The following is a 144,179-nucleotide window of genomic DNA, read 5'->3' on the forward strand; positions in this document are numbered from 1 at the left end:
TTTTCGATAGCATTAAACAATTCTCGCAATACTCGCAAACATACCATTCTCTAAGATAATGATACAAATGTGTCACTCCATCATTATGTCGATCGTACACCGCGCGCGTGTCGGCATGCCGCATGCGGTAATTGTCGCATTCATATTCGACTGTCGACAGGAACAATCAGACGTATGCGCCGGCGCTATCTAGTGGACGAGACAGAAACTAATGAGCGAATAGTTTTGCAGGTGTCATAAAATAAATACCAAAATTTTCCAGGAGTAAAGAGTATCCTATATGTTAATACAGGTTATAAACTAAACGTGGACCAAATTTAATTTAAATAGGGTCAGTAGTTTTGGGATAATTGAGTGATAGACATGCATATATACATGTATTCTTAGAAACTTACACATTTAGTAGGTAGGATAAAGGATAATGTAAGATGTCAATTCTCTAAGATAATGATACAAATGTGTCACTCCATCATTATGTCGATTGTACACCGCGCGCGTGTCGGCATGCGGCATGCGGTAATTGTCGCATTCATATTCGACTGTCGACAGAAACAATCAGACGTATGCGCCGGCGCTATCTAGTGGACGAGACAGAAACTAATGAGCGAATAGTTTTGCAGGTGTCATAAAATAAATACCAAAATTTTCCAGGAGTAAAGAGTATCCTATATGTTAATACAGGTTATAAACTAAACGTGGACCAAATTTAATTTAAATAGGGTCAGTAGTTTTGGGATAATTGAGTGATAGACATGCATATATACATGTATTCTTAGAAACTTACACATTTAGTAGGTAGGATAAAGGATAATGTAAGATGTCAATTCTCTAAGATAATGATACAAATGTGTCACTCCATCATTATGTCGATTGTACACCGCGCGTGTCGGCACGCGGCATGCGGTAATTGTCGCATTCATATTCGACTGTCGACAGAAACAATCAGACGTATGCGCCGGCGCCATCTGGTGGACGAGACAGAAACTAATAAGTGAATAGTTTTGGAGGAGGTGTCATAAAAAATTAATAAACGAATAGTTTTGGACAAGGCTTAGGAAATAATTTCGAAAAAAAAATCCAGGAGTAGAGAGTAAACCTATGTGTTAATACAGGTTATAAACTATCTGTGGACCAAATTTCATCAAAATCGGGTCAGTAGTTTTAGCGTTACTGAGTGACAGACATGCATCAAATTCCATTTCGGGCGGCTTGAACAAATTTGTCACTAGGCCGACCACTAACCATATTGATGTTGATATCAGACACTTATACAGAATTCTTAATTAGAAAACATAATTTTGTCTCCTGCCCGAGCAAAACATTTTTAATAAGCAGTTGCCTTCAAAACAAACATAGGCAGTGAACCACCTTAGTTTTCACATTATTTACTTAACTTTCTTCATAAAACCCAACACATTTTCTTACATCCGAACTCCTCACTTGGTATTCAGTGCCAACGTCTCATCAAACGCGTCGCACGCGCAAGCAATAAGCGATACTCATGCCGACACAAATCATCTACATCCTGTATATACTGTATAGTGTGTGCAAATTGTAATACTATGTACATAATAACACGCTTTATATACCCGATAGTCTAGGCAGAGGTGTATGAAAATACACCTGCGTTTCACTATAAACAATGTTTTAGTAATCCTATGTAATAAGAGGCAACACACCAATGACTTTTCGAAGTTATGTGTGTATCTATACTAATATTATATAGCTGAAGAGATTGTTTGTTTGTTTGAACGCGCTAATCTCCGGAACTACTGGTCCGATTTGAAAAATTATGTCAGTGTTAGATGGCCCATTTATCGAGCATGGCTATAGGCTATGGGAAGTTGCGCGGGTCAGCTAGTACATAATAACACGCTTTATATACCCGATAGTGTAGGCAGAGGTGTATGAAATACACCCACGTTTCACCATGAACAAAGCTAGGTTATCCTATGTTATAAGAGGCAACACACCAATGACTTTTCGAAGTTATGTGTGTATCTATACTTACTAATATTATAAAGCTGAAGAGTTTGTTTGTTTGTTTGTTTGTTTGTTTAAACGCGCTAATCTCAGGAACTACTGGTCCGATTTGAAAAATTATGTCAGTAGTAGGTAGTCCATTAATCGAAGAAGGCTAAAGGCTATACATCATCACGCTACGACAAATAGGAGCAGAGAAGCAATTAAAAATGTTACAAAAACGGGTAAAATCCCAGAGACCCATTCTCTCTTATGTGACGTAAGCGAAGTTGCGCGGGTCAGCTAATTAGAAATAACTAGCTAGCCCGCGTGTGTCTATTCCATATTCTTCTGCCAACACTTCCAGGTATAACAGGGTTATTATAATGTTATGTACCTATGTACGTAATTATAGTAAGTCTAAGTTCTGAGAAAGCAACCCTGTATAGTTCCGAGTATATAACCTTATATACTTTCCTCTGTTATCTACCACGTGCAACACGCTGACCTATCGCAAGATAAATATGTAGACCTTCCCGGAATGACGTGGGTTAACAATAAATATACTACGACGACCATGCCTTGAAATTGTCATCGTTTTACTACAGGCTGATTTATTTTCTAATTGACTTTTCTTCGAAATTATCATGAATTTTTAGAACCCAAACTTTTTAAAGCTTTTTCAGTCCACGGTTATCATTTTGATTAATGTTATTGTGTTATTGCGATGGTTTTAACCACTGCACCGCGCTAGTAACAGTGCGACGGCAGGCCGTAGATTCATCTCCCACAAGAATCAAATATTTGTGCGATCCACAAATAAGTGTTTCGGGTCTACTATTATTTGTGCCTCTTGTTTGTATGTTTGTAAAAGTCTCCGCAAAGGAAGAACAATTCTTAGTACCTACAGGAGTTGTCTTTTTGTTAAACACAAGGCAAGATAAATGCTTAGGAAACTCGGGATTACCGTTTTTATCAATACGCGCTAAAAACAGCACACTCGATATTATATTCATTTCGGGGAGATTTTAATGTTAAGACTGTCGATCACTGCAAGGACATCTTTATGTGGTCATGTGCTAGCCAAAAACTCTTTTGATCTATCTTTTGTTCCTACCTGGGCTCGTGTGAGACAGTCGCACTCGCTAGTATTGTACACTACTATTGTTATTTTATAAATAAATTCATCTGTGAAGTTTTCAGGCAATACTGTATCTTTATTTCCGCGGAACCTATTCGACCGTGGCCCGGATTTGCTATTAAAGCATTTTAAATAGTGTTCCATGCCCTATAATCATATAAGTTTCGATAGATTGACGACAGTTTTTCATACCTAAACCACAGATAAACAGAACAACATAATTAACAAGAGATTAATATGTCAACACTCTGTAAAACAATGCGTAATCACGACGTAACAGCTCGTACCTCACGCGCTCATAGGGGTATCACCATAAGAATTTAGTGCAGGCTCCATTGCGTCATCTCACAATATAATACTATATAAATGAACAAATTGTTTGTTTTCAGTCAATTGTACGAAATGGAAGTGTACGGCTTTTTTATTGTTATATTTGTGGGAGTCTTACTTCCTAATAGTGGTGAGTTACATTCACAGCATATTATAATGGGTCTTAAAGGCAATTAAAGATTATGATACGTGATTAGTTTACCCGACGTTTCGATCGAATTGTATCGACCATGATCATCCTAATGTGATGTGGACATGCCGCGAGAGTTTAAAAATCGTTAATTATTTAAGCTTCATTCATCATCATAATTTTTCAAATCCTATTCTCTGTAGCACTTTAACTTTCTGCCGTCTACGCCAGGCTTTCAAGTTTTCTACCGCTCTTATTAAGTATTTACCCGTTAATTCTACGTATTATCACCTCTATGTTAGTTTAACGATTTTACTACGACGACGAGTTTAAATCTATGGAATAAAATTAAAGCACATTCTGCACTGAAAAAAATCTCATGGATCTGACACGAAAGAAAACTCGGTTAACTAGGTATACATACATCCGGAACGCCTAGCCGGCGGGAGAGCCCCACAGACCCCCGCTACCTCCCTGGAGCGGGACATGCAGTAATGCATTTTCCTGACGAAAAAAAAAGGTATACATACATCTCTCTCGGTATACACCTCCCCAGAGAACCTCTCAAAGGTGACCCTTGTCCGTCTATGAAACAGAAATAGTTTAAGTATATTTTTATTATAGGTAAGTACTTATTTAACCAAAAGCATTCAAGGATTAAAAATGTAAAAGCTTTAAGCCTGCCTATCACTGAAAAGAAGTTTCAGGCTTCCTAAGACTTAAATTCATTCATATTTTTCATCTCGAATCATATTTCAACCAAAAAATATTTCAAGAAGCATGCATGTTTTTTAAACAATTCTTTACAGAAAGTAAAGTCCAGCCTTAGCTATAGTTACATAGTATAGTCCAGCGTTACATAGTTTTAGCCTTCCGGATGTACCCTAATAACCAAAATACCATTTAAAACCGTGTTCAGCATACAATAAGTCGACATAGTTGCATTATTAGTTTGATAGAGGGCTCTGATCGATAACCAACACGCTGGGTGCATTAGAAAGGTGAATTTATCCACATAGGTTCAAATATCGATGCGTATCGTGTAGTTTGGTTTCCGGTTGATGTATTAAATGTGATGCATATGTTTAGTCTATGGTGTAGTGGTTAAAGTGGATAAAGGACGTAGGTTGGATTCAGTACGAGCCAAAAATTCGGGCAATGAACTAATAGTTGTTTCGGATCTGGTTGTGTAGTAGTGCTAGAGTAAGCTGTATCCTTTCACAGAAGTCCAGGGTAATGCAGGTTTGATTCCAAATTTTTCCCGCAAAATATTCTTATCATTTAGTCTTATCTAACAAAGATGATTTTAAATCATGAGGGTTTTTTTATATCGCAAATTTCTCAATCGCAAGAGCCATTTCATTTTTAGCAACCCACAAACATTGCTATGGGCCTAAGTTTTTTGTATGTCATTCATATTATATCAGCTAAGTTCTCTTAAACATTGGTAATATTATTTTGCAAAAGTTATCTTTAAGGTCTAATTTTCTTGTTCCAGATGGAACATCAACACACGATTCTCAAAACACAAAACACATACAAGGCTCACTTGGTTCAGAATCAATAAAAACTAACCGAACAAAAGTAGCAATGGATAACAAATATGTAATACCTGTCGAATCAGTGGAGATAAATATAAACGGTTACACTGGTTATATACCAAGAAGTACAAAGACACGTAGATCTATTGAAAGTAAGAAAATAAAACGTTTTCTTAAATATAATACGAACACCTAAAAAATTATAAAATTATGCCTTAACTTTATAATACAAAGTCACCCCTTGCTATTCCCCAACTGTAAAATCTATAAAGCTACTAAATTTAATAAAATTGATTAAGTTTTTATAAGAAAGAAAGGCTCTGAAACAGAGATCCCTCAATAGGAATAAACATTTTAAAATGAGTATATTCGTCAGAAGCAGATTATATTTCAATAGTTTGCGTGTAAAATAGGGATTTTGTTAGTTGTATTGTTTGATAAATAGCCTTTAATAAGATACTAGATTTGAATACCCTACATTATTATTATCGTGTAATGTTTATTTATATTACCTGATGGATGTAATTTTAAATGACTCTGACAGTATTACGAGTGATGAAGATATATCTGAGACTATGATGAGTGAGCAACAAGTTGAAGAGTGTATTGAGAGAAGTCGAGTGCAGTTATTGGAGAAAAGGAAGGAAGAAAATTTATTAGGGCCAGAGAAGAGACCTAGACAGGACAGTGAGGAAAAAGATTCTGAAGAAATTATAGAGGAGGATGAGTTTATTACTTTCAAGAAGAAGAATAAAAAATCGAAGATTTCTACTGATTTAACTACTAATACTTATAATATCATCAAGAACGCAATGAGCCCTGTTGACCCGAAGTCTGTACCCACATATATAGTTTGTGTAACAGGAATTGAGGTTTTGCCAAAACAATTTGGTATGGCTAAATTACTTAGATCACAAGATATTCTGAATATCCAAAAAATTAACTACAAAAATCCCTACAAAATCTATATATATTTTGAGAATAAACAGGAGGCAGAAAAGTTAATAAATTCTGAATGTTTTAGAAACTTAAACTATAATTGTCGATTAATTGATGAAGTCACAATATCATACGGTATAGTCAGATATGTGGACTTGGACATGAATGAGGAAGAAATTAGAGACAACTTGCAATGTGACTGTGATATTATATCCATAAAAAGATTAAAGAGGCAAACTGAAACCGGTGAATGGGTTGACAGCGAGACTATTCGCGTAGCCTTTAAAGGTTCAACTTTACCCCCGTATATTTCTGGATACGGGTATAGGTTTAAAGTTGAGCCATACATATTTCCAGTCTCACAATGTTCCAAATGTTGGAAGTTTGGACACTTAAGCCGAACATGTCCAATAAAGAAAATTATCTGTCCAAAATGCTCTGATAGTCACCCTAATTGTGAAACTAAAATATTTAAGTGTATAAATTGTAAAGGAAATCATATGGCGCTAGACAAGAGCAAATGTCCAACATTTTTAAAAGAAAAACAGATTAGGAATATAATGTCTGAGCTGAATTGCACATATAAACAAGCTCTCGAAGTGTATTTAACTCATTATAACGAATCGAGCCCTGAGAAGCCTGTAGAGAAGTCCGAGAACCTTAAAACTACTACGGCCATAGAAAAGTCAGCATATTCAGAAAATGGACCTGTCAAAAGCGCCAAAACTTACAGAGATGTAGTATTAACTAATACTTATGTAGCCAAGGATACTTTAAACTACGAACAAGTTGATGACAATGCTCAAAAAGATAATACTACATTTTCTGCCGCGTCTCCAATTTTGAGAAGTAAATCGATGAAGAGACAGTCTGCAAATACAACTCAAAAAACTTGCGAGCGAACGGAAGATGTTTTATTGTTTTCTACCACCGAAAATATGCCTGAACAAAATGATGGAACTGAAAATACTCGTGGTTCTAAATCGACTACTAGAGACTACAAGTATCTACTAGAAAAGTTAAAAAATATTTGTATGACCAAAACAAATTTTGAAGACATAGCTAAAGGCATATGTAGATGTATTTTTGAAGAGTTAATAGTGTTTGTGACTAGCTTAATTAAAGATCTGGACTTCGTGGGCAAAATTATGAATGTATTTAGTTATGGCTAATAATAAGGATTTTGTGTTGAATTTTATGCAATGGAATGCACAGAGCTTGAGACCTAAACTGGAGGAATTTAAGCTGTTGTTATCACAGGAACGTATACACATTGCTCTAGTTAGTGAAACGTGGTTAGACTATAGTGTGTCTTGTAAAATTCATGGATATGATGTATACAGACAAGACAGAGATGATTCCTATGGAGGTATTGCTGTGATAATTCATAAGTCAGTTAAGTCCCAGAAAATACCGGTGAGTACAAATAATTCTGGAATCGAAATTATATGTATTAAGCTTATCAATTGCGGTATTATTGAGCACATAATACTGGTTTACTGCCCAAGCTCGGTTCGTACTTTGCAAACGGATTGGGATACAATTTTTTCGAAATTTGGGAAAAAATGTATGATAGTAGGAGATTTTAATGCTCACCACAGTAACTGGTCTTACAAGAATGATAATAGAGGCAAACAGATTTATGAATCAGCTTTAGAGTATGGGTTTATTTCTTTAAATAATGGAGATCCTACGAGAATTAAACTAGTCAATAACTGTCTCCAAAAATCATCTCCAGACATTACATTCACATCAGCTGATATTGCAATTAACTTTGAATGGTCAGTAACTAATGAGAGCTTGGGCAGTGATCATTTATTTATTAAAATTCAAATGAGTTATCAAGACTATGTGCATATTTCTAAAATTCGTCATTACAAATTAGCGGACTGGAATTCTTATAGAACATATTTAACTAATCACCTATGTTTCCCAATAGAAATAACACATGTACAACCCATGTATGATAATTTTATTCATCGAATAAATATTGCCGCTGACAAAAGTATACCCATAAAGAGAACATGTCACAATCCAAACAGTAATTTTAGACCAAAAAGTTATTGGACTCAAGTCATCTCAAAATTAGTTAGCGAACGAAGACTGGCTCTGGCTAAATTTCGGAAAAATCCTACTCCCAATAATTTAATTATTTTAAAAGAGAAAATCTTAAATGCAAAACGGGCTATATCTAAAGCCAAACTGAATGCTTGGCAATCATTTTGTTCGACTATTGATCACTCAATGTCCGTGTCTGAGGTATGGAATAAGATGCGATGGGTGAAGGGGTTTAACAGATCTAAAGCATATATACCACCGGAAGCTAAAACAGAGTTATTGCACAGTCTCACACCTGATTTCGTTACATCTGAACCACCATCCTTTTTATCTGCTAACGTATTGCTAGAATCAGATTTTAGTTTGAATGAAATGCGTGAATGTTTCAAAAGTAAAGACACAAGCCCAGGTGAAGATATGATATCTTATTCTATGCTTTCACATTTACCTGAGGCCGCAGAATTATATTTACTACGACTATATAACCTTATACTCAGTTCCGGTTCCGTCCCGTCACAATGGCGTAGTGTTAAAATTGTACCCATCCCAAAGCCAGGCAACGATGGTAAGCTTAGACCTATTTCTTTGATGTCCTGTGTTTGTAAAATATTTCATTCAATGATAGAGAAAAGAATTGAATGGTTTATAGAAAGAAATGAGCTTTTATCTCCGTTTACGACTGGCTTTCGGCGGGGTCAATCCTGCCTAGACTGTCTAGCTCGTTTGGTGACGCAAATTCAAATTGGTTTTACAAAAAAGACACCGACACTTGCTTGCTTTTTGGATGTTGAAAGCGCGTACAATAATATTCAGACAAATAAGATGCTTATTATTCTAGACAACTTGAACATAGGTAGAAGTATCTGTCGGTATTTATGGAATTTTCTCAGTGAAAGACGTCTGGAAATCGCGCGTGATATAGGAGAGAAAGCGATAGTTAGAGTTGCGAGCAATGGCTTAGCCCAAGGTGACCCTTTGTCACCTTTACTTTTTAACATTGCTACTTTCAAAATTTGTCGAGATATTAGCTCAAGTATATATGTTTGTCAATATGCAGATGATTTTGTGCTTTATACTACAGGTCTGGACATTCTGGAGAGTACACAGAAAATTCAAAATTCTTTAAATGTTTTTAGAAATTTATTGGTAGAGTTAGGTCTGGACATATCTTCACAGAAATCAAAATACTGCATATTTGATACAGGTCGAATTCAGAAACAAATAAATTTAGTAGTTGACAATAATCCTCTTGGGCGTGTAGAAACATATAAATATTTAGGAATTTGGCTGGATAGGTCTTTACGCTGGAGTAAACATATTAATGAGACCGTTGAAAAGGCGTTAAAATACCTCAATTTGCTCAAAGTTCTCGCTAATTCTTCTTGGGGTGTCCACCAGAACCATCTTAGAAGGATTTATTTAGCTATTATCAGAAGTAGGTTAGACTATGGCTCGTTCTTTTATAACAATAGTGCTAAAATTCATAAATATAAAATAGATAAAGTACAGAATCAGGCATTAAGAGTGGTGGGTGGATTTATTAGAAGCACTCCAATCCACGTCATGGAAACCGAGCTCTGTGTTCCTCCATTGCATTTACGAAGACAATGGCTAGCGTATAAGTTTTGTTTGAAATCTCGTTCTATGTCAAATAATATTACAAATAAATTATTGGCTGAACTTAACAGTTTGGCACATCAGAGATATTGGTTAAATAAAGAGATGCCACTATTAATACATACATATAAAGAAGTATTTAACGAAAACATAGAGGAAAAAAGTACTTTAGAAATGTATAATTTGAGAATATGGGTTTCCAGTATCAATGTTAAGGATTGTATAGTCTTAAATTTAGATGCAATTAAAGTACCTAAAAGCGCTTGTGAACCTAACTACATGTATTACAGTACTGTTTCAGAGTTACGTCAGAAATATTGTGAATATCATTTTATTTTTACCGATGGGTCTAAAACTGTCAATGGAAGAGGTGCTGCCTATTATGATCCGCTTAAACCACAAGAAAGCAAATGTTTTAAAATAAGTGCTAATTTATGTATTATGTCGTTGGAGCTCATTGCAATTTCAGAAGCTATAACATATGCAAAAAATCTAGGTGAGAGAAAAATATTAATATGCTCAGACAGCAAAAGTGCGCTGCAGCATATAGCTCGTTGCGCCTCTGGGCACAGAGGTGCAACGATAGCTTATAATATTATTTCTGATATTGATACTTTATCGTTTAACGGTGTAGATCTGAAATTGCAATGGGTTCCCGCACATATTGGCTTACATGGTAACGAGGAGGTTGATAATCTTGCTAGAAAAGGAATATTGGAAGGAGAATATATAGATATAAAACCTAACTTTTCAGAATACCTACCTAAATATAGAGAAAAATGTCGTCAAAGTTGGATGGAATATTTCGATTTGAGATCTAGAAATAAGGGTATCTGGTACAAAACAATAGTTGCTGAGCCTCCTCGTATACCATGGTTTGCCAGTGCTAAACTAAGTAGACAGTTGTTAGTGGTAGCTATGAGAGTGCGATCTGGACACTTGCCTCTAAATAACTTTGCCTTTCTTATGAAAAAGCTCACCTCGCCGAACTGTGAAACATGTGGCATAGTAGAAGATACTGTGCATTTACTGACGGAATGTGTGCGATTTGAAATAGAAAGAGAAATATTAGTAAATAATCTAGGCATACTTAAAAACAATGTAGGTTGTTTTCACGAAATTTTATCTTCACCAATGTCTGATGCTGCTGAAATGTTATTTAGATTTGTACATCTTCGTTTTAAGGCTGAATAAGTTAAGTTTGTTTGTGTATCACATTGTAATAAGGTACGATGGGACTGTCATGTATTTTATATAAAAGTCCCTAAACTAAATAAAGAATAAAAAAAAAAAAAAAAAAAGATACTAGATTCACAAAATCATTGTCTGTAAAATTTACTAATGTACAGAAAATATTTTAACTTAATATTGTTCGGTTATAGTGGAGGGTCCGCTAGTTTAGAATGTAGAGCTATAAATTAAAATTATAATACACACGCCTTTACCGGTAGTAGTGTTATTTAGAAGAAATTACAAGAAAGTAACTACTAAATAGTTAAGTCAAGTAAATTAACAACTAACTAAAGATAGACAGTAACCTTCAATTTTATCTCGCGACATTTTAACTCAATGCCATTCATATCTTTATAGCCCTAGACTCTAAATTCATAGGTATAAGGTCCAAAATTGTTCAAATTGATATCATATGGACGTAGTACTACACGCATCGAATTATCAAGTCTACCTGTGACGTCATAATCTATTTATACTCAACGAGATAAGTCGTGGAAACACATGCGTAATTTCGACACTTTCAGACATGTCAGGATGGCCGAGCGGTCTAAGGCGCTGCGTTCAGGTCGCAGTCCACTTCTGTGGGCGTGGGTTCGAATCCCACTTCTGACAAATAACTTTTTGTTATCCCAATTAAATTTTTTGAAACGTAAAATTCATGTTTCCTGCAAAATTAAATTTGTAAGCTGTAATTTACATAAATAATTCTAAATGTTATATTTGAATGCGAATTTCATTACCATAAATAAAGCTCTTGTATGATTTGTACGTACAATTTCAAAATGAATGTTCCCGTGAAATATTAAGCGTATTTAACGAAACATTACATACACACCACATTAAAATGAGTTATTTGTATTAAAAAATGACTTAATGTCGAAATAAATACCTATGAATATTAATAATATGATACAAAGTACAGATTTACATACAATTTTATATAATTAGTATAATATAAGACTTCTTTATATTCATTGGCTTTTCTTCAAAATACATAGTAGGTATTTTAACAAGATAATGATATCTTATACCTTAAAATACCCTTTTTTCAAAGTTTTATATACTGCTCACTGAAAAGCAGTCTTTAAAGTATTCCAAAATTTCTACCACTCTATTACTTATTTAAAACGGCATTCACAGAACAAAAAAAAAAGCTTTTTCCATATAATTTAATTAATAATCGTAGGATTTACATCGATATACGTAACAATTTACATTGCAATTATGGCCCATATGTCATAGAAGATTATCTTGATTAAAAACAAGTAGTTTTCTACCAAAATATCCCATTAAAATCGATGCTAAACGTTAACGTAAATCTTTTCATCTGTATCCAAACTTCACTCTTTTATTTCCATTGCAGTGTCATCAGAATTCTACTCATCATCACAGCCCGAAGCTCGTCAAGACTGGGAGCGTATCGTCGGCGGTACGAAGGCAGCCAACGGTTCCTTCCCCTACCAGGTGTCCCTCAGAGTATGGGGAGTGTGGCACTTCTGTGGCGCCTCTCTCGTCACTCCTAGAGTTATTTTGACTGCTGCTCATTGTGTGGAAAGGTGAGAACATTATTTATTTTAAAATAATTTGTCATAACTCGATTTCCCTCTCAGACGTTAAGTATGCGTAGCGCCTACTTAAAAAGATTAGCAACGTGTTAGCTTTAGTTTTGCTCTTGCATGTAGTGTAGGCGTTTAGACCTTGTCCCTTATTGTGAGATATTTTTTGAGGATCCTTGGCCTTTAGGGGTTCAATAAATGCTCATTTTTTACTAAATAATCTGGCTGACTAACTAAAATATGCGCATTGAGTCAATCAGAAATAACCATTCGATACCTGTTTAGAGGCATTACATTACAAACAAACACACTTTATCTTAAGACAATCAATTAGGACCTGTTACATTCTTACAGTTCAGTTTATCCATAACAACTTTTACATTTCCTTAAAATAGTTCCAATTTATGTACCTATAGGCCCGATTTTTAAATATAATAACACTTTCTTAGTGTGATTTTAAACCAAAATTATCACACCAAATACACAATTCAACTATGACTAACTCATTATGCATTTGCCTCGTTAAATACAGTGACGTACCAAAAGGATTTGTTTATTAGTAGTAACACTGGCGTAACTATATATTCCACTATATTACAGAATGAAGCCGGAATACTTCCAAGCAGTAGTCGGCACGAACCAGCTGCGAGCGGGCGGCAAAGGCTACGCTATCCGCAAGATAGTGATGCATCAAGAATACGACAATGATATCATTAAGAACGACATAGCTGTGCTGTTCACTGAAGAGGAGATGGACTTTAGTTCTACCGTGGATGCGATTGAGCTGAATGATGAACCGGTTATGAAGGGAGAAGATTTGACGCTGACTGGTTGGGGAACTACTTCGGTGAGTAGTGATTTGATATATTTGAAATAGAAACAAGACTTGTCTTGCCAATAATTTTACTTTCTTTAAACCCTACTAGGTATTCGAGTCTATTCATTTGATAAGAAATAGTCATTACCAAACTACCTAAATAGCAACAATTGAAATATATTCGATATTTTATTACTCTTGAAATCGTATGAAACAAGGACTGAATGCGACTGGTGGCCATGGAAGACAGAAAATTTACACACATACAAAAGTACGACTGTCTCTAGGTTTTTCATGTCTAGTTAGAGTTCTACTTTGGGAGGTGCCTTCCTTTAGTAATAAACAACACAATTCTGAACGTGATACTCCATTTTTTCTTCGAAGTAATTAAGTAATTTATTTTCCACGTTGTGGTCTTTATCCCACAGTACCCAGGCCGTCTTCCGAACGACTTGATGCAGTTGGAACTCAAGTCAATCACATACGAGGAGTGTAAAGAAGCTCATAAGAGTACCAACGCCGTGTTTGAGACGCAGATCTGTGCTATGACTAAGGCGGGAGAGGGGGCTTGCCATGTAAGTACCAAGATATTATTTAACTGTCCCACTGCTGGGCACCATCCCACTCTTAAAGTGAAGAGTTAACACCTTAAGTCCACCTACTGCCTAGATTTTCAAATGTAGTGGGTGCTAAATTTTTACATAAGAGCCCGAGCTAGTTTTTCCTTACTTTAGATTCTTGAATAAACCTGTGTCTAATATATAAAACCCTGTAATAATTGTATGTTGCCCAGTTTATGTGTAGAGACTATGAATTGCTATGCTATTTTGTGCAGGCGTTAGTTAGTAAGTATTCTATTATTATTAACGTTGTTGCTATTTCAGGGCGATTCTGGAGGTCCATTGGTGCGAGAAGGACGACAGATCGGTATCGTATCGTGGGGCATTCCCTGCGCAAGAGGCAAACCTGATGTTTACACGAAGGTACAATATACCTACTATACTTTTTGTCACCGTTTTTATTGATTTTGGGGCAGATTTAATTAGCCAATCGAATTTAATTATGTTCCAGATTAAAACTTTGAAATACTAAATTATTTAATGCCAGTTTACGTACATAATTTAGGCGTATGAGTTCCTATAAAAAGTTTTTTGCGAAAATTGTTGAAGGTCGAAAATGTTTCCGAATTTTCTTTAGATACATAATGTGAGATCATTTTGTGTAGTAATTTACTTAATTTGAATTTCAGGTGGAGGCCTACATGCGTTGGATAGAGAAGACCCTGTACGACGACGACCAGGACCACGTGAAGTACCTGGAGTCCCACAGACACCCTCACAAAGCCAGAGGAACCAACAGACACTGAACTACTTAATACACCGGCGTTACTTGTGATTTAACCTTTAATATAACATGTGTATATACTTGCATGAGTGTTTTATTTCATTATTTGTTTCTATAGATATATGTTTTTGTACCTACATAAAAAGTATTACTACCTATATAAAACTATCTGTGTACCAAATTTCGAAAAAATTGGTTCTGTAGACGGTCTAATTGAAATAAAAACATTGCATATTTTCAGTATGATTATGCAATACAGCAGTGATAGCTATTTGCCTCCCATAAGTGGAGTAAATAAGTAGTTGGAGAATCGAACTCACAACGACCGATCTTTTCATAGTCATATGTTTTCCTTTTTGCTGCGGCTTAAACAGACTTTTGTAAAATTTTAAGTCTTTGTCATTCCTAAGTTACGCTTCTTAAACATTCAATACATCTTCAGCCGATCTTACTTGATATAGTACAAAGCGATGTAATAATAATAAAATCAGTGGCAGCAATAATAAAATCAGATTTTCTGCGAAACTATTAGGGGAAAATAAAAGTCATTATTTCATAGAAAATGTACTATATTAAATCATGCATAAATCTAATATCACAGCAGTCCATCGTGACTGTTCATACAAATGCTTAAACTATAACTAATCACAAAATACACCACAATGTTTTAAATTGTCACCAACATTTCTTAGTACAGGTTTTTTCACTTTCAGATACACATACATAATATATCGTGGTTTAAGTTCTATCACCACGCAAGTCATTTATAGCAACTTTTCAGTGCCTCGATTCTCTACCACTATCGACTACCGACAACCGGCTAGCTATCGACATTTAACATTTAGAATGTACTGCCAAAATGTTTCCTACGACACCCGTCAGAGGCGCTGATCAGATTTTCATACAAAATTTCTCGATGACAGTTCGGTTAGGTAGTCGATAGTAGTAGAGAATCGAGCTACAGGAGAGACATTTCAATTTCGTCTTTCGGTTGAATGATAATCCAATGACATCAAAATGTCAAAACTGCCAAAAAAATACTTAATTACGTGGTGATAGAACTTCAACGACGATATGTATATAGTCCGACCACTTGGTAGAAAGCCTTGCATGCATATGCAACTGACTGTGGCCTGTCTGATAACGCTCCTTCATTTTGGAAGACATAGATTTCTTACCCCCGGTTTCTGAGGTACATATAGCGGCAGTTTATCTATTCAATAGCGTTAAAACTAATACAAAAAATGCTATTGAATAGATAAACTACCGCTAAATGTACTCAGAAACCGGGGGTTAGTAATCTACTAAGTTCTTCTCTGCTCTCTACTAAGTTGTCATACTATAGACAAGTTAGCGAAAAATACGTATTAATATATTACATGTTATTATGACTTATCAAAAGGTGAACAAATTGGTCGATAAGTCTTAGGCAGTTTCATGACTTATAAATAAGTACTAGTTAGCTTAATGTGGAGTTTTGACAGCTGTTTTCAATCATTTGCTTGGCGCCCATAGCCGGTTGCTCTCACCGGTCGATTGTAAACTAACTAAATTGTGATTCGAAACGATTTGTAGGTTAAGCAGCCCTTGGCGCGGTCATTACGTAAATGGGTGACCGCAAAGTAGTATTTGAACGGAACTCCGTGCTTTGGAGGCCACGTAAAAGTCAGTCCCGGTTGATGCCAATTAAGATAACAATAGTTAGGCCACGTCTAAAGCCTTTGAGTGGCTTGAACAACTTTAACACTACGTTGACCACTAACCATACGACAAGAAGATTCATTCGTTCTCATATTATGCCTACGATAGATTATCTGGCACTTAACCACAAACCATGAAACAATTCCATAATATAAACTAATATTTTCAAAATAGACTTTAACTAACACAATCAAGTCTTTTACAATGTACATTCGACGACAAATAGTTTGAAGTACACTTGTATACAAATGGTTTATTTATAAAACACTTGGCACATGACAACTTGGATTTAAAAGACAATGCACATTTATTTATAAGACAACATAATTTACAAAATATTAGTACAAAAATTTACTTAAAATGTCTCTAAAAACTTGATTTCTCTGATCAAATTAAATGCACATTGTCATTTTTATATAGCAACTCTTAATTAAGTGTTACCCGTTGCTAAAATTACATACATCCTACAATTAAGTAGAACCAAAAGGGCACATGTCATATACTGTGTTGTCACATGTGCCTTTTTCGTAATAACTTCAAATACACATACAAAAACAGTCTTATTATCACTGACACACATTTAGATTCACAAAATATTGCTTTAATATTAAACTTTTCTTAAGAAAAAATCTAAAATATAATGCAATACAACTAAATGACCTTATTAATACAGCTACAGAAATCAGTTACTTAAATCAATGTTAGGCTGGAGTACGTAAAAAAGCAACCTTTGCGTGACCAATAAATTAAACCGACCGATTTTTTTTGAGACAAACCACTCACAGTACATTTTATTACATACTGAAATTTATATAACATAGTTTTCATTAAAATGGCCGAAATTTCCTCTCTCTCTTTTTTACGTATTCCACATTATTTCTAGCATTCATTCGCAGTTTCACCCGCTTTTCATTTTCCTTTCTAACACACAAATTTAGACTATTCTGTCCAATTACAAAAGGGTTTTAGAGCCCAAAATCAAATGAAAGGATCTCTTTTTCAGATTCTTATCGACATAAAGGATTCAATATGAAAAGAAAGGGGCACCTTTTAACACATTCCAGAGATTAAGAATTAACAAAAATGCACTTGGACATCTAGAATAATCTCTCTCATTTAGAGAGTAGACCTGAGACCAGATGGTAATAAATTAAATACATTTTATACTTCAATTAAGGAGTGTCAAAATAACTGATTCTAAATAGTCTGTATCAACTTCACAAAAAAAATCAGACCAATTACTTAAAAGAACACTCACATCATTTCTAATACATAAATAGAGACGACGACTAATAATATTCTTAAACGAATCCACACATAATCAAAGAATTCTTGCACATCTTCGTTGAAAATTAAATCATAAATATTATAAGTACTATCAGAATTGCTACTTTCTACTGCAAAACTTTCAAAATCTTTTGAAAAATCGCGTCCAAAAACACCGAATTTCAGTAAATTCTGACCATCGACAATTTCTAGTGTTACCTGTGTAGAAATTCCGTGAGGTTTGGCGTCGAATTTAAAGTTTTCGGTTGGCAACACTGATGTAGATTGGATGATTGGGTATTGAGCGTTTTGTTTCGTAAAGTTGGCAGCTACTGAGATTCTTTCAAAGATTATGTTTGTGCTGTTGTTGGATCTGTGAAAAGAGAAATAAAAGTTAAGTATTTGTATATTAAGTAAAAGAATAAAAACTCTTTGTCGAAGGGTTTATATCTTAAACTGGCACATTTTCAGAGGGTAGTACTTAAAATAATTATTTCGACTCGATATTTATACCAAAGGAAAACATCGTAAAGTTACATGCTTGAAAATTCTAAACAGATTGTTTTAATTTCGTTATTTTATTTATCAAGTCCCCAACCCGCACTTGGCCAGCGTGGTGGACTCAAGGCCTAACCCCTCCTCCTCGTTCAGGACTCCTCCTGAACGAGGAGGAGGGTTTAGGCCTTGAGTACTGTTGTTAGTTACTGTCCCACTGCATGGCAAGGGTCTCCACCCTTGCCATGCAGTGGGACAGTAATGAGTTAAAAAAAATATATTATTAAATCTAAATTCAGCTTAGCAAATAGATTAGAAGTCCTGAACCCAGTTCAACCCACACGTCAAGCTTCGTGGACTCACGGCCTAACCCAGCTATATTCCGCCCATAAATAATGGGTTTAATTCATCAATTTAATCCAGAAGTTAAAGATTACTCTCATTTGATGATACATACCCTAAACCACAGCTCCTCTTGTAAAGTCCAGCGCACGCGAACACGGCACAGGTTTGTGCTCCGATGTTGTGACGAGTGCTGTATGGACGGACACCGTCGAACGCTGCCAGACCGTATGGCACGTCTGACTTAGATCCTTTTGGGAAAAGATTAATAAATAAGTATATAAAAAGATAGAGTTTCTTGAAGGTCTTGATGGCTATGAATGAGTGCATACTACAAAAGTGGGCTATTCTTACCACCATCACGATTTAAATGTATTGAAATCATGATGGTGATTTCAAATTCTGGGTTACTAGTTACAAACCCCACATTACTGCATGGAATTATAAGAGTAGCCTATCATTCCTTTTAAAAGAACACCTAAGACTTAATATCAGATCCTCTAATAAGGTAAGATGCAATGAAATTAGAGAAAGCAAATACAGTATTTTTGGCCAGTGTGTTTTAAAATTACGCAGTCCCACTAGCAAGTGTATATTCAATACTTGTCAAGCTTAAAAACGTAATACAACCAAAATACTATCAAAGACAGCCTTAACAGAATCATAATGGCTCTATCGACCTAGCTACTAGTGACTCTACAATGAGCTACTGTATACATGATAAGAACCAAGAAAGAAATACGATATAAAATAATTACCAGCAGAAGTTTTGATGTTAAATTCACAGCAGAAGCTTCTATGGCAGACAGTGTCTTTGTACCCGAGGGTGCTGGCTTCCATGTCCAGAGGCTTCACCATGTACTGACTCAAGTCCTCGCTGGGGAAGTTGGATGGACGGGTGACAGGGGCTGATGAGAACTCTGAGAAAAAAAATGTCAAATAAATAGTTATTCATATGTATTGTGTAGTATACTATAGTTCCCAAGCCGCAGTTGGCCAACGTGGTGGATTCAAGGTCTAACCCCTCTCTCATTACGGGAGGGGACCCTTGCCCAGTAGTGGGACGTTCATGGGTTACTTTTTCTTTAAGTATACTAATGGCCAGTGTCATAGCTTCTGGTTAAGTTTCGGTTAGCTTGGTATACTAACAGATTGTTTCATATTGTTTTGTGGTCACTTTATTTGTCAGATATGTTTCCCGGCAGTTATCTGAAGGACTTGAAACTAGCCCTCAATATATTGATTTTTAATAATATTAATAATGCGATAATTTAGATCCTTGGATGGGTGTTTATTACACAACCACGCCGAAACTACGGACCCGATTTGGCTAAAATTTAACATAGATATAGTTTAAGACCCGGTTTCAAACATAGGCTAAAAAGATTTCATAAATTACCCCTTAAGCGGCTGAATTAGGGTATAAAACTGAACACATGTGCGTTAATCACAAAACGTTTGCATGATTCATTTAGAAAACAGTATAAGTAGCAGATTTAGTTATCTAAACATATGTTTTTCTATCTAGATTTTATCTTTAGACACCTGTTATATTTACGTATTTGCATTTGAAAAACCCGACTACCATAATTCTGAATCATTCATTAATTTAACACCAATTTGTCATCGACTTATCCTTTCACAAACGAAATTGATACAATCTGAGTATTAAAATTGAATGCAAAATGCCATAGATATAATCTTTTCTATAGAAGTGAGAAAACAATGTTGTTTTTCATACAGACGTCATAAATCATATCAGTCATATCGAAAGATCGTACGATGTTTGTGTCTATATTATGATAAATGTTATTGAAAAATAGAATAAACTCCCGGGTTTCTGAGGTACATTTAGCGGTAGTTTATCTATTCAATAGTCTTTAAGCTGATATGAACATGATAGTTTGAATAGATAAACTACCGCTATATGTGTCTCAGAAACCGTGTAATAGTCTTATGCGGTCCTGTATGTCCTATGTTCTTACCAAGGAAATAATCTTCTTGCAATATTTTATTAAAATGAATATATTTTACGTGCAAGATGCACATATAATCATGCGAATGTAAGTAGCTATAAAAGTAGTATAAATAAAAGTCTTTATTTCTTTCGTAGTGATAATAGGTTCACTCCCTATTACATGGGAGTTACATTGTTAATGGCAAAACGTGGCTCTATTTCATACACTTCTGCCTACACCTTCGGGTATTACAAGGGTGATGGTTTGTATGATTCTAAGAAATGTCTAGTCATTTCTTCACAGTAGATATATCATTGTCACTTTTTTTAGGTTGAAGGTTAAAAAGTTTATATTTTTTTTTGTGAAATAAATTAATAATAATCATTTACATTATATGAATGGTTTTTTGAATATTTTTCATTATTAAAAATTGGCTCTTGCGTAACAAATACTTAAATGCATTCTTTTTATATCTTAATGTCAGTTTTATAAATTTTATATTGCCTGAATACATTATATTTTATACGTCAAATTTGATTGTCACATTTATCTTTTTGTGCGCTTACATCTCCTAAACTACACGACATATTATGATCGTATTTTAAAGTATTTTTCCTGTCGGGAAGGTATTTAGGAGAAAAGGCGGAGTTTGCTGATTACTCGCGAACTATTTCTTTAACCCTTACTTCCCCCTTCTGATCGAGGGTCTCCTCCCGAACAAATAGGGGGTATGGCCTTGAGTCCACCACGCATGGTTTAAATATATTCTTCAAGAACTGTAAAGACCCACAAAACTTTCTCGCTATTGTATTCTTATAGCACTCTACACAATACAAAGTGTCTCCTCACGGTTTCCTTTAACATTATTTCCAATATAATAAGACTTACCAGATCCTCCATTTTTATTCAGATCAGCCACCACAAGGCTTCCGGAACCAGTCTGGAGACCACTCTTACTGATGTAGATACCGTTGCTAGAGATCAGGTTCACATTGTTCACGAAGGCCCAAGAGGTAGAGAATTGAGAGGCTGGAAAGAAGAAATACTTATTAAAAAGGAAGAAATTTAAATAGAATGAAAACGAAATTTGATGCAAAAGGAGTCTTGATAAAAGACAACTAATTAGTATGGCCATTTTACGTTAAAAAAAGATGTTTTGGATATTTCTATAGGGAGCGAAATCTATTGCGTTTTATGAAGATTGTTACCGAGATATTTTTGCACAAAATCAATATCCAATCCAATAATCATCAGCTGTTTAAACCATTTAGACACATACATGAATCACTAATTTAGCCTAGACTTCTAGTAATGAACACTCATACTAAGGAGTTTTCCAGGAAAATGATCAATTTGAAGACCCACAGAGCAACACAAATGTTCATGTACCATGTACGATACATGACCGGTCGGTAAACGATGTGTGGGTTAAGCAACCTTTGGCGCAGTCATTCCATAAATAGGTGACCGCATGGAGACATTTGAACTTAGCGTCTCCGTGCTTCGGAAGACACATAAAATTCAGTCCCGGTTGTTGTCAATCAAGATAACAGTCGTTAAGCCACGTCAAAGGCCTTAGGGCTTGAACAACTTTGACACTAGGTTGACCACTAACCATACGATAAGAAGAAGAATCTAGTGTAATAATTTTCATTCAATACTCACCACTCAAAAAGCTTCCATCACCGGCTCCAGTCATGACAAAGTTCTTCAAACCCTTCATGTACTCCACATTTCTTAGTACTATATCCTCATCCATGAGAAGACCGAAGGTGACGCCGAAGTCTGTGGTGAAGGTCACCAGTTCTGATGGCGAAGACGTGCAGTTTGCAAGGTTGGATACTGGTTTTCTGTAACTGTAAAGAAAAATTGGACTTAGATTTTATTGAAATAAGGTTGGTTTTGTGAATTGTTGCCTGGCGTACCCGAATTTGTAGGAAGAGTGTGTGAAATACACCCACGTTTCGCCGTTAACAATGTTAGATCCATAATGTAATAGGGGGTGAGTCTAATACCGTATAACCGGCTTGTTTCCAAATAACGAGCTGCAATTGAAAAGAGCCTGAAACCTATTTGCCCGGTCTGGGTATCGTTAGTAGCAATCCAACTGACTACCACCCAGACAGTCGAGTTTTTCTTATGCATAGTTGACGGGTGGGCTCTTGCATTGTTGTTGTTTAAGCCGCTTAAAAGCTTAATCATTTTGGACATAAAATTCTTTGCAGTTATAATCACTGCTCGTTTTCATATGATAAATATAGTAAGCTCTTGCATTCAAAGACTTTCAAAGAAGCTTAAAGTAATAATAGACTTATCGCATACTTAATTTTAACAAAGAATAATTTTCTACAAAGCATAAGCGATACAAATATAAATAGTACTAAAATCAAAAAATTGCAACGGAACATTAAACAAGGTGTCACCCAAGGCAACACTTTGGGTCCATACCTAACATAACTCGAAATTACAGACTCAATACCACAAAAAACTTCTGACTAACCTTCATTATAAATTAATACTATATTAAACCATAATTTCTAATAAATAAAACCTTATAAATATAAGTACTTACACAGAAACGACGGTTCCTTCTCTATCGAACACTAGATTGCTTTCGACCACTTCAACCTTGTTCTGACAGCGGGCTTTCTCATACAAATGTGCTACTACGTACAAACTTGATTCCTTTGCTGCTTTGGATATAGATTCTACTATCTGTAACAAAATATATTTATTAAAAAAAACGGTCGATTGATAACCTCCTTCTTTTTTGGAGTCGGTTAAAAATAACTGTGGATTACTTACGTAAATATTTTATCATTGTATTAAATAATGGAAAATTAATATTAGATGGGACTAACATTGTTAATAACGAAACATGAGTTTATTTATACAACCTCTGCCTCAACGTTTAGGTATATCAGGCGTGATATTATTATGGAGGTATGTATGTCGCAACTTCGATAGGTTTTCGTGGGATCTAATCTACCCAGTCATATTTATTCAAATCGGTTCAGCCGTTTTGGCGTGAAAAGAGATAGAAAAAATAAGCATCCTATTAGTCATTCAGATTTTGTGCAAGAAAATTACTTAGCAACTTGCTTTGACCCTATATGTATTTTCTGCCCGTTGTTTGTACGTATGATTTTTTTTTGCTTTTTTATTAAATAGTTAGATATAACTTCTAGCAAAAGAGCAAACAATATTATCCTGAAATCTAACAATCGAATCTAGCAAAACTCCGAATTCTATCTTAGCAAGGATATTCTTGAACTTGTCTCAAAAACCAGTCGCATGTAACAATTAAATAGTCGCTATGAAATTATATTTTAAGTAAAAACCCGTTATACAATAACATTTTGTTAATAACCGTAGCTAATAAATAATAGTATCGTGTGATTCATTTAATTTAATTATTAAAAGATCACACTTTGTAAATAAAAAAATCGATCAGTCAGTTTCTAAGCAATTAAAAATCACATGATCTTCGCATTCTTCACACCATTTTTGTTTTAATAAATTATTTCTGATACCATTTTATTATGTTAGACAGTAATTTACGTTTAAACGGCTGAAACGATTTCGACAGAATTTGGCAAGGCAATAGATCACATTTCGGGAAAAAACATGATCATTATTATATTACTATATTTGAACAAATAGCGTAACGCAGGCGGTTCTTTGGGTATAAAATAGTCTAAAATTATATAATTTTAGATTTTCTCTAAATCTCACCTCATCATAATTATCTATGATATCTGAAGGTTCAGGAGATGGTAAAACTAGGATGTCCACGTCCTGAAAAAAACACACACGATTTAAAAAAGTACTCCTTTTCATGCCTAGATGGCGTTGTATACAAAAAATATCGGGCTGCTTTTGTTATTCTGAAAAGGTTTACACGCAATATAATAAAATACACTGATATATGTTAATTATTTTACGTATCAAGAGTTTTGTGATATACCTACCTAGTTCGGTCTTATTTTTGCAACTACTAAAAAATATTTTCATGTACGCTTATCAGCATTTCACAAAAAACTACTTTTTATAATTAAATAAACAGAACACATTTGTGTGCATAATTTAACAAACATTCATTTTCTAAATTAATATCAGCAATAATATCCCAAAATCCGAGTAACATTTTTAGCTGACGCCGCAGGGAGGAGCGCGGAAGTTAAAATACTCATACGTGGGTCATTGACCTGCCAGCTGATCGATGCGTGCCGTCTACGGGAGACAAGAGCTCTCTTCAAGCTTTGTTATTGTAATATTGGGGTGAGCAGTGTACACGTGTACATTTCTACTCGTGAAGAAGGTTTGAGAACGTTCGTAGGGCTTTTACAAAAGAATATTGGGAGATTTTATTACTAAAAACGCTCATGATTTCAAGAACCAATTTTTCTTTCTTGCAGTGTTTCTTTTATTGCGGTTCATAGTATTATGAGAAATGGTTGGAAAAGAAAACATTCTTATTTATTTGTAAGACTACTGCAATAACAAGCCCTTTAAACGAACGGATAAACAAAATGAGAACAACAATCTCAATTACATCAGCCATTAGGCCATTACCATAATGTCAACATAGATAAAAATACTATTTTTAATTCATTATGAAAGACATCAACAATATAAAATTGTATTTTATTTTTGAACAGTCCACAAAATAAGAAATTCCTGTTATTCGTACCTACCTACATAATTCATTATGCAATATTTATGCAATATAACATTTTAGTATTTAAATAGACTGTAAAGTACAAAATACGAAAATGGCACTTGTATTGACTAAAACAATCGTAAAAACGCGCCAAAACTGCAGCTAGAAACGTCTTTTTTTTTAATTGCTTATGGGTCATGGCGCAATCTGGCATAAGGTTGTGCATGCATTCAGCCAAAGAATTGATGCAAAATACCTATTTATTTTTACATTTTAGTCGGTATTTAAAATAAATGGATTACTCACAGATTTTCCAGCTTCATAGATAAAGGGTGCGTAGTTTGTAGCGTCTTTGTCCAGGTGCAACACCCCGGCTTTATAAGTCTGAAACAAAGGACAACGTTGGTTACAATATTTGTTAACGTGGCATGTAAAATTGTTTGTGCCAAGAATGAGTAAGACATGCATTGTGGGGAAAACAGCTGGTGTTAGATCATAAACTTTGTATTAGGAAATGAAAAATCTTATAAATATGATAATTTATAGTGAAAAAGAATCTTTCCTTGTAAATCAAAGCAGGAATTTTAATTTAGGTCACATATTTTAGAAAATTATTTATATCTGAGTTATAAAAAGCCGCGAATCGAAGCGACATTTTTAAATAAGGAATGCAAATATTTTTAGTGATGTTCACTTTTTTTTATTAATTATGAATTTATGAATTTATTTATTCTCATGAAAGTTGCATAGTTTTTTATGGTGTTTTATAATACCGATGTTATTAAACCTACCCACGGGTCCCAAATAAAATTGTAACTACTTATTCAATAACAGTAATGACAATTGACATCTTTTCGTTCCAAATCCCTTTGATCTCATTGTTCGGCCATGGCCTACGTGACGCCGATCCATGCGGTCCCTATCCCCGTATTTGGGACGCGAGGGACTTTCCTAATGCAGAGCGAGACAAAACAACAACAATGCACATTTAGGCATGTGTGGGAAAGAGATGGAACGATAACACGCGCACGCTGCGTGATTGGGAAGCTTTTGTTACTATGTGCAGTGAATGGTTTGTTTTGAATTTATATTTTGGGATGTTTTTTTGGCTTTTCCTTTATATTTTTGTCATTATTTGTATTTGAGGAAATGATGGCAGTATAATAATGGTAAAATGTATGACTTCTGGCAAAAATAAAAAAAGAAATAAAAAAAAATATGTTGCAAATGTTGTGAAATTTTAATGTGTTTGTAATTATTTAAAATATATTAATTTTTTATTTACTTAATAATAAAAATCTATGAAAAAATAATTATTTTTAAGTATGAAGGTACCTACTCTCACTTTGGAAAAAAATGTAGATCATCAATTAGTGATAGTGTTATATCAAATCAATTAAATAATATTACCATGCAAGCAGCAAAAATACTTTTAATAAAAAAAAATACGATCAAAATCGACATCAATAAAAAATATTAAAAATAGAAAACTCACCTCACTAGCCTCCAAAAAGTTCACACACAAAAAACAAACCACCAACCCAAAAATCTTCATTGTTCCAAATTCAAAAAACACAGGCACAGATTTAAAATTAAATTTTATTATTTAATTCCACGGTATTCGTCCTTCTAGGGAGACGACCGGCGCGCGAATGCTGTGCGCTTTGTTGACGATGCGAGGGGTAGTAAAACTTCCATCTGATTGTGGCTTGTACTACGATACTCATAAACAGCTATATTACATCGTTTATCGATCGCTTAGTACGAAGGAAATAAAGGAATTGGTGAAAAGTCTATCGGAAGAGATAAGCCTAAATCAGTGAGTGTTCCTATGCTGATTTTCGCATGGTAATAATAATATGTCATAACATAATTTATCGGTTACGTAGGGCGTGATGCAATCAAAGAAAGGAGTGCTAATCTTTTATTTTGGTTTAATTGTTAATTAATAATTGATTAATGGTTGTTTTAATTCCAACGTTTAGGTTTTCAATCATGATTTTGCTATGTAGTATTTGAAATAAACAGAACAAAATATTATAGAACAGTTTCAATTCAAATATCTTTATTGCTAAATGAGGTAATAGCATCCATAAAGCAGAGTTCATAGCTGGATTTAAGCCCTAAAATTATAGTTAATAACCACGGTGATAAGATGTTATTACTAATTATAATTAATAAATATCAAGGAGTGATCCTTAACTAATAACTCAGAGGGCAAGTTAAGTGCGAAGAGATCATATTTGTTTATCAAAATTATCACATTGAGAGAGATAATTCTGTGATACTGGTCATCATCCGATCAGAGTAACTGATAAAATGTTCTAAAACATGTCAAACTATCATTCATATGAAACAGTTTGATGTAAAATGGTTTGTGTTCCGCAGATAAGCCCAAACTTTAGGAGTTTTGTTCCCAACAAAAATAACACGTGCGGAGTTGCAGACATAGTCTTGAATAGAAACGAAATCTTAAAAAATATTGCATCAGGTTAAACTAACGCCCGATTTCTGAGGCACATTTAGCGGTATTTTATCTATTCAATAGCGTTTAAGCTCATATAAAAACAACCGGGGGTTAGCTGAATAAATAGTAGATAATGTTTACAAATTTAGCCCACTAGGCTACATAGTGCATGTTATCGCAGATATGAGTTCAAATGTTAAAATAGATTATTCATATTATTATCGCTGACTTAACGCTCTTTATTATCTCGGATGAAATCATCTATCATCTATCATGAAATCTGAATAACTTTAAACCCTAAAAAAAATTCTTTTAAATTTAACTTTCAAGAGAAATAGCGAAAATAGAAATTATATTTTGTAAAATTCCCATCAAAAATATTACAGGCAATCGCTAGCTAATAAAATTTCCCATGAAATTTGTAGTAATTGTAACACATTTTTTTTATTATTATCAGTGACGTTATGAAGATAATTCAATAATCATGATAAAAAAAATATCAGCCAGTATGTCAGTGATATTGCGAAATCATTATATCAATATGGAATTTAACTGTATTGATGCAGTTTAATACTATAATACAAGTACAAGAGATAAATGGACTTATTTACTAGAACAAATATTTTAAGTATTTCTTGTTAACTTTCTTTGGTTTTGAAGCACATACATAAAATGAAACCCTGAGTTCGCAAAATCCTGTGAGATATTAAAAATAGGCAAAAATAAGGACCCACGAAGATTATAGAGGGTTACTAGATAATCCAAAGAAATTGGCAATATATGTATGGCTCTGTATAAGACACGGTAGCTGTGACCATGGATCCTACTTACTAATTAATATCAAAGGATGGACTATGAACCAATACATTCTATCCATACTAATAAAGTAAAACTGTGATTAAATATGGGACGCTAGCTGCTATCCGTCACGTAGGTATTAAAGAGTTCTACATAAAAATAATACGACGTGTTCTATGCACAGCGACCATAATAAACTTATAAATAATGTTATATTACAGAATGTAGGAAAAATTAAAAATACCTTCATAAAATCCGTATATTTGCGGATTTTCCTAGTACCTAAGTAATATTTTTAGATTACCATTTCGATACAATTACTAATACTTCTACATAGGTAGTCATAATAAAAACAATCAATCGGCGATTTGTTAAAAGCTCTTTTAAAAATAAATAATGGGAATTACACAAATTATTACCATTTTTCTTTCAATAATCTGTCTACATAAATATTTAATTCGATTACATTATACCTACAATGAAGTAAAGATAAGTGTCTCGCGTCTAGCTCGTGACTTTCACGTGCACATAATATTGGTTTGAATGATTCGACCATGAAATGTATAATTTTTATAAACTGTCGGACATTATATATGCGAATAGAAAACCTATTTGACATCTTTAAAATAAATGCACGTACATAATAGAAGTAATATATTACAATGACGTTTGTCATATAATTTTGTACATTATTTGAATAACAATAAACTATGGAAGGAATCATAAACAAGAAGAAATTTTAAATCACTTATTAATTACCATTTACAAATTAATTTTAAAGAGATTGTGTGATAACGTAATTTGCTTCTAAAAATAATAACCCTGTTTACTTTTTCCCTAATTCCACCCTGATCAAAAGCATTATTTTAATTTTGAATAATTTGCGATAATTTTTTTTTTTATTCACGAGCCTTATCTTAAAAACAAAATTTAAAAATCGAACACACATTTAAACAGCCCACAAAATGACATTAAATAATTTCGTCTGAAAACAAAAATTTGTAAACTGATTTTTTTCTAAAAAATAATTTTATAAAAATCTCAGTCTTAAGTTCTACAATAAAATTACTATAAACGATAAATATGTGCATTGCTTCACACTCATTAAGCCTACGTGAGCGTAGACTCGTAGACTCAAAGTAAATTCTCCTCCATTCACCACCAACGATTAGTCACCGTGTCATATTACTTCATATTGTACCTGAGACCTTTTTCTTGAACATGTTTAAATGCAGGTAAAGTGCCGTCTTCCGTGTCTTCGTGGTCTAATGGATGCAAATGCAGTTGCGTGTCGGACCTTACAACATTTTTTTTTTAAAATAATAATTGCATTTTTCTTTTTCGGGATTCACAGAACAGCCAAAATGATAATTAATATCTAATTTTGTTTATTTTTTATAAAATAATTGATAATTTAATGGCGGCAATTTTAGCTGGCTAAAATTAACTCTAATTAATTATACAAAAGAAAATACTTTATTTATTTATTTTTAATAAAACAACACAGACATATTTTTTTTAATATGAATGAATATGGTGTTGTATTTAGTAAATCTAGACATTACTCTAAGGAAAACGTTATTTGGTCTCTGCCTACCACTTTAGGAATGTTTCGAAAAAAAGAGAAATTATTTATTTCATAATCATATTTACGTTTTAATTATCATATTTCCTTATATTAGGTTATTTTAAACCTTACTCTGTCACTAAGTCAATTAATTAGTAACACATCACTTGTATATTAATCATAATCGCTTTTCTATCTCCTATCACAACTGACCCGAGACAGTCTAATCTTTATCACCATCACGAGGTGATCACGCGTGAAATATGTGATAGTATTTATATAAATGTAATTTTATCTTGATCTGATAGAGAAGGGCTTATTTTTTTTTCCTTTTTGTTTGTGGTGTGATTGTCATTTGTTTTAATGGTGAAGGAAAGTTTTGGCGGCAACCGATTTGTGTGGATCCGTTCAATAGTTATTGGGTTAAAAGAATTAGGTACTCAAAATTAAGTTAAACGATGTATTTATTTGACCAAAATCAATGAATTTATAATCGTTTTAGTTACCTATTTCAAACTGTTGTTTTTATATGAGTTTAAACGCTATTGGATACATAAACTATCGCTAAATGTACCTTAAGGCTCCTACACACAGTGCCGGCGGCAGGGCCGCCGGGTAAGCCGCCGGCCAAGCCGCCGTGCACCCGGCGGCATACAAAGCCGCCGGCTTGGCCGCACAAAGGAACCGCCGGCATGGCCGCCGGGGTGTGCCGGCGGGTTACGCGGCTCAGTTCGTGCCTGGCATTCGAGCGGCACGCATCATTCGGAATGATCTTTGACGGCTTTGTGCGGCTTGTGCCGGCGGCTCGTATTGCCGGCGGCATAGCCGCTCGGCATGAACCCGGCGGCATTGCCGCCGGCATGTGTGTAGTAGTCTTTAGAGAGCGGAGATAAGCTGTTTTACTAGGAGATGAAATATGAGACATACCAGCATTATTGTATAATACTTAATTGCAAAATATATTTTAGTCTAGTACATAAAGACAAATAATACTACGTAAGTACCTACATCGATTAAGAAGTTAATAATTAATTTTATTACTTGCTGTGTATTCTTATAAGGAAGCTGCAGATTTCCGCGTATATTATTTACATTTACAATTTCTTTCTCGTATCAGAAAGAGCTGTAGCGAAAGTGATGCAATCGTCCTTTTATGCAGTTTTCTTTCCTGCTACCCTTGAAAACTTGTCACAGGTTGTTGAACTTGAATAGATATAAGTATTACTTTTTGAATAAAATATTCTGCCGGTACTTCTCACCGTCTTATTATTTTGCGAATTTAATAATCGCTTAGAAGCAGCTTTTATTTCAATAGATTCTTTGTAGAAAGAAGAAGGAATCATTTTAACTTCACCTTTTTTTTAAAAGGATTACCCCCGGTTTACATTTAGCGGTAGTTTATCTATTCAATAGCGTTTTTTTTATATGAGTTTTAACGCTTTTGAATAGATAAACTACCCTTAAATGGAGCTCGGAAACCGGGGGTAAGAGGATAAATCCTAATAATATTGTAAATGTATAAGTTTATAAGAATGTGTCGATGTATGCTTGTTTGTTACCCTTCCACTCAAAAACTACTAAACAGATTTTGAGTTAAGTACGCCAATAGCATTATTTTCTTTTGTAACCTGAACTCGACCAAGTAGGACGTAGGGTACCTACCTACTTTTTACCCCAAGAAATCTTTTCAGGCGAACGAAGTTATGCTCTGAAGATATAACTATAGAATCATGTGCATAAACAATAATATACCAGTATATAAAGAAGGTCGTTTATTATGAAACAGAATTATCAGCGGGAAAATATAAACAGGTCGTTATATTAACTGAACCGAAGCAAAACAATAATATTATTCAGTATTCCACATTTAGAATTATTTTACTATAAGCGAGTAATCTTATTTTACGCATCATTTGATTTTTACACTTCCTGGGTTATTAGGGCGGTATTTTTATAAAATTCGTCCCATACTTTTTTTTAATCCATGGATAGCAAATGATCAAAAGGCATTTTTCCAATAAAAGTTGACTATATTCGAGTAATAAATACCTAATAGGTAATTGTAAAAATCTTTCTTAGAATAGTACCTATCCTAAGAAAGATTTTTAAAATTACCTATTAGGTAGGTTTTTATTCCTCGAATACACTTAAGCTTAACTCAAACTTATCTGACATCGGAAAAAATCGTTCATAATTTCTAGATAGCTAATTACGAATTTCCGATTTTTCTATTTACGAACTAGGCCTAAATATAAATGTAATATATTGACAAAAGCAATATAAATCAGCAAATAATATTGCAACAACATTTCCATCACTGAGTGCAATGTATGATAAACCTTACATTTTATATTCAAAGAAAACCCACCCTTATAACAAAAGACACAATCACCAAAATCCTGTAAAAAAATGTCATATCACTTTACAACGGAAACGAACAACTATACATTGGGAATTCAACCTTATCTCAAACACTATAGGGTCATAAGTCGAATGATTTGTATATTGGATATGTCTTTAGTTGTGTTGTAATTTTGACTTTATTGTAATTAGAATAAAGTGCAAAATTGTTTGATAATATAGAGATAAGTGCATTAACTGAAGCACGAGGTTTATGAATGATCAGAGTTTATTGTTTGTTGATAATGTAGGTCGGCTTTTTAAAGATTATCGCCTATGTATGTTTGTATGTATGTATGCATGTATAAATGTATTTTTGTTTGTATGTATGTATCCAGGACAATGACAGGTGAAAGTCATTTCATTGTATGCAAAAAGTATTAAATCTAAATAAATATGCCATTTGAAAAGGGCTCATCTTTTTTTGCAAAGATACAAGTCGCGTGCCCTTTTGCAATCACATACATAATTTTATTCAAATCTAAAGTATGAAGGTTATTAAAAACGAAATTTTGTGAGTAAATGAGTAAATATAATTTGTACAGCTACGTTAAAAATATGAATGCTTAGAAATTCCGAGGCACTCATAGCCAGTAGCATCAGATCAAGCCTGGAACACATCTCTACCACTTTATTTTAAAGTCATGTATACCTAAAACGCCGTGAAAAAACCTTTCATGCTGGGATGCTGTATCCTTTAAATATGATCCTTGTTGAAAACCTCAACAAGAGATCTACGCAAGGATGACTAACGTATTGACGTAAAAGCTCTATGCCCAATGAGTTAGAGGGAGGTCTCAAAGAAGATGATCTCTTTAAGAGGGTTATCATAAAGCCATAGCCAGATGCGCCCATCGGTCGGTATACGATCTGTAGGTTAAGCAAACCTTGGCGCGGTCATTCCAAAGATGGGTGACCGTATAGTGGTATTTAAACTAGGTGTCTCCGTGCTTCGGAGGGCAAGTAAAACGCCGGTCCCGGCTGTTGTCAGTTAAGATAACAGTTGATAAATCACGTCAAAGGCCTTCGTGCGACTTGAACTACTTTGACACTAGGTTGACCACTAACCATACGATAAACAAACAACTGACGTACTGACGTAGAAGTTACGCCCAATGAGTTAGAGTGAGGTCTCAATGACATTTTTTAGGCATATCATAAAGCCTATTAGAGTTGCAGAGATTGAGCACAATAGTCGCCACAATCAGAGCACGTTTTAAAATCACGTCACGCAATAGATTACTAAAATACCTCGTGTTTGTCAATGTGTATAGCGCTTACGTAGTTTGTTTTTGAGATTCGCAGCACACATATCGACTCACAATCGTTAAATGTATAAATCTTAAGGCTCTAATCTTCTAGTATTATTTTTCTATCAAAACCATGGAATAACTAACACGAGAAGAAGTAGCATGTGGGCGTGGCGCACGTGCCATATGAAGTGTGTGCAGCTATACATACCCTAGTAGTACTAACTTATGAGATAGCATTAAAAACACGTAGCCCTCCGTAGCTATGATTCCGACATAAAGCACAAAGTATTATTGGAAAATACGATGTACTCTCATGTCATTGAAACAGTTTGTTTGTAAAATGCTGATCATTTTAATTTGTAAAAGTCGTTTGTCTCTTTTCATATTTCAGTTAAACGTCATCGGCTGAGTTTGGCAACAGCGACCGTCATTGAAAAAGTATGACATGCCCTTCCCTCTTGTGTTAGATATTCCGTGGATATGTGTCCTGCGACTGTTACAAACCTCATTCATAATCTACGTACGTCATGACATCAAAAACATGTTTTTAGCCCCCAACGAACTCGTTATCAGTAGGAACACTAATAACATTGTTATCAATAGATTTTAGCGTCCCACTGCTTAGTAATAGAGTGATAACACTGAAAAATATGTGCTATCGGTTGCTGACATGACCTCTAGCGAAAAACATGAAAACACGACCTAATATTAAGTTTGGAAACCATTTTATTTTGTAAATTATGCCTGCATGTATAGTGTATGGAAGTTGGCTGTTGAAAGTTAAATAAAACGTGCCTAGGAGCATACGTAAAACCTATCATCTTGGCCTTTATGGAACCTTAATTACTTAATACATAAAACGACTCAAACAGTATTACTGTCCCACATGTTGAACACAAATCTCTATGGTATAAGAAATACACCCACGTCATGCCATTAACAGAGTTAACTTAACAAAATTACTAAGGCTGGCTAGCCTATTGCCATTTACCGGAAATTGCCACTTACCGAACGCCGAGCTACTATTGAAAACCGTTCATAAGAATAGCCCGACCCCCGAATCGAACCAGAGAACTCATGATCAGCAGTCGGATACTCAGCTTAAGCATTTTGTGTATTTTCATAATAAAATTTTAATATCTGTATCACAGACCACCGTCAGCTGCATAAGCCTAGTGGCCACTAATGTTCTAAATACTGAATTTTTGTATACCTAAGCCAGATGTGAACCTTGCATATCGGCTCTTTACTAAGTTGTCAGACTTTACACAAAGCGCCACAGTAGCAGTCAGTGGGACAGCAAAGGTTTAAAGTCCAAACATAGTTGCTTCATATTTCATAATTAGGAGAATCAATTAGCAACAAAAGAAGATAAAAAGTTAATACCAGTCTCATAATTCCACGATAACCTTTCAAAGTCGAACTTATCAAGTTATTTGTGTATTATCATACACTTTTACCTATAATAAAGAAAGTTTGATAACTATCAACAATTACGTCAAAAAATACGTCAATAATTACAAAACAGCTGTATGATAAACATAATATTTCCAGAAAATATGTTATTTTGTACAAAAAGAGCAAAAAGCCAACATCACGTGGTATTCCCAGGCGGTCACCCATCCAAGTACTAACCACGCCCGATGTTGCTTAACTTCGGTGATCGGACGAGAACCGGTGTGTTCAACATGGTATGGACGTTGGCATATGGTTGTTCGAAATTATGAATCAAGATGAGTTTGATGAATAAATTAGTTACACTTGAGGCATCATAATGACTTTATAAATTATAACATTTAGATACGCATAAAAACAACCTATCTTACTAATAAACGTGATTAGCACTCTACTTACATTTGTTGCAAAACTGATTTGATTCAACAATTTTGACAAAACAAATGCCAACGTCCATACCATGTTGAACACACCGGTTCTCGTCCGATCACCGAAGTTAAACAACATCGGGCGTGGTTAGTACTTGGATGGGTGACCGCCTGGGAATACCACGTGATGTTGGCTTTTTGCGCTTTTTTGCAACATTTGGAAGCTTTTTATATTAATCGGTATATTGATATTCATAATTGTAAATGGTTTTATTATCCTATAACTGTAAACATAACATAAGTTTGATTTTTGTGCCTATCTGTGTGCATTCGTAGTGTACGGTCTACATATGCGACGACTATTGGACAGAAGTCTCGGGTTAGAATCCCGAGTCGAGACAAAAAGTTACTTCTGAGCTTCTGTTAAGAATTTTTCAGTGATTGCTCGGAGTCGGGAGTTGAGGTTGCAGACCTTCGTGCCTCGGAGAGCACGTAAAGCTGTCGGTCGTACGCCTGATCTCTCACTGGTCGTGTCGGTTATGACTGTGAGACTGTAACACTGGACTATGGGAGTGAAGGAAAAGAGAGGGTACCTGTGTATTGTGCACATGCTTGGCCACTACAAAGAAAATCCTGCCCAGTGGTCTAGTTTCAATTAAACTGACCGCCGAAGCTGAATATTAGTCACTAGCTGACCCGCGCAACTTCGCTTGCGTCACATAAGAGAGAATGCGTCGTAATTTTTCCTGTTTTTGTAACATTTCTCGTTGCTACTCCGCTCCTATTGGTCGTAGCGTGATGATATATAGCCTATAGCCTTCCTCAATAAATAGGCTATCTAACACTGAAAGAATTTTTCAAACAAACAAACTCTTCAGCTTTATAATATCAGTATAGTATAGATAGTATAGATGAGGACATTTTAGTTCACTTGTCTTTATATAAGACTAGCTGACCCGCGCAACTTCGCTTGCGTCACATAAGAGAGAATGGGTCAGAATTTTCCATGTTTTTGTAACACTTTTTACTGTTACCTACTCTGCTCCTATTGGTCGTAGCGTGATGATATAAAATATGCTTTTTTTTCACGAAAAATATTCTCAAAATTATTTATATCTCTTAGTATAACGAAGTCGCGCTAAGACATATCCGCCATTAAAACAGTTGCCATGGCAACGGAATTTTGTTAATTCAATGTCATTATAATATTGAATATTCGCGACTTCGTTCGCAACCTGAATTTTCCCGGGAAATGCGTCATTTTCCCGGGGTAAAAAGTAGCCTATGTCCTTTCTCGGGTATCAAAATATCTCCATACCAAATTTCATGCAAATTGGTTCAGTAGTTTAGACGTGATTGAGTAGCAGACAGACAGACAGACAGACAGACAGACAGACAGACAGACAGACAGACAGAGTTACTTTCGCATTTATAATATTAGTATGGATTTCATTTCAAACACTTTTATTTTTTACACTGTTAAAAATTGTTTCAAAATCAAATAAAACGAATAATATTGACAATTAAACTATATTTAAAAATGTACACCACACTATATTACATTGTCTAATACCAGTAAGATTTGGCGGGAACTCGGTCTTCTTTGATGCCCATCTCCTCCATTATATCCATCTCGAATGTTCTTAATTTTGGCGCGAATGTTACCTGGGAATGGCATTCATATTAATTATATAATTACACTAACTTTAACAAAAATGATTTCTTTTCTTGGAATAAATATCTACAAGAGCACTGATGGTCGAGTAATATAAGTTGGTACCTCCCACGCAAGTGATTGCAGGTTCAAACCCGAGGCAACACATCAATGACTTTTCGATCTTATGTGTGTATTAGAAATAATGATCACTTGTTGCAACGGTGAAGGAAAATATCGTCAGAACAGCACTTGAAAGAATGCTAAGTCTCCAACCTGCAGTTGGCCAGGGTGGTAGACACAAAGCCGAACCCCTTCCCTCATTACGCGAGGAGACACTTGACCAACAGCGGGACATTAATGGATTAAAAATATAAATAAAGCATGATAAGGCTGTCTGCTAAGTTGACGGGTTATAGTTTCACAGCTGCCCGTACTGCAGGCTTACTCCCGACAGTATCGAGTTAAAAATCAAATTCGATTGGCTCGAACAAATGTTAAATCGTAGTTTTAAATTTCAAACTAGCGCGTGATCAAACACTGGTTTAAAATGAAAATAAACTACATCAAAACAATTCTATTAGTTACTTTAAGCCAGAGCTGGGAAACCAGACTTGAACAAAAATAATAATTTGATATTATACCTTAGTAGCATCATCATTAGTAGTATCCTTTTCAACATTCTCAACATACACAGCTTTGCTCTTAAAGTCCATGGTCTCCTCTGCTGTCTTTGGTATGGGGATAATTCTGCTACTGGCCATAGACACGCGAACCTGCAAGACAATGAAACAATGTGTCAACTATATTATCTGTGTTAAATAAAGATTATGATCTCAAAAAAAGATATCTAAAAAAGACACGTACATTCTATTGTGGGGTTGAAGCGAACCCAGATTGGGGGCAGTGGCAAGGGAAGGTAGCCATTATAACCACTGAGCCATGGATGTTTATATTATTTAGTACTTATTTGTTAGTTCAGTGAGGTAGGAACATTGCTAAATAGTTAATTTGGCAAATAGTACAGAAATATTCTGCCAACACATATTGCCAAAATAAACATATAACTTGTGCCAAGATGGATGAATAGAACTTTGTAAATTCTCACTTTGAGAATCTAAAATAATGTAAATATGTTTTGTGTAAATTGTATCAGATAATTGTCCTTGTAGCCTACAGACATATTACTGATTCCTCACATAATTTCAAACCATCAATGAAAATCAAATTAAATCTTTGATCATATAGGTTGACACTTATCAAAGCTGTTAGACACTAAGGCCTTTTGTACACAAGGCTATTTTAATTTTCGATAATCTATTGATTAAGATTTTTACACGAGTCTGATTAAAGGCTAAAATTGTGAAGGCCTTTAAAACTTTAAAATCATTGACATGAAGAAGAAGATGGCCTTTTGACTATTGTACATACAAAAGTGGAAAGGCCTTTTCTAAGACTAGGTTTTGAACCATACCTTGTCTCCTTCCTCAGTAAATCTCCATTCAATCTCTGTAGGCTTCAGTGTCTCTGGATCTACAAGCTTGACGTCAGTAGTCACCAATAACGGAGCTTCAGACTGAATTGTGATGCCTGGGAACTTCTTCTTCTCATCTTTACCAACCTGGAAAATTAAGATGAAACTTGTAAAATTTTTGTTAATAAAAGTTAAGAAAACTGCTTGGTAAACCGCAATAAATCCAAATATTTTTGCCTCAGTATAAATTTAGATAAAAAAAGCAGGCCAAATATAATATAAAAGCACTTACAACTCTAAGATGTGTGTTTAAACCTTCAACGATCACCCAGTTACGTTCCTGTATCACTTGTGACACAATCCCTTGCTTGCCTTTGTCCTTACCCACCAGTATCTCCACTCTGTCACCCCTGGAAAATACATAAATAACTTGTTATTCTCTACTTTATTTACTTTTATTAGAAAAATCCTGTGTATTCCATTCCCATGGGAATTTTAATCCCATTGATCCCATGCAAAACCTTATTTCGTCAGTTACAAAGTTGTTCAAAAGTCCAAAGCTTGATGATTTTATTTATATAGATTGTTTATAATAAATGTAGTGCTTTAAATAAAAAATTGTTACAAGTATTATTGTGCTCAGCGCTTTTGTGTTGATATGTGTACAAATTTTAGAGAGACTGTGTTAGTTCAAATTATTTTGTGTTGCTCCATAGAAAATAATATATCAGATCTAATCTGATAATCCACAGCACCGTTCTATGGGTATCATACAAACTTTAAGATTGATTCTCATGTACACTGAACCTAATTACCAACGGTTAGTATAAATACACATAACTTACTTGAAGAAGGACCATTCTGCTATAGGTTCCACAAACACCTTTTTTCTAAGATTGTTACGTTCATTCTGCATAGCGAACTGTGCCGTCCATGGTCTGTTTGTAGTAAAGCGATAATGTTTACGAGCTATCTGTTTCTTAGGATACTGGGGATAGTTAGTCGGATTCTTCCAGTAAACCTAAAACAAACACAAATATTATTTTTTTAGGTTATGTTACTGCTTTTGATTCAGTATAACCAATGATGAGATCCACGAACCTGCTCATAGCTTCTTTTAACGTATGACTCGGGAAAATTTGAATATTTAACAGTTAAGTCGCCGACTTTTTTCGCCAAAAAGCCGTAAATTCGCATTTTTTTATTGTTTTATTTCGTAACCTTAATATTTTGACAGAAATTAATTTGACAACTTTGGTGTTATTGCTAGTGCCAAAAATAAAAATGTGAACATATTTAATTACATAGTAACTCAGACCATACGCTTCGTTTTGGTACAAGCGTAGATGGTTAAAAATAAAGCTGTTTTTCGTCTCATATCTTATACAGTTACAAACAAAACTTAAAAAATATATTTGTTTGCCATAAATTCTGCAATCGAGCTGTAGACAGACCAATAAACTGTTTTTAAAATCCAATGACTTGATAAAACTTAACGATATCAGCAGCCTGCTCATTTTTCACTTATGAGCTTGTCAAGTATTTTGTTGATTTATTTACAAAAGTAGCGGTTTTTTGTTTAATCTTAGGAAATTGTGACAGAGTTACTGAAATGAAACGCAAATTGCTGCACCTAAAGACAATCTGAAACATTTTTTCTGATAATTGTCATATTTTACTGTCAACCGTGTTAATTACAAAAAATAAAAATAATATATTATATTTAAACTGATAAAATCTCAGGCTCTTTAATGTAGAATTATACTAGAGCTTAATTTCTTATGAAAACATTTTATTTCGCGACAAAATTTTCCAAAAAAATTGTTAGCCATAGACTATTGACGTAAATCAGCTGTCCAATATCAGTCGTTGTAGGTGGCAGCACCGCGTCACGTGAATTTTCATGGCGTTGAAGGGCTAGTCCCGAATTGTCTTGTGATTTCGCCAAATTATTTGCTGTTTCAAATATTTAGTGTTAAACAGCATTAATTTATAAGTTTCAGGTGAGTGTTGTGTCGTATTAGAGTGTGTATCGCGGTGGATGTTGCGGTTAAATGCTTTTGCGCGGGACTGAAACATGTCAATTCGGTTGTGACGGAGTGTAAGGGGTGGTTTGGGGTGATTTCTTGGGCTAGCTCGCGTCCGGCGCCAGGATGTCTGACCGCCGAGCGGGCGCCGATGAATCGAGCTAGTTATTGATTCGGTGCACAGAACCGTTGCGTCGTTGCTCTGACTGAAAACACCAGATAGTTGCTCGCATCCGCGGGCGATACACTCAAACTAAGCAGCACAAAATCGATAATTTCGACAATGAGTTTGTTTTTAATTGTATCAAACATGTAACAGTTGATAGGATGTAGGTTTTTATGTTGTTGCTATGTCATTATTAGATGATATCAATAAGTAATGTAATGATTGTGTGTGATTCCAGTGGTGAAAATGTCCGAATACTGGGTGATTAGCGCCCCCGGCGACAAGACGTGCCAGCAGACCTGGGACACCCTGAACAATGCCACCAAGTCTGGCAACCTCAGCATCAACTACAAATTTCCAATCCCTGACCTGAAGGTACACTTGTTCACTTTGCTTAATCACTTATCTATTACATAAAAATTCAATTATTGAAGTCATAAACAGAAAAATCATCTCCCAACTGTTCCTATTTGAAGATTACAAGTAATGACCTTGAAATAATTATGTTTTTATTGGGTAGATAAGTCATTAGATAAAATTTGTTAAGATTGATATTAAGCCTATGGCTGCTACCATAATACTCACTACTACAACATCAATAAGAATAAACATAAAAAAATCTAATTAGATATCTAATTGAGACTACATCTGATTGGATGCATACATTTAATATACCTACCATGATTATGAGACCCCTAGCATGAAAATATACTTTTTTTTTATTGAGGAGAAAAAGTATGTTTTATTTTTTACCAACCAGTTCTTCTTTCCTTGATACCAATTTGAAAAAAAAAAGGAAAAGAATGATTAGACTCCTAGAAAAGTAAGCATTCTGCAAGCAAGAACCAAATTCAAATGTGTTCAATTATAATTTGTGCATGATTATAGTTGGGAAAACAGCTTAAATAACAACAAAATAATTGATCAATGAACATTCTATAGTATAGAGCATTAATAAATAATGTATTAGGACCTCAATTATAATAATGGCTTCTGTGCTGAACTAGTGACCTATTTTATTGAAGCCCATGAAACATGGATTTTGTACGACCTAACCTAGATAGTTTCCTTAATATAGTATTTTCGTATAGATATCTGACAAGCTTTCATATATAATATCTATTTACTTTAAAACTCTTAAGTTAGTTTTTGTTTAGTTTTGTTAAAATATGAAAACTATGCTTTGAGTGTTTTTGGTCCAAATCAAATCAAATTTTTAGATTGGGGTAGGTCAAGACCAAATAACACCAGCCATTATGATCCTTTTGAATTTTATTTCATTCACATTCATACATCTTTTCATAAATTGTCATGTTATACAAGTACTAAATTATGATATTTTCCCACCTGACTACTAGTGCAAATCACATGACCCTTTATAAAACATCCCCATTATTATTTGCATTTAGTTTCCTTTGTAAAATGAAAAACTTCACTTACGTCTACACCTATGATGACAACGGTCAACTTGTCTGTCCTGACTGCAGTCGCCTATTCATAATAAAGTTTGGTTTTGTTAGGCATCAAAGAGCTCACGCCAGGCAACATACATAGTCCGGGTCGCTATCATCGGATATGGTGAAGAGGACTACATATAAATTGAAAAAAGTTACATCTATATCTATCTAGATCTTTGTGTGTTTTTTAATATGAAACAAATATTAATGTATTGTGACCATTTGCAGGTGGGGACACTGGATCAGTTGGTGGGGCTGTCGGATGATCTTGGTAAGCTTGACACCTTCGTTGAGGGCGTCACTAGGAAGGTCGCTCAGTACCTCGGTGAGGTAAGTTTAAAAGAACATGATTTTTTCATTTATCTTAGCCTTCTTTACTATGAGACTTTAACATGTAATATATCCAAGTGATCTAAGTTTAATATTCCAAATACCCACTTAACAATGTGGTTTTATCAGTTACAAAAAACAAATTATAACTAAAATTGAACAATAATGGCCATAAATAGGAGGTTTTATGATCCATATTGTTTGAGATTTATATGATTTTATTTTACGTAAAAATAATTTTGAAATAAATAAGAACAACTTAACCCTTTTTTAACCTTTTTTCTTCTACTCTTTACTTGCTACTGGAGTAATTGTTGACTATAAACTATTTTTTCTATTTATTTCAAAAGGTACTCGAAGACCAACGCGACAAACTTCATGAGAACCTAATGGCGAACAACAGTAAGTCATTTCATATTTTATTATGGCACTAAACATTATTCTTACAACCTTTTTAATTAAGACATTTTACAATTATTTTTAAACAGATTTCGTTACTGTTTGGTGCCATTTATAGATATTTTTGGAATTAAAATAAAGGTTTGAAATTCAGAAATTAAAAATAGACATTTAATAACATAATAGGAATATCTTGCATGATTTAAAATTAAAAATAGTGAGATAAAAATACATTTTTTATGGCATGTTTGGGATACTATAGCGGAAATAAGCTGTAAGGAATTTGGGTCTGATGTTACAAGCATGAAAAACTAATTTTTAAAATAGAAACAGAATGGACTGGTGTAGAAAAATAAAATAAGTTAAAAGCACACAGTAGTGCGAAAGATTAGCATGTGTCGCTGAATTTCAATGGTTGAATTTGTCTTTTTAAAATATATTTTTTTCTTTTATAATTTTATTCATTTATGTTTACCTTTTATTTTATTATTTTGCATGTCAATATTACCGACTGCCTACATTAAAAAAGCCAGTCGATTTAATTTATTATTTTGATATATTTTATTTTATTTGCAATTATAAATTTGCAGTAATATCCAAGAATGTTTATTATTTTATACATTTCTTCACACATAACACATTTCATCTCGATCCTGAACACTAACCTGTTAACTGAGCACTAATGTGTACATACATGTATGAAAAATTGACGAAGCTTGGCTGATACAAAGAAAAATTGTATATTTTTAAATAATATATTGCTATAATTGCATGTATGTGTAAAGTTAAAATTCCAAGTTTCGTCGATAGCTATTTATTGAACGGCTAAGAATGTTGGGTGGACAGTGTTTGTATATTTTTTATTAGTGGTTCTATACTTATGGCTATATGGAACCTCTTGCACAGTGCACTTTATGTGAAATGTTAGTATGGAATGTATAGAGAACATTATTTTGCAATTATCATTGGTTCTAAGGACATCCGATTCGTTTTATATTCGTGTTTTCACAAGAACTATGGTGATAATTGGCGATTTGAAAAATTGGATGTATCCACGAAGGTAATGTTTTCGTATTTTATAAAAGGCAAAACGGTTTATTTATTTTAGAGACGCCATTTTGTTTTATGGCTCGAAAGTTAAACAAAAATTTCAAAATTATATTTCGATTTTTTTAAATATTTTTTATTATAAATTTTATTATAAAATTGGACGCAAATAAATTTTAAAATTTATTATTATGTACATATATTCATATATTAAGCATATATATCACAATATAATAATTATTATACGATAGAAACGCTTCTTTTGGATTATTTTTACAATTTTCAGTTTGTTAATTCACAATAGTGTTTTAATTTTAATAATTTAATTAATATTTCCTTAGATTGAGAATGTTAGTATTTTCGGATTGCATTTCAGTGTCTGAGAAATGGAAAAAAGTTTGCGGAAGTGAGTAATTTTTTAAGTAGTGTATGTAAATAAAAGTGCTTTATTTTTTAATTAAAATTTCTTAATATTCTGTACAGTACAATGACAATATCACGTGAAGAATAAAATCGACTAAAAATATTATAAAAAATATATATGTATATTGGAAGCAAACTGATGTAAGTCACATTTTAATATTTTCAGTATAAAGCTAGCTCAGAATGATTATGTAATTTTTCGTCTTTTCAATGGCCCAACTAAAACAAGACTTATTATAATGTTTGTTTAATATACAGATATATTTTTAACTAGAAATCGAATGGTATACATCACGTTCAAAGTTTTCACAAGATTATGGATTTACAACATAATGACGTCACAATACTGTACCGAATCCGCGTATTATGTGCGAGCTTCGATAAATATACAGCCGCTTTGAATATTATATGTTTATTAAGATTTCTTATATACAAACGTTTTATTTCGCTACGTTTATTAATATAATGTATTTATGTATTAAAATGAGATGTATTTATGAGTTTTTTAAAGCTTTTTTTACGATTTATAAGGGCTGTAGGATAAAGTGGAGTTATATAATGTAACGTGACGTAAGCAATAAGAAGTCTTTACTCGACAGTGGGTAGAAATGGGAATATAAATTATTAATATCATTATATTAGGAGCTCGTGGCTTAGTTTACAACAGCCGAACGGATCGATCTCTGAGGTTAAGCTACGCTTGCCGAGGTTGTTCCGTGGATGGGTGACCATCTTATACATATCGAGTTCCTCCGTGTTTCGGAAGGCACGTTAAATTGTGGGTCCCGGCTGTCATTTTCGAAGATCTTTGACAGTCGTTAACAGTAGTCAGAAGCTTGAAAGTCTGACAACCAGTCTTGCCGAAGGGTATCGTGTTAATACCCAAGTAACTGGGTTGTGGAGGTCAGATAGGCAGTCGCTCCATGTAAAACACTGGTATCCAGCTGCATCCGGTAAGACTGGAAGCCGACTCCAACATAGTTTGGAACAAAGGCTAAGCGAATATAAGCGAATATATATATTAATATATTAATAATAACTATATCGCACGCTTTACAAATGTCTGGGACTCTGTAGTCCCGAGATAAAACATAAGACGTACTACGTGAAATATACAATAGTTATATGTTAAATACTGGTATTCAGCTGCATCCGGTGAGACTGGAAGCCGAATCTGACATAGTTGAGAGAAAGGCTAGATTGATTGAACCAGTAATATAATTTCTTTGGCATATTTGCTTTGCGAATAAATTTAGGTTTTGTTTAATTTTGATCTGAATATTTATAAATATGATCGCAAATGTGTTACGTCGCAGGATGCTAACAATGTGTTAAACAGTCGCGTCACAGTGTATATTTAATTTTGATTCGACTGTTAAATATAACATTTGTTAAAAACCACATTGATTTATATCAAAGTTCTTTTTAAATAGGATTTTGGACGTTTTTGTCTTAAATTAGTAGCAGTATTTACCGCTTAGATTTAAAAGATTGTTTTTTCTAAGATCTTAAAAATACTGCTCTTTCAGTTTGAAGATGTCCAGAAATGGGATAGAAAAATCTATAGGTTTTGAAAAAAAATCCTGTTATTTCTGTTTGATGACATATAATTTTTAGGTTTATATATTTACGAAAATGAGAAAATCTTTTGAAAAGAGCTTTTTATTATTATTTTTTAACAAGAAATAAATGCTACGAAACGAATTGTAGCAAAGTAATATGACATAATAATTCTTTATAAAATAAAATATATTTTTTCTTTCTGCATGCCATATAATGATTGTGCTATATTTTTAAAAGCTCGCGGTGTCATTTTGAGTAGTAACTGTATTTTGGTCTCAGTCTTTTGATATTTATAAATGTTCTTTATTATAATAATGTTAGTTATTTAGTGTCGGTTCAAATTGATATTGTATTACATCACATTTTCAGTGGCGAGATATTGTTTTATCTGTTTCAGTGAAAGTGTGACAACTGATAATGTTAGATATATTATGAAATAAGATTTGTTAAGATATGTGATGGATATGAAAGAAAAACTTCAGAGTTTTTAACGTATCGTTAAAAGAGCTGTTTATTTTGGATTGAATCGAAGGTGTGGCAGCCGTTATAGTTGGAGACAGCTGACTAGATTTTGATAAACATTCAGCAGTTAGGTTTTTGGTTTTTCCACGAACGGTATTTGAACTTAATGCTTGATTATATTAAAGAAAGCTATTAATACTCTATTTTTGTACTATATTATCTAATGAAATAGCAAGTGTTAGACATATTTTATCCTAAAACAGCCAAGTTTAGAAGCAAAAGCGTTTTAAATCATTCAGTCATAGAGTGGTTTTAAAGTATTCGGAACCAAATCCGAAACTTGATATAAAATATTCTATCGATCAACTAATTTGTTACTTATTTCGGACGGCAAAGTTGGACGGTTCAAACTATAGAATTTAATGTGATAGGTGTGTTTGTTTTGCAGATGTTAAGGGACATTCCATGTAAATATGATATTAGCGTTTTATTCTACAGGGTCATTTAATTTTATTCCATCATTTAAGGGATTCTTGCCAGCGTATTTAACAGATGAAGATACTTCTATTATCTGAAAATTTATGCTGAAATATCTTGAACAGATAAAACCAAGAAGAAACTTTTAGAAACTTCTAAATGGAAGCCAGACTCAGCAATTGCCAAGATCATATGAATCTTTTCGTATAATGGGTGGCATGTGAACATATTCTGGCAGAAATGTGTACAAATTTGAATAGGGATGTCCAATTTTATGATTTATTGTGATGTAAACACCAGCACAGGCTGTTTAGCTGTCAATCACTTCGTCTTCACGTATTGTTTCAATTATCCCAACAACATACAAACGTAATGAAACAATCATATCCATTGCATACTTCTAAGCTTCTAAATTAAGCCACATTTTGCTTAAAACAAAAAATAAAATGTTAGAGTGTTGTAATATTTGTCGCACAAATTGTTGTAACGATGTAAGAAACTACTTATATTTAATCAAATGTCTTCATACCATAGATAATAGCAATCACTGCCTCACAAGACATTCATAGCTTAGCTAAATCAAGCTTTAAAAAATTGTCTATGCTTTGCGCTTCTTAATTTTATTATTATTATTTAGTTTATTTATATTTTTATTTTAAAATAAAAATATATTCTTTTGCTCCTGTCCTTTACCTTCTGAGATCCTTTATTTTTTTACTTTCACCGAGGCGTTGGTATATTTTGATGATCCATTGATTTTGAAACAAGGACATGAAACATTGAAATACATTTACAACCGCTGCATAAGTGGATAGTGGCGTCGATAAAGGCCGTATCGACTGTTAGTTAAATAGATTGGGTTATTCGTATATCTGAAGTGGTTATTTAAGGGGTTGTCGAGTTTGATGAAAGGCTTTGACGAGTTCCTGGCGAATCTAGGCATTGACTCATACGCGGACCCGGGCGGGGGCGAGCCGCCTCCGACGCCCACGTCTCCCGTGTGTGACTCGGCCTACTCTGAGCACCACGGCTGTTGGCCTTGCGAGCATCGGGAGCATTCGGAATACGACGCGTCGCACCCGTCGCAAGTGTCCAGCGGACGCAGCTCCCCGCGGTGGGACGATGACGATGAAGAGGAACGTCCGCACCATGTTCTCACACAAGGTTTAGGAGACCTAACCCTCGCCTAACCAGTAACTCCTTGGTTTGGACGGAACTTGAAACTGCGGTACTATTTATAAAAGCTATTCACTTTTAAATGATATTCGTTATTACCAGCGAAAATATCGAGTGGCTATCATTTTTCGAAAGATCATTCATAAACCCGTTTGCATCGCTTATATCTGAATAGGTGTTACAATTATATCTGTGAGAGAGTCAAGTTCTATCCAAGCTGTACTCCCGGTAGGCCCTGTAAAGTCCCATAGGAAACGAAGCTTCTAAATATAAGGTTTCGTACACGAACAGCGCTAACTGCAACGCGGACCTTAGGTGTGATGGCAGTGATTGTTATATCTATCTCTTTCTCGCTTTACCCGGAAATATTTTCAAAATTTTTCTTCAAAAATATTTTCTAAATTATACACAGCAGATGGCGCTGGCCGTTTTTTCGAAATTCGCGAGCGCCATCCTGAATTTTTTTCAAGTAATTTTACAGCCATTTTTTTTTGTTAAATATAATAAATTTGCTAAGAAAAGTTTAGGGTGACGCTACGAATGTGGCTAGGAATGATATATTTACACAAAATTGTACGTGTCACACCGGCGAGTGTTTACGTTTTGACATTTACCAGTGATGTGTCAAATGTGTAGTCTAAATTAACCGAGCATTTCGCGAAATTGACCATTGCCGTCTTGGAGATTTCGCCAATTGCCCAGTAGAAGCTTTTATACACTGTTGAATGTGATTATTATAGCTTTTTAAGTTACTTTCAGTTCGCTTAGTTGTTTAATTTATTAATATTGTCGATGTTGTACCTTTTATTTTTTTATTATATTTTTAATTTATAATATTTTTTATTATATTACACACAGGTATCGCGTAATTTCGTATTCATACAAAATAAATTTCAGTTATCTACAAAGACTTCTTCTTAGACTTCAGACAACAGGTATTTTACTTATTTACGATGTAATATTAACAGGATTATACATCGAAGTCGCATTTTATTCAATTTGCTATAGTCTGTTTCAGACAGTAAACTTCGAATGATCGAGAACAATAACAATACTAAAAAAGCAATCGGAATAAATCGACATGAATATATCAATATCAAATTGTGAAAGCATCATAAAGCCATCATATTTAACACCTATAAATACAATTTTATTACAAAACCTTGAATCGAAGCGAAATAGGTCTCATTTTATTATCATTTTCAAAGAGCAGGAAGGTATATGGTTGTTTCACACGATATTCTATTGTAGCTGAATAAAGTTCGGCCCGTTTGTTCTAAGTTTTATGATTTGGTTATTGACCTATATTGTATGTAGGTCGTATGTTGCCGAATCGTTAAGCCACTATCGACAATAACTAGGAACTGGGAATTCTATATTGCAAAATAAATATCTCTGTGATCGAGCGATTATTGTGTAGATACTTGAGTCAAATATTTAGGTTCATATTACATAATATGGTTTTTAAAAAAATAGGTTCGCAAACCGCACTTGGCCAGTGCGGTGGATTTAAAGACTAACCCCTCTCTTTATTCCGGGAGGAGACCCTTGCCCAGCAGTGGGATATGAATGGGTTAAATTTATTAACAAAATGTATTTTTTGACTTACGACAGTTTTGAATCAAAGGGTTGTTAAATACGATTAGCTCTTGTGTTAAGGGAGGAGACCCTTACTCTCAATAGTTGGATAGTAATAGTTATTTTAGTCGTTTAAAACATAGTTACAACAATACTCTATAGACTTACACAGTACCTCATATTCCTCATAATTGATGAAGGTCATACGAAGCGAATTCTAGTAATCAAACGCTTTCGTTTTTACTAGAAGATGAGTTGTTGCTATATTAATGAGATTTTATCTTAGAAATGTTACAATAATAGTTTAGTTAAAACTTAGACAGAAGTAGTTAATAGGTAGCCAAATAGATGGATAGCCGTGTAGTGTTAAAGGACTCCAGTCACAGTGTTAATACTTTAGCAAATAACTTAGGCAGAGTTGCTAATGGACAGGTAGCCAAATGGATGGGTAGCCGTACAGTAGATAGAGTTATTCAATACTTGTGTCTTGAAATAACGGATGAAATATTTGTACTGAAAATGTGTATTATATTATAATATTATTTTTTTTCAGTTTTCAGTATATCATAAATGAGTATGTCGTCTTTCGCACATTAATAATAATATCTAGGCCGTCTTATCGATCTTTTTTTATAACAGCACAAGGACAAACGCTTTCCATGAGCTTTTATAAATAAAACTACTTAAATATATTTTTAACTATAAAATAAAATTAATACAATATAATATAAGCAAGTCTGAAAGTTATTTAAAACAGTTCTTGAAGGCATGCAGTCTCCACTTAGATTACGTGGTGGACTCAAAGCCTAATCCCTCCCTCATTCTGGGAGGAGACTCTTGCCCAGCAGTAAGACAGTAATGGGCTAAATTTATTATATTTTTTCATTATAATAATAGTAGACTCGCGCGGCTTCGCTCGCTTATCAGTTAGGAGTTAAAGTTGATTGCTCCTATTTTAATCCGCTAGTGGATGATTTTGTAAGAAAAAAATGTATTACTTATTTGAGGTTTTATCAAAAATAATAATCTTCTAGGTTCGTAAAATTAAATTAATTGTCAATTATTATAATATGTATTGTACTTAGTTTTGTATTAGTTTGTAATAGATTGATGTATGAGAATCGCATTATATATTTCTATATAAAATGTTTTATGAAAATATAATGTGCTTCTTTTCAACTCGTATATAAAAATATTTTTTATTTACCTAAAAACAATTTATTATTATTTTTTGTTTAATATAAGTGTATCTCATTTTTATCGTGAAATGGAATGGTTATGTTTAAAAAAAAACGATTTTTTTTTTGTTATAAAGTGTTTTTTTTTGTTACAATATATTGTAGAAAATATTTTTCATATACGAGTAAGCATGTAACTCTGCATGAATCGATGCATGTTACCCGATGGACCCATGCTATGTATGTACCTAGTACTTGTCTAAGCACGTAAGCTAGATTATATTTTAGTTTCTAAAATCAACGCTTCCATTTCGTTTCGTTTTGTTCAATTCCGTTCAGCACTTTAATAAACCTTTTTAGTGTATTCGATATTAATTTTTAGAGCCTGTAACCCTAATTATGTTTGCAACCCTATGTGTTTAACAGATAAATACAAAAATTTAAAACTAAAATAAAAAAACCTTTTTTCAAAATTATAGTCAGATAATCAGTTCAATCGGCAATAAAAAATGAATCCCAATATGTTTGATATTTTTTCAATGTGACTCAATTTTCGTAATTTTTGAGAAATGTCGTTTGGTTTTCAGGCGACCTGCCGTCTTATTTGACCCGTTTCCAATGGGACATGGCAAAGTACCCCATCAAGCAGAGTCTGCGTAACATTGCTGATATTATTAGTAAACAGGTAAGCTATTTAAAAAATATTAATAAGTATAAACTTTCTTAACACTAATTTAATTTGGACTACACCATCCAAAGATGAAATAGCCTGTCATTGACTGTTAGACACAAGTAGCACCTAGTTAGACTAAAATTAGTTTTTTTTCTTTTGTGACTATAATCTTAATAAACCATTTGGTTTTAACAATATTTCTATTAGTTATAAAACATTTTAAAATAATCTATACTAATATTATAAAGCTGAAGAGTTTGTTTATTTGTTTGAAAAAATCTATTCAATGTTAGATAGTCCATTTATCGAGGAAAGCTATAGGCTATGTATCATCACGGTACGACCAATAGGAGCAGAGTAGCATTAAAAAATGTAACAAAAACGGGGGCATTTTGACCCATTCTCTCTTATGTGACGCAAGGGAAGTTGCGCGGGTCAGCTAGTATAAATGTATATTTTTAAAAATCACGCCATTTATACGACCATGACAGCGATTCACCAATGACAAGTAAATTCCCATGTAATAGGGGCATACATTGAAGGTTACTTATGTGGGTATGTGTTATGTTCCCAGGTGGGACAGATCGACGCGGACCTCAAAGTGAAGTCGTCCGCCTACAACGCACTCAAGGGCAACCTACAGAACTTGGAGAAGAAACAAACGTAAGTGACTTGTGTTTAATTTTGTAGGTTTTTATACTTATGACATTATTGATCCAATTCATAAAAACTAATGAAGGTCGTGCCTGAAATGTCTTTTATAGAAAACGAATTTAAATAAAAAGTAGGTAGTAAGTAAAATTCATTCTTAAGATTGTTTTTTAAACAATTATTTTATTTTAAATCATATTGTTTTTGTTGCGTTACTACTATTTACTATTAAAAGATACAGCAAGACTTAAACAGTTTTTGGTTCAAAAGAAGACTTATTATAAAACTCTCTCTTTAAACTGAATTAACTACAACAATAGTTTCACCGACCATACAATATAACACCTTAACACTATACTAATAAGTTGGTTTATCGTACAGCGGCAGTCTGCTGACCCGCAACCTGGCGGACCTCGTGAAGAAGGAGCACTTCATCCTGGACAGCGAGTACTTGACCACACTCCTCGTCATCGTGCCCAAGTGAGTACATAAAGTAATTCTATTTGCTAAAAGTACAGTATTATAATAAATTTCAGCCATCTCTGTACTACTGGGCTTTGCCTAGACAAAGATCTTATTGCAGAATTGAGTCTGTAGAGGAACGAGGTGATCATGTTCCTCCAACACAAAGGGAGGATCCTCCGACCAGCCGAGGTGATCATGCCTGGTGGGCATAGGTTACAAGTTCCCGACTGTTCTAGTCGCGAATAGCGCGATTCAGGATTTGTGACGTCATGCGGGTTCTGCGCTTGTTCCGTGAGATGCCGCTGTATGTATCTGTCCGCTATAAGTCCACCTTGCTGGTTGAAGACATTTAGGCATGTAAGGTTTCATCACGAAGTTTTCTTTCACCGTTGGAACAAATGATAATTATTTCTAATACAACATAACTATGAAAGGTCCTTGGTGTGTTCAGTGTGTTGCCTCGGGTTCGAACCCTTGACCACAGTTCTAGAAAAGATGAAGTTTTCAACCTGCACTTGGTTAACAATGCGGAGTTAAGGTCTTACTCCTATCTTATTATGAGGGTAGACCCTACTACGACTAAGGTTAAAGGTTGGCTCGTTCGTTTTAGTAGTTTATATTCAGTATGTCTTACAGTATAACACTCATGTTATTGCGCAGGTCAATGTTCAACGACTGGAACGCGAACTACGAGAAGATCACGGACATGATCGTGCCGCGCTCCACGCAGCTCATCCACCAGGACAACGACTACGGACTCTTCACTGTCACCCTCTTCAAGAAGGTACAACACAAAACTACCCTAGTCTCAGCTCTCAGCTGGAGAAGGCTCCCTACCCTTGTAGATCACTTGTCTCATGTAAAAGTGATTTGATTTTGATTTTATGCAAAGTTTAATGTTGTTTATCATAGATGGCGCAACTGTCAAATTTGTATTCCTAATTACATTTATTAAAAACATTGAAATATTCGTTCGTAAACAAACATTAGTTGTCAGATATAGGTTAAATTATATAAAATAACTATTTAATTAGTAATTTTTCTCTAGTCTACTCTATTGTTTTTTTTTTCCGTGAGATATTTTTCACAAAATATGACAATATTTCTTAAACCACCAATAAACACATTATCCGAATATCCTCCTTTGCATCGCGTAGTCGGGTAAAAAGAAGATGTGTTCTTGTCGGTAGTGCTATAGGTAGGACTCAAGACCCGATGACATAGACCTTCTACTACAATATATGTGTCGTGTGCAGGTGGTAGACGAGTTCAAGCTGCACGCTCGCGAGCGCAAGTTCGTGGTGCGCGAGTTCTCGTACAACGAGGCGGACCTCGCCGCCGGCAAGAACGAGATCACCAAGCTTGTTACTGACAAGAAGAAGCAGTTTGTAAGTATACACATTTCAAACATTTTATTTGAGTATTTGAACTATTGAATATATGCAGGACTGACATTTTAATGAATATTGTACTAAATTACCGTGGGTACTTAAGAAATATGTCGTTTCAAAAAATATATACATGTGCCCGAAATGTTAGATATTGGGTTTTTCGACTTTGACTTTGTAGATAACGTACTTACATAAAAAAGTAGTATATAGCTTAGTGTTACTGTTTAATAAATTAGTGAATATAGTCTTATATTTAATTTTACTTTACGAAAAACAAGCTGATTGAATTTGTGTATACTTTTCGTTGTAACAAAAGAATGCAATTAATGCCTACAATATAATTAAATCGAAGATTGTAAAATGATATCGGAAAGTAATTTTTTACTCTTTTTAGTAAGATCATCAGTAGCAAGCTAAATAAAACTCTGTGACCTTTACAATAAGGTTCAAAATATCTAACCGTCATTGTATTTCTCAGGGTCCGTTGGTGCGATGGTTGAAGGTGAACTTCTCTGAATGTTTCTGTGCTTGGATCCACGTTAAGGCTCTGCGTGTCTTCGTCGAGTCTGTCTTGAGGTAAGATACCATTACTTCTATTACTAGTTTCATTACTTAAAGCGATCAGAACTAGTAGTGTTGATCAGTAAACGATCTGTGGGTTAAGTAATCTTAACGCGGACGTTACATAGATGGTGGTTTAAAAGTATTTGATCCAAGTGTCTCCGTGCATCGTAGGGCACGTTAAAGTCGGTTCCGCGCGTACTCAGATAGTAGATCTAAAAGAATGTCAAAGAGCTTTAGGCGGCTTCAGTGGCGAAGGGTCAGTTTTTACAAAAGGTAAGCCGGAGCTATTAGTCATTGTCTAGGTAAAATACCTACATATTATGTACATCGTAAGAATATCGACGTAAAATTCTGCATAATAACAATATGAGAGTTTTATCTACATTCGACTACAGTCTCTTATTTCTCTCTCTACAGTCTAATAATACATAGGTAGGTACTTACCATGCTACCTAATCATGCATGTTTTGCATTAAGTTACTCTGTCTTCAGTGTAGTACTTAACACGTAGGTAACACAACAGCACATATTTAAGATAACGTAGGTATATCGAATGATTGATGATTGTCTCGCACTGGTTGTTTTATAACATATTATACAAGCAATTTAGAATGTATTCATCAACAATAAAATATCAAACACATTATGGATAAACGCAGAACACTTTAATAGAAATGAGTTTAACCTATAGATCTGACAAAATGAAAATTTACTCGAATATAAACATGCAAAACAATTACTCTTTAATACACTAATACGTTCACAGTTATGCACAAACATTAATAAGGAATAATGTTGTAATAAACACAAATATTCTAATTTGTTATAGAGCGCGCGATAAAACAGTAAACAAACATAACCTAATGTCAAACTGGTGAACAATGTTCGACTCATACTTATGCAGGATGCTTAGCTTATATTTCGCCATCTCGCTCTTGCACGCGGCTCGCGCCGCGACAGACATATACGTAAGATCATGCGTCCGCCGCGGCGCGAGCGTTGTAGCGCGAGGCAACCCGCTCTTCCTCCGGCTTGCTCGCCACTATGCAGCGCGGTGTAAAGCGCGATCCAAAAGGTCGTAAGCGACATCGCCGCCATAGTTTTTATTGTACGCGATTCCCGATCGGCGCCTACGGTTTATTTCATTATTATTACTTCACGTTGCGTTTTTAGCGGAGCGTAATTTTTGAAGGGTAGGCGTTTTCGTACTGTTTCGATTAGATTATTGATTCTAGTTAAAGATTTCGCTTTAAATATTGTTTATTATTAATTAATTGTGTATTATTAGGCAAAAGTAAACAATTAATTTAACACTAATATTAAGTCTGTCCAGAAAGGGAAGCCGGTAGGAATCGAGTTGAATGGAGCCTTCGCCACTGGGCGGCTTTAATAACTGGTAAATGTATCTTAAGATCATTTAGTCAGGGTGTTTTGGTGCATTCCATTTTAAAAGCTTTAGGTATGAGACGTGTCTAAATGACACGATTTCGGATAAACTTGCTAGCTGCCTCTACATTCAGCGTCTTTTTTACCTATAGTTCTTGGATCCCTGGGCGTCCGAGAAGGAAACGCTGAACTACTTTTCTCTGTTATAAAAACTTCGGAGGTATAATTAGAATGTAACATTATGTCATGTTCCAGATACGGCTTGCCGGTGAACTTCCAGGCGGTGGTGATGGTCCCGTCGCGCAAGAGCTCCAAGAAGCTGCGCGACGTGCTGCAGCAGCTCTACGCGCACCTCGACCACTCCGCGCACGCGCACTCCACCAGCGCGCAGGACGTGAGTACACACCTGTTGTTGACACTGACGACATCTAGTGGAACTTGCTCGAACTATGTTGTGTCCACTAGTGACATCTAGTGAAACGTGGTCGAATTGTGTTGTCAATAGTGACATCTATCGAAATAGAGTACAACTAAGTTCGATTGACATGTAATGAAACGATAATCAAAAAAAAAATTGACCCATTTGTGTCATTAATCACTGCTAATTACACCTAAACTCAATTAAAGCTAACTAACTTAGTACCAGCGTTGATTGGCTATGCTATTCAGTGGAAGCCCACACAACGTATTTTCGACTAGCGACATCTAGCGTAATGAATTTAACAGGACACGTTTGATACTAACGACATCTCGTAAACTTTGGCATAGAATTCTTTAAACTCAAAATTCTTAGGATCAAAAATAGTACTCTTGTAATCAATAAAAGCTGAGTTTTGGAGGACATTTATTATATATTATACATATTATATTATTATTTACGAAGTGAGTATAATAATATATCTAATATTTTGTATGTTTGTTTGTCACACAGAACGCAGAGCTGGCCGGTCTCGGGTTCGGTTCGTCGGAGTACTTCCCGTACGTGTTCTACAAGATAAACATCGATATGATCGAGAAGTCGGCCTAGACATCGTCGACGCAAGCGCAAAGTGCACCCCGTTTATTAGGTAAATAACAACTTTATACTCTACAAAAAGACTGACAAATGGCTACTTTGAAAGAAGGAATCAATAAATATATATTTACTTGCTGACCCGGCAAACGTCGTTTTGCAATAATAATATAATAAAAAATAAATATAACATAAAAAAAAGTGTCACTTAGCGGTATGAAAAATTAATGTTGGCCGATTCTCAGTCCTACTCAATATGCTCACAAAATTTCATGAGAATCCGTTTCGGAGGCGTATGGCAACGAAAACTGTGACCGCGAGAATTTTATATATTCGATTTAGTGCACAGTCTAAGGGGTAATCTATGAAACTGTTGAGCACGATTTTTTTTCTTCACGCCTTCTACTCGAAGGTGCAGGCGGAGGTGTATGATACATACTATTATCCATATTTCACCATTGATATTGTTGGTCCTATGTAATAGGAGGCGAAAGAAACTCCGTGCTACTATTGAAAATAATTAACGAGATATTGTTTTTTTAGTTTTGTAATAGTTTGTTTTTTTTTTCTTGCAGGTAATGTTACCAGGTTATTATCCTGAGCGTTCGACCAACATATTTATTTGGTCACAAGCAATAGCATGAAGTTCAGCGTACAATTATTTTACTAAATAGACAATATTTATCCATAAACTAATCGGCCCTTGAAAAAAAAATCATATTTTTGTATGTGTACAGATTTTTGAAAAGAAATAAGTTTTTTTTGTTTTTGTGACAACTTTAAAAATTAAATCAATTATTTTGCAGGTTGTTGATATAGATGTTTGTGTAATTTATATAATATGTTATTTATGAGTATGTTGCCATTTTAAATTGACGAAAGGAAATATAAAATTGTTGCAATAAATAAAAATAGAAATCTTGGTATAAAGCTTAGGCTTGATGTTTTTGTTGATACGTTTAAGGACGCAACAATTGAGTTCAGTATTATGTTGCGTAGTTGTTAGTGCAAAACATTGTATATTAAACGTTATAACATCATTGCAAAGCTATTGTAAATAAGAACATTCCTCATTGAATACATGTGTGTAGTACATAATAAAATATTATTCAAGTTACTGTTTTTTGTTGTTTTATTTTAACTCTTTGGCAGACACTAACTGAGCATGTTATAACTACATAAGTATGTATGAGAGCTCCTTAACCCTTTGACCGCCACGGTCGGCAATACTCGACAAATCAGAAAGTGCTCACGACGCTTTCGTCGGCAAATGTTAAAAATATAGCGTCAAAGGGTTAACCAAATAATCGACCTTTGCTGTGGAAAGACAACACTATGACTGGGACTTAGATTGCAAATCTGCACTGCTAAAGACCGAAAGATGTCTTTATTTTTTTCGTTTCCTTGTTTCCACAGCAAGGTGAAAACTGCCCCAATTCCTTTTAAAATAACCCTATCAGTAGCATGCTCTGATTAGTCACACTGAGGTGATTATCTATGTATGGAGTATCCTGTGTCCATGATGACCATCCCCTATATCTGTAGAATAATTATTAATTACATTTGCTAACATAAAACTAAATATGTGCAATAACAATCCACTCTCAATTAGAATCAAACATTCACTGAACCAGTCAATAATTGTAGGCGACTCTTGCAGACCACTGGGGTAGTAAGAAATTAACAGGTCTAACTGTCACTTCATCTTATTAAATACACACCATTTTAATAGCCCTTAAAAATTATAGCTAATCTATAATTCATCACATATTATTATACTAAATAAACAGGCTGGCTAAACTCTATTGTATTTTTTTTAAATTACTGACCATAATACCCTTAAAATAATCTTATTGCCCAAGAAAATACCAAGAAGTCGAAAAAATGTATGCAAAACAAATAAGTAGTGAGAATGTCTATAGTTCTGTATGACATCAACAATAAAATAATGACTAACCACAACTTACGTACTTACTAATTATCCTCAAGAATTCCAAGGACAGTACCTATTCTATTATTCTATATGGTATAAACTGCGACTTGTAAACAGACATATTATTAGTTCAGAATCAGGAAAGTAAAACAAAATTATCACTATAAAAACATTTTATTTCATAAGGAATGCTTATTTATTAGCTTATAAACTAAGTTTGATAAATACTAGTCGTCCCATTCGTGATCTTCTGTTTTATTGTCGTCTTCAACCATTTGTGATAAAGTTGAGTCACCACCTTCATCCAGTCGCTTGAACAGGGAAGTCAATAACTTCTTATTTAAGTGGTCCGTCTGACTTATTTCCCGTGTTGGCTGTTCCGGGATCTGTTCTGGGTTAACAGGCGCAGTTTTATCAGGTTCCGGCATTTTCGTAGCACTTTAATTGAAACGAAAAGATGAAATAAACAAACGACTGTAGTTCACAAAAGGAGTAAAATAATATATAATGAAGATAAATTAAGAATGAGCAAGTTGTATCACTCTAACGGCGTAGTTGAGCCTTCTTAATTTTGACGGATAATAAAATGTGATTTTGTAGACTGTCAGTTGTCAAAATTGACAGTATTGCGTTAATTTGCGTTTAGTTTTTGTTTTTATAGGAATTTCATTATATAAATAATTAATTAATCTTAGCAACGATACTGTACTTACCGCGCAAATCCACGAAACGTAAATGATTCTTCTCCGATTAATTGTAGAGATTTTTTTTATAATTATAAATATTTATACAATCATCTTGAGAATGTATTTGCACATACGTAGAATGTGGTATTTACACATTGAGAACTCAGATATTTAACAATACATATAAAAATCGAATTCAAGTCTCGTAAGAACTAATATTTCAATCATGTGCTGAGGAAATAAATATTTATTTTAACCTTACAAAATTTTATTTTTGATCACATTTTAAGTTAACGTTGCGTTCATGGCTGCACCCGATTTTTTTCTGTCATCTCATACAAAACGTTTCAGCCAGCGACATTTTTCGTCGGCTGGTGGTGATTTTGACCTAAGAACCTACCCATAAAAGTTAGTAATTAATTCTAAATACGTACTAAACGTGAATATTTACAATAGTTTCATTATCCTTCGTAAAAGCGTATCAGTAAAATGATAAATAGTGTTTCAATGTCGGCTAGTGTAACGCTCTTACATAACTTGGATCTCAGGACATAACCTGTACTTCTATCATCTGATTTTTGTGTTTTTAATTGCAGAGTCGCTAAAATGTTGGGTCGTGCAGCGCCGGGTGTGTGCACCCAGGTGGTGGCGGTGGTCAACCACCAGCAGAACAGGAATATGGCTACTTTGAAAGCCATTTCCATTCGTTTGAAGTCCGTAAAGAACATCCAGAAGATTACCCAATCCATGAAGATGGTGTCGGCTGCCAAGTGAGTGCAATTGTCTTGTTTTTGATATAGATTAAAAAGGTCTACCTTCAATGTTTGAATTTGGAATACTTGCTCTCAATTGCATTAGACTATAAGTTGTTTCATTGACATTGAAAATCTTCAATAATTGAAATCATATTGATTCTTAACAGTTTCTACTGATGTTAATGCTAAAGAAACTTTATTTATTTAATATTTTCATTTTCATAATTCTATTCTTACTATTTCTTATCCTGTCTGTCCATTTTGAAACTGAACATGTATCCTCATTGATTTTCTGATCAAACATTAATATTGATGCCTGAAAGGGGGCACAAGTTATTAGAATTGAGTTTATTGGTACACCAACACCTACTGCAATTTCATAATAATTATTATGTATAGTTCATTCTTGGCATTTAATTTCAATGAATACTTTGGCAGATATTGATTGAAACAAATCCTATAATATAGTATGCATACGATTTAGAGATAGTGAAGACCAAAGATCAGCCTACTGGTCAACGGTTTCAATGCTAGAATTCTTCAAAATCTACACAGCAGTTAAGCCATAAAAGCATAAAATAATAGTATGAATGTTGGAAGTTGGAAAATGGACACCTAAAAAATTTTGCATTACGATAGTAACTACAGATGATATAAAAACTTAAAAAAAAATGTTAATAGCTAGACTGTCTACAAAATTATGTATTTGATAAAACATAATATATCCTTATAATAGAGTCAGAAGGAATCACAGTTTTTAAATCCCATATTAGTTTGGATTCTTAAAGCTTTTTGAAGTTCATACTAGTCTATTAATACAGCCTTAGTATTTGTTAATAAGTACCTTATCTTTTTCACAGATATACTCGTGCTGAGCGTGACCTGAAAGCCGCTCGCCCGTACGGCGAGGGTGCCGTGCAGTTCTACGAGAGGGCCGAGGTATGATCACCTAATTTTTAACTTGAGTTGAATTATAATACAAATTGTGTTCAAATACTTCTATATGTGAAGTTGTGTTTGCAATGTTTGTTAGGTTGCCGTACCTGAAGACGAGCCGAAGCAGTTGTACGTGGCCATGACCTCTGACAGGGGTATGTTTATCATTTATTCTTTATGAATTTCGGATTTATCAGAGACTAAATATAACGTAATTTATGGTAGTTCTGACGTAGGTGACATAATATGGTCTAAGCGGTTTATGCTGCTGATCATTGGGTCCTAGTTTCTATATCTAGTAAGACATTTAGCTTTTGAGCAACAATATTATTAATAGTAGACCATAGTTCAGCAGGGTGAAAAAAATCATAGACTAGCAATGAATAGACCAAAAATAATAATATTTGAAAAGATTTAGATTCAACTAGAATTTAAAAGTATGTCATATCAGTTTTTAATAAAGAATCTATTACCCAGGTCTCTGTGGTGCGGTACACACTGGTGTGTCCAAGGTGATCCGCAACCGTCTGGGCGAGCCTGGTGCGGAGAACATCAAGGTGATCTGCGTGGGTGACAAGTCTCGCGGTATCCTTCAGCGTCTGTACGGCAAGCACATCATCGGTGTGTGCAATGAGGTGAGGATTATATGTTCTATATGATAAACTATGTAGAATAGAAATGGAAATAAGTGGCTAATAACTTGCGACGCAGAGGACATTCAAAAATGAAAAGTTTAATTTTACAAAAAAAATTAAGCTATGTTTTTCAATCTCTGATAAGCATTTATTAACTAAGTTTAAAAGAAAAAAATGGCAAGAAATATGTCATCTAGAAATAAAATAATCTTTTATTTTTCAAGACTATCACATTTGCTACTCTAAGATATCAATCTTTTTTTCACAATGGCTTTCCAAACTTTTGAGAGCAATTCAGCAAATAATTAAATAAAATCACCCTAGAATTCAAAGATTTGCTTTCTAGCATTGTGGACACTGATTAAATTCACATTTTATTTCGTCAGATCGGTCGTCTGCCGCCCACTTTCCTGGACGCGGCTAAGATCACCGGCGCTATCTTGAACTCTGGCTACGAGTTCGGCTCCGGCAAGATCGTATACAACAAGTTCAAGTCTGTCGTGTCCTACGAACAGTCCGACTTGCCGCTTTTCAGCCAGAAGGCTGTTGAGGTAACTATCTATTAATAATAAGTTTTAAAAATTTTGCTTCTATGGTAATAGAGAACATGTTAAAGGGTTTCATACTTGGTTTCGCCCATTGCCTATAAAATAAATCGTACACCTATCCGACCTCTTTGAAGCAAACTACCTTTTACCTTCTTTTTCTGTTTTGGAAGAGGTTACTTTTACATCAATTGATATGAAACTTTTTGTATCAAACAGATGTCTCATTACACGCAATATCGGATTAAACGAAACATAGCATTTCTGCCATATTAATAGAATATGTTGTTCCACAGTCTGCCCCCAAACTCGCGACCTACGACTCCCTCGACGCCGACGTGATCCAGTCCTACATGGAGTTCTCGCTGTGCTCCATGCTGTTCTACGCCCTGAAGGAAGGCGCTTGCTCCGAGCAGTCGTCCCGTATGACGGCCATGGACAACGCCTCCAAGAACGCCGGAGAGATGATTGACAAACTCACTCTCACCTTCAACAGGACCCGCCAAGCCGTCATCACCAGGGAACTTATCGAAATTATCTCTGGTGCTGCCGCTCTTGATTAAAATCCAAATACATAATCGTTTTGCTGGGATTCTATTATTATTTCGATATTTTATTTATGTATTATCTACAAAAAAGAAAAAAATTGGTTCATGTATCCGAACGTAGCTGCCAAAATGGCGGGTTCTTATTTCAAATTTGACAGAAGATTTGGTCTGATTCTCATCAAAACGATGTAGTTGTTCAAAATATTTATTGTGACAGTTTCAATATATTCAAATGGAAATTAAAATACGATGCCGACATTCCTGATCTGGTGTTCTGCGTTTCGGTGGAAACTCACGCAAATATCGCTTCACTGGCTTCAACACCTTTCACTGTGACGCGGGACTATGATCTATTCCATGGTTGACGTATGTGAAATATCGTCGTGTAAGGATACAGTGGTAGCAATAAAGTTACAGTTATAGATTATTTTGATCTTTTATTTAGTTGGTATCCTAGTAACTCCATAGCTTTTAGTATAGGTAAATCAGAAACTGACAGTTGTAGTAACTACAGCAACAGAACAAGACAAGTACGTTGTCTGTTGATTGAAAGTAGTATGTAAACAGAAAGATTGACTTGATCTGTGAACATAGTGTGGTAAGATACCCTTTGGGTAAAGTACTGTCGTTATATCAGAGATGGGGCCAAATAAGTATACCGTCAGATAGTACTTCAGAAAGCGGTTGGTCCAGGACGTGAGGAGGAGGCGGGAGGACTGTCTGTCTGCTTTCACATTCTAGATATTAATAATTGATTATGAATCGTTATGGCTTGGCCTTGCCCAAGTTCCACAAAAATAAACTTTGGATCAGCCCTTGTTCCTGAAAACGATGATAGATACGATCTGTATGGTTGTACAAACAAAAACTCAAGTACTCACTGTAAATTTTATTTTAACTTACAATCAAAATCCATAGCAGTCTTAACGTTAAAAATTATTCTAAAAACAGGTGAAACACGTCACGTACATGATTAAGATATTTTGGTATCAACAACATAAAAATATTTACAAAAGAAAACCATAATACTATGTTATAGACATACTGTCTTACAAATAAACGTAGCATAAGCTCTGACTAGTACGTGTTTTGTCATTTTCAATCCATACTAATATTATAAATGTGAAAGTAACTCTGTCTGTCTGTCTGTTACTCAATCACGTCTAAACTACTGAACCAATTTGCATGAAATTTGATATTGAGATATTTTGATACCCGAGAAAGGACATAGGCTACTTTTCACCCCGGGAAAGCATAATGGGAAAATTAAGGTGGCGGACGAAGTCAATTATAAAATTGTATATGAGTGAGAAAGACAAAACTGCACTAATCAGAGCATACACAAAGTTTTTTCGAAAGACATTCAATATAGGTATCCAACCAATCAGTCAATCCATGTAGTAAAAAATAAGTTCGATATTTATAGTAAACGCCAGATAACTTCATGTCTGTAACAACGGCGTCTTTCTGTTCCGTCGCCCACACTCCTTGTCTAGCCCCCGGTTTCTGAGTACATTTAGCGGTAGTTTATCAATTCAATAGCGTTTTTTTGTATGAGTTTTAACGCTATTGAATTGATAAACTACCGCTAAATGTACTTAGAAACCGGGGGCTAGACAAGGAGTTTCGGATTATCTTGCTATATTTAGATACACAGAGTAAACTGGCGTGTTTTAAATCACCGAAAGATTGGTGTGGTACCTTAAATCAGAAGATGGAAGTCTGTATCTCAGTAAAAGTAGATGAAATAATATACATTTTCTGACATGCAATGTCCCCATGTAATTATTGTTGCAATTAGTATAGACCCAAAACCCAATATTACAACCAGTTTCAATACTATATCTTCAGTTATAACTAGGCCTATCGAAATAATAAACAACTGTTGTAAGAAATATTGTATAGATTGCCTAGTAATTCTCAAGATTTTTTTCGTATTTATACGGCCTATCCATATTTGAAGATACCTTATGGAAACTGGCCCTCAAAAATCCAGAATCAATCCCTGGTTTCTGTAGTAGTGCTAAAACGTCTTGGCAGTAAAATATTTTGGTGTTCAAAGAATCTAATTGGCTATTTTTTGTATTACAATTCAACACACTGCATGCATTGCAAATGAAACATTAAAATCATGGCTTAACAAATAAAATTGCAATAAAAACGATTAAAAACTTCATATATTATAACTATTTATCTATATTAATTACGTTACAACATAATGCAAACGGGTATTAAATACGATGAAAACTTAAAATTTTACCTTTTTGCTACCCGACGTTTCGGCCACCTTACATCGAATTTCGTAGAATAAAAAATTGTTAATACCAAACGAGGGTAGGCGTAAAAGCTCGCGTTATAAGGAGACAAGCTCAAGTAGATCAGTCCGCCTTAGAACAACGTAACTCAGCCAAAACGTCGTATAATAAATAAGGTAAACTTACATCGCGTTTAAAACCTGTTTGCATTGTATTATTAAGTTAATTTTAATCTACTACTTTATTTTTCTATTTCTAAGCGAGGCTATAGACAAGCAGTCCATATTTACTAAATGTGCAGCCAAACTGCAGTTACTTTTAGTAAAGCAATGATTCTAAATGTTAGGCAACATTTGATAACCAAAAAAGTCATTTCTTGTTAGGTATGTTACTTGATGTTATACGTTTATTTTTGTTGCTATTCAAAAAGTAACTGCTGTATGGATTTAACATAAGAAAGTTGGGTAAGTTATAGGGGAAAGAGGGGTATTTTTACATATTCAGCTAATTATATTAGGTCCCAAATTGATATGGGTGAGCAGCAAAATTAACTGTTATTTCAGTCATGAAACTCATTCCGAGTTTTAATAACACAACGACGGTTAAATAGCAGCAGGTTGGGTGCAGCTGCGCAAATGGTACTGTACTGCAATTTTTTTATAAAAAATTGTTCTGATAATATTGTTTTTACCCTTTGATCGCCACGGTCGACTATACTCGACAAATCAGAACCTGCTCACGACGCATTTTTGTCCACATTTGCCGATGAAAGCGTCATGAGCACTTTCTAATTTGCTGAGTATAGCCGACCGTATCGGTAAAAGGGTTAATAGTGATCAAAGTCGTTGTTTTCAAACAAGTGATGTAATGTAGTGGACTTAGTTGAAACATCTCGGGTTGTATAACCCATACAAATACAAACAGTCGTAGATTACATAATAGATTGTAATATTACATTGTATTTACAAACGCCGCCCGCGACTATATGATTCAGCCAGTTTGTTACCTGCAAATAAGACGATCATAAGTTCCTGAGATGTTAAAAAAGGTGTATATTTGACATGGTCTTGTATGAATTTTAATTATAAAGCTTAACTTTTATGTGCTATATTTCTTTTTCAGTTCAAATAGAGTCGTATAAATGACTGGCAAGTAATTATTATTAGCCACTAATCATTAAGTCAGTAAAGAAGTCTACATATGTAGTAAAGTTGTCGACAGTTGCCGATCTGCCGACACACGATGACGACTTGATGTCGGCAATTTTTTTCTTAAAATTATTATTTCAGCTTCTTTTACTAACAAAGACGACTTTGCCGAATAGACTTCATTGAGCTCACACGTCAAGCAAACAGCCTGTTAATGCGTACAGTTTACCATATACCTAGACTATTCAACAGACATACAGTGCATCACCGTAGTGCATCACTCAGTAACAGCGGTATACTTAGACTATTCAATAGATAGATAGCACCAAGTTCCCCTTACCGTGTCCTTATCACTCAGTAACAGCGGGTAACCTGGCGGAGGGCGGGGTGCGCCACACGGCGCTGGAGGTCCTCTTGAGCCTGGCGCGCTCGATGTTGGGGAAGATGTCGCGCAGGTCCGGGGAGTGGACCCGCACGCTGAACAGGCGGTCCACGTGACCCGCGCCCACCTGGCTCTGGATGAACAGCTGCTGCTTGCGGGCCTGCGGGACAATTGTAGAGTTATACTCAACGTTACAAACGTGCGAATTACGACATAATTGACAAAATCATAGGAATGACAATGTGTAAGTGCGAACATTTGAGAAGATTTTTTTTTTGGCCGACTATTGCCAAGCCACAGACCCAAAAACTTAGTTTGAAAAATTAACCACGAACATAAAAATGTGATAAACCTTTACCCAGATAATATTTTTATATGATTGCAACCGAAATGCCCTTAAAACCAGGATTATTACGCTCCCCAAAAAAATTACAACCTTGCTTCTAAACTAAACAAATAATTAAACTATAATAAAGCCATATAATACAAATAGACATGTAATTCTTCAAAACAAAATTCTAAAAGATACAAAATATTACAATTTTCATCATAATATTTGTTTTTAGTATATTACCTTAGAAGTACTCCAATCAGGTACTGGTCGTTCCACAGGTTCCTCATCTTCATCACTATTGAGGTATTGGAAGCCGTCCGCCATGTACGCAGGCTCTAACGCCGAGCCGTGCCATCCACTAGTACCAGGCGTTTTAAGCGGCGTGTGACCTGAAAGTGAAAAGTGTACATAAAATAACTATTTGTCCTATTGAAGCAAGAAGAGATCCGAGAACTGCACGTATTTTGAAAACAACCTTATTGACATGATATTTTGGAAAACTATGTTAAGGGCGATATTAAAAAAGAATTAAGAAAGCCGCGAAAACGACTTCATAAGGGTACTTTTTGTTCAGAAAAGTATATTAATCAATTTAAGGACACAATGGTGTAGAAATTATTGTGATTTTACCAATCAGCTACAAATAAAAAACGGTTAGTTAGTCTTCGATAGCATCCTATACATAATATAACATAACTTGTTAAAGTTTCGTACACAGTATGAGGAATATTTATCAGTGCATACTTACTTTTATCTTCGATTCTTTGTTTTAGTTTCTGCTTCTCAATGTATTCTTTTTGTCTCTTTTCTATCTCCTTCGCCATTATCGCCGCCTCTTTCTTCATGCTGTAAAATATTGTCACACTATAGCCGTAATTTATATTTATTTAATAAAACGTGCGAATCTATCAATAATCTTATATGTATATAAAATTTCCATATCACAATGTTAGCTACCATACTCATTCGCAACGGCTTAACCGATTCTCATGAAATTGTGAGTATATTGAGTAGGTCTGAGAATCGGCCAACATCTATTTTTCATACCCTATATTTTTTATAAATATTATATGGCAGAACAATGTTTGCCGGGTCAGCTAGTTTTTCTATAAATACGAATTATGAGTGGAGTTTCTAACGTTTCGCCATTAACAACGTTGGTCTTAAGTAACAGGGTGCGAGGCTATTGCCAAGGTATGATAACAATATAATGTATACTCACGCCGCAGCTTCCTCCAGCTGTTTCCTCCGCGCCTCATCAGCTCGTCTCTGTTCCTCGGCCAGTCGTTGTTGTCTGGCGTGCTCCTCGGCGCGGCGACGCTCCTCTGTCTCCGCTACTTTACGTGCTAGCTCCGCTTTTTTCTATAATACATGAAAATTTGCAAATTCAGTAGAGAAAATGGAGTAGGTTGACTTTGTGACAGAATACCACTGTGAACATTTTAAATGTTATAACATTAGTACAAGTTTTCCCAAGCCAATGAATAGAATTAATATTTCATTAAATCTATTGTTTATTATTATTTGCTTGGATTGCTGTATGATGATGAGTGCAATTGTGATCGTCGTGACGTCCCACGTAATAATTGTTTTTCAGTAAGATAGATTTTAATTTGAAAGAAAATTGCAATCCCTTTGAATTTTGGAGATGTTGTTCAAGTACAAAGTCCTCAGGAAGTGATATATGCCCCGTACCCTCTCAGCCTCTCTCTGTCGCTCCAGCTTCCCCTGGTCAGCATGTGCCTGCTTCTCCATCCTCTCCCGCGCCGCCAGCTCCATGGCGGCGCGCCGCTCTCGTTCCGCAGCTTCACGAGCCGCGGCCGCTGCCGCCATCTTCTCCTCACGCTTCCTGTACACATTAATAAAACTATTGTTTACAACATGGCACTATCCTTTTAAACAGTGATACCCCACCAATTACCCATGAATAATATCAAAAAGATAATGGACTAATCCTAGCAAGCACATCAAATACTTAGTAGTTTGTGAAAGCTGTTAAATTTGACGACTCTTATCTTAGTGCATTTTGTAAATCACACAGAATACTGTGTGATTAACATAATAATGAATGTTCATAAATTGATAGTTTGATAGTGTTCACTATCAAAATTTCACCTATCCCAAATCTTTTTCCTAGGACAAAGAAAATGTTTTTGTCCCACTACCGTAACGACAATAGGACCTAACGATCCTACAAAAACTACGTACTAACACATATAAATTCATAAAAAAGATTCTTACCTCTTATGCAGCTCCCGTTTAGCCTCAAGCATAGCCTCCTTCTTCTTCCTAGCGTCTTCCTTCTCCCTCTTAGCCTCGGCCTCCTCCCGCGCTCGGTTGATCCCGCTGAGCTTGGACGTGGACGCGGGAACTACGGGCTTGGCGGTAGGAATGTTTGAGCGAGGTTTTGTTGCTGAACTTGAGATCTGTGAGTAGAAAAACATTTACCCTCTTATTCATAGTAATATATGAAGTTATGAAAGGCTTATAGTTTTGTTTCTTTCTCTCCTTAGCAGAATGAAAAAGAGAAAACGTACTATAGTAGTTTTTTAACTAAAATAGGTTTATAGTGTGTTTATGAATAAGATGGTTAGTTGGTAGTAGAGAAACTAACTTCTATAAATCTAAATTATAAATACGAACAATCTGTGTACGTAAACATTTTTTTTCTGCATTACAAAATAATAGCGTTTTAATCCCACTGAATACCATTTCCATTTTGAACTTGCTGAGAAAACCATTGAACAAGAATCTATCAGATATCATGGAGTACCAATTACTATAGAAAATTGAAAGCACTGTAATTTCTGCAAGAACTAAATCTTAGTAAAAAAGCGTGTCTTGGCTAGTAGTGAAGTAACGCATTCCTAGGCTAAACTTACCTGTTTTCCGTTAAATATCATATTATTCATTTTGTTGAGTGTTTCGACGGATAGCACTGGCTTGACGATCTTGTCGGGGGGCGTGTGAGTTTCTGGGGTTTCCTCCTGTAAAAAATTGATAAAATTACCAACACATATAGAATGTGGGAAGTTTCTTAGTTACAAAGAGCTAATCAGTTTACAAAAATAGGAAATTAATAAAAAGTATTGGCAATGAAATCTAATATATAAAATTCTCGCGTCACAGTTTACGTTACCGTACTCCTCCGAAACGGCTTGACCGATTCTCATGAAATTTTGTGAACATATTGAGTAGGACTGATAATCGGCAAACATCTATTTTCATGCCCCTAAGTGACACTTTTTTTTTTAATTTTTATGGCAAAACATCGTTTGCCGGGTCAGCTTGTAATATAGAAAAAGAAGAAGTGATGGTTTACCTTCTTCGCCATAGCTCTTGTTTTAGTTCTAGTGACTCGCGTCGCCAACTCCTCAAATTGTTGTACCTTCTCTTTCACTGCAGATCTGAAATATTTTGTATAGTTTGGAATCAAATGACCGTGTGTGGGTTGTAAGCTCACATTCATGAACCATCTTCAAGCTTATAAACCAAAATAATCGTTGAACTGCATATTAACTAACTAAGAAGATGTAATTAATACAACAATTTTAAAAATAAATTAATCATCTTTGTACTTACGTGGGTAGTAGTTTGGGTGGTTCCTGTTTGGGCGGTGTGTGCATCTCCATTGTATCACTGTCGTCAGTCAAAAGAGAGTTATCGTCCGTCACGTTTTGTGCTCGCGGTTCTGTAAATAATGATAAACATTAGAATACCGCAAGTAGATGATTTTCTTTTAAAAGGGGAGGTGTAAAATACTCGGAATCAGAAAGCATATATGGAAAGATGCCTGCCAGAGGATGTTTTTAGACTGCTTTCTTGAACAAGATGTGATTCTGTGTATGTAAGGCCGGATAAAATGTTAATTGATCCCATTAGTAGGCGCGGGAGTTCTCTCACAATAAGAGACCACCATCAAGTCCGCCGTGCTATCCAAGCGAGAGTTACGTTTTAATAGAAAAATACTACAAGTAATATTATAAAAACAAATATAAAAACAAACCTTTATCAATGACGACGGTGGCATCCATGATAGCGTTCTGTGGTTTGTCCAACACGATCGTCTCTCTCGTCGCAGCTTCTATCACCACTGTCTCATTCATGGCGCGCTGTGAAAATATAAAAGGGTTGTAATGTGACAAAAATGACACAAGAATTGACCCAGGAAAGCGTTAAACTCTGAAACAAGTAAATATATTAAGCTTTATTATTACTGTCCCCAAAGCAGTCAAAGTATAATAGCTAGACCAATTTTTATATAAAAGATATGAAAACATGCCACAATAGGTGTAAAGAAACACAATGTAAGCGTGATTCGGAAACAACCCCATAGCATTGTTGGACTCGGGAATCGAACCCGCAACCTCGATAGGCTCAGACTGCAGTCAACAAAAATCATCGCCATCGGCCTAGCTTTTATTCTATGTAGGCGTCAGTTTTCAGTCTTACTAGGTGTATTTAATACCAGTGTTTTACATAAAGCGACTGCCTATCGGACCTCCAAAATCCATTTACCTGGGTTATAACACGATACCAATCGGTGTCCCCCGGTTTCTGAGGTACATATAGCGGTAGTTTATCTATTCAAGTGTCAAAACTCATACAAAAAAAACAACGCAATTGAATAGATAAACTACTGTTAAATTTTCTCAGAAACCAGGGATGAGACTGGATGTCAGACTTTCAAGCCGATGACTACTGGGTAACACTGTTATTTGTATATTGTCTACTTACGACATTCTTAGGCGTGACCGGCGCATGACTATACATCCCATTAGGCAACACCATAGTTTTATCCATCTCACTAGCGTTCCCAATCACTCTCGTCTTGTCCAGCGCATCTACATCATCCGACCTTATGGTCTCAGACACAAGGTCGATTTTACTCTTGTCAATGTGTTTCTTGGGCTCTTTCGGTTTTAAGATGGGTGAGGAGACGTCAGGTTTGGATATACGTTCTTCTTTTGGTGATATTATTGGTTCTTCTTCGGGTTTCTGTTCCGCTTTTTCGCTGTAAAGATAAAGGTTTTGTTGGGATTTTAGGACGTAAAATATAAAAGAGCATAGGAATAAACGCCAGATAGAAATATAAAATACTAGACTTCTAGATCTAAATATTTACATTAAAATTATGGATTTTTATGGGGATAAAGGTCCCTCAATGTATTTAGTATTATGGCGAATATCGATTTTATACACATAGTCAAAGTAAATATATCATAACTTACGCAGCCTTTTGTGCTCTTCTAGTTCTCTTGGGTCTTGGTTTCTCTGCCGGCGAAGCTGTAAAGAAAAATAAATTATCAAATTTACGAAATCTGAGGCAAGACCAAGCGGTGCCGATTATAAGCAATTTTATAAATGTAGGTAATGATATTATGTTATGGTTTATGTTGATATAATTTAAAATAACTTACCTAATCCACTTTCAACAGATGATTGTGTGGTCTCCTTTTCAGGTTCAGGGTTAGGAGGCTCCGAAACTTTCTGAAATAAACCATAATTATTAGTATATTTTTATTAACAAAGGGAGATGGACATGTTTTTTCAATAAGTTTTTTCATATTGGTAATTTTACTGTCTAACTTAAAACACTTACTTTTTTCACGAATCTTTTAAAAGACGGGTGACGCGGGCGGCTTTACCAATAGTCTTAGATAATTGGCAACTACTTTAGAGTAGCAAGAAACTCTTTTTATTCGTCTAAAATCGTAGTAAAAACAGCTACCTAATACTGAAAACTATACCTTTTTAGCCCTGGTTCGTTTAGGTCTGGCATCGGCGGGAGGCGGTGCCATTTCCTCGGCATCAGTCTGTTTAGTAGCGCGGGAGCTAGCGCGGGAACTTGCGCGAGTGGAGCGCGATGCTGGTACTGTTGAAAATAACATTATGTTATAAGAGAACATAATGAATAAATAAATATCGTAAATATATTTTATAATAGTAAATGGAAAGTAAGCTTTAACTTGCCACAACAATTTGCTAGATTCTGGGATAAGCCTGAAATTTTGGTTTGCTTTATTATTATTATTTTATTCTTTTTATTTAGTAATAACCAGTGGCTAAAATCACTGATTTAGTCATTTACACGGGACTTCTGTAATCCCGATTCCAATAGTATCACTGGACTTATTTCTTTGCTTATTTTGCTATATAGAATAGCTGTAAATGACTTTGCAAGTCTCACAAATATAGATATAAAATTATTAGTTTACTTACCGGGCGCAGGTGCAGTGTCAGTCTGTTTCTTAGTTCTAGTGGTACGACGACGGCCTGTCGACTCTTCCTCGCTAGTCTCCTCAGCCGGCTTCTCTTTAGGTACTGCCTTGGTGCGTGGTTCTAACAAAATAAAGTATACATTATAACATCATCAGGAACTACTGATGTGAATAGAAAAATTATTTTGGATGGCCTACTTATTGAGGAAGGCTATAGGCTGTATAATATTACGCTACGACCATCAGGAGCGAAGTAGCAACGAAGCTGCGCGGGTCAGCTAGTCACAAAATAAAAAAGATTAAGATGTTTTCTAAGGTAATCGCCGCTATACTTCGACTATTACGCGTGTCTTCGTAACTCATACATATGAAAGGACATTTGTTATTCTCAAATAGCAGTTTTTGGTCTTGTTGACTATAGTCTTCTCTGTGTATATGTTTTTATAATGTTTACAAACTTATTCATAGAAAGAAGTGCACTTACTAGGTACAGGGGCGACCGGCGGCGGCATCGCAATGTCATCCTTATTGGGTTCCTGTTTGACTTCAATGTTCAGTGGCAATGATTCCATCTCCATCGGTTCTGGCTCCGGCGGGAGAGATATCTTCTCTTCTTTGACTAGGAAAAGGAATATGTAATGTTAATAACACATAGCAACATTTAAATGTGGCTGGAAACTAATTGTTGGGTTAAAATTGATTCTGTGTTTAGTATTAGTTGACATTTAAAAATAATTACTCTGTACTGCAGTATTATTTATATTTAGATCAAATTGTTAGCTGCGTAATTATCCACGATTAGGCAATAGCCACGGACAGCAGAATTTTTTTTTTATAAAAATTTCCATCTAAAATTAGATTTTCTAGAATATCTTTTAAGGCTGATTTTTTGTTTTATAATAATTTTTATGTACATTGTTTTTTTTTTTTGTTTTTAGTATTACTTTGTCATTAGTGTAATTGGCCTGGCTGTTCTAATTATACAGGGTGTCCCAAAACTCAACGATAATCCGAGACAGGGTGAAAGGCCAAGTCATACCGGCTATAGGAAAAATAAAAAAAAAATTCCGTATCACTTAGTTCAGCAGTAATAGACATTTTTCAAAAAAGTTTTAATTCCACACCCTTGGTCGCATTTTCAAGTCCTGTGATCACCAATGTCACAATTTCGCTGTGTTTTTTTGAATTTCGTGATCTTAATTAAATATGCTATTAATCGTATAACAAATTAATGCACAAAACATTGTTAATTCAATAAAAAAAGTTAAGTTTTAGTGAGTCATCTTTCTCAAAAATATCGTTAGTCAACTTTGACGCTTCATACTGAAAAAAAAATGTACTACACTACCCTTGGCAAGTTATTTCAAAAGTTGGCGCATGTAATCAAGATTTCAAAACGGTATAATACTTGCCACTTTTCTTGCCATTAAAAATGTTATTTTTATTTGAACGAAGAGTATCCTCGCAAATGGATCGGACGCAGTGGTACAATTTTATGACATCCTCGTTCTCCCGATCTAAATCCAGTAGATATTTTTTACTGGGAATGCATAAAAGAAAAAGTTTATTCGAAATCAATACAAAATCTATCAGAACTTAGCCAGAAAAATGACACAGCGTCAAAGGAAATAAATGCAAGGAATTTTGATTGACTGGTGCAAATGTCTTTTGTAAGGCGTTGCAGAGCCTGAATTCATGCTAGAGGAAAACAATTCGGAATAACTTTAGTTTAAGGAGAATAATTAAATAAGATCGATGGTTCGTTCATTGTTTTTTTTTTAATTATTATAACCTATTATGTTTATTACATTAAATATTTGTTATGGACTGACTCAATAACCTCTTTACTAAAAATAATTGCTTTCCTCTGGCACGAATACAGGCTCTGCAACGGCGCGGCGGCGTACAAAAGATTTTTTCACCAGTCAAGCAAAATTCCTTGCATTTATTTCTTCTGACGCTGTGTCAATTTTCTGGCTAAGTTCTGATAGATTTTGTATTGATTTTGAAAAGACTTTTTCTTTTATGCATTCCCAGTAAAAAATATCTACTAGATTTAGATCGGGAGAACGAGGATGCCATAAAATTGTACCACTGCGTCCGATCCATTTGCGAGGATACTCTTCGTTCAAATAAAAATAACATTTGTAATGGCAAGAAAAGTGGCAAGTATTATACCGTTTTGAAATCTTGATTACATGCGCCAACTTTTGAAATAACTTGCCAAGGGTAGTATAGTACATTTTTTTTTCAGTATGAAGCGTCAAAGTTGACTAACGATATTTTTGAGAAAGATGACTCACTAAAACTTAACTTTTTTTATTGAATTAACAATGTTTTGTGCATTAATTTGTTATACGATTAATAGCATATTTAATTAAGATCACGAAATTCAAAAATACACAGCGAAATTGTGACATTGGTGATCACAGGTCTTGAAAATGCGACCAAGAGTGTGGAATTTCAACTTTTTTGAAAAATGTCTATTACTGCTGAACTAAGTGAATATGGATTTTTTTTTTATTTTTCCTATAGCCGGTATGACTTGGCCTTTCACCCTGTCTCGGATTATCGTTGAGTTTTGGGACACCCTGTATAAATAAATAATAAATAAATAAGAGAGATGTGTGATTAATGTATAGTTTTATGTAATGTTAACACTTACTTTGTATATTGAGCAGTGGTTCAGTATTTTCCTTATCGTCATCTTTGCGTTGTGATGCCGTTGATTTCTTATCATTATCCTCGCGACGCAGTTTCTGGGTTAGATTTACATTCACCTGGGAAGAATATTTACATTACTTTATCAAGCCTACACTGCACTTTGTTAGAAGCCTCTTGGAAGTCTTACCACCCCTCAATATTGAATGAAATGATCCTAGTAGTTCAGTTGTGGACATGAATTAACTTATGAGGTGAATGAAGACTGAGAATAATGGGTTTTACGACACTGTAATGAGTACTGTATAGGTTTGACTCACTAGCACAAAACCCATACAAATGTTTGACACATTCTTAGATATATCCTATTAAAATTATACATAAGCTATTCAACAAAGAGGAGACAATTGTGGTGCTAAGTACAAGTGCACAATATTGATGGGCATACAGTCTACTTTATGAACTAACCTGTTTACTAATAATACTCTGTGCTTTAACAGAAGCATTTCTCTTCTGTCTCTTATCCTGTTCGGGGCTAGACATGCCGTCCACCTCATTCTTGCTGCGTTTCTTAGACGCTCGCCGTGATTTACTTGTGGTGTTGCTCTCGGTGGAGCTGCGACCACTTGCATCTGTGTTGCTGGACCGTTTTGTTGAGTCTGTGTCTGATATCTTTGTTGGTTCATCTAAAACATATTTAAGATTATTAGGGATTAATTTTATAAATAAATTATGTTCAATAATGTCTAGATAAAGATGGATATGGACTAAATAGGATCAAAAGTCCCACTAGAATGGAACTAAAAGGATAAAAAAATGTCACAACAAGTGTATTTAACTTTGATTACAACTATTTGGATAATAATTTAAACATTTAATTTGGTTATTTGCTTGTTATATATTTATTTCATTCTTTCTTTTATTTCAAGTTGCTAAATAATCATTTTACAATGTGAAGATTAAAGTGTGAGATATTCATATTTAAATCTAGTGTAGTAATGTTTTAACAAAGAAATTATGATATTGCATAAGGCAATATGCTAACAAAAACAGTCAAGGACAACTCAAACAGGATATTAACTTTAATTTTAAAACATGTTTATACATGATCAAATATTTGACTTTATCAAAATCAAAGCAACAACATGCAATAATATAAATAATTTCAATAATATATATAATTGGACAACACAGACACAGTCTTTCGATTCCAATATAATCAGAGCTTGTACTGTGGTAATCAAACAACTGATAAACATACTTATTTATCAATTTCTTAACACATTCTTATATAAACAAATTAGCAGCCAGGCTCTGAACAGATACTCGAAATATCTGTTTTTATATACAAAGCAACAGAAATGTGAGAGTAACAGTATTATACTGTATAAAATGACAATTTTAAACAAGTTGCAGTTTCTCAGTTTCAAGTTTACAGTAACATTGATTGTTTGATAAAATTGTTTTAAGAAGAAGTTATCATAGGTAATTCATTTAAAAACCAATAAAAAAATCTTATAAGTATGTTCAAAACAAATATTTGAATCGCTAAATATAATTTAGCTGCTCAAATACACATCAGTGGTTACCAAAAGCAATTTGTTTGTGAATTTTGAACTTGGAACTAAGATTTTTATGAGTATTGAGGGACACTGGTTTCATGTAAGTTGTTTGGTCAAAGTAAGGTTACAAATAATAAATAATGCAGGCTATTTCCTTACCCTCGTCCTCGTGAATACTCTGAAGGGTCGTCATAGGGTTTTTATCTTTCTGCGTCTTATCCCGCGCCTTCCCACGTCCATTTTGAAACTCCTCTTCGAATTTATCAAAACAATCGAACGCGGCCTGTAAATCACAACATAAATAGCTTCCGTAACTCTTTAAGACACTAAGGAACACTCTCACAACACTAATTACTTTATTAGAACAGTAAAAACACTATTTACTCGAAACGTTAAACCAACGAACACAATGCATCATTCGCACCAATTTTTACTATTTATTATTTTACCTTGAGGTCATCATTGAAGTTTTTAGTAAATGCGTCAGATATTTCACACAGTTTTGGCAATAACTCATTAAATATTGACATGATTCTATTATAAACTCCACTTTCATAAAAGTTTTGTAAGTTTGACAAACGCCATAAAACACTACACGATCGAAAACCGTTTGAAATTGAATGAAGACAGTTGTGCCAACATTTCAAAAATGTACAAACAGCCGTTCGCTGCGGAATATAATGCGTTCCGAATTGCTCGACTTGCATTCAAATGGGTATAATAATATTCTGTTAGCTTTATTTTTTAACGATAAAATAAAACTTTAAGTTTGAGATCGCGTATTATAATTTATTTATATAAAATTCTATTAGTTTGTATATTATGTTTGTAACATTTTAATTATAATCATAATCATTAAAGAAACGATATTAGAGACTTAAAATCACATAATATGACTAAACGGTTTGATAAAAAAGAAGGTAATAATTAATGCTAAATTAAAATAACGTAACACCCAAATTGAGGTATCATTTTATTTTTAATTGCTCCATTAAAACGATATTTTCACTTTAACCTTCCTACTTTAATAGCCGGTCCCATGAATGGGAATTAAACTCATTCAGGGTTAAAGGTAATCAGTTATGTACAACGCTCAATGTAACAACGGGGTTTATTGGGCAATAAAAGTTTATGAAAATTTTATTAGCACTTTGGAATCGCGTTTAACGTCAGAAAAAATACGATCTACGGCGGGCGACGAGGCGTACGTAAAAATATAATAGCGACAATGTTGACGAAATCTGTGATGTTAGTTATTTCATGCGACGTGTTCTCTTTTATGTGAATATTTCCGTTACACCTTTATTTTTTACCTGGTAGAGGGGTAAACAAGAGTTATGGTTATACGCGTTATAACTTTTGCTTTACATTTTTTAAGAATATTTCACAATATTCTTGTTACGTAAATTCCTTCGAACAATAAGTGCCATTAATGTTAATTTATGACCTTATTTCCTTAACCTACTAATCCACTAATGACTGTAGTCCCTTGTCCACTGAGACATAATGTGTTTACAGAATATCTTTGAAAGCTTTTTATTATAATAATTATTCGCTTAGTTACCGTCCATGATCGGCTGAGATTGGTATTAAACACGTTTGCCACTACACATACGGGTTGCGGGATCAGCTTACGAACGGCCTATAAATGCTAAATAGTTTCCAAATATAAACATAGATGGCGTTGCATACTTAAGCACGGACCTACACTTTTAAACAGCTCAATAAATAATTATATTATTTTATGATTGTTCGAGTGATTATTGAGATTAGATAAACGATATACCTATGTCTGAATTACATGCGCAATTATAAAATCTAGGTTTTTGTAATCGTGCGCACTGCTCTCTTGGAAAGTAATGCAATTAAAAAGTGAAGGTGAATTGGAATAAATTTTATTTTTACACTTGACCAGCATAAAAAATATTATTAAAACAGAGGTCACTTCTAAACTTCAGTAAAACATTTTCATAATACAATAGGCTATAGAACAAAATGAATAAAAACCTAATTTGTACAGTATTAAGATTGCAAAAGCTAGTTTCGTCTAGACTTGAGTGAATTTCGCAAAGAATGTTATGTCTGAGGTTCAGAGACTTATCATAAGATCTTTTCAACCTATTCTGACGTTTATAACAACTCAAGTGCTGTACTGAAAACTTAAGTTATAATAATCTGTAATCTTGATTTAATTTAGAAAGTCGCTTTTTTATTTAATTTAATCATAGTTTGAAAATTAAGTATGATGCTTCTACCTTGTTTCGCAGTTAGGTATAGGTACTTGAAAATAATTTTATTGTGATTTTTATTTTTTAGAACTGATAGATTTGTATATATGTATATTATATATTAGGCAACTTGTGTTATATGCTAGACAAATATGGCTCTTCACTCGCATTTTCAATCAAAGCGTTCAATAACAATTTGCGTAGCCCTGGAACTAAAGCTGGGATGTGTGAGCAGTTCGGCTGCATTAAACTTGCTTGCTTGGAAAACAGTGGTAAAAATATTCTGTTATAATGTAAAAATTCACAAAGCCGCAAAAAAAATATAAAAATCAAATAAAACCCGAGGTTGAATTTCTACGAACATGACATAAAATGTATGTAGGTACCTATCTGTAAATTGTAAAGTTTCATAACTGTAAACTTGTATAAGATTTCGTACATCTTCTAAATAAGTTTTTAACATAACATTTACTAAATTCATCTGAAACTCGGTCCCAAAATCGTATAGTAGAAATACACAGTTAATAAAGTAATTAAACTTGAAAGGAAAAGGGATATAATCACGACTCCGTTAAGTTGGCAGCCATGGTTCCTATGGGATACCAGTAAATCTAAGTTGTGCGAGCATATCAACTTGGCAACTTGTAATTAAATGTAAGCGGGTCAAATGTTTCCACTGCCTAGCTTTATACATTTATACTTTTATCATAATACTTCTTCGTTGTATTTTTTTAATTATATTTGTTTTTCCGTGGTGTGGTTCTGTCTGTCTGTTTAATGAGTATAAGAACCTTATAAAAAGAATAGCTTCTATAGTCTAGCTGAGGTAGTATTTTTGCTACGCATTTGTCAATACCAAATTAAAAACAATTGTTGACACTGAAAGATTTTAAATAAAAAAATGGAAAAGTGTTACTTTGCCCTTCTTTTGCGTCAATACGACTAAACCGATATGGACATGGAAGTAATAATAATAATAGTTTGTATTATTACTTCCATAGATATGGATAATAGTTGACAGGTTAATTTAATATTTATTTATTTATATCTCAAGATAATATGATGGCATGTAATATGCTAGGTACTATTGTAATGTCAAAACAGACGGAGTCGCGAGTACCGCGGCTTGTATTAAATAAATAAAAAAGTAAAAAAAACAATAACTATTCAAAATGACAGCGTAAAACAAGATGGCGGCCAAATATCTCGTATGACGTCAGAAGCAATCGCTCGCGACAGCGTTGTTCCGTAATGCGACAAGCTCTAACACGCGTCATATAAACTACGAGAGTACCAAGCCGTACAGGTTGATGCATTTTTACGACAATATTTAAATTACCGAAATTACTATTTTACGAGGTTATTTTATTAGTCGATTATTGATTTTTTTTGTTGATTGAGGTCATATATTCGATATAATTAGGCGATAAAAATACGACTCTCTATATCGTAAGAAAAAATCGAGCCTATGCTTATTTATCGTGTCATTTCTTTCAAACTTTGCTCCTGAACTAAATGAAAAATATTAAGTACACATGCCGTATTTTATGAGTACCTATATCGTTTGTTTGAAAACCATAATAGGTGTAGAAATAGTAGACACTAGCTGACCCGCGCAACTTCGCTTGCGTTAAAAATTTTCCCCGTTTTTGTAACATTTTTCACTGGCACTCTGCTCCTATTGGTAGTAGCGTGATGATATATAGCCTATAACCTTCCTCGATAAATGGACTATCTAACCTTGAAAGAATTTTTCAAATCGGACCAGTAGTTCCTGAGATTAGCGCGTTCAAACAAACAAACAAACAAACAAACAATCAAACAAACAAACAAACTCTTCAGCTTTATAATATTATATATAATATATAATATATAAATATAATATATATATATTATTATAATTATAATTATAATTATATTATAAGTATAGATATTAGTATAGATTAAAAAACAGAGAGTAAAAGAGGCAAATAGGTGAATTACTCGGGTGTAAGCACCACAAAACCTGCAAAAATGTAATAACTAACCAGTGGTATATTTACATTGTAGAAACCAACACTCTTGCTTCTTTGCTTGTCGGCTTTAAGCTAAATTCAGATACACAATGTTAAATGGCACGCATTGTAACACGGGACTAGCTGGGGCTACCAATTACTACATAAATATACGAGCTCTATAATCAATCGGCTATCCAGTATTTAGCGCAAACCAGTCGTATATTACCGCCATTGGCATTTCATCATTTTACAAAATGTCGGGTTTTAGCCGAATTCATCGCGACATATTGCTGTCCAGGAATTCTGTGGCCTAATTAGTCGATTGATTGGACGCCTAGATTTTAATTACTATCCCTGAATTAGTGGGAGTGACTGAATGATAGAATTGTAGCTATATTATATACAAATCTAGTTCATGTTAATTAATTGCTTTCAATAGACACAGTCTATTGTTTATGGCTGAATAATGGCCATTTAGTTTCGACATGTTTAGAATATTATTAATTTCGATGTTGAGATTTTTAATTAATTAAAGCATAATGCCCAATTTGAAATGTAAGTTCGCACGAATAAGTTCTGTTAGATATTAATTGCGTGAACATTCTGAAATGGTTTCAACTAAATTTATATGTGAAGCTTTCAATAAATATATTGGTGCAATTTGAAAATGGTTGTCTTGTTGACATGTTAAATGTGTACCGCAGTTGTCAGGTTAGAGGTTCGAATCTTGGTTCGGGCACTGTAAAAAAAAGGAATCCTTATTTAGATTTTTTTCGTAAATTATATTTAATGCGCAGGAAAAAATGTTTTAGGCTTCGTATACTGCATTGATGAGATCTAAACCGTAATTTGGATAAAAGTGAAATTGATATTACTTTTTTTTATTATTCTTCTCACGATATTCGGAGTTTGTAAAAACGAATAAATAAGCTATAATAAGCCGTAAAAGTATTACTTACCTAATAAAAACTTTAGTAATAGAGTAATATGAAAAATTTAGCTTTAAAATTGAGAGATTTTTATAGATATGATTATAGAAACATAAAAATATGATTTCAAATTTTTACGATGCCTTAGAAATCACTTCTTTATTAACAAGTATCTGTTATGACTACTTAAAATCAATAAATATAGTAGTAAAATATAATTTTATTGAGTTTATTAGGTAAATCCTACTTTCTGGTGATATTTAAATGTTTATTTGTTTTTATTTAGGTATTTCCTTTACTCAAAGAATACTTTTATAATGTTGCAATACTTGCAATGATGAGAAATTATGGTGGTATCTTTACCAGAAGACCGTTAATAAAATAGCTAAATCCTAAATGGATAAAGGTTTGTATGATATCAAAGATCATTATGTAAATAAATATTTAATTGTAAATCTTTTTAACCAATACATAGGTATAAAACTCTTTCGTTACTAAATGACTAGCTGAAGAATCTGAATATGCTAAACTGTTTCAATTTTGCTTTCTGTAAATGTGAAAGTGCCTACCTAAATACAAATCATTTTCATGCTCGGATCCGTTTTGAGTTCCCTTTATAAATTTCTAAGAATGAATTTTTCCATAAAACAAAAGGAACTATTATGAAGCACCCTGAATATAGGGGTGATTGCTCGCGATGGCGGAGCCGCGTCGACTCGCGCCAAAATAAAATGCAATAAAACAACCGATATAAAGCAGATTCCTTCCCGCGCTCAGCCATTTTACCATATCGAATATAGAACGGATATTTTAAATAGTTCGTTTCCGAACGAACGTCTATGGTAAATTATTGAAAAAGTTTTGTAATAGCTTTATGGCAAAAGTCTAAACATTTCGTGAAACCTTATTGAATTCGTAAAAAGAGTTATTGTAAATGGTTTTTCAACAGTTGAAGGTACGATTGCTGAATTAAATTACTTTTATGTTTGATTATTGAGGTTACTTGTGATAACTTTCAGCAGTTAGTATTAATATTATTATGTACAGTCAGCTCCAAAAGTAGCTCAACAACTTAATATTTTCAAAACCTCTGTGTTACGTAACTTTAATAAATAACTGATCAATATCAGGTGGAAGGAGTTAGAATTAAACATTTCAATTGATGGCAATTATTTTTTCCATGGAATAATGTGTACACTTACACAGTATATACGGTTTCAAAAGATTGAAATATCGTATGATCAGCTACTTTTGGAGCTGACTGTACCTACTTTTGTAATTGTACATAATATATCGACATGTGTTTTGAAATAGGTAGCTACTTATATCTAGTAAATATAAAGAAAAGTCGAGACGTTACACAACATCAATAAATTTCAACATAATTTTCCTAGTATGAAAAATACCCTGTGTTTCACTATAAACAATAACAAAATATTAAGGAAAGCTAAACTTCAACACATATTAGTAAACCTATATCTAACCGTCAATAAAATAAAACTATAAACTATAAATCAAAACGAAAAATCATGTAAGAACTAAAAAGTTCCTATACATCCAATGCTGCCAACATAACTGAGCAGAATCATAGAGAGCGCGCGACGATTTCACCGATCATTAAAAGTTTTATTTATCAAACAAGTGCGGGCTTGGCGTCGTGGTGGCGGTGTCTATCGAACCACCCCTCCTTAGGAACATCGCCAAAGTTGCGCGGAGATACACAGATATTAGGGGAGTGGAAACGACGAGTTCGGAATATTTGTGTGGTAGTTTTTTACTGCGTTGTATGGACAGACACTTGAATAAAAAAGTTGTACAGTTATACAACTGTTTCTAGGTATAGAATTTGATACATATCCCATTTAAAATTGTATGTGGTATTTGAATGGTTGCGGATACCCCGGAGATCTGTATAAATGTAGATTACCAGATTTCAGTAGTGTTCATAATAAATCTACAATCTACGAGTATTAATATTCCTATGTATAACTTCTTAACGATACAATAATAATATAATGATAATTATAACATTCAGTACTACAATAAACTTGTCAGAGAAACTATTATGATGGAATATTATATACAATATTCTCTATCAAGAATATATAAGAGCACATCCAGCAAACTTTATAATGTTTACACAACGTAAGCACAAGCAAAATGCGTACGATACGCCACTTATTGCTCCCAGAAATTGGTCAGGCGCTGGCTACCGACTTAAGTGATTGGAACGAACGCGTCGACTTCTGAACGAATGGCGAACGATTTATCCTCATGTTATGAACTCTGGCAAGTTTTTAACGCGATTTATTGGAAAACGGGTTGGCTAAATTAAGTTTGTGAAGTTTAGATGATGTTGAAAATGTGTAATGGATTCTGTTGGTTAAATGAGTGGTGTTTTGCTTCGTGAGTGAAACTAGTCGATCAAATTTGTTTAGTCTGATATTTTATAAACCGATTCGTTATACCAATATGTGCTCCATACGCTGTAATGGTTGGAAAATTGTAAATTATTGTAATAATGTCAATATATTGGTTTATATGTGTATGTTATATAATATGTTATTTGAAAGGACGCTGCAATAGGCTCACTATTGTAGCATTTCCTTAGCCTTATAGCTACTTAAAAAAAGTTAACTTATCTAGCCATTACTTACTCACTCAAGTGAAATAGGTCCTTAAGTTTAATACATAGTATTAACTAAATGGCTACCTGTTATTCAAAATATACGCACATTATTCCCAAACACTTTCCCATTAATAATATTAAGATAGGTAGATATAATGTAGGTAAATCGTTACGCTCTATTACTTGCGGGTCGATCAGAATCCCAACGACAAGGGCTGCCAACATAATCGCGTGGTGTCATGTTTTCCCGCCAACGGTTGACAGGACAATTTGTTTAGGAATTTAGGACATGAACGGGAGACGTGTTTACAAATGATAATAAAAACAACGTCTGTATTTCCTTAAAGGGTAAAGTAGATGGGATGAAAAGTTTGTATTAATAAACTATAGTTTTCTTTAAGATAAAACGTGTCTAATCAACAATCACTAATTAGTATATTAACATTTTTTCATAAAGCTTTTCACGTTTATGCCACTTGGGCGAAAGGTGAGGACAATATTAATAAAAAAATCTTTACTTTACCCGAGATTGAACTACATTCACGCGATTGCTAATCGATCGAGTGTTGCTTTGATTCAAAATACCTAGTTCTTGTGGTGTCCTCTAGAAGTGCTGATGAAATTTTCATACATTTTTTAGATAGTTAGTCTGTTGTCGATGGTTGATATTGATATAAAATTGCATTACGGTACGCTCAAAGTTATATTTCAGTATTCGTAAGCAATAAACATACTTAAGTATGTGAAAGTTTAAACCATCAAAACTGAATTATTTCTGTCATTTTACGCTAGTTTACTAAAGCCCTTCTCCCATTACGATACGCCCGCGCGACTCTAGTCTCGGAGACTAGTCGCCACGAAGTATCTCACATACATTTGTATGGAGACTACCAGTATCGTAATGTGAGAGTCTCCATACAAATGTATGTGAGATACTTCGTGGCGACTAGTCTCCGAGACTAGAGTCGCGCGGGCGTATCGTAATGGGAGAAGGGCTTAACACTAAATTCACGGTCATAGACTATAATCTGTTAATGCCTTCAATAAAACAATATTATAAAGTTGGCAGCCCTGCCACAGAGCGCGGGTCCCCCGTCGTCAATGAGGTGTGTTGATAGCGTGACACTGTTACTGATTATAGTTGGTATTATCATCTCTATATATCTGTTTATATACTTACTTGTATCATACAAGTCAAGGGGGACTTTGTGAACGCGATATGGATTAAAACTATGCCAATGATTCGAAGATTTTCTGAGTTCTAGACATGGTTTCCACTTTTTGATGCATATATAATTTCAGATGGAAATTCGTCAGTTTAATCGTTTTAAAGATAATTCCCGCACTAAGAATTGCTCTTGTGTCGCGGGGACTTTTACAAACATACAAACAACGGACACAAAGTACAACCAGACCCGAAACAACTATTTGTGGATGCACAAATAATTGTTCCGTGTGGGAATCGAACCCACGGCGCAATAGTAGCGGCGTGGCGACCTTAACCACTGCGCAGGCAGTCTTAATGTATGTTTGTTACTTTTACGTGCAAAAAAAAACTGTACAGATAGTACCTAATATGGGTAAAAATTTGTACAAGATAGTTTTTGACCCGGATTAACACGTAGGATACTTTCTACCTAGGAAAAACACGCGGACAAAATCGCGTGCATAAGCTAGTAAGTAAATAAAGCGGTGGATGTAATTTTCACCCGACAATAACGCCTTAGCAGCACTTGTGAAACCTAGCGAAAAAAATAATCTGGATAATCTTATTACTAAGTATAATAATCCTGTGCTAATGAAGCGAGCAATGTCGGCCTTTATTAAATAACTTCCTTGATAAAGAATATAAGAATGTATGAAAGTCGTTGTTCTACTTTTGGGTTCTAGACTGTTTTGTAAAAGGGTTAGGTTTTAGTCTACCACGATAGCTAGTGTTAGCCTTTTGCATTCTTTTAAGGATTGCATAACTTGCATATTTTTGGTATGACGGCAAAACATTTATTTACCAATATATGTATCTAAATGAGTATGTCTTTGGAAGCGTACTCATAAGAGTATGCTTATCAATTATTTGGTTACCATAGTACATAAAAGTACTCTGCGTAGATACTGTAGGTAATGATCCTGTGTGAGTTGTCCAAAAATATTTATATTAAAAATATTCTTCGAGAAAAAAAAACACTATATTTTATGTGATGTTTATTTTTATTGCATTTTTTAATTCGATCTTCGCTCCATACCTAAGATTGTCATTGACATCTTAGCATCACTGCACAAAAAAGAGTAGCAACATTAGTCGCAAATCTCGTATTATCTGAAGTGAAATAGGATGTTTATCACAGCTTGCAGTTCTATTTGTTAAGTAACATGATATTTTACTAACAACATTTCCTGTTGCAAGGAATCCATTTGTAATGGAAGATATTTCTCCTTATTTAAGCCATTTAGGTACTCAGTTCCCTTTATTATCTGACTACAAAGAGGAAGGAATTGTATATAAGGTATCTTTTCTTTGATTAATTGTACTTTTCTTTTAAAAATCGTCTTCGGCATGCTGGGCATCTCCGTTACACCGTAAAGAGGATGACATAACATAGTTCACGTTCCATAGTACATACCTAAGATCCTCTCTATTCCCATTAGATAATCGGGTCAATCTTTATAGTCTTATTTCTCCGCTTCACTCCATCCGTAACCTAACCTAATGCTAGTATGTATTGTGGAGATCACTTTGTTAATGAAATTGAATGTATAGAACAGTTATTTAAACTGCATACATACACAAAATCACGCCTTCTTCTTAAAGGCAGAGAACAGAGAACGATACGACACTTGATACGACCCTCAAAGACTTGACTTAACCTTTTTAGAAAAAAGGCACGTTATCCCTGAGTAATATAAAATGCTTTTTTCAAATTTCTATACATATAACTATCTAGATATATCCTTTCTAAAATGGCAGTATAATACACATTCTCTAACCAGCAAAATTTACTAAAAAAAAGCCAAGCCATAAATTGTTGTGTGACACGTATCGAAAAGTCAATTTCGTTTTACGCGAGAACATTTCCAAAAATAGCCGTAAAACTGTTGAGTGCTTGTACAGACAGTTTGTTGAAGTCTCTACATGTTAGTTTTATAGAACTACAACTTACTAGAGAGTCAGTGCATAAATAAATTTAACCTATTAATGTCCCACTGCTGGGCAAGTCTTATCCCTTAATGAGGGGTTAGACCTTGAGTCCACCACGCTGGCCAAGTGCGGGTTGGTTTTGCATGCCTCCAAGAACTGTTCTTAAGAACTCTCAGGCATGCAAGGTTGCATCACGATGTTTTCATTCACTGTTGGAACAAGTGACAATTATTTTTACACACATAACTTCGAAAAGTCTTTCATGTGTTGTCTCGGGTTCGAACCATCGACCACTTAACTAGATAATAATTGTCAATTCTTTACATTTCCAAAACAAAGTAGCTGTATCAAATAGGCTACCGTCAGCTGCATAGGCCGACAGGTCAGTGATGTTTTAGGGACCCGGAGTATCCGATTGGAGGTACCGCGTCCTGGCCACCGCATGGTGACCGCTGAAGGAACACCGTCAGGTTTTTGCTCGGTATGCCCAAGTTAGCCGGAACGCCTTGCTGGCGGGAGAGCCCGACAGATCCCCGCTTTCCTCCCTGGGGCGGGACATGCAGTAATGCATAATGACGCAAAAAAAAAGGTCAGTGATGTTTAAAATTCTAACTTTTGTATCCGTTGAGTCCCTCCCCTAGCTGCAAATCTTGCACACAAGGCTCTCTATTTAGTTGTTAGACTATAGGATTACATTGCAACTAAGTCTAGTTTATGCCTAGTATTTTGTTTCGTGTCACTTTGTTTGATGATGGCGGCAAAATGTAAGAGATACAAACATTTGAATTGGGATTAAAGTAAGACTTTGTGCAAGATTTAAGCGTAACGCCTCACTGTAACCCATTTTATGCAAATAAATGATTATTGATTATTATTTCAAAACCACGTCTACATTGGTACATAAAATACAGTAGTATTTTTTTGGAACAGGTCCTAAAATCATCTCTTGCTAAAATCTTCACAAACTTCTAAGGTTGTATTGATACATTTCTAGTTACAAACGAGGTCAGCTTCGTGAGAAAAAACAAAGAAAATATATTATATTGAAGTGACCATTGCTCTTTTAGGGATAGGACTTAGTACTGATGTTAGTGAAAAAGTATATCTGATATATGATTGTTTGAATGCTGTGAAAGATCTCCGGTTATAAGCAGAATGGGTTACAGCTTGGAGACCACCGCAATGGAAAAGAAAGTGTCATTGCAATTCTTCAGGAACTGTTAGATCAGTTAGTATTAGTTATACAGTATAGTATATGTATATAGTTAGAGTTAGGTGACATACATTTCAATATTAACTGCTTGGATACGTAGTCAGCGACGCCGCCATGGCGTCCTAGTGAGGCAGGGCTCTCAAGGAGATTTCATGGTGCGATATTTTAGTCATTACTCTTGGGTCAAGGTCGAAACAAACAAATGTATAAAGGAAATACAAAATTATAGTTATTTGTATTAATTGTGAAACATAGTCCAAAATAAATACAAACACAAAATAACGAGGTGACAGCCGTATTAATTAGAATTGTAGTCACAGTCGCCGCAGCACATGCGATGTTAAAATACAGCCAAGTTTAAAATAAAACATTTACTAGCTGAACCCTGTGGTTCTTGCGTAATCTCTCATCCCCTACACCTTTGATCTACCTCCTTGCTAAATTTTATTGATAGTGGTTCGAAATTATAATTGTGTATAAGCGTAACATACAGACACACAAAGATATTCGTATGGATAACGTCATGGTTGTTGATACCCAAAAGTGTAGGCAAAGTAGTGTATGAAATACGCAAACGTTTTGCCATTTACTAGTTAGTTAAGTAATAGGGGTAACTAATTGCTATGGGCACGTTAGCCCGGGCTGCTAATGAAAATATTCTAGAGCTCTCTCTTTCTTTCGGACTATTCGCCCCATATACTCTCCCTTCACTTCGCCCTATCCTTGATGTCGTCTTCCTCAACACGCCTTCTATCGCAACATACTGTCCACATGGTCTTTAGTCTCCGTCTTGGTGAATCAAGAATAATATATAAAGCGAATTGGACAAATCCGGGAAGCGAAACTGGTACCTCATGTTTAATTTATAATAGAATACGGGAGTTAACGCGAACACGCATTTTACCTTAAAATGCCTAACGTTTCGGCGCAGGTTGCACTCGCCGTGGTCGCAGGCTGACTTTACCTGAAGTTATGGTACCTCATGATCAGCAGTCACACACACTACTATTCACCACAAAAAGCAGTCAGAATAAGCCAAGTTCTTAAAGTTGAAAGTAACTCGCTGAAAGATTTGGACTCCAAAGTGATGTTAAGTTCGCTCGACTTAGTTTGAAGCCTTTGACTTGACAAGTTTTAACTACGTTCTGATTTAAATGACTCAGGAAATCGATTACGACTTCATTTGAGCTGCGTACATTTTTAATGGACGTTTTTGGTAGTATTAGCTTTTATTTGATTGCCAATTGGTAACGATGTATATGATTTTAGCTGTCAACTTTTGCATCTAAAAGTATCTATTCAAGGTAAACCAGAGAAGTTATTTTTGATCAAGCAATTTGAAAATAAATCTCAGAAATTGCCCTGAGTTAGGAAGTTTAGGTGCCGTGTCAGTTATCTGTTTAGGTTATGAGAGTGTGAAAGTCATCCATCGTTGGCCAGTTCCAGTAAAATTGGCCGCCGTTGCCTGCTACCGGATAGGAAGATATTATTAGAAGTTGCACCAACCATCGTAGATAGAATTTCCCAAATCATGTAATGTAACTTGGCCCTTCCACTACCGAGTGCACATCTTGATTTAACCGTGCCACTACAGATAATTAAATATAGAAACACCCATGTTTCTTTATTTTATTTTATTTATTTCAGACTAAGTTGTCCATAGAGTGTTAGTAGTACAATGAATCTTAATAACTATGTTAGTAAATATAATAATAACAAGTGGAAATAGAGTATAATAATTATCCTACATGTGGGCAATACTTTCAGATAGGTATCTGTATTTTATGTTCAGCAATGACATGGTTTTGCCCGAAGAGCTTTGGTAGTCGAGTTTTGGTAGATGAAATTTCCCAAATCATGTAATGTAACTTGGCTCTCCCACAGCCGAGTGTTCGCCCGAGGTAGCTAACCTCAACATTCATTAGGTATGTTTTTACCGCACGTAATTAAAATTGTTTTCACACTGTTACAACTTCCACTGGCGATGTTTTTTGTTTCGCGTCCAACTGGATACGCAACTAAGCTTAGGTTTTAGCTAACCGTATTATTTTTTAGAATGTTTTAGAGTTAGAATTTTTTAAATAAATATTGTCTTTAATTTTACGCGTGTTTTCCGCGAAATACATTGTTTTTTTAATCATTTTACCTTGTTTGGTTGGTAGCCTTGATAATGATGGCTGTTTCCGAAAACTACTGATGCTAAGAGAGGATTTATTTAATAACATATTATTATTATAAAAAAACTAAACTGGTACGTATGCCGTTTTATTTGGCTGGATGTACCTAATTATTGGTATTATCTATACTCATATTGCAATGTTAACTAATAATAAAAGAAAATTATCTATACTAATATTACGAAATTGTAGAGTTTGTTTGTTTGTTTGAACTACTAGTATGATTTTTTTTTTGTGTTGAATAGTCTATTTAATAAGGAATCCTATTCGATATATAACATCACGCTATGCCTAATAGAAGTGGAACAGTAACTAGAAAACTAAAGTCCACGCGAACGCATTTGCGGCTCCTCATACACTATACATACTAACAAAGCTAAGTAATATAATATTATCCTTTCAATAACTCATAATGAGTGGGCTCTCCGAAATAACTTGAAGCGTGATGACTAGCAGACCTTCCGGAGATGAACACTCATTTATAATGTCCGATGTATCACAGATATATTAGTTAGATGTTGATTGATTTGTGACTTGACTATCAGTAATTATTGTATTTGTAAATCGTTTTGATAGTGTAGTTTACGACACAAATAACTGTTAAATTATTTAATGTAATAACTGTAATATCTATACTAATCTATACTAATATTATAAAGCTGAAGAGTTTGTTTGTTTGTTTGTATGTTTGAATGCGCTAATCTCAGAAACTACTGATCCGATTTGAAAAATTCTTTCAGTGTTAGATAGCCCATTTATCGAGGAAGGTTATAGGCTGTATATCATCATGCTACGGCTAGTAGGAGCAGAGTTCCGGTAAAAAATGTTACAAAAACGGGGAAAAAGTTGACCCATTCTCTCTTATGTGACGCAAGCGAAGTTGCGCGGGTCAGCTAGTTATTTAATATTGTTGCAAGATTAACAACTAGGTTTTCGATAGATTTTAACTTCAATGAAGAATTTTAAAAAATGTTCAATTATGTTCTTCTTCAACCCGCACTTGGCCAGCGTGGTGGACTCAAGGCCTAACCCCTCCCCCTCGTTTGGGAGGAGACCCTTGCCCTGCAGTGGGACAGATATGGGTTATTAAAAAAAAAAAATGTAGTTCTTTGTCTATGGAATAGACTATCTGATAGTCGTTGTTCACTACGTTTAACCATACTTGAACCAAAAAGTCATAAATACTGTGGCTATAGTATCTATAATGGGTGCCTCTTTGGCTAAACACGTTAATGCTTGAATTATTTGTCATTAAAATGTTTTCGGACTTTTCATGACAAATACGAGAATGATCTAATTCATAACTTCAAATCGTCCTTTCACGTTATACACAAATTTACACGCAACTGACGCAACCCCTTTGTCCTCTAAGTCAAATTATTCAAAAAAAGACCATAAATTAACATCCTTTATACCCTTACGTATACTCAATTAAAAAATTGCAGAATTGTACAAGCCAGAGACAAAAGAAAACGTAAAGATTGCCATCATTAAAAAAGAGAAGGGTCCGATATATTTTTAAGGCAAATTAATTCTTTGGACCCCTTTAAGTTGTTTTTGGGTTGGGTTCTCTGTGTCGGACGGTATTTTTTTTAAAGAACGACGGTAACGGATCTGCCGGTGCTAAGTGTGCCGTATTGTCTTATTGGGCTTACCGATAGGGATGGGACTATCGATTTTTGAAATAGTCGATAGATGTGAAGGTGTATTTTTCTGGTTGTTTTTGGGTTGAACTGTGTTAAAATTATATATTTCTGGAGATAAGTGTTAACTGATTTATAAAAAAAATGATTGGATTTACGTTTAAAATAGGTACTGTTGATTTACTAGCCGACGTACAACACTGTCGTTACGATAGTTTTGAGTCTTTCTTCTTCTAATAATAGCTTAGTTTTAGATAACACACTTAGCAGGCCGTAATTTTACGGATTAAAAGGCAGCTAGCAAGAATATTTGAAAATCTTTTCAAAACTTTTTTTTTTGACGTAGCACAGACTTTAATTATTCCAAGTTACAGCAATAAAAGTCACGAATTCAAGTCCTAATTATAGTACATAAAGCTAAATTAAAACTAATAATTCTATATTATGTTGAGAAAATTAAATGCTCAACTTTAAGAAACAATTGATCCCTGCAGAGCACTTAACAATTGTTTGGTAACTTTAACTTGTACTAGGTATAAATATTAATATGATTTTGTAACTAAGGTTTCAAGTTAATGTATGAAGGCGAGAACGGTTTAAGTTTTGAACATTTTACCACTTTATTACTGTGGATTTGCTGTTCATTCTTGAAAGAGCATTGTTCGTTATATTACCTAAATTAGTTACTATGAATTAATAGACTGTCTCAAAGATTATTTCAGTTTATATTATTTATTTTGTAGAACAAGTGAAGTAAATGATAATTTCGATAAAAAATAAGGTGATGTATATAGGTCTTCCCTCAGTATCAGCCATTTTTGAATTGGTAAATAACATACAACTAAATTATCAAATTGTAATAAGCAATTATAATAAGGGCCCGTGAGGCATAAAGGTGCTCAAAAATAAATATATTTTTATTCAGCAACGTTCGTATTAAGCAAAAACAGATTTTACCTAATCCTTTAGTTTCACACCGTAATTAATGAAAATTTCCTCTAACACTTTACTACACAACTATTCATCCCACCGTCCCAAATATTCGATAGCCAATAAATATTAATTTATCGACACCTCGCCCACCCTACGGAAGATTCCTCATAAATAAAATATAGGTCGTCAGGTGTGTATTCCCACGTAAGCGAGGTCCACAGACGGGTGACGACGCCACGATCGATACTTGCACCGAATTTAACATTTATATTTTTAGATTTCCGTACTGGACCGCATCGTCGCCGCGATTTTTGGCCTACACTTGATGCTGATTTATAAGCTGTTCGTGTTATAATTTGTTGATAGATTCCAGGCTGATTGAGAATAAATTGGTAACTGTTGCTTTTTAGTTTATTACGAAAATAAATGGGTGGTTTGTATTATGTTTTTTTTTTCTTGTGTTGATCTTGTAAATTTGACTTAGGACGTTATCCCTTTCTTATTCCTAGAGACCTACACTGAGCAATAGATTAGTGATTGGTAAATTATAGAGAACGGAGGTGTAGTAATATCGCATTCGATTTTGATTATAGCGCTATTTTTATATCATGGTTAGCGGTTAGCGCACAGACATCCATATAATTCCATGTAAAATTCGAAACTCAGTATGTCTGCTACGCTTTCCCTACTAAACCACAGAACCGATTTTGATAAAATGATGCATGTCATGTCACAAAATCGATCTCGAAGCAGCAGAAATAGGCGTTAATTAAAACTTAGACAGCAATTATATTAGGTGCTACTATTTTTAGAACATTAAATTAAAAAAGGTCTACGGAAAGTGTGGTCGAAAATGGGTTCTAGCGTAGTACTAGATCCCATTTTCAAACACTTTTTCCGTCGTACAAAAGTACAATACTACCCAATTTGACACCAAAAAATCCCTTACAGAGAACTATCAAATAATAGATTCCCGTTTTATAAGCTTTGTCCCGAGATTGAATAACGGTAGGCTAGTATAGAATGGTCTTTGTTACCAGCCAGTTATTAATCGCTAAATATATTACAGTTTATTTCACTTGAACTTGTTTGTAAGGGAATAGTTGGTAGTAATCTAATTGTTAGAATTAAACAAATAAAAACTGTTAAAGTGTTAGATCGACTTACTATTTAATTCTTCCTTAGCGGCTCAATAATAGAATTTGACATTTAAAACGTACTGCAAAGATAGTTCTCACGAAGTCCGCTAGAGGCGCTAATCAGATTTTCATACAATATTTCTCGATAGCTAGCCATTTGTCAAAAGTCGATAGAAGACAGAAGTAGAGAATCGCGCTACAGGTCTTCTCTCGGAAGGTGTGAATCTTGAATGACAGTATTCATGAAAATAAAGTTGTACTTAATTTGTGGATGGGAATAAAGGGGATCGGTCCGTTCCCAACTAGTTCTGGATTGCCGTGAAACGAGTTTCCAGCGCCTAAGTTGTGTCTTCGTTTTAGAAATTTTAATTATTTCTCATATCCAAACTCATGTCTTCGGCGTGCCAATTACTTTTCAACTCTGGACTATCAGTGACTTTCGGCATATATATAGTTATAGTCAGCCCTCACTACTATGTCATCCAATACTTCATTATCTATCTCGTATATTCTCCGCGGCATAGAAATTCTTAGTGAGAAAATAAATGATTTACTAAATAAAAACATTTCTAGTGATACACTAATTATTTCTTAGAAATTGAACCTACGTTAAACGTCGCAATAAATTGGCGTAACGACATTTTTTTGGCGTCGAATATTGTCTCTTATTTACTATAGAAACTGAAGGACATATAGCGTGGACTGGTTGGTTAAGGAATATAGGTACACTAGCTGACCGATACGTTGTTTTGCCATAAAAATTAAATAAAAAACATTGTCCAGCGGACAAAATTGTGAATCTAAACCATTCTCAGATCCCCTTGAACACACACAAAAAAATTCATCAAAATCGGTCCAGTCGTTTAAGAGAAGTTCAGTGACATACACACTTACAGAAGAATTATATATATAAAGTAGATAAAGTAGATTAGTGTTTACTTCTTTAGCAGTATTTAAGGCGCACCAACGACTTAAGAATCTCAGTTTTATCGTATAAAATAACAATTATTGCAACACAATCTCGCTAATGGGTTATTCACAAACCATGCAAAAGAATACAGTTGCTGTAATTTTATCTAGTAAATCAAGTCAATCCGTAAAGCATCTTTATCAAGAAGTCAAAAAAGCTAGTTACAAAAATACTTAAAAAAATAGAACTGTCCTAGTAACGATAAATAAAATAAAATAAATAAATTTAACCCATCACTGTCCCACTGCTGGGCAAGGGTCTCCTCCCGTAATGAGGGAGGGTTTAGGCCTTGAGTCTACCACGCTGGCCAAGTGCGGGTTGGGGACTTTGCATGCCCTCAATAAATATATTAAACAAATTTTAGGCATGCAAGGTTTCCTCACGATGTTTTCCTTCACCGTTGGAGCAAGTGATAATTATTTCTAATACACATATAATTTCGAAAACTCATTGGTGTGTTGCCTCGGGTTCGAACCTGCGACCACTTGCGTGGGGGGTGTCAACTTATACCACTCGGCTATAACGATAAAGAAAAAAAAGATCTTTTTAAAGCTAGTGAAAATCAGTTCCCAGACGACAGAGTACTAGGTACTAGATGAACATACATAAAAAAAACATTGGTATATAGGTAGTACCTCCTTTTAGAACGTTAACGATTTTCTATTCCACTGCTGGGCACGTGTCTCTATGTAAGTTGGTCTATCAGGTCAAGTAATGGTCAGACGTGACAAACATTTACAAATACTAAAATTAATTAATATCCACGAGTTGTGTAATTCCCAGAATAAAATATTTGCATATTTGATTAGTTAAATTAAATATTTGGTTACGAAACTATAACGGTTGGTAGTCCTGAATATTTATTCGTAATAAACCGTTCATAATGAATTTATGAATAACCTACGTGTTGTTTAATGCTCATTTCGTATTTTATGGCTTTTATTATTTGGTTTAATATATTATCTTACATATCGTTAAATTAACGATCTTTGATTTTGTTTTGATAGATTTTTTAAGATGGCGACTGAGGTGTCATCATCATTTATTTTAAGGTATAAACTTCTGCTTGCAATTTGGTCTATATTGAAAGATTTTTTCCGAAAAAAGGTATCTCATGCTACATTAATAACTATGTTCATTTTACATCAAAGTATCAGTAGTTTTTGTTTCCAAGTGCACCATCACAATACAAGCGCAAAAGATGCTTATAATAATGTAATAGGACTAGAAAGTAAGATATATTAAGTAGCTTAGTGGATATCAACGGGATCTTGTATCACTTACAATGCATTTTGATGTAATATCCATGTATTTAAATTAATATCGTCACAAAGACAACGATACTCAGCGAATTATTTATACAAAATCTTAGTGCAGTGACAAATGCAAATTCCCGCGCGATTCACTATAAAGTTGGCAGCATTGGAGTAGAGTTGTAGCTAATTGTATTAGTGTTTCAAGTAACTCACTAACTGGGTAGGGCAACAAGTTGATGTGTGCATTGTGACAATTAATTGAAGGTATTGTATTAGCTATTTTGCTTCCTATATTACGATCCTCTACAGTCGGTACTTGGTACTGTTGAGTATCGAAAGTCCGACATTTAAAATGTACTGCTTAAATTGTATTTTTTTTAATTAAAAAAAACTACTCCCGCTCTAAGAATTGCTCTTGTGACGCGGGGACTTTTACAAACGTATAAACACCGGACGCAAAGTACAATCAGACCCGAAACGATTATTTGTGGATCGCACAAGTATTGTCCCGTGTGGGAATCGAACCCACGACATCCCGACGCAATGGTAGCGGCGTGGCGACCTTAACCACTGCGCCACGGAGGCAGTCAATTTTGATGAACGCGAACACGCATATTATTTTGGAATCCTGACGTTGCGGCGCAGACAACATTCGCCATTGCCGTGGTGGTTAAAACTATGAATCTACCCATTATGATATAGTTATGTTTATTTTATTATGAGTAATTTCATGCATACAAACTGTCCGTCTAACTAAGTATAAAGTGATTTTCTTGTCTGTCTGTTGCTCATGCCTACAGCTATTATATTTAAACAGTTCAGTATAATCCAGGCTTACCTAGCGTCGGTCTAATCTAATGCCAGCTAGCTTAATCGCGTTTGGACGCCGTGCTAATATTATAACTGAGTTTACAACATGTGTGAGAGAATTCCGGCGTGGAATATTATTGTTGTAGAATTACTTTTTAGTTAAATAGTTGTAAATTAGAGGAAATATTTATGTTTTCGATAGATTTTGTGCAAATGCTGTCATTAAAAACGTATATCAGTTATAGCAGATATACGTTTCTAAGTATGCGAGTCCCTCGCAAGTGGTCGACGGTTCGAACCCGAGGCAACAGCTACATCGATGACTTTTCGAAGTTATGTGTGTACCGGAATTAATTAACATGTTAATACGATAAAAGTAAACTTCGTGATGAATCCTGCATGCCTAAAAGTTCTTTAGAACGTCATATTTTGATGGACTCCGATCCTCACATGGCTAGTGTGCGGACTCTACCTGATTCGGGAGGAGACTCTTGCCCAGCATCGGGACGGGCACGGGATAAAATATATTTGTTAACGTGCTATACCACCTATAATACAATTTACACTTTTGCCAAATTTTAAAATTGCTTGGCACACATGAGTAAGAAACAATCACTTATCGTACCATATAATAAGTGCTAACAAATAATCGATAACATTACTCCACTAAAAAGCTACTCGCAGCCTTACAAGTAAAGTAACTTCCAAAAAGAATACAAATAAATCCTTTTTAGAATGTTTGTGTACAAAAAACTTGCTATCATTTCTTAGGTTGGTAGTCGTAAATTCTTCGCGAGGATTTGGCACTGACAACTAAACAATACAGCCTAATACGTCCACATGACAAATGTACTTGTATTGCAGGGTCTCCAAGTCTGGAGTCCTTTTTATAATGGTTATTAAGTAGTTAAGTGCAGTCGCCAGTATATAAAGACACAAATGTGTGGTTACGAATTAAACGGAGTTTGGATTATTTCCAAATAGAAAATGTTTTATGTTAAACGCAAGTTTTTTTTTAAACGGCTTATTATTAAGTATACTCATGGCTAAGTAACAAAAACCGCGTGGATAATCTCTCAAGTAAAGCAATGCTTGCCGAGGTTGGTCTATGGATGGACGATCATCAGTTCCTCCGAGTTTCGGAAGGCACCTTAAATCGTGGGTCCCGGCTAACATTTTCAAAGATCTTTGACAGTTGTTACCAGAAGTCAGAAGCTTGAAAGTCTGGCCGAGGGGTATCGTAACTAGATAACTGTGTTGTGGAGGTCCGATAGGCAGTCGGTCTATGTAAGACACTGGTATGCAGCTGCATGCGGTGAGACTGGAAGTCGACTCCAACATAGTTGGAAGAAAGGCTAGGCCGATCTTAACATTTAGTATCATTAATTTAAAAATACAATTCCATAATTAATCCTCCTTCGTGGGCGTAGATGAATTAATCAATTGTCATTCAGAAGACTTCCCGTTAATTTCCTTACTGACATTTTAATTTCTATTTTAAGTCTTATTTCACACTTGAATAAACAAAACACCCACACTGTCTTGAGATTATCGAGAAACTATTTGTTTTTCTTGACCTTTTTGTTAATCCCTGGATGATACGATTCTCTGTATACGTGGGTATTGGACATGTCCGCCATTACAAAGAATTACGAATGACACCTAAAGAGGTCAGAAAAATTAATCTCCTTGTCTAGATTATCCATAATTGATTGAATACAGTGTAGATTTACTTCGGTACTTAACAAATGAATTAATAAATAATTCGTTATTACCAAAAAAGTACGCCCATTGGCACTTTGACATACTTTCCATTGACAATCAATCAAGGATTTTAAAAATCGATTCACACTAATCCCGCGTAGGTGTTCCAATTTGAAATTGACAATCTAATAAAAAAAGTTATACGTGACATGGATATTTTCGAACGAATGATTAAATCAAAAAAGAAATGGAAGTCTCGTAGTAAATAATGGAGGGAAGAGATCGCGGTGTAATATTTTTTTTCGGTTTAATCCGGGCCTGGCTCGTTCCAAACAATTAAAGCTAGCCGCTTAAATCCCGGACAAGTTGATGTATGGTGTGCAAGCAAATCTTTGACGTTATGTAAGAATGTAGCTCATTGTTTTAGAGCTCGCATGTTACGTTTCTGAACGGTTAACTTTTGTTTTGTTTTTTAATATGGCGGTTAACCTATAAACGTCAAGTTTGTATTTTCATAAAAATTGTTTTAGCAACTAATCAGTATATTTTTGCGAAGTTGAACTAAGGTCATATATGTCTAAAACGAAGGATTATTTTCATAATTATATTGTTTAAGGAGTCAATACTCTGTGAATAAATAATTATATAACTATGTTTAGGTTAGTTTTTTCGGTTACGTTTAAATTTTTAATGCAAATGATAGGATTCGAAACCTCGTTTATTTTAAAACTTTCCTGTGAAGTTATAGCGAGTAAGGATTTATGAATTATTATGATTAGACAGATTGGACAGTTAGTAACTACATAGTTACATAACATCGTTTAAGTTCTATCACCACGTAAGCCATTTTTTGGCAGTTTTGACATTTTGATGTCATTGGCTAGAGAATCGAAAGTCTCTCCTGAAAAGTTGCTAAATGAATATGACTTACGTGGTGAAAGAACTTAAACGACGTTATGTTGTTTGTTGCGGTCTGTACATAAATCCGTGGGAATTAATTTCGTATGTAAAAAGCAAAAAGAGTAGAGGATAATGGCGAGGTTTTAAGTAGGCGTCAAAAATCCTCTCAAAGATACGTACACCGAGTGGAAATTTACTTGTTTTAGATTTAACGCGGACGAAAATTAAAAATGGTGGATTGTTTTTTTATAATTTGTTTTTTTACTTTTTTTTAGATAGAGCTTAATGAACTTAGCAATTAGATTTTAATTTACGTTTGAGTGACGAACAAGGGATTTTTCAGTTATTTTTTTTGGGTTATAAATTTTGAAACTTTCAGAAAGTCTCAGATGATATAGGGGTAGTTTCAATTTGCACTCAAAGACACAAAGCTTACCAAGGGCTATTTTGTAGACGGTCACCCATCAATACCATGACCTGGACTACGTTGCTTAACCTCGTCAATCGTTCAATATGTTTAGTAGACACGGATTTTAACTATTACGTAAATATATTTCACATAAATTTAAGCCTTAATAAATTAGTTCCCATTCCCACTAGTTTAAAGTATTAAGTTGCATTTACAAAGATATCAAAAATAATCCGATTAAATAATATATATTTTTCAATCAGCCTCTTATTTTGACAGTGACCATAGAGTTTTAGTGTGGGACTATTTTTATCCGATTACCGATAGAGGAATTTGTCTTTGGTTATATCGGCCATTTATTAGTTTGAATTTGGAATTGATTGAATGATATTAGTAAAGTCTAGACTAATGAAATAGGGCTAAGGTTTTTGTTTGTTTAAGCTGTAATGTTTGAAAACCAGACAGATTTAAAATAACATTTTTAGTTAAGTTAATTAACACGGCGCTACGAACTACGGGAGTGAAATAATCACCATAAATATGAATACTCGCGTAAAGTAATCGTTAAGACTCGATTTACACCCGGTTTCTGAGGTCCATTTAGCGATAGTTTATCTATTCAATAGCGTTTAAACTCATATAAAAAAGCACGGGTCTTTAACCGGAATAAGGGAAACTGGTGCGCGTTGGTGACAACATGTGTAGTTAATACTTTTAATGTAGGTCGTAATAAATAAAAATAATATAGATAGACATGTAAATAAATAAAATTTCAGTCCATTGCTGTCCGGCTGCAAAAGAAGCGTCTTTCAACGGAACGCAAGTGTAGGTAAGTAACATTTATTTTTGACGTAATTATGTATGCACCAATTTTTAACACGCGCATATAGCAGCGCGATTCTCTACTGTCACGTAGGTACTGAAAGTTTGACATTTAAAATGTACTGCCAAAATAGTTCCTACGACGCCCGTTAGAGGCGCTGATCAGATTTTCATACAAAATTTCTCGATGATCAGCCGGTTGTTGGTAGTCGATAGTAGTAAAAAATTGAGCTACAAATTTATTGCGAAAGTTTAAAAACACATGCTTTACGATAATCTATCTATAATATGAATATAGATTACATAATATTTGTATAAAATATATCTAAATTGTAAGATCAACACGGCTTCGGGGTAAAACCGCAAGTCTAGTCAGTTGGCTCTGACCACGGGATCGGATACCTAGAATATTGTTATACGTTTACTTGCTAAGGTCAAAGGGTTTGTTCTCCGAAATAATAGGTGGGAAATAGGTTTTGTTGATTAATAATGTATAATAACATCATTATATGTTATATAGCTTTTATGCCTGTCCTTTAGGACAGGAGGCCTGTAGCAAAAAGAAAGCCTGTTGTAAGAAAAGTATTTTCTGAATTTTCTATCTAAAAAAAATTCAGAGATTGCCCCGAATCAGAGTGTTGAGATCGTATGTCTCCGTGCCTAGGAGAAAACGTAAAGCTGTCGGTCCTGCGCCTGAGATCGTGTCGGCTCAGCCGTTCCACCAGACTATGAGAGTAGCGGAACAGAGAGTGTACCTGTGTATTGTGCACACACTTGGCCATTATAAACAAAGTCCTGCACAGTTTTGGTTTCAATAAAACTGACCGCTATAGCCGTAATCCGCCAGGACGACATTATTCTTTGCAAATGTCGCCTCAAGCAAGTGTCTTTTTTGTACAAATTTCAACAAACGTTTTAACAAGAGGCAATGAAAACTGCAAAGGTTTTAAATAACAGACTGGTTCAAATTAATATTGAAAAGGATCAATGCATATTCATACAACATAGTTCAAAAACTCACACGATCTATGAATGAATAAAAACGCATAGAAATTTTGTGATTCGTGGAAATATTGAATATTCTAGGCGCTGTAGTTAGTGGCAGTATTGTGACAAAAATGGTTTTTCAAACTATAAACTATGATATGCAAAACAAGTTGCTAGTTAACTAAACTGCTTTAAAAAGAAATAACAATCACTTGCTGTAACGATGAAAGAAAACATCCTGATGAAATCTTGCATGCCTAAAAATGGTTTAATACGTTTTTTATTGGCATGCAAAGTCCCCAACCCGCTCTAGGCCAGCGTGGTGGACTCATGGCATAGCCCCTCCCTCGTACGGGTGGAGACCCTTGCCCAGCAGTGGGACAGTTAAGGGTTAAAAAAAAGACGTACATATACTTAGGTAGGGTATAGTATTCGGGGTATTATAGGCTGAAATAAATGTTAAACAAGAGTCAGCAGCGAGTACCTAAGGGTCACATGATCTAAAGAATACAACCAAAATCGTAGGGGTCACAAAACCTATTTGTATCTTTATTGAAAGTGAACAACTAATAATATAAGGCTGTTGAAAGAGAGACAAGAGCTCAAGCGTAAACGGAGTCACAGCCAGCTAGTCTAATGCATTGTCAAAACAACTTTCGACAGTCATGACATTTCACCAGTAAACAAAATCCGCCATTTTCTTGACAGGTACCAAGGGAACGACTAAAAATCTCACGATAATCCTTGCTTCAACTGAAACTTTGTAGCAAAGTGTCGCAGCTTAATTGTACGAACTCGGTAACTGGAGTTTTGACCGCTTCAGTAGTTTGGCCAATTTAAGTATTCAGTTGGTCCGTAATCGCTGCTTGTTAGCGAACAATTTAGTTTCTTATGTTTGCTATTATTAGTGGAAGATAACGATTTGAAAGGGATTGAGACTGTTTTTGTTATTGCTTGTTTTGAGTGAAAGAGTCTTGCAATTCTTGTTTCAATGTTTAAATAATAGTTTGTTTGATTACGGAACCTTTTTTTTTTGCAACTGTAACTGTACCTATCGTACTTCGTATGACTACAGCATGGAAAACCGCGACATACTTAGATTCAATGGCTAAAAATGGAATTTATAGGAATTATGGGTAACATTATTTTGTTGAAGTAATCTCGTCGATAGTGATACACTATATTGTTTTCATATTGGTTAGTGTAGGTTAAACTAGGATAAACTTACAAATATAATAATTATATGTAAGTAATAATATAATAATTATATTTAAGTCTAGCTGCCGTGAAAATATCCTAGCAGTACCAACAGGCTCTACATAAAAACTATAGTTGACTCGATATTAAAACAAGAAGAATAAAAATCTCTGTAAGGGAGACGCGAGTTCAGGAATTCCCATTAAATAAAATCTCAATCAAACCTCGCCCTACTTGTTTAACTATACAACAAATAAATAATAACACTATGTAACCTTTCACATTTTTATTGAAATCCCGTTATCCTGTGCAACCACTACCATTACATAATAAAATAAAGTCTCCTCGCCCCGTCTGTCTGTCTGTTAAACTTAAAATCTACAGAACGGATTTTCATGCTGTTTTTAACAATAGATAGAGCGGTTCTTAAGAAAGTCTTTAGTTTATAATTTGTTATAGTTTTGTGTAAAGTAAGTAAAGTATAATTTGTTATGGTAGTGTTTAACCCGGGCGTAGTCGGCGCGGTCGCTACAGAGAGTTTGTAAGTATGAATGTATGTACGTTACTCTTTCACAAAAAAACTACTGGTCGGATTTTAATGAAATTTGTGTGTTGATAGTTTATAGCATAAATTAACATACAAAACTTTTTACCCCGATAAATCTTTTTACATGGATGAAGTCGCGGTCAGAAGCTAGTTTTATATAAATAATAGAACTTTCTATGACAGTACATGCATGTGCACATTTATATGTAAATATTTGTGTTAAGAATTTGGTTAAATTCTAACTAAATGTTCGGCCTCTATGTTTTGGTGGATGGTGTAAGTTATGAGTGAGAGCGATTCTAGATCCAATAAATAAGGACAATTGAGAATGTTATTCCAGGAATAAAAGATAATGCTATGACGTAAAGGAATTAAAACTGCAATCAATTTACAAAATTATACCTAGAACCAAAATATAATCACCGCGACGGAAAAATAATCGTGATTCTGTTTTTTGTTTCTTTTAAGCCGTCTAGGAATAGCTTTATTTGGTCGATCCTGAATTCTAAACGTTTTTACGTAGAACTAGTCGATATTAATCTATTAAAAGAAATTACAAACTCAAAATTAAAATTTATTTGAAGAATAAACTTAATTTAAATTCATTAGAACAAACTTTTCTGTTGCATTTATTTACATATCAGCGAAAGGTGACGACAGAAAATTGTAACCAAAGAAAAAAAGCAACATGGCTGCCAATGCCTGCACAATCGACGTCACGCATAGTTATAATTATTTCTCCTATTCCCTCGCTTCTGTAATCCCATTTTTATCTCCAGATATTTGTTTTTCCTTCTGTTCAGAGCGAATAATAAATAAACGGCTCTGACGCAGTTTTATCGATGAGGAAATGTTTTGTATTTCTTTGTTTGTGAAAGTGAATGCATTACTTATTTATTATATATGTCGTCGACTGTCTTATAAAGAACTAGCTGATCCGCGCAATTTCGCTTGCGTCACATAAGAAAGATTTTCCCCGTTTTTGTAACATTTTTCGTTGCTTCTCCGCTCCTAATAGCCGTAACGTGATGTTATATAGCCTAAAGCCTTCGTCGATAAATGGTCTATTCAACACAAAAATATTTTTTTTATTTCGAACCGGTAGTTCCTGAGATAAGCGCGTTCAAACAAACAAACGAACAAACTCTTCAGCTTTATAATATTAGTATAGACACGCTGAAAGTTGTCGTGTGATAAAGTATCGCTTTTATTTCATTGTTACTTTCTTGAGTGAGTTAAGGAAAATATGAAACTATAACGCAGTGGTTTAAGTGCCTGTACGTTTACGTAGGACAAAAATCGTTGCTATATTCGTTTTGTGTAGTTATAAAGGCTGGTTTTAGTGTCACGCTGATTGTCAACACAGATTTATGTCATTGGTTTGTACAAAACGTTGATTTTTGAAAAATAATAATTAATCATCTGTTTTATAGTCCTAAAAAAGCAGCATTATTTTATTAAACAGTGATTGTCCGTTTTAAATTACCAGCAGTTACAGCCTACAATTATTGATTGCACAGTTCACAAAATTTTACCTAGAGTTCGTGAACACTATTTTCGATAAATTGCAAACACATTTTGGAGTATTAGTATAAATGGCATTTAACCTTAAATTAGTGAAAACTCTTTAACTTGATAAAAGCTTTTAAGTTGTTTGTTAAAATTCTTCTAACTTGTTCCAAACGTCACCACAGACGCGGTCCACATCGGAATAGAATAAAAAAGCTGCCGATCCAATTTCATTACTGGACTATTTTACGGTCCGCGTGTCCTGCGCGTATAGGGTGTTGTTTTAATTTACATTCCTTTTATAAGAACAGGAGAGCTATTGTGCACATTCGTGGAAAACTACCTGATGGCCACTACTTCGTGTAAAATCTATACCAATATTATAAAGCTGAAGAGTTTGTGTCAACGCGCTAATCTCAGGAACTACTGGTCCGATTTGAAAAATTCTTTCAGTGTTGGATAGTCCATTTATCGAGAAAGGCTATAGGCTATATAACATCACGCTACGGCCATTAGAAGCAGAGTAGCAACTAAATATGTTACAAAAACGGGGAAAATTATGACCCATTCTCTCTTATGTGACGCAAGCGAAGTTACGCGGGTAGCTAGTAAAATATATAAGCCAATACTATCCCGATTACTTGTTAAAAGAGGAACTCGGGAAAGAGGAGGCTTTTGTCACGCAGTAGGTCGCAAATGAGAGTTGAAAAAAGAAATTTGCTTTTTTCATACTAAAATGTGGTTGAAATTGCGACCATTTTCAAAATGTTGAAGTGTAATAATTAAAGTTATTTCTAGGAATTAAAAAGTTTATAATACACGAGTTAATAACTTTCCTAGTATTAAATAAATTCTAATAAATGAATTCTAAAATTTCCGCAGGCATTTTTAATTCAAATAAGTGGATCATCAAATAATTTTATTGCTTTTTAGCCATTTAACATTTTCGAAATCACATTAAGATTCTTAGGTATAATTTTTTAATAGTTATAGCCAATGAAAGCATTCCTTGTTTGTGAAATTATCTCATTTTATCATTTTATTGCTTAAATGATGTAAATTTAAGCAAATAAAGCGGATTTTCTATAGTTTAGTATGACAAAGGAATTTTTATAGCCCACCCATTGTTAAGATGAAATCACTAATTTAAATAAAGCTTTAATTCTATACAAAAGTTGAGAATTTGTTTTCAAAGGTAAATTCGAGTACATTACTTTTATTTTTCGTTCAAATATATTTGCATAAACATTTTTTTATTAAAAAGACAACTCCCGCACTGAATATTGCTCTTGTGTCGCAGAGACTTTTACAAACTGACTAACAACGGACACAAAGCACAACCAGTCCCGAAACAATTATTTGTGGATCACACAAAAAAATTGTTCCGTGTGAGAATCGAACCCACGACCTCCCGACGCAACGGTAGCGGCGTGGTGACCTTAACCACTGCGCACTGACCTTAAGCACGGAGAATCTCAATACCAATATGCGGCCAACCATCTATAGAATGTCCGCGCCAACGGTTGCTTATCCGCAGATCATTTACCTAAGCACAACTGGCTATAAGCGACTTACATGAAACAAGAAACACGCTGTATCTCAACATAATAGGTCCAGTTATAAAGTGAACAACTCACGCGAGTGGAGGACATGAGACAAATACTGTTCGCTAGTTCATTATTACGATTTATTGAACATCGTTTATTGGATTTTAATAGCTGGCAACTTTTATACGAAGGAGGCTGGCAATGTAGTTGTTTTATAAAAGAGTAGTTCTCGAAGTAGGAATTTGTCTAGTTATTTTTTGTACTGTCTTCGTGGCGCAGTGGTTTAGGTCGCCACGCCAATACCATTGCGTCGGGAAGTCGGTTTCGATTCCCACAAGGAACAGTTATTTGTGCTATCCACAAATAATTATTTCGGGTCTGGTTGTACTTTGTGTCCGTTGTTTGTATGTTTGTAAACGTCCCCGCCACACAAGTGCAATTCTTAATACGAGAGTTGTCTATTTCAAGAAAAAATAATACGATTTTAAGGGTTACTATAGTGCTTTTCCGGTCGAGTCAAATAATAATAGAATTGATATTGATCAGCATTTTCTTCAATCATTGCTTTTTTGAGTCACGACAGATTTTTTTAATGGTTGCTTAGGCTTACGCTGTATGCCAAAATGTATGAATGTGAATGAGGCAAGGCAAGTGAAGGAAACATATTTTTTCGTTTTCATTATCTTTATATATATAATTCTTCTGTAAGTGTGTATGTCACTAAACTGCTCTTAAACGACTGGACCGATTTTGATTCGATTCGATTCAAGGGGATCTGAGAATGGTTTAGATTATTAAAAAAAGTTTAAAATTTTCAAATTAAAGACGTGTAGACAGGACAACGTCTGTCGGGTCCGCTAGTTTCTATATATAATTCTTCTGTAAGTGTGTATGTCACTGAACTTCTCTTAAACGACTGGACCGATTTTAATGAAATTTTTTGTGTGTGTTCAAGGGGATCTGAGAATGGTTGAGATTCACAATTTTGTCCGCTGGACAATGTTTTTTAATTAATTTTTACAAATTAAAGACGTGTGGACAGGACAACGTCTGTCGGGTCCGCTAGTTATTTTTATAAGTCGTTCATACCAATGCTCTCTACAAATTTGTCGAACTATAAACGACATAGTGATAAAATCATTACACGTGTTACTAATATACTTAAACTAAGTATAAACCTTCTATCATAGAGTGAAACTTTCAAACCGCCATATTTACGCGTCAAATGTTTCAAGCCGAAGGTTTCCCGGTATTAATTATTATTGTTCCCGATCACACGTAAGTTTCGGGTGTAACCCACAAGATTATTGGAGATGTCACGTCGTTTTTGTTATGATTTCTCGGAAACAATGATTGAAATGTCAATCCCTGTCGGGCTGTGTTTTGGTATGTATAGGTTTCTATAGAATTGAAAATATTGTGTCATAACTAGTGAATGCAATCCCGATCTCGCGGGATCCCGATCTCGCGAGATCCCGTGTATTTTTTCGGGATCAATCCCGAAGCATAATATGACGAGATCCCGTTCGGGATTGTCGGAGAGGGCATTTTCAGCAGCTGGCTACATTGCAATAGACTTAAGATGCCGATTAGAAGCTCGTACTATTGATACACTTTGTATTTTAAGAGGCTACTTTCAAAATGCCATGTGATTACTTTTTATTTTGATCTCCTGGAGCTACACCTACTTTTTTGATTATGTTCATGTTATTACACCTGTTAATTATGTTACGTTGTTAGTAATATTGAAAAATAAAGGCTTTTATTTTCTTTCAAATAATAATTTATTGCATTCACCACACTATCACACACATATTACATTAAACAAGCCGTTCGAATTGTATTATTTTTACTAACTAGACGGGATCCCGATAATCTCGGGATCCCGCGGGATTGATATTTCTGATCGCGAGGGATCTCGAGTTGACGATCTCGAGTCGGGATTGCATTCCCTAGTCATAACTTAGTAGAGAGTCTTGTTTTCATGATTTATTTAGATTATAATTAACTGGCTTCTACCCGCGACCCCGCCCGCGTAAATACAATTCCCAATTAAATGAGTAACTGTGTTAATTTAGATTATAAACTATATGTGTACCAAAATTCATGTAAGTTCGTTCAGTAGGTTTTGTGTGAACAGATTTTGATGCAATTAGGTACACTGATAGTTTATAACAAATAGATTAGGTACTTTTTATACCGGCAAGTTGCGAGTAGAAGCTAGTATTACAACATGAGTTGTAAGCATGACCGGTAGATAAAAAAATATTTGAATTTGAAAAGTTTATGAATTAAGGATACTTGAATTTGAATTGAGACGTTTTGGCTTTTCTTAAATTGTCAGTTTAAGAAAAGTCAAAACCTCAAGTAAATCGAAGCAAAATAATCACCTTAAATCTCTATATCAGAGTATAATATAGTCATTCAAAGTCAATCAAATCATTGAATATAAATAAAAAGGTTCTATTTCCGTCCACACGCATGTCAGACAACAAAACAACGTATTTACAAATAAACACACAATAAACTTAACACGTATTAATTGAGACGAGCCTGTCATTCAGGATTTAAGTCCCCAAAGTCCCTCGAAGTCCCGACATATTAAATACTTTCGAGATGAGTTCGATTCGGCTTTTATTACCGAATTTTATGACCTTATTATCCTTTGGAGTTTAAAGATGTCTGCCGCTTTTTTTTTTAAATAGTAACCACGTTCTAATGTTCCATTTTTTAATTCACGTTTGATCCTGATTTGTTTTTTTATTGTTATTTTTTTAGGAAAAATAACTTTGAATGTAAATGTATCATTAGTGTTCAATTATAAGAAACGCAATTTATTGACGGAGTAAAGCAATATGATCGTAATCAAGTTTTGGATGGGTGAGCGTTAGACTAGTTAAGAAATATAAGAGGGAAACGACTACTCAACTAATGTACAGATATTTTCGAAAGAGTACTTTCCAATAACGTACCTATACAACATTTTTAAGTACCAAAGTCTGTCTGTAAGCTTTCACGGCTAAACTGTTAAACCGATTGTGATCAAAATTTAGCGTGGGAATATTAGGAATAGTCGAAGAAGATCATTATAAAATAATATTCAAATAAGTGGCGTCGTTTGGTTTACCCAGTGCATACATTTCTTGTTCTAGGAAAAGAATCCAAAGTCTTTGCTTATCATACGGAAGGAATTCATAAAGCACAGTTTTAATACTTAATTTGTTACTAAATTGATGATCAAAATGTCTCGTTTCTGAAAGGTCACTAAGAGCAATCTCATCCTAATTCGATGTGTAGTTGAGGCCAACTTTATGTGCTTTTATCCGTTACGTTTTATAGCCAATACATCGTGACCTTAAGTACGTTCTACAAAAAATAGACAGGGGTGCCCAACCTTTTCGTCAAGAGGGAATTTTTCTAATGTTTGTTTTGTACGTTGGAGGTTTGTAGTGATTGTTATTAAGACATTTAGATAATAAGGCTGTTTTCTATATATTTCATTCTATGTATATCTAGATAAATAATACAAAAATAGTACACATGTATTTTTTTCTAGGGCTGCACAGTAAGTCATATTTTATAAAAAGGTACCTACAGTGTAATTAACTCCCACTAACTAAAATGCTTTCAAACTAAATTTTCTTTCGGAAAAGTAAAAAAATACATGTACTGCATAATATTGTTCTTTGTGGGAACTAAGACTCAAAAGATCAATCACGTCTACATCTTTATCAAATGTTGAGAGCCACTGCTTTAAATACGTCTACAAAAATAGTCCCGGGATAAACGAATTATTCCCTCTGTATCGGTTAGAAATGATCCTTTACGGGACTATAGTGTTTCTTATTTTATTACGATTTTTATGCTTTAAAGAAGTTGTACGTATATCTAACTATTTATTTATTTGAAAACCGGAATCAGTGATTATTTAAGTAGTATGTATTTTAGTCTGTCGTTCCCTACTTTGCTCGATTTAATAGTTTTTCCATGATCTTTTGACCAATACATTCTGTTAGGATAAAAAATAACTTTAGTTAATTAGTAATAATGAAGTTAGTTTCTTAGAGGAGGAATTGAATAAATCAGATTAGAATTTTCAGTAGAAACGTCCAAAAAATTATTAAGTCTCAAAAGTACAATGATGTTTTATTCATCTTGCCCATACTGGGCTCACTACTCATATATATTTATATTTTTCAACTGCTGGTATAGATTAGTATTATTGTGCTATTAACACTTTGTCTAATTGTAAATACAATGTGATTCGTAAACGTTTCCTGTGGACAGGGATATGGTAGAACTGTATAACGCCTAGCGCATTTTCCCGCCCATCTTTAATTCGTACACTTTTAAGTATTATTTTATAGGTACCTTTAGCTTTATAGCAATTTAAATATGATGTTTTCATGATGAAACTGCGTGATTTAGTAAACGAATTTCAAATGCCAAAACCTCGTTGTTTAAACTGATTTACTATAGGAAGTTAGATTGGTCTGCTATTTCTATCTTCAAAAACAATGTAAATAAAAGCAGGTTCACAGGGAGGCGACAATAAAGACTTGTCGCCGTAAATAAAGGTACCGATATTGAAAATATATTGTTTAATTTGAAGATACTCCGTCCAATTGGGCACGAGATTAAATTTGATTTGCCCCTCTTGTAATGTTAGACGGGAGGCTTCGAAAATGGCGGAATGTGGAAAAACCAAACAGAAAATCTATACTTATATTATAAAGATGAAGAGTTTGCTTGTTTGTTTGTTTGAACGCGCTAATCTCAGGAACTACTGGTCCGATTTGAAAAATTTTTTTTCAGTGTTAGACAGCCCATTTATCGAGGAAGGCTATAAGCTATAATCATCACGCTACGGTCAATAGAAACAGAGCAGCAGTATAAAATGTTACAAAAATGGGAAAAAATTGACCCATTCTCTTTTATGTGACGCAAGCGAAGTTGCGTGGGTCAGCTAGTGCAAAATAAATCTATGCGACTATTACTTATAAAAGTTGCATATAGAATAACTAGCTGACCCGGCAAACGTTGTTTATTTACATAAATTTAAAAAAAATGTTAGGAGTTGGCAACCATTATCACTAAGGGGTATGAAACGTTACCCCTTATGGCGTTATTTGGTCTCTGTCTACCCCTATGAGAAAAATGCGTGATTTTATTTACAAATGTATGTTTGTCGAAGTTAGATTTGTTTTATATCCCACTTTAAAAAAAATAAAGCGTAGTATTTCTTTTAAATTGGGGTTTTACGTTTCTCGCTAATTTTACGGCCTTACCGTGGTTCCCGAACAGGGCAATATTAAAACAATTTCGTCAAAAGATAAAAACGTCACGGAACTTGTTACGGAAACTCATTGTGAACAGAATCAAGTGTTTTATTATAACTTTATTGAAATCATACACCCGTTACGTTACTCTTTGTAATTTGACGGATATCGATGACGTCACCAGCCTGTAGATGAGTGACGTCACAGATATGATTACATGGCGTCTATTTATTAAATAAATGTTTTCGGACAAGTCACACATAGTCATTTGATTCCAAACTAAGCAGAGCTTGTACTATGGTAACCAGATAATGATAAACATACTTACTTATATATTTCTAAATACACACTTATATGGATACATTAACAACCAGGCTCAGAACAAATAGTTGTGCTGATTACACAAATATTTGTCCCGGGTGCGATTCGAACCCGCCACACACCGCGTTACTATTACGGCGAGGTGACTAAATTAACCACCACGCCAAACATGTAAACGTTTAGGCATATATCGTGATTGTCGATAAAAACAACATATTTGGGGTTGTAGACACAAAAATCTAGTTTAAGATTAAATAATAATCGCCTTTGGTTTCCAGTCATAAACATCCAGCCAAAAACATAAAATAAAGTCTAGAATGAGTCCATCACGCGAAATAAGTGTCGAAATAAAGGTACCGCAGTGATTGTGCGAGCGAGAGAGCAATATATCATCTTTTGAACACTTTTGTGTTACTCCTTTCATAGGGCGACGCGCTAAGTGAAAATAATTAATGTGCCTTCTACGTGGAGCTTGTTTAGATGACACGATACGGCGACGAGACGGGTTTTTGAAAGGTATTTTATTTTGCTTTTGAAATTTTTAGTGATGTTTACGTTCTCTTAATAGAATTTGAAGAAAATATATACGGTTTTAAGTTAGTGTTAGTTTTAAAATTAGACCGATCGTTGTAACAGTAGTAAAATTCTACATATCTAACCCCCGGTTTCTGAGTACATTTAGCGGTAGTTTATCTATTCAAAAGCGTTTTTTTTTTGTATGAGTTTTAACGCTATTGAATAAATAGACTACCTCTAAATATACCTCAGAATCCAGGGATAAATCTCTAAAGTTATTATATCCATTCGAATGGTCAGCTAAGATGGTCACCCATCCAAGGAACCACCTCGGCTAGAGTAGTTTAACCTTAGAGATCAATCCGCGCTGCTGTTTTGAACTAAGCCACGAGCTCACAAGGCAAGCTAGTAATTATCAAAAAATTACTAAAATATCTATCTATCTATCTAATCAGCCCGTATCCACCCACTGTTGAGTATAGGCCTCCCCCTCAGCACGCCACTTTATACGGTCCTCCGCTTGTCTCATCCATTTCGGTCCTACACATTTAACAAAGTCGTCTGACCATCTAGTTGCAGGCCTTCCTTGAGACCTTTGCCCATTCCATGGCCGCCATTCATACTAAAATATAGAGAACTAGCTGACACGCGCAACTTCGCTTGCGTCACATAAGAGAGAATGGTCAAAATTTTCCCCGTTTTTGTAACATTTTTCACTGGTACTCTGCTCCTATTGGTTGTAGCGTGATGATGTATAGCCTAAAGCCTTCCTCGATAAATGGACTATCCAACACTGAAAGAATTTTTCAAATCGGACCTGTAGTTCCTGAGATTAGCGCGTTCAAACAAACAAACAAACTCTTCAGCTTTATAATATTAGTATAGATATTAATGGTATTTATTAACTAAGCTCGTGGCTTAGTTAACGACAGCCGCGCGGAACGATCTCTGAGGTTAAGCTATGCTTGCCGAGGTTGTTCTGTGGATGGGTGACCATCTTATACATATCGAGTTTCTCCGTGTTTCGGAAGGCACGTTAAATTGTGGGTCCCGGCTGTCAATTTCGAAGATCTTTGACAGTCGTTAACAGTAGTCAGAAGCTTGAAAGTCTGACAACCAGTCTTACCGAAAGGTATCGTGTTATAACCCAGGTATTGGGTTGTGGAGGTCAGATAGGCAGTCGCTCCATGTAAAACACTGGTATTCAGCTGCATCCGGTGAGACTGGAAGTCGACTCCAACATAGTTTGGAACAAAGGCTAAGCCAATATATATTAACTAAAATCGTACATTATAAAAGCATTTTCAACATAAATGTACAGCTTTCAGCAACAATCGTGCGGCGTTAGTTTCTTATATATTTGGTGGAACAGATGGTCGCTTCATGAGTTATAAAGTAATCACCATTTATTTATGTTCCTATACTACTAATAACGGGTCAGTTACTGTACGCCGTTTTTCTTTCACTATTACTTTAAAGAGAAAAGACTTGTCTTTGGAATAAAGTAGCTTCGTTCTAGCTTGTACAGTGCGTCGACGGATCTGTACCTATTGGAACTTGTACTTGAAAATAACATTATGATTAATAATATATTCGTTTTCAGTGGATTAAAAGCAATCCTTAATGCTTAAATTTTCTAAGAATAATACATTCTTGAAAGCCTTTAGTTTAGTTTAATCCAACATAATACAAATAAATACATTTTCAATAATATATGTTTTTTTATTATTATATTCTTATCTCTGGCTACATCAACTTCCTACTTTCTATGAAGTTAAATGTCAAAATTCAGCTTCAGAATTTAGTTAAACTATAAAATAAAGAAAAAGACATTATGTATAAAAATCAATAGATTAAATAAATATAACAAAACAAAACACGTACTTCATCATTCACATAACACAACCACACTTATTTCTACAATGTACAAAAATGGGCCATCAAGATATATACGACTCCAGGGCTCAAACATAACCTAGAATATTTCAACATCTGGCTTGTAAGAAGAAAATCACTAGGGAGAACTGTTGATCACAAAAGGAGGGCATGAAGGATCTCTGTATTATTGTTGAATACAAATTGCCTAATATATGAGAATTGAGATGATATTGTTCGGACACTCCGCCTCTATCCCTTCAAGGACGATCATCTTTACAATTTCTTTATGTAGGGATGTGCTCGGTTTAGGGAAATATTCGGTTTTCTAATACGGTGTCGGTTCGGTTTTCTAATATTGTACACTAGCTGACTCGCGCCGCTTCGCTTGCTTCGTCTTTAGTTATAAGGCTCTACCCATTTTCGAGTTACCGGCAGATTCAGTCATTGGAACGACAATTATGAGTATTATCATATTTTTTTTATCCATTACTGTCCCACTGCAGGGCAAGGGTCTCCTCCCATACAAGGGGGAGGGGTTAAGCCTTGAGTCCACCACGCTGGCCAAGTGCGGGTTGGGGACTTTATCATCAATATTTGACTTAATATAATTGATTTTGTAAATTAGTTTTTGCATAGAACTATTATGATATAATGTACAAATCACAGTGCTTAAAATAAGAAGACAAGAGTAAAATCATGAAAAAGTTTAAAGTTCTTTAAAACAGCTATATAGTCGCAGTTTTACATACAACGACGTAAAAACCATTTAAGAAAACAAAAAATACCTATCAAAACAAATGTTAAGCTATTATTAGCTCGATTCTCTACCACTATCGACTACCAACAACCGGCTAGCTATAGAGAAATTTTGTATGAAAATCTGATCAGCGCCTCTAACGGGCGTCGTAGGAACTATTTTGACAGTACATTTTAAATGTCAAACTATCGATTCTCGACAGTACCGACTGTATAGAATCGCGCTATGAGTTTAGTAAACCTGAACATCAACACCTTTGTAACTGAACTAGTTAAAAAGTGCTAAGGAGTTAGAAACTTTCACAATGTTAGTGCCGACATATTCTTAATGAAGTACTTAGTTCTTTTGTGTTCACCGTGGTTAGTGGTTGATATCGGCCATGGAAGTTTTCAATGGCTTTTGATAAATTAGATACTTTTTAACTATTAAAGGTAATTATTTTTACATTGTGTGACGTTGTATGTTAACAAAATTTAAGTATTTTTATGTAATTAAATAGATTAACTTTTCTGGTCAAACCAAAAGTTATAAATGCGAAAGTCTGTTGCGCGTTACCAATTTTGATGATAGCTGGAAGATGGCTGATGATCTGAAATCAAAAATATATTTTTCCCTAAAGTCATCTCATAAATGGCTGAAATGGAGGATGTCGCTACATAGCTATTTGTCTACATAAGTTTTCGGTTCATAAATATTCGGTTAAAAACCGAATAGTAAACCGAATATAGGTATGTAAGCCACATCACTAGTACAAAGTAATGTACGTGTACGTTGAAATATGAATAGGTTTTGGGTATTTTCATGTTGAATATCTAGTGATGGGATTTTTGGAAATCGTGGATATTGTCACTATACATGAAAATGTGATATGTGTTATTGACGAAATTTATGGGTTATGTGAAAAATAAGGAAACGAAATATTTCTGTGAAAAAAACCTTGTATGTTTAAGAGTACTTTAAACATAACTCCATGGCGCAGTAGTTAAGGTGGTTACCACGCCAATAGCAGTGTGTCGAGGTCATTCGTTTCGATTCCCTCACGGAACATATATTTGGGCAATCTACAAATAGTTGATTCGGGTCTGGTTGTACTTCGTGTCCCTTGCTTGTATGTTTGTAAAAGTCCCCACGACACAAAAGCAATACCTAGAGTGGCAGAGGTCTTTAAAAAACCTAAAGTTATACTAAATCTCAAACCTGCAGTTGTTCAGGCTGATGGATTTAGGTTTGATCAATTTTTTTCTGCAAGGCTTATAAATAAAACAATTATATTGAAAGTAAACATAAAAATAATAATTAGTGATGTTTTCAAATAGGTCAACTAGATCTATTAGAAAAATACACTGCAAATTACTCATTAGCTAAAATTGTGGATACTGTTTTAAACACGTGGCTTTTTCAGTTTTTCTACATGCTGAAAGTAATTTCAAAATCTTATTAAAAACACAACATACATTTTCAGCAAAACGAATAAAAACAGAACAATATTGTATTCTAGTTTTATTTGAAAATGAAAAAACATTTACATTTTTATTTAGATATTTTTTTTCATTTTTCGTATGCATCCATGTAAAAATGGCGGCTGAGTTTTATTGGATTATTGTAGCAACGCTTCAATATTTTATTAAATTTTTTAGAAAAGCATTGAAATTTGATATCTGTTTTTTTGGAATGAAATATCAAGAGTCGTTTTCACTGTGGGATTTACAGGGATGTGTTAAATAGACAATTTTGTTTTAGTTGTAATTTAGTCTCAGTATAATTTTTTTTACTTCTTTCTGTCCCACTGCTGGGAAAGGGTCGCCTTCCAAACGAGGGACGGGTGAGGCGTTGAGTCCACGCTAGCCAAGTGCGGGTTGGGGACTTTGCATGCCCTCAATAAATGTACTAAATTGTATCAACACGTAATCGCATTTTCGTACCAGAATTACTTTCAAAATCCTCCTTTAGTCCCTCTGTTATGATTTTACGGTTGTACCGTCGAAATATGGTGAAATTTAGGACATGCAAGAGACACTGACGACTCGATATCAAACATAGGCTGTTACCTGGTTATACCTCTAAGAGATGAAAATAGGGGTAAGAACACGAAGAACACATACGAAACAGTGTGAGTCAGCTAGTGTAATCATACATTTTCAACTTTCGTAGAACATTAGGTACTAAACCAATGGTTATAAAACATTGTAATAATCGAATTTAATTGTGAACCTCTTTGAGGCTTCTAAATTAGCCTTAATAAATTGTTATAATACCTAGCTGTAAGAATATCGAAGAATATTACAGGTTTTCAGAATAATTCCACAGAATTCTCCCAAGAAACATAGTTAAAAAACTCTTGATAATCAAAACTCAGATTGTTGTCGAAAATAACTAAAAACAAGAAAGTATAACAGTTTAAAAATACATTTTTCCATTATAAAAACAATTTCCTGTTGTGGTGAAGGTTTTAGTTTTTTACCCAACTTATTAACAATACGGAGCTGTATTTTTCCAAAAAATTAAACGGATTTCCACTGAGCCGTCCGGCTGAATTTTAAAGTACGTTTCAGAGGCCCTACTCATGTTTTTTCAACGTGAATATTCGAAAACAACGATCGCATGAGTGCCAGTTTAAAGATTTTGTTTTTTTTTTGGGAATTTAGGGCGTGTTATTCATAAATTTATGTCCTAATAATATTATAAATGCATACATAAGTGTGTATAAAACAACTATCTCGTGGATCACATAAATAATTGGTACTGTTGGGAATCAAACTTACGACCTTCCAGCCTACTGGTAGTGGCCATGGACCATCTTAACCACTGCGCTAAGGAGGCCGACAAACTAAAAATATGACCTACTAGATTCCGCGTATATTAAATAGTATAAATAATTCGTTTAGGAGTTTTGTCTTGAAAGAGTAACAAACATACATACATATACACATAAAATTTCGCATTCATAGTATAATGTATAATGAACGATAGTGTAATCGACTGTAGAGAAACGAAACTATTGTAAAAACAAATGGTACTAATCTAGATTTCTGCACAAAACATGATGAAAATAAAACACAGTAACATTGTTAGTTCATGTATTCATATTTTATATCATATGCTCATTGCTCACGTATACTTTAATTTATAAGCTTGCCTTTTTTGCCATCTACTTCTTCTTATCGTATGGTTAGTGGTCAACCTAGTGTCAAAGTTGTTCAAGCCGCCTGAAAGGCCTTTGACATGGCTTAACGACTGTTATCTTAGTAGACAACAACCGGGACCGACTTTCAACGTGCCTTCCGAAGCACGGAGACGCCCAGTTCAAATACCACTATGCGGTCACCCATCTATAGAATGACCGCGCCAACGGTTGCTTAACCCACAGATCGTTTACCGACCGGTGAGCGCAACTGGCTATGGGCGCCTTTTTTGCCATATGAATGATATTTTATTTTTCTGGGCAAAGAAGGTTTTTGGAACTAAAACTTTTGATGTAGTTTAATTCTTTTTTGTTTGCATATAAATAACAATCACGTTTGTTTTCCTGGCAGGTATTAAGAAGCGTAGTTTTTGCATGTGTGGTTTGCGTGAAAGTGGTTGAAGAGATGATTATAAATACAAATGAATTACGCAATAGAACCTTCTGAAACTATTGCATTGAACTTTTTATATGTAATCCAATATTAAATTGAAATACAACGAGTGCATGCAATTTATCTAGGTTAGCTCTACGTTTCAGCAAAGGTTTGGTGCTTGAAAATTGACAGATAAGAAAGGCCACTTTTGCCAGTGCGAAGACATGATATCCACACCCTTTTCCCATAGAGGTAGACATAGACCAAAGAACGCCACTTGGTACGATTCTTTCAAACTTCCCTTGCGTAATTCACATCCATACATCTTGTCATACAGGACCACCGGTTACCAGTACTACGCACCTGATCTTGTTTTATTTATTAGAAAATAAAGCTATCTCCTCCCTTGCTCAATTAACAAAGAAAAAATCGTAGCATTTATTATTATTTGAACACCAGTGAAACGTATTTTAATGGCTTTATCTTAACAAATATATTAGTGTGTTGAGAGTAAAAGTAATTTATTTAGTAATAAGAGAATAGTTAGGAACGTGGCGTTAAGACTCGAGTGTTTTACTGAGCGGCTGGCAGCTAATTCATTACTTTTAACGGACACCCCGCTTTTTTCTACTAGCGTTACACTTTAGGACATTTTTATGGGTAAAGCATGACTATACTAGTTGGTTTGTAGGCTTTGTTTGAGTAAACTAGTCTATATCTTTATTAGCTTACCAAGTATTGTCTAAATAGGTACAGCTTTTTAACTTTATAAACTTTAAGTTTTGTTCCTAGGAAAAATATTGTCAAGATATTTTAAGTTACTGTGTAACTTATAACTAAACTTTAAACTATTGCAGACAAAAAGGTAGGTATGTTTTTATGTAAATGTATCTAAGTCTTTTTCTATCTTCCTTTTCTGTGTCTGTTGTTATCTTTTTTTTCAGTGCCAATTTTTATCAAAATCAGTTCAGCCATTCAGTAATGTAAGACCAGCAATGAAAATTTGTTTTCACTCCTTTCTGTGAGATGCTTTTATTCGGTTTTTATTACTCCTAATAATACATACTATAGCCAAATTGCATCAACTGCTTTCTACACCTACAAAGTTCCACAACTAAATATTAATCACACAAAATTTGAAAGTAGCTCAATCCCTTATCCTAATACATTTTATAGCGTATAAAATATGACATAGTAAGGTATATTTTACGTTGATGTGTGAAACAATATGTCACCTGCGTCCTAGATGTATTGTGGAGTCGTAAAGAGACCACCTGCTACCAATAATACGGGGATGTTGAAATTTTGCACAAATAAGGAAGCATTGTGGGAGGTTGTCTTTGTAGCTAGGGAGTTTTTAAGGCTTTAATTGTATAATATTATCTATGTAGACGTCTGTCTGTCTGGAACGCTTTCTAGACTTTTTTCAAAATAACTCTTGCTAAATAAAAATAGTTCGGGTGACGCGGGGACTTTAACAAACATACAAACAAAGGATACAAAGTACAACCACACCCGAAACAGCACCTGGTGGATCGCACAAATAATTGTACCGTGTGGTAATCAGACAGACCCTGGGCTACATCTAGTATAGCAATAAAATCGTCGGAGGTACTCACACTATTAAATTCTAGTATTCTTCTCTATCTAAACCATATCAGTAGTTTCATTAAAGCGCTAGATACTAGATTTTGCCCCGCGTCTGACTGTATTTATATACAGACAGACGCGGGGCAAAATCTAGTAGTTTCATAAAATTTCAGTGTAGGAGTTATTCGTTATTTTCAGCAACAGTTCAATATATTTTCAGGTTGTAAAAAAATCCAAATCAAAGACGATCGCGATCGTAGTCATTCTGATATCAACATTTTTGTCCAAAGAAATATTTGTCTCATAATATTTTTATCAAATCTTTTATACGAGAGTTCAAAGAAAACTCTCTTTGTCTCCGTATTTCTGATATTTTCTGATTCAAACGAATATTCCAATTTTAACTGATGTTAATACTTTTACGATAAATGGTATTTTTTTATTAATTTTATTTTTTATTTGCTCGCTGAAATATCGGTAAGAATTTTAATCGTGTACATAAATATTTTGTTTTAGTAATAAAACCTCGGCGACTCGTCCTACGCGAGTTACAAAGGCAACGTAATGCAATGCGACATGACTTATGTGCCAAATAGGTAACAAGATGTATTATTAATTATGTTAAAATGCTTTCTCAAGTAGTCGTACCTACTTCTTGTCGGGAAGGTACAACAGTCACACTCTAGGGCTTAAGACTAGTTTCTTAAATTATAAATATTGTCTTATTGAAACTTAGGTACCAGTATATCCTTAATTTGTAAAGCTTCATACACGACAGAAGCGACATTTCAGTCGTTTATTTGATATCAACAACAAAAATAGCTTGTGACGTCATATGCGAGTATTTTCATGAAAACATGCATTTTGTACATTACTTAAAGAGTCTAGTTGAGAGACTAATAGTCGAATGCTCTCTTGATTTGTGGAAATTCGCTTAAGGGCCACGCAATTGTTAGTATGTAATGTAAATAAGGGTTTGAGTTCTGAGTCAAGCAAAATATATAGTTCAGAAATAATAGAACATTTGTAATGAATGAGTAATACTAACCTTGTGTAGTAATTTGTCCGTGAAACAAAAAACAGGCTTAGTTAGTTCATAAAAACTAAATGAGCCTTAAAAAATCCATGCATTTGTACAGAAAATGAATAAGTTATAACCACGGCTCATAAATGAACGGTGTGTTTAGTTCGCAGTACGAAATCATTTCATATTTTATAGTCAACTAGCCGACCCGCGCAACTTCGCTTGCGTCACCTAAGAGAATGAGTCAAAATTTTCCCCGTTTTTGTAACATTTTTCGTTGCTACTCGGCTCCTAATGACCGTAGCGTGATGTTATATAGCCTATAGCCTTCCTCGATAAATGGGCTATCTAACACTGAAAGAATTTTTCAAATCGGACGAGTAGTTCCTGAGATTAGCGCGTTCAAACAAACAAACAAACTCTTCAGCTTTATATATTAGTATAGATTTACATTTTAATATATTTGCATAAAACTCATACATTTGGTGTGTAATTTGGCGAATGTTGTGTGCGAATTATGCGACAGTTATTGTGGTTTTAGAGTATATTGGATTACTGAGTTATGACGTCACAGTTTAGTAAAGTTTTTATTCATTATGTTGTGTTTAAAAAATATGTTGCTAGTAGGATTAATATTAACTCCAAGTAAATGGACGCACAGTTTAAAAGAAAAAAATAATTCTATGCGATATTTTTAAATCAATTATACATATTGGTATTGTCTCAATGGTAAATAAGCTCATTGTGAGCATACTTAAATTGCTTCAGTGAGAGTATTATAAACAATAGAATCAGTTGTTCTGAAGTTTAAGTAGAATATCGTAAAGAAACTTACTATAATTTATAATTAAATAAACTACATCGTAATCACTCATTTGATTTCAACAAAAATACTATACTTGTCATTATGTTAGCATTCAAAACTAAAAACCGCTTTTAACATTTGATAAAGTATAGCTGATTTATCTTGTTAAATACAGTAAATTAAATACTATAACCGAAATACAAGTGCAAGCTAAAAATAAATGAATAGTTTTTAATTTCATCTCGGTTCATATTTGTGCACTAAAGTGTACGCGTGTCAGTTTGAGTGATGTTGACAGACGAACGTGTTTAGTGTGTTGTTGTCTCTCTCTCACCAATGTTAAATACGCCACTTGTTTAGGATAGAAATTAGTATTGGAATAATGGGTTGTAAAGCATTAATTACTTGGGAATAGAAGAAATGTAGGTTTTTGACTACTTGTTGAGTACAATAGTATCTGAAATATTGAGCGAAGATGCCTCTATGGTAATGTAGTGTTGATCACGAGGTGTTCGGTTCGATTTCCGTGTCGGTGTAAGTTGGCAGTAACCTCGACGTCAAGTAAATGGGACTGCCATTGGAAACGGCGAAAAGTGGGTGTATTTCGTAGAGTTATGTAGTAGACTGCGTCCATGGACAATGTAACTTGTGCTGAAACGTCAAGAAAATAAAATAGCAGGTTCATGTGTTTATTTGATTAAAATGTAATTAATACATGTTTCGGTATTTTATATACCTTCGACAGTTGCAAACCTTGTGGCCAAGGCTCTCTACTAAGTTGTTGAGCTATACCATAGTAAATTAGAACTCTAATGTTTAATATCGTAAATCAAATCATGTACTTACCTTCAATCAACAAACTCAATAATGAAGTAGTTTAAAAGGTAATTAAAATTACCATGAAATCTAATACCGCTAATGGAATTAACGGAGAAGTAATCATTTTATTAGGAAGATGATATTGGACTGATCATTAGGGGTTTGAACGTTCCGTATTATATGGGTAAAAATGTACTCACCCACCCCCGGTTTCTGAGGTCCATTTAACGGTAGTTTATCTAATCAATATCTAATAAAACTCATATAAAAAAAAGCTATTAAATAGATAAACTACCGCTAAATGTCCTTAGAGACCGGGGGTCAGGAAATTAATTTTTGATATCTCATTGTTTAAAATTTAATCAATACATAGAAAATATTTGATTTTGATTAGCCTATTTCTGTGTTCCACTGCTGAATAAACTTAAATAAAATCGTAATTGGTTATAGCCCTGTTACATATTCTTTTGGATTGTCTGACCTTATGTTCTAAATCAAAAATTGGTACTAAGTCGTGCCCCCGAAAAGCAAGGACATCGCAGAACACTACATACTTTATCTCAAAGCGTTTTGTTTTATTTTTTGTTTCTAATAATATCTCAGACAGTGATCGGGGGACAATGTTAGGGACCCCACAAACTTGGGGTTAAGCTTCTATTGACCCCCCAAACCATATCCCAAAAATAAAATTGCGTCCTGTAACAAATGCAATATTCGGTCATTAAATTGTAACATTTCAATCAAATCAACCTCCATTTTGGAAAAGGAATAAAGAAATCTAGTATCTGCAGAACTCTTAAAATGTTAAAATCACTCAATACCGATCTAAGCCGAGTAAATCCGTCGCTCGTAGCACTTTAATAAATTAATTCCAGTCATACTCCAGTATGCATCGTGGAAATATTATCGAGAATATCCAAATAACTATATTTAGATACAAAATCCATACTTCCATACTAATATTATAAATGCGAAAGTAACTCTGTCTGTCTGTCTGTCTGCTACTCTATCACGCCTAAACTGCTGAACCAATTTGCATGAAATTTGGTATGGAGATACTTCGATACCCGAAAAAGGACATAGGCTATATATCATCACGCTACGACCAAAAGGAGCAGAGTACCAGTAAAAAATGTTACAAAAACGGGGAAAAATTTTACCCATTCTCTCTTATTGGACGCAAGCGAAGTTGCGCGGGTCAGCTAGTGTTTAATAATTTATAGCAGCTTACTTTCTAAAGAGAACAGTATTTATTTTATATTATCGTATGGTTAATGCTCAACCTAGTGTCGAAGTTGTTCAAGCCGCTCGAAAGGCCTTTGACACGGATAACGACTGTTATCTTGGCAGACAATAACAATCAACTTTTTACGTGCCCTTCGAAGCACAGAGACTTAAATACTACTAACCGGTCACCCATCTATGGAAGGACTACGATCGCTCATTCTGGAAGGAAATCCTTGCCCAGCAGTGGGACAGTAACGAGTATATATTATTACTGTACCCAAATAACTATATTTAGATACAAAATATTTAATAATTTATAATAGTTCACTTCCTCTAGAGATACTGTAGTGGTTGTTATTCTATTCCCACGCATAGGTAGTGGGTTCAATTCTGAGGCACATTCTTCTAATATTAGAATAAATTGTTTATGTGTAATATACATTAAGTGCAAAAATAATCAAATAAAATAAATCACACTGGTGCCTTAAGCCAGAGTTTTAGATTTTTAGTGGGCTACCTAGCGTCAAAATTTTGTAAGCCGTCCAAAGGCTTTATTTAACGACTAGTCTTGATAAACAAAAATGGGTATTGACTTTTGACGAGCTCTCATAGCATGGGGACCTTCTGCTCAAACACCACAAGTCGACTATCCATCCATGGAATGTCCTCGTTAGATGTAGCTTGACCCACTATTATTTACTTATCTACGTGTTCCGTGAGTAATTGTAACTATCAAATTGATGCGTAATTGACATAATAATACTAAATAAACTGTGTTAGATTATAGCTATATTGATTATTTACACAAGAAATTAATTTAACCCATTAATGTCCCACAACTGGCCATGGGTCTCTTCCCGTAATGAGAGAGGAGTTAGGCCTTGAGTCCATCATTCTGGCCAAGTGCTGGCTGGGGACTTCATAATACTTAGAAGATCTATTTAGATACCAACATAAAATCACACCTACTTTCTATGAGGCTAGACTAAGATCAAAAACTACCACTTGTGCCCACAAACTTAGCTAGTTTTATTCACATTTAGACAACATTAACTGACCCGGCATTGCCTGTTTTAGAAATTATTTTACATGAAATCTTCACATTTTTTATCCGTAAACCTTCTTGAATCTACATTGTTTTCTACCTTAGATTATAGTGATTAACACGTTACGTCAAAACAGCAATGTACTGAATAGTGGCTATCAATTTGACGTACATTAGTTATCAATTGAGATACGTGAAAGGTACGTTGATCTATTTCAAGGAAACCCAATTTTCTCTTAAATAATATACAACATAGCTATAATCAATTATTCTCTTGTTACCTAGATCCAATCCGGGCAGGTTAGATGCCACGAACTGATACAACCTGCGACAATAGGGGCCGGAACCTTTGTGTGGACTGGCCTTAGATACTGTACCCCTTTGCTCTTGCTAGTAATTGTTTTGTGACATCACTGGGGTAGAATACTGAATATCTATACTGACGTTACTAGTGGGGAGATTCTCTACAGGCTCTATCGAGTATCGAGAGTTTGACTTTTAATATGTTCTGCAAAAATAGTTCCTACGACGCCCGCTAGAGGCGTAGATGACATTTTTGTACAAAATTTCTCGATAGCTAGCCGGTTGTTGGTAGTCAATAGTTGTAGAGAATCGCGCTACTGATCGGGATTAGAATTGTGTAGTACAATTATACATGCAATAGCTGCTAGCGCGTCTTCATTCGCGTGAAAAGATTCGAGATCGTGGTAATACGTATCCTATGTTTAGTATACCAATAAGTATATAAAATTTCATTAAAATCCGTCCAGTAGCTTTTGCGTGAAACAGAAACAAACATTTATGACTAGATGTATGGATGTGAATGAAACAAGGGATGACTGTAAGGATCGTAAGTAAGTGGCGTTATTTGGTCTAGGCAGTAACAAACATATTATGTATATCTAGTAATATCCATACGTACATCCATCCTCACAAAATTTCGCGTTTATAATATGAATAGGATAAATACTTCAAAACGTGACTGTTTTTGTGGTGTGGTCGGTTGAGTGCCCGACTGTTGATCATGAGGTCTCAGGTTTGTTTCCCAGATCAGGAAAGTGCTATTGGTCTTTTTTAATCTATGTGCTCGGTGTATGGCAATAAATTCGCAAAACGTATGGTCGTATAACTCTGCCTTAGGGTCTCAGCACACATATGGGATCGGAAAGGGATCGTAACCGTAACGCCTTTCGCCTCGCTGTCAACCAGGCGTCAACCTACCGTATGCACGTAACGAAAGCGTATCAGCAGCGCCTGTACGTCAACTCGGCTACGGCTAGGCGACACCGCGCTTACGCCTCGCTTATGGATATTTTCTCACTTCTTCAATAAGTTTCTCCCTTTGCATCGTTATTTTGTGTTTGAATCGAACTTAAAATTTTAAATAAAACATACGCGCAACACGAATGAAATACTCCTTGCGAATGGCGGCGTCTTTAGCAGGCAAGTCGCGGGAGGGGAAAGGGGAAAGGGTGGACGAAGAGATGTGAGCTCGGGTACGGAGAGACGTAAGCGCGGGGACGGAGAAACGTAAGCGCGGGGACGATGAGCCGTAAGCGCGGGAATTCAAGTTCGGAGCCTGTTCCGAGGCGAGGCGATTACGTTATTATTCCGATTAGTGTGCGTTGCAGTAGGGAGTTTAATACAAACCATTCTGAACGGCTCGAGGCGATACGGTGACGATCCCTTTCCGATCCCATATGTGTGCTGAGACCCTTAATCTCCGGGTATAAGAGGCGTGATATTATTTAACTAGCTGACCCGCGCAACTTCACTTGCGTCGCATAAGACTGGTACTCTGCTCCTATTGGTCGTAGCGTGATGTTACAGCCTATAGCCTTCCTCGATAAATGAGCTATCTAGCACTAAAAGAATATTTCAAATCGGACCCGTAGTTCCTGAGATTAGCATTAAACAATCAATCAAACAAACAAACTCTTCAACTTTATAATATTAGTATAGTATAGATGTATGTAATTAAATTTCTGTGTATTTCCAAAATAAAGTAGCTATATCAAACAGGCTATCAGCTGCATAAGCCAGGTTATTGAAGTTCTAAATCCTCACTTTTGTATACCTCTAGTCTCAAACCTTGCATACAAGACTCTCTTCTAAGTTGTTGAACTAGTATTGACTTATAGTGTTTCAGTCTAGACGTTTTATAGCATCCTCACGACGTTTCTGTCGATTTGGCTGGCAGGGACCCAAACATACAGCGTTCAGCTAACGTATGTAAAAAATACAGGATTGTGACGTCATAGTTTCGTGATTTAGTAGCGGGTCAATGAACTTTGGCGCGGTTTTTGGGGTTATGTGGTTGCATAAATCTGAAATTTAGTTGCAATATTAAATTGTGTTTTGACTAAATGTATGTAGTGGTTTGTAGAGTTAAGTAAATTATTATAGTTGTAACTATTGATCGTAGGTTCGATTTCCATCACATGAATTCCTAGAGCAGAATCATTTTAAACTTGTTTGCCTTACAAAATGATTGGAAGTTCTAGTTTCCAGGTTAATAAGCGATTTTTTAAACCGACTTCTAAAGAAGGCGGATCTCAATTCGACTGTATTTTGTTTCTTACAGCAAGTAATATCAATTTCTAACATTTAAAGTTTGAAAAGTAATTGATATTGTATGTATGTAGTGTTATGTTAGTTATTATGTTAGTTCATAAAAACTAAATGAACCTTAAAAAATCCATACATTTGTACAGAAAATGAATGAATGAATAAGTTATAAGCATGGCTCATAAATGAACGGTGTGTTTAGTTCGCAGTACGAAATCATTTCATATTTTAAAGTCAATTTACATTTTAATATATTTGCATTACATCTATACTAATCTATACTAATATTATAAAGCTGAAGAGTTTGTTTGTTTGTTTGTTTGTTTGAACGCGCTAATCTCAGGAACTACTGGTCCGATTTGAAAAATTCAGTGTTTCAGCTTCAGTGTTAGATAGCCCATTTTTCGAGGAAGGCTATAGGCTATATATCATCACGCTACGACCAATAGGAGCAGAGCAGCAGTAAAGAATGTTACAAAAACGGGGAAAAATTTGACCCATTCTCTCTTATGTGACGCAAGCGAAGTTGCGCGGGTCAGCTAGTTTTAATATATTTGCATAAAACTCATACATTTGGTGTGTAATTTGGTGAATGTTGTGCGCGAATTATGCGACAGTTATTGTGGTTTTAGAGTATATTGGATTACTGAGTTATGACGTCATAGTTTAGTAAAGTTTTTCATTATGTTGTGTTTAAAAAATGTATCGTTGGTGGGATTAATTTGAACGCCAAGTAAAATGACGCATAGTTTAAAAGAAAAAAGAGTTTAAAACAATTTTAAATATTGGTATTGCTTTATTTCAAGAGAAAAGAAAACATGGTGGGAATATTCTACATGCTTGAGTGATTTAACTTGTAAATAATAAAGTTTCTTATGCTTGAATGAGAGTATTAAAAATATTATCACTTTTTCTAACGGCAAAGGAAAACAACATGAAGAAATCTATTGCATCATTTATTTTGCACATCAATCATTTACTTGCGTCCGACAAAGATACTATACTTGTCATTATGTCAGCATTTAAAACTAAAAACTGCTTTTAACATTTTATAAAGTACTAGCGGGCCCGACAGACGTTGTCCTGTCTACACGTCTTTAATTTGTAAAAATTAATTGAAAAAACATTGTCCAGCCGACAATATTGTGAATGTAAACCATTCTCAGATCCCCTTGAACACACACAAAAAATTTCATCAAAATCGGTCCGGTCGTTTAAGAGATGTTCAGTGACATACACACTTACAGAAGAATTATATATATAAAGATAGCTCATTTATCTTGTAAAATACAGTTAATTAAATACGATACCTTAATACAGGTGCATACTAAAAAGTTTTTAATTTCATCTCGGTTAATATTTGTGCACTATAGTGTACGCGTGTCAGTTTGAGTGATGTTGACAGACGAACGTGTTTAGTGTGTTGTTGTCTCTCTCTCACCAATGTTAAATACGCCACTAGTTTAGGATAGAAATTAGTATTGGAATAATGGGTTGTAAAGCATTAATTACTTGGGAATAGAAGAAATGTAGGTTTTTAACTACTTGTTGATCGTAATAATATCTGAAACGTCTAGAAAATATGTCTCGGTAATACGAGATGCTGAATACGAGGTCTTCGGTTCGAATCCTGTATGCGGCGGTAAGCTCGCTCTCAAGTAAATGGGACTGACATGGCAATCGCGAATACACTGGTATTTCATAAAGTTATGTAGTAGACTGCGACCATGGCTAGGATAACCTGTGCTGAAACATCGAGAAAAATAAAAACAAAATAGCAGGTTTGCGTGTTTACATGATTAAAGTGTAATTAATACATTAATGTTTCGGTATTTTGTATACCTTCGACAGTTGCGAACCTTGCGGCCAAGGCTCTCTGCTAAGTTGTTGAACTATACCATAGTGATTTAGAACTCCAATGTTTTAAAATCTGGTTAATGAAATCATGTATTTTCTAATTCAATTAACAAACTAATTCATAAAATAGTTTAAAAGATAATTAAAAATACCATGAAATCTAATACCGCTAATGGAATTAACGGAGAAGTAATAATTTTATTAGGAAGATGATATTGGACTGATCGTTAAGGGTTAGAACGTTCCGTATTATAAGGGTTAAAGTATACTCACTCAGCAAGTTAATTACTGGTATTTTATTGTTTAAAACTTAATCAATACATAGAATATATTTGTTTCTGATTAGCCAATTTCTGTGTTCCACTGATGAAAAATTGTTACAGCCCTGTATATATAATATATATTTTTTGATTGAATTAGGGGTAATTCAATCAAAAAATATCTACCATCTACCAATTTTTTATTTAGAATGTGGGGACATTCTAAATAAAAAATTGGTAGAAATTCGAAAGAAAAAGAAATCGCAGGGGACTACGTACTTTATCTTAAAGCGTTTTTTTTTTCTAATAATATCTCATACTTAGAATAAATAGTAATAATCCTCAAATCTACCTCCTTTTGGAAAGGAGTAGGTATAGAGTATAGAACTCTAAGTATCTACAGATCTCTAAAAAATTTAAAATCACTCGGTAACGATCTAAGCCAAGTAAATCCGTCGCTCGTAGCACTTTAATAAATTAATTCCAGTCATACTCCAGTATGCATCGTGGAAATATTATCGAGAATATCTAAATAACTATATTTAGATACAAAATGTTTAATAATTTATAACAGCTTACTTGAGGCGCCCATAGCCAAATAGCTCTCACCGGTCGGTAGACGATCTGTTGGTGACGCAACCGTTGGCGCGGTCATTCCATAGATGGGTGACCGCACAGTGGTATTTGAACTGGGCGTCTCCGTGCTTCGGAGGGCACGTAAAAAGTCGGTCCCGGTTGTTGTCGATTAAGATAACAGTCGTTAAGCCACGTCAAAGGCTTTTCGGCGGCTTGAACAACTTTGACATTAGGTTGACCACTAACCATACGATAAGAAGAAGAAGACAGCTTACTTTCTAAAGAGAACAGTATTTATTTTATACCTATTATCGTATGGTTAGTGGTCAACCTAGTGTCGAAGTTGTTTAAGCCGCTCGAAAGGCCTTTGACACGGATAACGACTGTTATCTTAGCAGACAATAACCGGGATCAACTTATTACGTGCCCTTCGAAGCACGGAGACTTAAATATTACCAAGCGGTCACCCATCCATGGAATAACAGCGATCGCTCATTCTGGAAGGAAATCCTTGCCCAGCAGTGGGACAGTAACGAGTCTATATTATTACTGTACCCAAATAACTATATTTAGATACGAAATGTTTAATAATTTATAATAGTTCACTTCCTCTAGAGATACTGTAGTGGTTGTTATTATATTCCCACGCAATCGGTAGTGGGTTCAATCCTGAGGCACTTTCTTCTAATATTAGAATAAATTGTTTTTGTGTAATATACATTGAGTGCAAAAATAATCAAATAAAATAAATCACACTGGTGCCTTAAGCCAGAGTTTTAGATTTTTAGTGGGCTACCTAGCGTCAAAATTTTGTAAGTCGTCCAAAGGCTTTATTTAACGACTAGTCTTGATAAACAAAAATGGGTATTGACTTTTGACGTGCTCTCATAGCATGGGGGCCTTCTGCTCAAACACCACAAGTCGACTATCCATCCATGGAATGTCCTCGTTAGATGTAGCTTAACCCACTGATCATTTACTTAAATATAAATGTGCTCCTTGAGTAATTGTAACTATCAAATTGATGCGTAATTGACATAATAATACTAAATAAACTGTGTTAGATTATAGCTATATTGATTATTTACACAAGAAATTAATTTAACCCGTTAATGTCCCACAGCTGGCCATGGGTCTCTTCCCGTAATGAGAGAGGAGTCAGGCCTTGAGTCAAGTCAGGAACATAATACTTAGAAGAACTTTTAATTTTATAAAATCACACCTACTTTCTATGAGAGTAGTCAAAGATCAAAATATACCACTTGTGCCTACAAACTACTTTAGTTTCATTGACATCCATACATCTTATTATACACGACTGCCATTTACAAGTACTACGCGCCTGATCTATTTCAAGGAAACCCAATTTTCTCTTAAATAATATACAACATAGCTATAATCAATTATTCTCTTGTTACCTAGATCCAATCCGGGCAGGTTAGATGCCACGAACTGATACAACCTGCGACAATAGGGGCCGGAACCTTTGTGTGGACTGGCCTTAGATACTGTACCCCTTTGCTCTTGCTAGTAATTGTTTTGTGACATCACTGGGGTAGAATACTGAATATCTATACTGACGTTACTAGTGGGGAGATTCTCTACAGGCTCTATCGAGTATCGAGAGTTTGACATTTGAAATGTACTGCAAAAATAGTTTGTTCCCAGCCCACTGGAGGCGCTTATCACATTTTCATACAAAATTTCTCGATAGCTAGTTGTTTGTCGATAGTCTATAGTGGTAGAGAATGACGCTACTTGTGGTGAGATTCTCTAAAATCGCTATCGAGTATCGAGTGTCACATTTTAAATGTACTGCAAAAATTGTTCATGTAGCGCTCACTAGAGGCGCTGATCACATTTTCATATACAATTTCTCGTTAGTTAGCCGGTTTTTGATGATCGTTAATGATAGAAAATGGCATTACAGATCTGGGGTAGAATTGTGTAGCACAATTATACATGCATGCATTGTTGTGTGCACTGTTGAGTGTCCGACTGCTGATCATGAGGTCTCAGGTTTGTTTCCCAGGTCAGCAATAAATTCGCAAAACGTACGTGTCGTATAACTCTTCCTTAATTTACGAGTATAAGAGGCGTGATATTATGTAATTCAAATTCTGTGTATTTCCAAAATACATTAGTTGTGTCTAAAAGGCAACAATCAGCCGCATAAGCCAGGTCATTGAAGTTCTAAATTCTCACTTTTGTATACCTCTAGTCTCAAACCTTGCATACAAGACTCTCTTCTAAGTTGTTGAACTAGTATTGACTTATAGTGTTTCAGTCTAGACGTTTTATAGCATCCTCACGACGTTTCTGTCGATTTGGCTGGCAGGGACCCAAACATACAGCGTTCAGCTAACGTATGTAAAAAATACAGGATTGTGACGTCATAGTTTCGTGATTTAGTAGCGGGTCAATGAACTTTGGCGCGGTTTTTGGGGTTATGTGGTTGCATAAATCTGGAATTTAGTTAGAATATTAAATTGTGTTTTGACTAAATGTATGTAGTGGTTAGTAGAGTTAAGTATATTGTTATAGTTTTTTCTATTGATTAGTTGGTAGGTTTGATTTCCATCACATGAATTTCTAGAGCAGAATCATATGTACTGCCTGGTTTTAAACCCAAGTACTTTAGTAAGAAGAAAATGCTTATATCCCTATTTTGTATACGATTAATTACCCTTAAAATAACGACCCACGAGACACAACGTACTTTTTATTGATTCGTACGTAACAATTTTCAAAATGTATATACTAATTGCTTCTATTCACCGAAATCCCGTAAACATTATCATAACAAACCAAAACTCAACAAGACGATTAGAAAAAAAAACATCGTCCATTTTTCCTCTCAAATACTTAGAAATAATTACAAGTTAAACTTATTCCGAAGTTAAAAGTTAAGTCAAGTCAAACGAAACGTCTTAAATGTATAATTTTCTAATGGATTTTAGATTGACTCCTTGTTAATAGTTTTTAAATATGGCGGTAAAGGATTGGAATTTGGTTTTTTAGGTGTATTAGGGTAGTTAAAGTATAGTGAATATGTCTGTACTAAATACTAATACTATACTAGATCTATCTGTTACGATTGAAGGGCTACACTCCTGAATGGATTTTAAAGAAATTTTGTATGAAGTTCGAAACTCGGGCTGGCCCCTATGTATAAAAAAGCGGATAGATTATTAAGTGGGTAAATAAATGGGAAATATATTTTAAAGTATTTAAAAAAAAACAGTTCTAAAGTAGAATAGTGGTAAAAATAATTAAATTATCTAACCCCCTGTTTCCGAGGTACATTTAGCGCCAGTTTATCTATTCAATAGCGTTTAAACTCATACAAAAAAAACGCTATTGCTTTTGAAACGAATTCACAGATTTGATTTTCTAACCATGACTAACGTCATGGTTAGAAAATCGCTTGGATTTAAATTTACAGTTTAGAGTTTACTAGATCGAAGTTACCATTCACTAAATAACTACTAGTTAGTAAGGTAGAGCCATTGCACTGAGTTGTGTATTAAACGGATTTTTACATCAGTTTCTATACTGTAACTCTAAGCAAAAGAACACAACAACAAATCAAATAACCAGGCCCTAAAATAACGTTTCTAAATTGATCGAAATATCAGCTATACCATCACTTTTTACCTTTACCGGTAAAAGCAAACGAAACGCGAATCCTAAACCAGCAATTACTAAGTGAAACTTCTAACAGCGTCAACAAAATTACCAAATTACCCGCGTTTTTTCCCCAAAATCCCTTACAACAAGCCACTCAAAACGAGACTATGTTAATTTTAAAAATCGAACGATCACAGTTTACTTTTAATCCATATACCAATTACATCGGGAGATTGAGTCAGCTATAATTTAAAGGCTGAATGTATGAAACTCTTTAGTCTATCGAGGACGTTGGAGTAAGGGTGCTTTTAAATATAATAACGCATTGCGACGTACGCTGTTTTGTAGTACGACGGTAGGCCATGCGCAAAAGGCATTCGGCCCCGGCTTCTCGGAGGGGAAGGACGCGCGCTCTCGCCTCGAAATTTCCTCTCGTATCCCGTATTTCGGAATTTTGACGATTCGTAACGTGAGTGTTTCGACAGTGACAAGTGTGGTGGTGTAATTTTTGCAAAATAATAGTGAAGTGTATTTTTTATTTTGGATTTAATTGTGTTGTGGATTTTGTTTTTCTTTCATTTTCTGGATCGTTCTACGCTTTTGAAAATTGTAAGTACATTTTTTTATTTTATCTTTACATTTATAAATATAATCGTTAAGGTAAACATGGAATTAAACACCCAAACAATTTATTTCAAACAAAAAATATTTAGTCCCAAAAACTAAATTTTACCGGCACATAAATCGGACTAAAAGCCTAAAATTAATTCTATCGAGTTAAAATTAATTAGTGTAACACTAGTCTCATAATCTACGGATTAAGCTCGCTCATGTCCGCGGCTAGCGAGCCAGTCGCTTAATTAAAGGACATAGTATTCAAATTAAATAATTCACGTTAAGAACAGCTACTCGCACTAACGGGTTAAAACGCCATGAGACATTTTTAACGGGTTAATTTGTTTTTTTTTTAATGTGACATTTGTCTTTTTATAATTTCGCTACTAACTGAAAACCATGAGTTTTTTTTCATGGTGAATGAATTTCGCTGTTCTTTTTTCAAATATGGCATTTTTTTTTTCTAATAGTTCTATTAAAGGGTTAGAAACCTATGAGATATTTTTTGAACGGGTTAACTTGTTCTTTTTTCAAATGTACATTTTGTGTTTTTATAGTTTTGCTACTAACTAAAAACTATGAGACATTTTAAACAAATTATTTTGGTACATCTTTTTTCAAGTAGTTTTTTTGTATAGCTGTATAAAAAAAAAACACTTTTTTATGTTGTTAATTTGAATTAATCTATTGAATTAATTTTATCGTATATTGTTTTAAAATAATTGGTATTGTTTTTGGTTGAATTGAAAAAGCTTTGATCTGTTTTGAAATGATTTTGAATTTGGTTTTGTCCCATTTTAATTGGATACGTGTTATGATTTGATGTAAAGGCGGGCTTTAAAAAGTCATTGACATTTTTAATTGACTTTTTAAAATCCATTTCGACGCTTTTTCATTCGATAGAAAAGCTGGATTAACACATTTTATTTCTTTTACTTTATCGTATGGTTAGTGGTCAACCTAGTGTCAAAGTTGTTCAAGCCGCCCGAAGGTCTAAGGCCTTCCGGCGGCTTGAACACTTTGTGGATTAACGACTGTTATCTTTATTGACAACAACCGGAACCGTCTTTTTACGTGTCCTCCGAAGCATGGAGACGCCCAGTTCAAATACCACTATATGGTCACCCATCTATGGAATGACCGCGCCAAGGTTTGCTTTACCCACAGATCGTTTACTGATCGGTGAGCTATGGGCGCCTCGGATTAACAAGAATACGAGTAATTAGTTTCGGATTTATAAAATTTTTACATAGAGCGACTTTTACTAGCGAGCTCTCTCGATGTGAATTTTTGTTTAAAATATACGTAATCCGAGACTGATTGTAAATATTCAATGTTACGTTGCCAAGCTTTAGTTTTTGCTAGAAATATAAATTTAAAGGATACGATTGAAATCCTAAAAGAGGGATTAATTTTTAATAGAATAAATCTTCGTTGACTATAGAGTATAGAGAGTTCGTTGGTATAGAGAGTTGTACGTTTTCATATTAAGATTTTATTTATTTTCGTTAAAAATGAGTATCAAACAGAACACATATTTGCATTGATTCTTCAAATAGGCAAAATGTTAAAATGTCTTACAGCCTGCAATTCCTACAGTTTACTCTTAGTCCTAGAACTATTTGTATATCTCACAAATTCTTGTTTTGTGAGGGAATCGAACCCATGAAACTACCAGTTATGTATGTTACGCTACATGCATTTTCATTTCTTTATAGCAAAACCGATATTTATTCTTTCCTCTGAATTTAATTCTGAAATAAACATCCGTACATACATATATTCATACATACATACATTCATGCATCAATCCATACATCGATTCATACATACATAATATCACGCCTATTATACCCGAAGGTGTAGGCATACTAAAATATTTCGCACTTAAAGGTTTAATAATTTATTTTCACACTTCATGTTTTTATATAAAAGTTAAAGCCGTTGTTGAAATCCAATGAATCATGTTAAGGCTTTCGAGGTTTTGTGAAACATTTTCACGCGAAAACCGACATATTGTCAAAAGTGCAGACATTAAAATGTATGCTGTATTTTTGTTAAAAGTATACGGAGATGTAAAGAGTATGTATTTTAAATAATATTAGTAGTATAAAGCCACTGACATTATTTAAATAACGAAAGTTTGTGTACTATGTGTGTACGTTTGTAACTTTTTTACGTATGAACTACTAAACAATTTTGGTTGAATTTGCATTTTTAGGTTGTTGCATTTTTAGGGGTTTGCAGGTTATTCTGGCCGTGGCCACAAGTCGGTTCTTTAAAGAGCTTTCAGTTACACACTGTTTCATCACATTTTCTTTCTACAACTAAAAAAATATAATTGTAACCAATACAAATACAAAAAAACTCAACTGTAACTTGCAGTATTTTCCCACAATTTGTCTCACACAAGCACCGAACCTACCATCAATTTTCCGTCACCAATCGAGCACTCAATATAAATCGAACCAAACATAAATAAATTCGATAAGAACTGGGTCAACTCCAGTACTTTTATTTCAACAAAGAGAGAAACGAATCAAATAATACAACCAGTATTATATTAGTAAAACAGTTTACTTCTGTACCTTTGTAAAAGTTTCATCGATTTTACAATTTTTTATTTCTTGTGAACCAATTTTGCCCACGACTTCGTACGGATTACTCGATTCCCGATCTTCGTCTTCACAATGTAATCTATACTATCTATGTATATCTATACTAATACTATAAAGCTGAAAAGTTTGTTTGTTTGAACGCGCTAATCTCAGAAACTACTGGTCCGATTTAAAAAAATCTTTCAGTGTTAGATAGCCCATTTACCGAGGAAGACTATTGGCTATGTATCATCACGCTACGACCAATAGGGGCAGAGTACCAGTAAAATATGTTACAAAGAGGGGAAGAACCTATTCTCTTATATGTTACGCAAGCGAAGTTGGACGGTTCAGCTAGTCAAATAATACAACCAGTATTATATTAGTAAAACAATTTATTTCTGTACCTTTGTAAAAGTTTCATCGATTTTACAACTGTTTATTTCTTTTGCCCACGACTTTGTATGGATTTCTCGATTGTCAATCTTCGTCTTCGATTTGTAATGCATAAATAAACGATCCATATATTCAGGTTGTAGACATATTAGTAGAGGCCGCCCGTGACTTCGTCTGAGTGGAAACCAAAAATAATATAACGGAAAATATTGCAATATTTGAAACGTCTGGGAATCGAGCCCCCGACCTCACGATGCACTGGTAGTGGTGGCGTGGTCACCTTAACCACTGCGCCAAGGAGGTCGTCAGAATATTATTCCATGCTGTAAGCGTCCCACTTCGTCTTTGGATAACACAATGTCATCTGACACCATACACAGAACATGTACTATGGTAACCACACGACTGATAAACATATTATTTGAATACATACGACATACTTGCATAATATATTAGAAGCAGCTAAATAAATCTTAAGCCATTATTAGGCAGGCATTGACTCTACACTCGGGATAATTTGAAAATTGCATTCCTCCTATAATAGTAAGTAGTAAGTAACTTCCGCACTAAGAATTGCTCTTGTCTCGCGGGTGCTTTTACAAACATACAAAGTACAACCAGACCCGAAACAACTATTTGTGAATCGCACAATTAATATAATTGTTCCGTGTGGGAATCAAACTCACGACCTCTTGACGCAATGGTAGCGGCGTGACGTCCTAAACCACTGCGCCACGGAGGCAGTTTTTAAAACAATAGAAAATCTTAGACGGAAAACAACGTAAAGCATGCTTTAATATATATTATGTAGTTGTCAACTGAGATACGTGATAAGCCCGTTGAGGTAAAAAGTCGTATAAGTATAAGATATATATATAGTTTTCATGTCACAATGTTAGTTACCGTACTCCTCCGAAACGGCTTGACCGATACTCATGAAATTTTCGGCCATCTTCTATTTTTCCATACCCCTAATTGACACTATTTTTTTTATTATTATGGCAAAACGACGTTTGCCGAGTCATTTAGTATATACATATAACACGTAAGTCTAGTAACACCTATCGTCATAACAGCCGGTGTATTACTGCCTACCTCAGGGAGACTGGGGCTCAATGATTAGATTATACCCTGACACGGTCGATTGTTACAGTCGTGTGTCCCGGGGGACGTGGTGTCGTGCCCGGTTGAGGTAATACAGGTTAATTATGATAGCTTTATGAGTTCGGCTGTGGCTTTTACAAGAGCCTTATATTTTGGGTTTAATTTTATTACGATTTTTGAGCAGTATGGTTTTTTTGGCGATTACTGTTCAAATACTGGGCAAGGATCTTCTGTTGAACAAGTAAAGGGTTAACTAGTTGTATGGTTAGTGATCAACCTAGTGTCAAATTTGTTCAAGCCGCTCGAAAGGCCTTTGATATGGCTTAACGACTGTTATCTTCTTTGACTTTTATTGTTATAGACAACAACCGGGACCGACTATTTACGTGTCATCCGAAGCACGGAGACGCTTAGTTCAAAACCGCTGTGTGGTCACCCATCTATCAAATAACCGCGCCATAGTTGCTTAACCTACAGATCGTGTTCCATCCGTTGAGCGCAACTGTCTACAGGCGCCTTTTAATAATAAATTGTTTTATTATTAGTAATTAATATTTTCCATCATTTTATTCACAATCTATTAAAAATATCTTCAAAAAAATCTATAACACATTATGTCCTATGACGTTAAACCGACAGCTAACAAACCATTGGAACTCATTAAGTGTTAAACCTATTAAATATGCGATCATCATTTAATACATTATTCTTCTAACGTCCTCACTGTCGCCGTGTTAGTAAGAACATGTTGAATTAAATACTCATTTATTTGCATGTCTGAATATAATGTAATTATTATAAGTATTGTGTTTGTTATTTATAGGTTTGTATGTGATGATATAATAGATGACTGCCTCCGTGGCACAGTGGTTAAGTTGGTCGCCAGGACACTACCAGATCGTCGAGAGGCCGTGGGTTTAATTTCCACACGGAACAAATATTTTTAACTTCAATACTATTCTCGGCAATTACTGACCAACATAATCTTCGATTGGGTTCGATTTCCGCAGTTGTTTCGGGTCTGCGGAGGCAGACCCGAAACGACTGTGGGGGTACGAACTGAGAGGCTATCACGTATCTCAATTGACAACTAGTGTACGTCAAATTGTTGGTTACTATTCAGTACCTTGCTGCCTTGCCGTATCGTGTTAAGCCTCACAAACTACGAGAGGAAACAATGTACAGCATAGTGGCTTTCAAATAGTTGTCAACTGAGCCTATACGTGATAGCCCCCCAGTTCGTATTTTATGTCCGTTGTTTGTATGTTTGTAAAAGTCCCTGCGACACAAGAGCAGTTCTTAGTGTGGTAGATGTTTTTAAAGAAATAAAAGATTGAGTACTAGGGTCAAACATAGGCTAATATTTTAAAACTTTCATCCCCTTTTGAAGATGAACGTTGGTATATAAACGGAGCCAATACATAAACGTGTACAAATAATATATAATTACATATTCCTTTCCACCCTTCAATATAACAACAATGTAACAATAAAGCAAGTGATAATTAAGTGATGGTGGTCCGATGATTAACCGAGTGGAAACATGCGAGCCGCCGTTGTTTACATGTTCATTATCTGTGTTATTTAAGGGCTGATTCATATCAGGGGCTGTTCGATTCCACGGTTCTATCTTAACGATGTTATTTAAAAAAAATACGTATATAACATCACCCCTTCTTTCTACAGGGGTAGGCAAAGACCAGAGAACACTATGATTCTTACAAACTTTCCTCGCTTCATTCACATCCATATATCGATATCTCCTAAGTATATAAGTCATCTAACAAAAGGGATTTTAATACTTTATACAAAGGTACATAATAAACTATGTTAGTGTATTTTTTATATAAAAGAATAAAAATTACCGACACTTACGTTTCGCAATTTGCAATTTTAGTCCTAGGTATGTGGTAGGAGGCAAGCCGATTGCAAATACCGTGCAAATTACCAAACTCTAAAACTACTTTTCTGAGAAAAACATAGCCTTCAATTAACGAGGATTCGGGTTCGATTCTTGGATATAGCAGTATAATGAAGCATCTCTTTTATAACATTTTCGTTAGACACTATATTTTGACTTAAAATGTTTATATTGAATAATAATAAATATTATACGTCTCCTTAATACTACTTTTTATGCTTAAATTTTGTGTATAATTTCATGTGAATGCATGATAAACAAAAAAAATACTTCAACGTACACATCGAATCCGAGACTACTTAATCCCACGTTCAATTCAAAATTCACTCAACCCATTATTCACATAATATCTTAACGAACATACAAACATACAAATTGCCTTCAATCCATCACTCTTTTAGTATTAAACAGTTAAAATATATCATACAAGCTTTATATCGTGTTACTGACGAATCGCTTCATCCATTTAGTTAATATCGTACATTTTTGTATGGAATTAATCTGGCTTTTATGTATGAGACTTGCTTTAACATGCGGTTTTACCTACATGACTTTTATTAAGAAGGTTTATTTGTGAAATTTAGAGCAGATTTTAAATAGGCAGATTTTAAGTAAGTACCTATGTTAACTTATTTTTGGCCTGCTATTTAGCATATTTTCATTGAAATAGGAGAAACCTGTACTTTTCTCAACCCAGCTATCGATAATAACGACAATAATTTTACTTATATGTAGCCAATGGTACTAAATATTTCTATATTAAGCTCAATACAAACTTAATTATGGAATTCGTTGACGTTAAAATACATACTTACCTACCTAAGATTTAAATTGGTATCGGGTAGAAAACGCACAACTTTCAAGCTATAAAAGTCTCATCAAAATAAGTACCGCAATTTTCACGCTAAGACTGACAAACACGAACCCAACATAGCTTCAAAAATATTTTAAATTAAAGAACTATACCGGTTCAACTGCTCTACATAATAAAATACCAGTTAATAAATAAAATACACCACAGATATAAGATACGTGTGAGTAATAGAGTTTGAACGGAGTGATTAATATACTGTTATGATGTTTCGGGGTATTCCACTGACTCATTTGTGTGAGGAAGTGTTTTAAGTGCTTTATTATAAGTATTTTGCTGTGATTCGTATGTTAGAAGTTGGGTACAACTTTGTAATTTTTGAAGCCTTAAAGTCGATGATGATAAATCAACAAACAGAATCTGGTGTTTGTCAAAAATTGAAGCTGGATTCACAGATTTTTTTCACCCTTTGACTGCCACGGTCGGCTATACTGGAAAAATCAGAACGTGCTCACAACGCTATATTTTGCCTACATTCGCCAACGAAAGCGTCGTGAGCACCTCCTGATTTTTCGAGTATAGCCGACCGTGGCGGTCAAAGGGTTAACTAAGACTATTTAATTTAACCACTTACTTTCCCACTGCTAGACATAGGTGTCATCAAACAAGGTTTATGCCAGGAGTCTACCAAGCTTGATTACGCGTCGAAGTGGTCACCATGGCTGAAATCAGTCGAATACATTATCATCATAATCATTATAGTCACCGTTTCTTTAACTTCAACATCTT

The 144,179-nt window shown here is 34.6% G+C and overlaps 6 protein-coding genes and 3 non-coding genes across 11 annotated transcripts; 5 read left to right on the forward strand and 4 right to left on the reverse strand.

The window, feature by feature from the left end:
• Positions 1–3,440: 3,440 nt before the first annotated feature.
• On the forward strand, positions 3,441–14,752 carry LOC142983168 (chymotrypsin-1-like). Of its 2 annotated transcripts, XM_076130044.1 has the most exons (7): positions 3,487–3,563; positions 5,062–5,256; positions 12,315–12,507; positions 13,108–13,354; positions 13,753–13,899; positions 14,209–14,307; positions 14,574–14,752. In XM_076130044.1, exons 1-7 carry the CDS (start codon positions 3,506–3,508, stop codon positions 14,688–14,690), a joined length of 1,056 nt encoding a protein of 351 aa, XP_075986159.1. In that variant the 5' UTR covers positions 3,487–3,505; the 3' UTR covers positions 14,691–14,752. The 2 variants fall into 2 exon arrangements, with proteins under 2 accessions (XP_075986161.1, XP_075986159.1); XM_076130046.1 differs by lacking the exon at positions 5,062–5,256 and having other exon boundaries at positions 3,441–3,563.
• On the forward strand, positions 11,480–11,563 carry TRNAL-CAG (transfer RNA leucine (anticodon CAG)). The gene has a single exon. It is a non-coding gene; the product is annotated as a tRNA-Leu (tRNA).
• A 470-nt stretch (positions 14,753–15,222) lies between the features above and the next one.
• On the reverse strand, positions 15,223–26,756 carry LOC142983186 (vanin-like protein 1). Its single transcript, XM_076130075.1, has 9 exons — positions 26,589–26,756; positions 25,400–25,477; positions 24,166–24,228; positions 23,003–23,145; positions 22,096–22,286; positions 21,319–21,459; positions 19,231–19,392; positions 18,588–18,723; positions 15,223–18,008 (listed from the first exon to the last, which is right to left on the reverse strand). Exons 1-9 carry the CDS (start codon positions 26,646–26,648, stop codon positions 17,624–17,626), a joined length of 1,359 nt encoding a protein of 452 aa, XP_075986190.1. The 5' UTR covers positions 26,649–26,756; the 3' UTR covers positions 15,223–17,623.
• Positions 26,757–35,164: 8,408 nt separating this feature from the next.
• On the reverse strand, positions 35,165–35,283 carry LOC142983307 (5S ribosomal RNA). Its single transcript, XR_012960072.1, has one exon. It is a non-coding gene; the product is annotated as a 5S ribosomal RNA (ribosomal RNA).
• A 195-nt stretch (positions 35,284–35,478) lies between these two features.
• Positions 35,479–35,597, forward strand: LOC142983312 (5S ribosomal RNA). Its single transcript, XR_012960076.1, has one exon. It is a non-coding gene; the product is annotated as a 5S ribosomal RNA (ribosomal RNA).
• Positions 35,598–36,915: 1,318 nt separating this feature from the next.
• mRpL24 (mitochondrial ribosomal protein L24) lies at positions 36,916–39,794 on the reverse strand. The gene is made up of 6 exons (XM_076129876.1): positions 39,631–39,794; positions 39,375–39,550; positions 38,822–38,939; positions 38,530–38,676; positions 37,700–37,831; positions 36,916–37,066 (listed from the first exon to the last, which is right to left on the reverse strand). The coding sequence occupies exons 1-6, from the start codon at positions 39,724–39,726 to the stop codon at positions 36,968–36,970; spliced, it is 768 nt and encodes a 255-aa protein (XP_075985991.1). The 5' UTR covers positions 39,727–39,794; the 3' UTR covers positions 36,916–36,967.
• A 580-nt stretch (positions 39,795–40,374) lies between these two features.
• On the forward strand, positions 40,375–58,076 carry Vha44 (V-type proton ATPase subunit Vha44). Of its 2 annotated transcripts, none has more exons than XM_076129832.1 (13): positions 40,375–40,532; positions 40,961–41,097; positions 42,408–42,509; positions 42,860–42,911; positions 51,400–51,497; positions 52,060–52,148; positions 52,518–52,616; positions 53,262–53,385; positions 53,858–53,989; positions 54,471–54,568; positions 56,198–56,336; positions 56,874–57,009; positions 57,530–58,076. In XM_076129832.1, the coding sequence occupies exons 2-12, from the start codon at positions 40,969–40,971 to the stop codon at positions 56,967–56,969; spliced, it is 1,158 nt and encodes a 385-aa protein (XP_075985947.1). In that variant the 5' UTR covers positions 40,375–40,532; positions 40,961–40,968; the 3' UTR covers positions 56,970–57,009; positions 57,530–58,076. The 2 variants fall into 2 exon arrangements, with proteins under 2 accessions (XP_075985947.1, XP_075985948.1); XM_076129833.1 differs by lacking the exon at positions 40,375–40,532 and adding an exon at positions 40,731–40,885.
• A 1,768-nt stretch (positions 58,077–59,844) lies between these two features.
• Positions 59,845–63,419, forward strand: ATPsyngamma (ATP synthase, gamma subunit). The gene is made up of 7 exons (XM_076129881.1): positions 59,845–59,981; positions 60,170–60,343; positions 61,189–61,267; positions 61,362–61,419; positions 61,742–61,899; positions 62,286–62,450; positions 62,741–63,419. Exons 2-7 carry the CDS (start codon positions 60,180–60,182, stop codon positions 63,005–63,007), a joined length of 891 nt encoding a protein of 296 aa, XP_075985996.1. The 5' UTR covers positions 59,845–59,981; positions 60,170–60,179; the 3' UTR covers positions 63,008–63,419.
• A 449-nt stretch (positions 63,420–63,868) lies between these two features.
• Incenp (Inner centromere protein) lies at positions 63,869–78,187 on the reverse strand. The gene is made up of 21 exons (XM_076130082.1): positions 78,005–78,187; positions 77,715–77,838; positions 76,462–76,679; positions 75,998–76,112; positions 73,817–73,951; positions 73,334–73,453; positions 72,862–72,986; positions 72,532–72,601; positions 72,343–72,397; positions 71,849–72,125; positions 71,118–71,223; positions 70,694–70,802; positions 70,434–70,518; positions 69,994–70,098; positions 69,353–69,537; positions 68,807–68,960; positions 68,334–68,473; positions 67,860–67,957; positions 67,352–67,500; positions 66,736–66,937; positions 63,869–66,253 (listed from the first exon to the last, which is right to left on the reverse strand). Exons 1-20 carry the CDS (start codon positions 78,083–78,085, stop codon positions 66,746–66,748), a joined length of 2,643 nt encoding a protein of 880 aa, XP_075986197.1. The 5' UTR covers positions 78,086–78,187; the 3' UTR covers positions 63,869–66,253; positions 66,736–66,745.
• Positions 78,188–144,179: the final 65,992 nt, after the last annotated feature.

The sequence above is a fragment of the Anticarsia gemmatalis genome, chromosome 23, assembly GCF_050436995.1.
Source record: "Anticarsia gemmatalis isolate Benzon Research Colony breed Stoneville strain chromosome 23, ilAntGemm2 primary, whole genome shotgun sequence".
Taxonomy (NCBI): domain Eukaryota; kingdom Metazoa; phylum Arthropoda; class Insecta; order Lepidoptera; family Erebidae; genus Anticarsia; species Anticarsia gemmatalis.

Excerpts from the sequence above, each read along its gene's own strand:
- Vha44 (XM_076129832.1), top strand. The coding sequence starts at position 40,969 with ATGTCCGAATACTGGGTGATTAGCGCCCCCGGCGACAAGACGTGCCAG. Across the intron at positions 52,149-52,517 it reads AACTTGGAGAAGAAACAAAC|CGGCAGTCTGCTGACCCGCA; the intron begins GTAAGTGACTTG and ends TTTATCGTACAG. Across the intron at positions 54,569-56,197 it reads TTCGTCGAGTCTGTCTTGAG|ATACGGCTTGCCGGTGAACT; the intron begins GTAAGATACCAT and ends GTCATGTTCCAG.
- LOC142983168 (XM_076130044.1), top strand. The coding sequence starts at position 3,506 with ATGGAAGTGTACGGCTTTTTTATTGTTATATTTGTGGGAGTCTTACTT. Across the intron at positions 13,900-14,208 it reads CGGGAGAGGGGGCTTGCCAT|GGCGATTCTGGAGGTCCATT; the intron begins GTAAGTACCAAG and ends TTGCTATTTCAG. Across the intron at positions 14,308-14,573 it reads AACCTGATGTTTACACGAAG|GTGGAGGCCTACATGCGTTG; the intron begins GTACAATATACC and ends TTTGAATTTCAG.
- ATPsyngamma (XM_076129881.1), top strand. The coding sequence starts at position 60,180 with ATGTTGGGTCGTGCAGCGCCGGGTGTGTGCACCCAGGTGGTGGCGGTG. Across the intron at positions 60,344-61,188 it reads AAGATGGTGTCGGCTGCCAA|ATATACTCGTGCTGAGCGTG; the intron begins GTGAGTGCAATT and ends TCTTTTTCACAG. Across the intron at positions 61,900-62,285 it reads TCATCGGTGTGTGCAATGAG|ATCGGTCGTCTGCCGCCCAC; the intron begins GTGAGGATTATA and ends TTATTTCGTCAG.
- Incenp (XM_076130082.1), bottom strand. The coding sequence starts at position 78,085 with ATGTCAATATTTAATGAGTTATTGCCAAAACTGTGTGAAATATCTGAC. Across the intron at positions 72,987-73,333 it reads TGACACTGCACCTGCGCCCG|TACCAGCATCGCGCTCCACT; the intron begins GTAAGTAAACTA and ends TATTTTCAACAG. Across the intron at positions 66,938-67,351 it reads CTGATTGGAGTACTTCTAAG|GCCCGCAAGCAGCAGCTGTT; the intron begins GTAATATACTAA and ends ATTGTCCCGCAG.
- LOC142983186 (XM_076130075.1), bottom strand. The coding sequence starts at position 26,648 with ATGAAGATTTTTGGGTTGGTGGTTTGTTTTTTGTGTGTGAACTTTTTG. Across the intron at positions 19,393-21,318 it reads GAATAAAAATGGAGGATCTG|AGTTCTCATCAGCCCCTGTC; the intron begins GTAAGTCTTATT and ends TTTTTTTCTCAG. Across the intron at positions 18,724-19,230 it reads TAACATCAAAACTTCTGCTG|GATCTAAGTCAGACGTGCCA; the intron begins GTAATTATTTTA and ends TTTTCCCAAAAG.
- mRpL24 (XM_076129876.1), bottom strand. The coding sequence starts at position 39,726 with ATGCGAATTTACGGCTTTTTGGCGAAAAAAGTCGGCGACTTAACTGTT. Across the intron at positions 38,677-38,821 it reads TAAACACACATCTTAGAGTT|GTTGGTAAAGATGAGAAGAA; the intron begins GTAAGTGCTTTT and ends TTAATTTTCCAG. Across the intron at positions 37,832-38,529 it reads TTACTGAGGAAGGAGACAAG|GTTCGCGTGTCTATGGCCAG; the intron begins GTATGGTTCAAA and ends ATTGTCTTGCAG.